Raw genomic sequence first — 144179 nt, 5'->3', positions numbered from 1 at the left:
ATAAGACTTTGAAAAGGGGGAGAATAATGGTCTGTCAGATATGAGGTGGTAGGGTGTTCCGGGCCAGAGGCAGGATGTGGGCGAGAGGTCGGTGGCGAGACAGACAAGACTCAAGGTAGAGTGAGAAAGTTAGCATTAGAGGAGAAAAGTGTGTGGGCTGGGTTGGAGTGTAAGCAGTGAGGTGAGGTGGTAGGAGGAGGCAAGGGGATTGAGGGCTTGCAAGCCAATGTTAGCTTGGCCCTGGGACGGTCAGTCTTCTTCAGCTTTCCCCGCCAGGACAACGGACAACAGATGATCCTCCCTGCCATCTCTGACACGCGGCTCCTCCTTCCCCTCGCTCTCCTCCTCCTCTCTGGATCACCCCTCCAATCCCCACGGGACAGCTCAGCTTCAGGAAAAGTGATTCTACAGGGTTCTGAAAACCCCCGAGATTTTCTAGTAATTCCCAAACCCCCAAATCTCTTGGAAACAGGGCAAGCAGCAGCCGGGTGCAATCACTCCTAAGAGAAACTGATAGATGGTTATTGACAGATCACCATCCACCCAGCTAATTCATTCATTCATTCAATCAATCGTATTTATTGAGTGCTTACTGTGTGCAGAGCACTGTACTAAGTGCTTGGGAAGTACAAGTTGGCAACATATAGAGACGGTCCCTACCCAACAGTGGGCTCACAGTCTAGAAGATGAATTATGCCAGCTAACTTCTCACTGAACTGCACTTAGCAGATCACTGGGTAATTAGATTCTGCTGCTTCAGATGCTCCTGCTGACGGCAGGGGTGAGGAAACGTCAGACTTCTAAAGCCATACAAGCCCCGAATCTGCAGAGAACAAGTCCTGACCATCAAGAAAAGCCCGTTGGCATCAGGTTCACAGGGCAGGCTACCGGGTGATGACGCGTAGACTCTTCATGTGAATTAATCAGGACTATAAGTGATGAGCTCCACCTCGGGACTCCCATGTCTCACCATTTCTTCAGGTTTTAATCAATTAATTTGATGGTATTTATTGAGCTCTTACTGTGTGCTCAGCACTGAACTAAGCGCTTGGGAGAGCACAATAGAACCTAGTTTGCAGACCTGTTCCCTGCCCACAACAAGCTTACAGTACAGAGGGACAGTCTAGAGTCATCAATCAATGATATTTATTGAGTTCTTATTGGGTGCCGAGCACTGTGCTGAGTATTGGGGAAAGGACAACACAACATAGTTGGTAGACACGTTCCTGCTCACAACGAGCTTACCCAGATGTTTGTAGTGGAAAACAGGATGAGTTGGAAGTTCTCTTCACTAAGAAGTAAGACTCTCATCCTACCTTTCTGAATGCTCCTTTTTTTAAAATGGTATTTGTTAAGCCCTTTCCTATGTGCCAGGCACTGTGCTAAGCGCCAGGGCAGATACTGGTTGATCAGGTTGGACACAGTCCATGTCCCAAATGGGACTCACAGTCTTAATCCCCATTTTAAACTCGTTGAGGGCAGGGAATATGCATCGGGATTAATTTATATCTATCGCAGCACTTAGTACTGTGGTTGTAATGGTATTTGTTAAGCGCTTATTATGTGCCTGGAACTGTTCCAAGTGCTGAAGTAGATAGGAGCTAATCAGGTTGCACACAGTCCATATCACACATGGGGCTCACAGTCTTTATGTCCATTTTACAGATGAGGTTACTGAGGTACAGAGAAGTGAAGTGACTACCCAAGGTCACACAGCACACAAATGGTGTAGACGGAACTAAAACCCAGGACCTTCTGACTCCAAGGCCTGGGCTCCATCCACTACACCACACTGCTCAACATATACCATGATAATAATAATAATAACAATAATAATGATATGGCTTCAACTACCACCTCAATATAAATGACTCCCAAATTCATCTCTCCAACAATCTGTTATGAGAATGAGAAAAGATTTTTCTTCTTGGACAGTATCACCAAGTCATCCATTATGCTTCCCCTCTACTGTTTCCCTTCTTTGTAATTTATATTAATGCCTGTCTCCCCTTCTGGACTGTAAGTTGATTGTGGGCAGGGACTGTGTCTCCCAACTTGGTAGTATTGGACTCTCTCAAGTGCTTTGTACAGTGCTCTGAATACAGTAAGTGTTCAATAAATACCACTGATTGACTAATGAACTTATCATTATTATATAATAATTATCAATTCCACAAAGATTTGGAGAAACTCACTGTAGCATCCAAAAATACCTGCAACCAAAAAAAGTGATTATAATAGGAAGATTTTACCATTTAGACTTGTAAAAAAAAAAAAAAAAAGTCAAACTCATGGTATTAGCCCCATGTGGGACAGGGACTGCGTCCAACGCGATTTGCTTGTGTCCACCGCAGCTCTTGGTACAGTACAGTTACTTACACATACTAAGTGCTTAACAAATGACATTGTTATTACTATTATTATTGATAGTAGTAGTAGTAGTAGTAAGAATAAGATGATGATGATGGGAATTCAATACCTGTTATACCTCCTCCTCATCTGTGAGTTCCATGTGGGACGGGGACTGAGTCTGACTTGATAATCTTGATTCTACCCAGTGTTTTGTACAGTGCTTGACAGTGGACATTTAACAAATGCCACTGTTAATTATTATTATTATGCAGGAGAGCATGGGGGCCTGCTAGTTTCTCATCATATTTATGTACTCTCTCTTCCTCCACCAACTTATTAACTAGAGAAAAGTGGTTCGGCTCAGCAGGGAACACTGGTGGAGAGGCCACATTGGAGATTAATCAATGGGGTTTATTTTATGCAGAGCACTTTACCAAGCACTTGGGAGATTTCAACAGAGCTGGTAGAAATGATCTCTGCCTTCAAGCGTCTTGCATTTTACTGGGGGAGGCAGACACTGCGTGTGTGCCCGCCCAGGAGAACTACCTGTACTTGGGGGTGTATTATATAGGCAGCGTGGCTTAGTGGAAGAAGTATGGGTTTGGGATTCAGAGGTCACGGGTTCTCATCCCAGCTCCGCCCCTTGTCATCTGTGTGATTTTGGGCAAGTCACTTCACTTTTATGTGACAGTTAACTCATCTGTAAAGTGGGAATTTAGACTGTGAGCCCCACCTGGAACAAACTGAATACCTTGCATCTACCTCACCACTTAGATTAGTGCCTGGCCCATAGTAAGCACTTAACAAATGTTATTAGTAGTAGTATTATTTTGAGTTGTGTGCTTGGATGTGCTTGTATATGCCCACCTATGGTCTTCGTGCTGTGCATGTGCGTGACTCCACCCCACCTTGCCCCGTCCTACCTCATCTCACCTCTTCTATAACTCAACCCACCCACTCCGCTCCTCTAGTGCTAATTTTCTTACTGTGCCTCCATCTCACCCCTGATGCTTAGCACCTGCCCTGGCCCACCATCCCTCCTCACATCCAACACACAATTGCTCTATCCCCTGAAAACCCTTATCAATAGCCCACCTCCTCCAAGGGGCCTTTCCAGACTAAGCCCTGCCTTTCCTCATCCACCACTGGCAGGAGCCTAGGAGGCAGGTGATTATGGATTCTAATCCTCACTCCTCCACCACTTATTTGTTATGTGACCTCAAGCAAGTCATTTGTCTTCTTGTGCTTTAGTTACCTCATCTGTAAAAGACTCCAGCACCCTTAACCTGCCTGGCTAAGAGTGAAGAAAGGAGATCTGTGGGTGTGGCGGGGAAAATAGAGAGAGCGAGCAAGCGAAAGAGCCAGAGGTTGTCAATCTACAAGTTGCAAGCTGCTGACATCACTTCTGCTTTGATTACACAGCTGATATCCCAAAATTATAACCCTTTTGGGGAGCACGGCCAGCTGCCAGGGGGCTCAAGGGACTCAGGAGTGACAAAGAACATATACATTTTATTGCATACAGATGCATCTGGGGTTACAGAGCCCAGGCCACCAAGTGGATAGAGCAGGGAGGAGGAGAGGAGGGGGCCAGACCATGCCATTTCTGTTGGTAGGAGGGGGGGAAAAACCACTTTGCACCTTCCCACTGTAGGATTTGCTGCTAGTCCTCTCCACCCCTCATTCTGCTTGTCCAGGAGGGATGGAGGATATAGGGTCATCACACACATGCATACAGACATGCACACCCCTGACTACTTCTGTCCCTGTACCCCACGGGCACCCCCCTCGAGCGGGAAAAGGGAATCTGTACTCTTGAAGCCAGAGCTGGCCAGATGACTCCCAATGGACGTGGGCAGGAGGAAGTCGCACTGTCTATAGAATTAAGGGCCCCGGCGCGACTTCACACCTGCTCAGGGTCCACGGAGCATCTGTCCAGAACCCTAGACTCCTGTTTCCAGAACCCTCTCCCCGTTCAAAGAGGGGCGGCCCCTCTCATCCTGCTCTGGTCCCGGCCCTCGCTCTGTCACATGAGACACACACACCCCTCCATCAGCTCCTGGAGTAGCAAGGGACTGGTTTGGCACCCCTGATGCAGTGTTTGACCCTTGAGCCCCCAAAGGAAATGGCATTGTCTGGAAGGAGGGGGATACAGTTGTGGGCTGGGGGGCAGGAGGGTGGGTGGCCAGGGGGAAGCAAGCTGGTGCCAACCAATTTCCTCACGGTGGGGCTGGCGCAATCTAGGAGTGTCCATGGCATCTGCTGAGTAGCTGCTCACTCTTCCACTGTCCACGGGGGCTGGTGGTCCAGTTTGGGGCTGTACTGCGGCTTCCTGGCAACAGATGTGACAGTTGGGTGAGGCGGTGTACTGCAGCCCACCCCTGGGGAGAGTGCCAGCCCATCACAGTTGGGGGTGAAGGATTCAGAAGGTTGGGATGGGTCTCCAGTGGGGAGCCCACACCTCCAGCCAGGGAGCAGGAAGTCAGATGTTGAGAGGAGCCTGCTTAGGGGGCATTACTGGGTCAGGTTGAAGTGGGTCACTGCTCTGGTTTGTGGACTATAAGGATGCAATGGATTGTGTTTATGTGTAACAGAAAATAGGATCTCTTCCCTATACTCTCACGAGTATAGCCTAGTGCCCTAGACCTAAGTGCTCAATAAATGTCATTCTTTGATTCCTCCCAATTTCCCGTAACAGAGCTCCAACAGTCCCAAGGTTAGAGCATGACACTAACCGTTCTGTCCGCACCAACAGGTCCTTCGGGAGGCAGGGATGGACCAGGAGACCGGGTCTCCCAGGATGCAGCTGGGGCTCACGCTCCTTCCTTGGCCCTAAGGATACACTTAGTGAGATAGGGCAATCTCCCTCTGCCCCCCTGTTGGGGTCAGGGGGTGCTGGTGCCTGTGCCCAGCCCCACCTGTGGCCCCACCCCGCAGCTGGACTGTCTCCTGCAGACTCACACCAGGAAAGAGAGAGAGAGAGCAAGACAGAGATAGGCAGAGACAAGACAGAGCAGCTGCCACTCACACACCCTGCAGGAGAGGCCCTGGCCGGCTTTATCACCCCAAGGTAGGAAACCCCAAGCAGTCAGAGGTTCCCCCACAGAGTCTTAGACCCTGCCGATCCCCCCCACCCCCACTTCCCCAGTATCTTACCTCAGAGCAGGATTGTCTGGGAGACTTCTCCAGGGGCCAGAAAGAAGCTGGGCTTCTGCCTTCTCTCCTCCTGCAGAAGAGGCCCTGACTACTTTCCCAGGGCCAGGCTGGTCCTCCAACCATGCTCCTCCTCCATTGAGGCATCGGACGCCTAGTCTGGTCTGATTTGAGTCAGACCCCACCTCATTAGGCACCCTCTTTGCCAAGTGGGTGTAGGAGAAACAGCCCCTGCCCACTGGGAGCGTATAATCTAAGACAGTCAGTCGATCATATTTGAGCTCTTACTATGTGCAGAGAACAGTACTGAGCCTTTGAGAGGGTACAACAGAACAATACAACCAAAGCAAGCTCTGCCCCCAACAAGCTTACCATCTAGAGGGGGAGGCATCAACTTTGGAACAACATGGTACAGATGTTTCAAAGTGTTTAACACTGCATAGCACACATGGACCCTGCTCTCACAAAGCTTTCAGTCTACATGACAACCATTAAAAGTGAGGCGCACACGGGTGGAATGGTACATACAAGCTCGGTACAGGAAGTCGCACACACTGAACCCAAGGCAAGCTTGAATCGGCGGTACGAGTAGAAAAAAACAGTAAATCAGTACATAGAGTGAAGGATGGCAGTATTGCATTAAGCAGCAGTAATGTTTACCAAATGCTATTTGTCAGAGCACTGTACTAAGAGCGGGATGAGGGTGAGATGCTTCAATTGCTAAAGACACCGATTTCAATCAGTCAATTGTATTTTTTCAGCCCTTATTATCAGACAGATTCCCTGCCTACTATAAGCTTACAGTCTCGAGGGGGAGACAGACATTTAACATAAATGTCATCCATTTAAATAGGAGCCACGACGAGTCAGGGGAGAAATCAACTGAAAACATTTTACAGGCTAGGTTCCAACTCAAGGAGAAATTTGCACTTTGTAACTCAGTCTCCCAGGCACTCAGTAGGGTTCTCTGCCTCTATTAAGTACTGAATGATTACTGTTGGTGACTCAGCTTCTGCTGCTACAACCGTGCTTGTGTTTGTGGTGCTTTGGGTCAGTCTGGCATATTTATTGAGCACAGAGCACTGTATTAAGTACTTGGAAGAGTATAACAGAACAGGCACAACCCCCACCCATAACCAGCTTACAGTCTACTCCACACAGGTTCAGCCACTGAACCCCAACTCATTGCTGGGCTTTTGGGGGGCTGTAATGGAGTCCCACAAGGCACAACATGTATCTTGGTGTACAGGTATTGGGAAGCCCAAAAAGAAAGTCTCCAGATGGCAAGCTGCAGTCGGCGCAATCCTGCCCTTGAGGGGCACATGACGGTACCCCCAACCCACTCCTTCCCAACAGTGGGTCTCGGTTCCTGCCCCTGGAGGCTCACAATCTGACGCTCTGATACGGATGCTTCTGGGACCTGCCCACGGCGCTGAATCCACTGGGGACAGTGGAGGTTTCCAGGGACTGGATGCGTGTCCTCCTTGTGGATGATGGGGGGTTGGTGGGGGGTGGGGTGGGCGGCACGAGCCTTGCAAAAGCAGCCCCCCACCTCCTACCACAGTCCTGGCGCAGGGTCCCACGATGAGTTTGTGCAAGGTCACTGGCCTTAGTGACTTCATGGTTGAGTGGGAAATACTAGCTGGCTTGGGTCTGGCAAGAGCACCAGAGGAGGACACAATGACAGAGACACACACAAACAGGCACACAGAGACAATGAGCATGCACCCCCATGCACCCCATGGTTTTTTCCCCATCCCTCTCTCCCCCAACAAACTATCATCTCTGGATCCAGAGCACCAGTCTGTCCCCTGAAGACAGACTGCATAACATCACAACCCCTCACCTTCCTCCGCTCCAGAGACATTTTTTTGTCCCAACCAAGTGGAACACTTCTTTTCTTGGATCCCAGACTCATCTCCAAGTCAGCAAAAAACAAAACCTGTGTAGCTCGTAGCAGGCCCTGGCCCTCTAGGACATGAGTATTGGAATCAAACCGGAGGCTGGGCCACGACCACTGTCAACCACACACAGTGTCCAACTTTCTACCTACCCCACCACTTCAAACAATACTTGACACATAGTAAGCACTGAACCAATACCATCATCATCACATCAGCCTTATGGACAAGTCATTGGTATCAAACACATTCCCCATACCACCCTCAGCCCTCTCCATAGCCAGAACATCAATAATGCAGTTGACATTGACTAGTGAGCCCTGTCCATTCCCTCCCCTGCACCCCCATCACAAGTGTGTGTGTGCACACGCACACATACACACACACACACAATCTCTCTCTCCCTCCAGCTTTATCCACCACGTCCTGGATAAATTAGTACAGTAGATATCAGTTATCCAAATGCTAGATTATCAACCCAAATCATTGACATGAATAAACACCCCCCCCCCCCCCCAAACACAATCATATTTATGGAGTACTTACTGTGTACTGATCACTGGACAAGAGAAGCAGCATGGTATAGTGGGTAGAACTCACGCCTGGGAGTCTTCTGAGAGACCTTGGGCAAGTCACATGACTGGGCCTCAGTTCATTCATCTGTAAAACAGGGATTGAGAGTGAGCACCCCATGTGGGATAGAGACTGTATCCAATCCAATTTGCTTGTATCCCTTCAGGTGCTTAGTACCGTGCCTAGCACATAAATATCACAATTCTTACTAGTCCAAAGCATTTGTGAGAGTATGCTGTGACTCCCAACTGCAGCCCCCTCCCCCACCTCCAAGGTGTCACCTTTACCCTTTCAGTCAGTTATCCCAGATTTAGGTCTCCCCTCCCCACCACTAAACTTCAAATCCTAGATCCCAGTCCATTCCTCAACCTTCCCCCCCCCAGCCCCCCCCAAACACCCTAATCAATAAAGTCTCAAAGTAGCCTAACCTTAAGCACCCAAGTCATTTCTGAGTCATCCATATAAAGCCAACTCTGCCCACAAGCCACCCCACCCCCAATCTAGTCAACAATTAGCCCAGCCTTAAGTTGTCCCCTAAAAACATCAACCCAAATCCCTCCTGAGCTATCAGAAACCAACCCATCTTCCCCACACCCATCGGTACTGCCAATTCAATAGGTATCAACTATCAGGCTAAACAAAACATAAGATAACCAAGGGGACATCACAGGTTTTGCTGACCAAACTTCCAGAGAAACATACTCCATTTCTTCTCCGCAGCCTAAAGGAAGTAGTGCCCAAGGGCCTTACATGGGGTAGGGAGAGTTCCAGAAGCTTCTGGGGCTTTAAAGGGGCAGTGCCACTTGCCCCACTGAAGCACATCTAGTGGAGAGATTGGGTTTCTGAGGATGGGGGTGTAGGATCAGGGAAAGAAAAGCTAGAAGGTGAAGGAGAAGGACTGCAACTGCCCATTGTTAAAAGGATCTGGAAATCATCCTTCATTATAGACCCCTGCAACCCATTCACAGACTCCTTAATGATTGGGTCTAGTTCTCAACCAGTGCTTTCCCAGCATTTAATGTAGTGCTTTGCACCCAGGAAGGTATTGAATAAATAAGAATTGAGCAGCATGATATAGTTGATAGAATATGGGCCTGGGAAACAGGGACCGTATCAACCCAGTTTGCTTGTCACCACTCCAGTGATTAGTACAGTGCCTGGCACATAGTAAGCACTTAAATACCACAACTATTATTACTACTAAGCACTTGGGGGAGTACAGTATCACTCCCAGTATCACTGCAGCCCCCTTCCACACCCCCAAGGATCACCACCACTGCTTCAATTAACCCAGACTTGGCTCTCCCCACCACGCCCCTCAACTTCAAACCCTTGAGCCCAGCCCATTCCTCAACTCACCAAAATTAATCAAGTCACCATCACAGCTGAATGGAAGATAAACCAATCAAGGGGGCATCCACAGACCCTGGGCAACAAACCCCCAGAGAGGCACACTCTATCTTCTCTCCACAGCCTACAGGAAATAGCACTCATGGGAGAAACCCAGATAATAATAATAATGTTGGCATTTATTAAGCACTTACTATGTGCAAAGCACTGTTCTAAGCACTGGGGAGGTTACAAGGTATTCCTAGGGTTTTAAAGGGGCACTGCCACTTGCCCCTTTGAACAGTACCTAGGACCAAACCTGGGTTTCTGAGAGTGGGGCTGTAGGATCAGGGAAGAAAAAGGCAGAAGATCATTAAGTAGCAGGGTTTGCAGCTGCCCCTCCAGCACTTAAAACAGTGCTTGGCACATAGTAAAAACATAATATTATAATTATTCTTATCAAAAGGATCTGGAAAAACATCCTTAATTCTCATCCTGTGATAGATAGATAATGGCATTTTTTAAGCGCTTACTATGTACCAAGCACTGTTTTAAGCGCTGGCAGGTGGCAGGGGTGGTGGTGGTAACAAGGTCATCAGGTTGTCCCACATGGGGCTCACAATCTTCATCCCCATTTTACAGAGGAGGTAACAGGCAGAGAAGTTAAGTGACTTGCCCAAAGTCACACAGCTGACAAGGGGCAGAGCCAGGATTAGAGCCCATGACCTCTGACACCCAAGCCCATGCTCTTTCCACTGAGCCAAGCACTTAGTACTGTGTTTTGCACCCAGGAGGATAGTCAATAAATAAAAATTGAGTAGCATGATATAGTGGGTAGAGCACGGGCCTGGGAGTCCAAAGGTCATGGATTCTAATCCCCGGTCCACCACTTCTCTGCTGTTCAACTTTGGGCAAGTCACTTCACTGGGCCTCAGGTACCTCATTTATAAAATGGGAATTGACCCCAATTTGCTTATACCCACTCCAGCACTTAATACAGTGCCTGTACTAAGCACTTAAATATCACAAGTATTATTATTTCTAAACACCTGAGTGAGTATAATGTAACTCCAAACTACAGTCCACTCCCCAACCAAGGTGTCACTAGAACTATTTCAGTCCATTATCCCCAACTTGGGTCTCCCCTCCTCACTCCTCAACATCAAACCCTTGAGCCCAGCCCATTCCTTTACCCACTCAGTCACCGTATCATAGCTAAAGAGAAAATGAGCTAATCAAGAGAACATGCACAGACCCTACTCACCAAACCCCAAGAGAAACACAGCCCCTCTCCATTCCACAGTCTAAAGGAAAAAGCACCCATGAGCCCTACATAGGAGAGAGAAAGGCCCAGTGGCCTCTAGGACTTTAAAGGAACAGTGCTACTTGCCCTACTGAAAGGCACCTATTGGAGAGATTTTATTTGTGAGGGTGGGGCTGTAGAATCAGGGAAGGAAGAGGCAGAAGGTTATTAAGGAGAAGGGGCTTTGCAGCTGCCCATCATTAAAAGGATATGGAAAAAATCCTTAATTATAGACACCTGGTGCTCGGTCATAGCTGGAGGGGGAGGGAGTTTCAGATCAGAGAGAGAAAGTGGGCAAGAGGTCGGCAGTGAGATGGAAGTTGGTATTGGAGGAGTGAAGTGAAAGCAGACGCCACCGATAGTGAAATTCACTATGTAGGTGGATGTGTGACCGACAAGGCCAATGTGGTTCTCAAAGTCCCAGTCGCACTCTGCACACACAAAGGCTGCCCTTTGCTGTGCTGTCGTGTTTGATGTGTGCAGCATCTGGAAACTGTTTGGGCTCTTGCTCCTCATCTCCTGATTCTTAGGAAGCCTCTTCACCAAAAGAGCCGGTCCTTTCTTGAAAACAGTGGCTATTTCCAATTAACAGTGTGAAAACAGTACGAATCAAGCAAAAACTCAAGGCTGTCCATCACCTTGCCCCCTCCTACCTCACCTCTCTTCTCTCCTTCTATAGCCCAGCCCACACCCTCCGCTCCTCTGCCGCTAGCCTCCTCACTGTACCTCGTTCTCACCTGTCCCACTGTCAACCCCCGGCCCATGTCCTTCCCCTGGCCTGGAATGCCCTCCCTCCACACATCAAGCGCTTAGTACAGTGCTCTGCACATAGTAAGCGCTCAATAAATACGATTGATTGATTGATTGATCTGCCAAGCTAGCTCTCTTCCTCACTTCAAAGCCCTACTGAGAGTTCCCCTCCTCCAGGAGGCCTTCCCAGACTGAGCCCCCCTTTTTCTCTCCTCCTCCCCATCCCCTCTGCCCTACCTCCTTCCCCTCCCCACAGCACTTGTATATGCACTTGTACAGATTTATTACTCTATTTTACTTGTACATATTTACTATTCTATTTATTTTGTTAATGATGTGCATTTAGCTTTAATTCTATTTGTTCTATTTTGACACGTCTACATGTTTTGTTTTATTGCCTGTCTCCCCCTTCTAGACTGTGAGCCCGTTGTTGGGTAGGGAGCATCTCTATATGTTGCCGACTTGTACTTCCCAAGCACTTAGTACAGTGCTCGGCACACAGTAAGCGCTCAATAAATACAATTGAATGAATGAATGAATGAATGAATTTATTTACTCCTTGAGGATGGGGTCTAATTCTCATTCAGTGCTTTCCCAAAGCTTAGGACAATGCTTTGCACCCAGGAGGATAGTCAATAAATAAGAATTGAGGAGCGTGACATTGTGGATAGAACACAGGAGTCAGAAGGTCATGGATTCTAATCCCTGCTCCACCACTGGTCTGCTGTTTGATCTTGGGAAAGTCACTTCACCTCTCTGGGCCTCAGTTACACTTTCTGTAAAGGGGGATCGGGATTGTGAGCCCCATGTGGGACAGGGACTGTGTCGAACCCCATTCGCTTGTAACCACCCCAGCGCTTAGTACAGTGCCTGCCATTATTAAGAATGAATGAATGAGTCAATGAATGAACTCAAGCTCTTCCCTGAGGCCTCCCCAGTCCCCATGACCCACTGCCCCCACCACTCTGCCTCTCTTTTTTGTTTTTTGTTTCCTTTTTAATGGTATTTGTCGGGCACTTTCTGTGTGCCGCGGGGACCCCCAGGCCTGGGCCTTTTCCACTAGACCGTGCTGCTTCTCTCCTTTCTGCTTCTGTCCCGTTCAGCTTCTGGGGCAGGACTGTTGGCATATGAAGCAGGTAGAGGAGGCCAAGTTTGGGAGTGAGAGGACCTGCGTTCTGCCCACCTTGAGCAGCTCTCTGCCAGCTAAGGAATTTAAACTGAATGGGTCCAGAGTGATGGATCAAAGGAGAAATTCAGCCTCACAATGGGGGGGGTCTTTCATTTCCACACTGCCAAGGGCATCAATCACGAAGTCCTATTTTTTGAGTGCTTACTGAGTGCAGAGCACTGTATTAAACACTTGGGAGAGGACAATATAACATTATTAACAAGGACATTCCCTGCTCACAGCCAGGTTACATTCTAAAGGGGGAGACCCACGATTACATAAATAAATAAATTACAGATAAGGACATAAGTGCTGTGGGGCTGGGAGAGAGGATGAATAAACAGATCAAGTCAGAAGGGAGTGGAAGAAGAGAAATGGAAGATTTAGGGAAGGCCTCTTGGAGGAGGTGTGCCTTTATTAAAGCTTTAAAATGGGGGTGAATAATTGTCTGTCAATATGAAGTGGAAGGGCATTCCTGGCCAGTTCAGGACATGGGCAAGAAGTCATTGGCAAGACAGATGAGATCGAGGTACAGTGCGAAGGTTGGCATTAGAGGAGCGAAGGGTGCAGGTTGGGTTGGCGTAGGAAAGTAGAGAGGTGAGGTAGGAGGGGTGAGGGGATTGAGTGATTTGAAACCGAAGGTGAGGAGTTTGTGTTTGATGTGGAGGTGGACAGGCAGCCACTGGAGGTTCTGAAGAGCTGGGGGACATGTCCAGAACAGTTTTAATAATGATAATAATAATAATAATAATGTTGGTATTTGTTAAGCACTTACTATGTGCCAAGCACTGTTCTAAGCGCTGAGGGGGGATACGAGGTCATCGAGGTTGTCCCACGTGGGGCTCACAGTCTTCATCCCCATTTTACAGGTGAGGGAGCTGAGGCCCAGAGAAGTGAAGTGACTTGCCCAAAGTCACACAGCTGACAAGTCCCGGAGTCGGGGATTAGAACCCATGACCTCTGACTCCCAAGCCCATGCTCTTTCTGCTGAGCCACGCTGCTTCTTGCGGTTTTGTAGAAAAAATGATCAGGGCCGCAGAGTGAAGTATGGACTGGAGTGGGGGAGAGAGAGGAGGCAAGGAGGTCAGCAAGGAGACTGATGCTGCAATAAAGGCGGAAGAGGATGAGTGCTTGGATTAATATGGTAGCAGAGATGATGCAGAGTGGAGGGCAGATGGGGGAAAAGGGCTTCCCTCAGTCTTTCAAGAATGTAAGCTCAATAGGGGCAGGGAATGTGTCTGTTAATTCTGTTACATTGTCTTCTTCCAAGTGCCCTGTACAGTGCTCTGCACAGAGCAAGCGCTCCATAAATACCACTGAAGCCGCTAAAACAATTTCATCAAAGTGTCCCCTGAGAAGAGGCTGCAGAAACGTACAACGTACCAGTAGTTTCTTGGTTGGGGAGGTGGTGGCTTCTGAATAATAATAAAAATAATTGTGGGATTTATTAAGCACTTACTACGTGCCAGGCACTGTAGTAAGCACAGGTGTGGGTACGAGCAAATTGGGTTGAGCACAGTCCCTGTGCCACGTGGGGCTCACAGGCTTCATCCCTATTTTACAGATGAGGGAATTGAAGCCCAGAGAAGTGAAGTGACTTGCTCCACACAGCAGACAAGTGGCAGAGCCAAGATCAGAACTTAAATTCATTCTAATTACCAGGTCCAGGTTCTAGCCACTAGGCCACACAGCTTCTCATCACCTCACTGCCTCCTGGATCCACTCTTACTCACAGCCCTAATGAAAGACACTTGGAAGATGGACTTTTTTGAACCTCATAATGTAGACGTTTTTCTTTCCTCTCATCCTTCAGCATGCCATTATTTTATCCAAATTTGCCCTTCATCTGTGCTCCTCATTTTAGGGAGGCGGAATTTAGGGGAAATGGGGGAATTTTATGGCTCTTTAAAGGCACATCTCCTCCAAAAGGCCTTCTCTGATTAAGCTCTCATTGAACCTGGGGAAATGGGGGAATTTTATGGCTCTTTGAAGGCACATCTCCTCCAAGAGGCTTTCCCTAAGTCCTCATTTCCTCTTCCTCCAATCCCTTCTCTGTCACCCTGCCTTGCTCTCTTTATTCACCTCCTCCCTCAGCCCCACAGCACTTTTGTCCATATCTGTAATTTATTTATTTACATTAATATCGGTCTCCCCCTCTAGACTGTAATGCAATGTGGGAAGGGAATGTGTCAACCAGTTCTGTTGTTTTGTACTCTCCCAAGCAGTTAGTATAGTGTTCTGCACCCAGTAGGCACTAAATAAATAGCATTGATTGATTGACTGGCTCTTAGATTGAAAGTCGAGGGTCTGGACAAGGTCCCGTGATGCTTTCTCATGCTGCCAACAAACAGCCCAGTGGTGGGGAATAGATTCTGGAGCCCCAGGTGGGACAGAAACTTTGTCTGAGGTGACTGTCTTTAATCAATCGATCCATAATATTTACGGTGCGCTTACTGAGTGCAGAATCCTGTACTGAGCACTTGGGAGAGAACGATAGTACAGAGTTGGTAGACACAGTTCAATCAGTGGTATTTATTGAGTGCTTACAATGAGCATAGCACTGTACTAAGCATTGGGAGAGAACAATAGAACAGAGTTGTTAGACACATTCCCTGGCCACAAAGAGTTTACAGTGTGGGGGGTGGGGGGCAGACATTAATATAAATCAATATATTACGGATCTGTGCATAAGTTCTGTGGCACTGAGAGAGGGGTGAATAAAAGGTCTACTTGTTTAGTTTTGTTGGCTGTCTTCCCCCCTTCAAGACTGTGAGCCTGTTGTTGGGTACGGATTGTCTCTACCTATTGCCGAATTGTACTTTCCAAGCTCTTAGTAGAGTGCTCTGCACACAGTAATCGCTCAATAAACACGATTGGATGAATAAGTGAAAAGGTGCAAATCGAAGTGTGAATGCACGGCAGAAGAAAATCTATCTTATCCAGTGCTTGGTGCGGTTTTTAGGCACAAAGAAAGTGCTGAATAATTACCATCATTACTGTACACACCTTGCTTCTGCTGCAAGCACATAGGACAGTTGTGGAGAGTGGGAACACACACACACACACACACACATACACACTCCTCACTCCCACCCCCTTCCAAGAAGCACTTCATTCATTCATTCACTCAATTATATTTATTGAGCACTTACTGTGTGCAGAGCACTGTACTAAGCGCTTGGGAAGGACAATTCAGCAATAGAGACAATCCCTGCCCACATCGGGCTCACAGTCTTTAAAACCCATTTCTTCCTTCATCTTATAAGGTATTTTAGTGTCTGTTTTTCCGACTAGATTGTGCACTCCATATAGGCAGGGATTGTGCCTGCTAATTTTATTGTTCTCTCTAAATCAATCAGTGGTATTTATTGAGCACTTCCTATGTGCAGAGCATCATACTAAGCACTTAAAAGAGAACAATACACAGAATTAGGAGACACATACCCTGCCCATAACAAACTCCCAAGCACTTGATATTGTGTTGGGTAAATCCTATTCTAGAACTCAATTCTACTGTTCTCTCCCAAGCGCTTAGTACAGCACTCTGCACGCAGTAAGTGCTCCATAAACACCATTGACTGATAGACTGATTAGTGACAGGCCAGGCATATTCACTGGCTTGAGTTGTGACTGATATCCCAGTGATCAATTATCAGTTTGGAAATTCCTGGATTGGTTTCAGTTTAGTGCCAAGAGCACTTGGGTCTTTCAGCTGGCTCCTTGATGTTCTCAAACCTTTCCAGCTGAACTAAAGCTAATTCCTGTGGAATGAGTTAAGTCACTTATAGAGATAGCAACTTAACCACAAATTGCAGATCCTAAGGTCCATAATGAGGTAGAAGATAAAGGGGAATGTGGGGTGATCTCTAATAATATGAGGATTTTAGATTAAGTCTACACTAGCGAATTCTACATACTGAAAAGGCAGAAAAAAACTCCCTTCCTTTAAAGTTCTGGTAATAGAATTTTTTGGCCTCAGTTGGTGGAATTATTTGCTGGTTCAGGTCCTTCTCCCCCTCCACTAAGGACATTGAAACAACATTGAGATTCTCTGAAATCTGGGTGAAACAGCCCTCTTCCCGTCATTCAGCTGTATTTATTGAGTGCTTACTATGTGCAGAGCACTGTACTAAGTGCTTGATTCCCCCATTTTCCCCCTCTCTTTGGGGAGTGGAAGTCGGTGGGGGAGGGAAAATATAACCTGGTCTCTGATAACAAGAAGCAGAGTGGACTAGAGGACAGAGCCCCGGCCTGGGAATCAGAAGGACCTGGGTTCTAATCCCAGCTCACGGGAGACAGTGCCTGGGGCATAACACAACCTTGTCTCCGATAAAGAGAAGCAGCGTGGCCTACTGGACAGAGCCCAGGTCTGGGAATCCGAAGGACTTGGGTTCTAATTCCACTCTGCTAACTGCTTGCCGTGTGACCTTGGGCAAGTCACTTCACTTCTCTGGGCTTCCATTTCCTCAACTGGAAAATGGAAACTGTTTTCCCCTCATACCAAAACTGTGAGCCCCATGTGGGACAGGGACCGTCTGACCAAATTAACCTGTTCCCAGAACTTAGTAACAGTGCTGGACATACAGTAGGTGCTTAAAAAATACCATCAAAAAAGGAAAAATAGATAAACACCCTGCCTTGTCCCGCTCCAGGTGCTGGCCATCTTGATGGATGAGTTCCCAGATGTCGAGATCTTCTGTGATGTGCTGGAGGCAGCCGATAAATGAGATGTATTTGTCTACATCCTTCTTAGCCAAAGCAGAGTGAAGCTGTTTAGTGCAACAGGTCTCAGGTCCTGGACATCCACCTCAAGGTGGGTTAAGGCAGCCTGAGGCTGCTGGGGCCTGTCCCCAGTTCTGGGCCTGGCACTTCCACTTTTTATTTTTTAAGGTATTTGTTAAGCACTTACTATGTGCCAGACACCATTCTACACACTGGGGAAGATTCATTCATTCATTCAATCTTATCTATTCAGTGCATACTGTGTGCAGAGCACTGTACTAAGCACTTGGGAAATGCAAGTCAGCAACATATAGAGCCAGTCCTTACCCAATAACAGACTCATGGTCTAGAAGGGGGAGACAGACAACAAAACAAAACACGTAGACAGGTGTCAATCGTCAGAACAAATAGAATTAAAGCTATATGCACGTCATTAACAAAATAAATAGAATAGTAAATATGTACAAGTAAAATAGAGTAATAAATCTGTACAAATATATATGTACAAGTGCTGTGGAGAGGGGAACGAGGTGGTGGGGGGGGATGGGGAGGAGGAGAGGAAAAAGTTTGTTAAGAGCTTACTATGTTCCAAGCACTGTACTAAGCACTGGGGTAGATGTGGGAAATCAGGTTGGACACAGTCCATGTCCCACATGGGGTACACAGTCTTCATCCTCATTTTACAGACAAGGTAAATGAGGCACAGAGAAGGGAACTGACTTGCCCAAGAACACAGGGCCAGAATTAGAACCCAGGTCCCTGTGATTCCCGGACCTGGGTTCTATCCACTAGGCCATGCCGCTTCTCTATCATTTGGATTTGTCCACTTTGGCCAACCTTGTCCTGTCATGAAAGGCATTGGGAAGGGGTAAAGTGAAAATGGATAAAACCGCTTTGCTTCAGAAACGATGTCGGCCCGCAAGTGTGCAGGGACAATAATGGTTTCAATCAATAGTATTTATTGAGCATTTCATGAATGCAGACCACTGCAGAAGACGCTCAGGAGAGGGAAATGCAATAGGGTCAGTAGACACAATACCTGCCCATAAGGAGCTTAAATTGTGGTACTTAATTGCTTACCAAGTGTCAGGTCCTGAACAAAGCACTGAGGTAGGGACAATATACAGAGCTAAGACAAAGCCCTGGCCCATATCATCATCATCAATGGTGTTTGCTGAGCACTATTGCAGAGCACTGTACTAAGCACTTGGGAGAGTAAAAACAGAGTTGGTAGACACATTCCCTACCCACCAGGAGCTTATTTCCCCAAAGCATTTCTGCACCAATCAACCAATAATAATGATGATGGTATTTGTTAAGTGCTTACTATGTGCCAAGCACTGTTCTAAGTGCTGGGGTAGATACGATGTAATCAGATTGTCCCATGTGGGACTCACAGTCTTAACCCCCATTTTACAGATGAGGTAACTGCCAGAAGCCACGCTGCTTCTGGCATTGACTGAGCAGAGCACTGTACTATACCCTTGGGAGAGGAAAATACACCAGAGTGGCAGGCATGTTCCCTGCCCATCGGGCTCACAGTCTAAGTAGGAGGGAGCACTGTTGATTCTCATTGGACAAAAAAGGAAACTGAGGCCCAGAAGTGCGGTGACTCGGCCCAAGGCCAACCAGTAAGCAAGCAGCATGGCCAGAATCAAAACCCAGCCCTTATGACTCCCCGGCAAGCCCTCTACTAGGCCCCACTGCCTAAGAAAGATGGTCCAAGTGGCTCCTAGCCTTGTTCTAAGAAACCCCATCCTGGATCCACAGGTGGGCTGAAGAGCCTTCCATGAGAGACTCTCACCCCCCAGCTCCAAGCCTGCCAGGCTCACTTTCTCAGGATGCTCGTGGCCTAGGAAGCCGGGGGGCAGGCCAAGAGGGGAGCTTGGGATGCCCAGGTTAATAGCCACCTCTTCCTCTTTTCTATTGTTATAGTGTACTCTCCCAAGCCCTTAGTACAGTGCTCTGTGCACAGTAATCATTCAATAAACACGACTGCCTGACTCTTTCCAGATGCCACCCGGGTGATGGTCGCATAAGAGGGCACTACTGGTGGCAGGGCTTTATGGAAGATGGGTCTAGCCCGGTGCTGCCCTCGCCTTTGGGAGAGCAGGGGTCGAAGGAGAGGGAAGAGAAGAGTTGAGCTGAAAAAGGAGTTATTTGCTTCATGCAAAGAATCTCCAGCTTTGACTTCTCTGTCTAAGGTCTTCCAGGCCAGGATATAGTACCAACAGCCAACTAGCCCTAAGGTTACATCTGATAACCTTAGCTTACTTAACTTTTGGGAAGCATCATGACCTAGTGGCAAGAGCTTGGGAGTCAGAGGTTCTAGGTTCTAAACCTGCTTCGCCACTTGTCTGCTGTGTGACCTTGGGCAAGTGACAACTTCTCTATGCCTCAGTTACCTCATCTGTGAAATGGAGATTAAGAGTGTGAACCTCATGTGGGACAGGGACTGTGTCCAACCTGATTACCTTGTATCTACCCCAGTGCTTAGAACAGTGCATGGCATATAGCATTTAACAAATACCATAATTATTAATTATTATTATAAAAAATATTCCTCCCTAAAGAGAACAAACTCGAAAGATAAACACCCATCACTAATGACTATATCTAATTTTCAAACATTAAGTAAACAACACACCACAGTCCCTTCAACCGGTTCCCACAGCCTTGACCTTAACGCCTGAAATGTTTATCCTTGGTTCTAATCTAAAGGGGGCTTTGTCTGCATTTTATCGCTGATAGATATTCTATTTTGGGTGGGTTTGACTTTCAGTACTTGGAGATTAATCGTCATTGGAAACAAAATTTTGAACCATTCACATGAAAGCTCGATTTCTGATCCAGAGGAAGAGGAGGTGGGCAAGATTAGTGGATTTGGTCAATCACAGAATGTGGATTCTGGCAAAGTTAATCAAGTGCTTTTGTTCTCATTAAGGTTGTGGTGAATAAACATAAAACAATTTGAAATTATAAATCACGGTAAAAAAAGCTTTCTTTCTGGACAACAGCTTTGATTTTAATTTAGTTCTCCTTCCTCTGTTATAATGCCTAATTAAGGCATCTGTTAAAAGTCTATAATATTAATTTAACAGGGGGATTCTAATGGAACTTTATTGAAATTATCCATTTAATTAACCTCATGGGCCTTTAATAGATGTCTTAAGTAGACATCATTAACGAGAGTGCTAGACAAATGAAAATCAGACTCAAGGGCATGTGCGCACTATCAAGTGTCATAATAATAATAATGATGATGATGATGATATTTGTTAAGTGCTTACTATGTGCAAAGCACTGTTCTAAGCACTGGGGAGGTTACAAGGTGATCAGGTTGTCCCACGGGTGGCTCCCAGTTTTAATCCCCATTTCACAGATGAGGCAACTGAGGCACAGAGAAGTTAAGTGACTTGCCCAAAGTCACACAGCTGACAATTGCCGGAGCTGGGATTTGAAGTGTACACACATAAGTATGTCTGTATATTGTGTGTGTGTGTGTATCTGCATTCACTTTTAACCAGCATAAAAAGTCCCTTACTTATAGCAATTATGGTATTTATTAGGCACTTACAGACACTGTACTAAGTGCTGGGGGTGGATACAAGGAAATCGGGTTGGACACAATCCCCGTCCCACATAGGGCTCACAGTCTTGATCCTCATTTTACAGATGAGGTTACCGAGGCACAGGGAAGTGAAATGACTTGCCCAAGGTCACACAGCAGACAAGTGGCAGAGCCGGGATTAGAACCCATGGCCTTCTGACTCCTAGGTCCAAGTTATATCTGCTACAGCATACTACTTCTAGTAGTACAAACCAGTTCCAGTATTAAGTCCATAATCGGGCATCATCAACACATAAGACAAATTTCTGCTTGAAGGAGATGCACCTGAATTCCTGACTTGTTGTTGCAGAGTTGGGAGTGAATATCTGAGTTTAATTTTTGCATCCAGGCACATCGATCAATCATGAATATTTTTTGAGCTCTCACTGTGTGCAGATCACTCTACTAAGTGCTTGGGAGACTATAATAGAAATAGTAAACATGGTCGCTGCCCTTAAAGATCTTACTATCTAGTGGGAGAGACTGACACTAAAATAAATTACTGAAGATGGAAATAATAGAGTGTATGAGATATGTACAAAAATACTTTGGAGGAAGCATGACTAACCGAGAGCTTGGGACACAGGAAAGTGCTTCAGAAGTGTGCAAAGATGCAATTTGGGGGGGATTAGAAATTAATCCATAAGGACCTCTTGGGAGAGGTGTGATTTCAAGAGGGGAAGACCCATGGCCTGGCAGAGATGAAGGAGGAGAGACTTCCAGGTAGCAGGAAGACCATGAGCAAGAAGTCGGTGGGGAGAGAGAAGAGAACAAGGCACAGTGACTAGATTAGCTCGAGAGGAAAGAAGAGAGACATCTGAGGTGAAGTAGAAGGGAGAGATGGATTGAGGGCCTTAAAGCCAATAATTAGGAATGTCTACTTCACGTGGAGAGAAGTTTTTGAGTTAAGAAGTTTTTGAGGAGTTGGGGAGATGGGGGCAGAACTCTGTTTCAGAAAAATGATCCCAGAAGTGGAGTGAAGTATCGACTGGAGAGAGCAGAAAAAAAAGGATCTTGATTCATTAAGAGGATTCGGGGAGAATTTGAGGGGTTCGGTTTTGGACAGATTCATCTGACCTGGGGATTGAGCCATGTAGAGATGCCTTAGTGGCAGAAAGAAATGTGAAATTGTAGGAAGGAAGAGAGGTCAGGGACAGTAGGGTAGATTGGAAAATCATCTATGTCGACTTGGTAGTTGAGACATGAGAGCATCTGAGTTCACCAAGGGAATAACGGTGGTTAAGAAAAGAAGGGGATCCAGAACTGAGCCCTGAGGGACACCCACAGTTATTCAATCGTATTTCATTCAATTATATTTTTTGAATGCTTACTGTGTGCAGAATAATGTACTAAGAACTTGGGAAAGTACAATATAACAATAAACAGGGACATTCTCTGCCTACAATGACCTTACAGTATAGAGGGAGCTTGGAGAAACCAGTCTCAGTGGAGCTAAGGGGGTAGAAACTTGTTGGAGGAGGGTCAAGAAGGGAGTTGGAGGAGAGAAAGTAGAGGAAGCAGGTGTTTGCAGTTTGGTGGAGGAAGTTCAGAAGCAATGGGAGTCTATTGATGGGACAATGGATGGATGGATTGGACAGGTGGATCAAGGGGAGGTTTTCTTCTTTTTAGCCCAGGGGACACATTTCCCCACTCCTCAAGAACCTCCAGTGGGTGCCCATACCAAAGAGAAACTCCTTTCCACAGCCTTTAAAGCACTCAATCACCTCACCCCCTCCTAACTTCACCTTACTGCTCTCCTACTACAACCCAGCACCCTAGAATGATCCCCTGATAGCAACCCATTCTCTGTACCTTGAATTCACCTATCTCACCAATAACCTTTCGCCCACATCCTGCCTCTGGCCTGGCCTGCCCTCCCTCTTCATATCCAACAGACAATGACCCTCCCCACCTTCAAAGCCTTATTGAAGGCCCATCTCCTCCAAGAGGCCTTCCCTGACTAAGCCCCACTTTTCCTCATTTCCCACTCCCTTCTGTGTCACCTTGATTCTCTCCCTTCATTCACCCTTGCCCTCTCAGCTCCACAGCACTTATGTACATAGCCGTAATTTAATTTATATTAATATCTGCCTCCCCTTCTTAGATTGTAAGTTCGTTGCGGGCAGGGAATGTGTCTGTTATAGTGTACTCTCCCAAGTGCTTAGGATAATACTCTGCAAACAGTAAGAACCCAATAAATACGATTGGATTGGACTGGATTGGTATGGGTGCTTTTAAAGGGAGAGAGGAAGAAGCCACTAGACAGGTTGTTCAAGATCAAAGTCAGAGAGGGAAGAAGAGTTGGAAGAGGGAAAAGGGTTAGGGTCAGAAGTGCTGGTGGAAGGTGGGTAGATTTTCAAAGCAAGAAGGTGTCATCCTTTGGAGACTGTGGAGAAGGATGTGAGAATGGATGTGGGACAGAGAGGGCTGAGGGGGAGAAGGGAAGATCAATTAATCAGTTGATTGTATTGATTACCTGGGTACCTAAAATGTTGCCCCAACTAATGCTGTATATCTCACATACAGCAGCGTGGCTCAGTGGAAAGGGCACGGGCTTTGGAGTCAGAGGTCATGGGTTCAAATCCCAGCTCTGCCAATTGTCAGCTGAGTGACTTTGGGCAAGTCACTTAATTTCTCTGGGCCTCAGTTCCCTCATCTGTAAAATGGGAATGAAGACTGGGAGCCCCACGTGGGACAACCTGATCACCTTGTAACCTCTCCAGCACTTACAACAGTGCTTTGCACATGGTAAGCGCTTAATAAATGCCATCATTATTATTATTACAAGCTATTTTTCTCCTTCTTCCTCCAAAAAACCAAACTTTTGTACCCCAAAAAGTGTCCCACATGCAGTGCTGTCTTCTACGTTTAGCTTCCACAAAAATATTTCAGTAATTATCCTGAGTGACTGAAACATTCCCAACAAGCAATGGCATCACGTTTTTTCACTTCCTCTGGTCTTCCGCTCTGCAAATAACTTTAGCGTCCCTCTGCCCAAAGAGGTTGCCAGTTCCTCGACGACAGATGGAATAGATGGTAGGTGGTAGACTGGAAGCTACAGTGTAAACCCTAAACTGTAAGCTTGTTGTGGGTCGGGAACGTGTCTACCGACCATTTGTATTGTTCTCTCCCAAGTGCTTAGTACAGTGCTCTGCACGCAATAAATTCTCGATAAATACCATTGATTGCCTAATTGATAAGTGCTGTTCTATTGTACTCTCCCCAATTCCTAGCTGAGTGCTCTACACATGTAAGGGGCTCAGTAGGCTGGGTTGACTGAAGCAGCGTAGTCTAGTGGAAAGAGCATGGGCCTGGTATTCAGAGGACCTGGATTCTAATCCCGGCTCTGGCACCTACCTGCTGTATGACCTTGAAGAAGTCACTTAACTTCTCTGTGCCTCAGTTTCCTTCATCTGCAAAATGGGGATTCTCTCTCCTCCTCTGAGCCCACTGTGGGTTCCAACCTGCTTAATTTCATGATCCCCTGGGCTTAGAACATTGTTTGACACATAGAGAAGCAGCGTGGCAAAGTGGAAAGAACAAGGGCTTTGGAGTCAGAGGTCATGGGTTCAAATTCCGACTCTGCCAATTGCCAGCTGTGTGACTTTGGGCAAGTCAGGTAACTTCTCTGTGCCTCAGTTCCCTCATCTGTAAAATAGGGATTAAGACTGTGAGCCCCCTGTGGGACAACCTGATCACCGTGTAACCTCCCCAGTGCTTAGAACACTGCTTAGCACATAGTAAATGCTTAATAAATGCACCATTATTATTATTATTATTATAGTAAATGCTTAACAAATACCATAATCATCATCACCACAGAACAGTGCTTTGAACATAGTAAGTGCTTAATAAATGTCATTATTATTATTATTACCAGTCCATAGGAACTATCTACAATTACCTGTGACAACTGAGGCTTAAAAAACCAATACCCACTCCCTGACCATTCTCTAAAAACTTAGTTCCCACAAGGGATATGGCAATGTGCCTGTTCTGACAATATCCAGGGCAAAAAAAAGATGGCTTGCTTAGTCAATCGTATTTATTGAGTGCTCACTATGTTCAGAGCACCGTACTAAGTGCTTGAAAGAATATAATGTGACAATATTGAGAAGCAGCAATGTCTAATGGATATAGTACGGGCCTGGGAATCAGAAAGACCTGGGTTCTAATCCCGGCTCTGCCACTTGTCTGCTGTCTGACCTTGGGCAAGTCACTTCACTCCTCTGCGTCTCCGTTACCTCATCTATAAAATGAGGATTAAGACTGTGAGCCCCACAGGGGACATGGACTGTGTCCAACCTGATTAGCTTGTAACCAGAAGCTTTAGAACAGTGCCTGGCACAAAGTAAGCACTTAACAAATACCATTAAATATATATATATATATATATATATAAAACAGTCGTATTCCCTGCCCACAACAGGTTTACACCTCCAACATATCACTTGTCAGATTCTCTCTGCTTAGGTCTATGTAGGCTGACCTGGGCTTATCTCTTCGTTGGTATTTTTGTTGGAGTTGATTTGTCTTCTTAGCTCCATACCTTTCTGCCTCCTTTGTTGGGCTTGCTGATTGCATATTGATTTCTCACTTGTCACTGACGAATAGAGGACTACTTTTGTTGAGCCCCAGTGTTACACACTTACAGGAAAATAATTTGAAACAAATAATCTAACCCAAATCACCTTAAACCAAGAAGCGAGAGATAATTAAGGCTTTGAAGATTGATCCAAAGGAACTTGGAGTACTCCCCCGTCTTCCCCCACTGCAAAACTCACTGCTGCAGTCTCAGTGAGGAGGAAATATTTCTTCTCCAAACCTGGATCTAGCCTGGGAATATCCCAAGCTCCAGGGAGTCTGAGACCTAGAAGGGTCTATATGAAAATTGTTTGACTAATTCCAATCTCCCAAGAACACTTTGGCTTCCCTTATCTGGCTTATACAGATGATGGCAAGGATGATGATGGCATTTGTTAAGCGCTTACTATGTGCCGAACACTGTTCTAAGTGCTGGGGTAGATACAGGGTAATCAGGTTGTCCCCCGTGGGGCTCACAGTCTCCATCCCCATTTTACAGATGAGGGAACTGAGGCTTAGAGAAGTCAAGTGACTTGCCCAAAGTCACACAGCTGATCAGTGGCAGAGTCAGGATTAGAACCCACAAACACACCTTATTGGCTTTTTCCACTAAGCCAAGCCGCTTCTCATATGAAAACATTTTGGCTGCAAACTATTCAGAAAACTGTGGTCAAAGTGAACTATGTAGATCATGTTCCCATGAAAACTGCGGATAAGGTACGCTTAGCTTAGACCATCCGCAGGCTCCAGGCACGAAGTGTGATTGCAACGAAAGCATCCCTGGGGCTTTCAGCCCCATTAATGCCAGAAAACCTCAATGTAGCACGCTGATAAAAGGCAGCCTGTGAAAAAGAGTATTTCTTCAATCAGTTTTTTTCAGTTCTCCCTCAGAAGTAGGCAGGGATCAATTTTTTAAAAAATCCCCAAGCGTGTAAAGTGCAACGTCATGTCGAAGGGAACGGAATTACTCAGAAGTCTACATTAGGTCAGCAACCAATCATTCATTCAATCATATTTCTTAAGCCCTTATTGTGTGTAGAGCACTGTACTAAGCACTTAGGAAAGTACAAATCAACAATGAAGAGCGCCAATCCCTGCCCACAATGAGCTCACAGTCTAGAATGGGGAGACAGCAATACAAATAAACAAACATCAATATAAATCAATAAAATTACAGATATATACATAGCTGCAGTGGGGCTGGATGACAGGGGAAGAGCAAAGAGGGCAAGTCAGGGAGTTACAGAAGGGAGTGGGAAATGAAGAAAAGTGGGGCTTAGTCTGGGAAGGCCTCTTGGAGGAGATGGGCCTTCAGTAAGGCTTTGAACGGGGGGAAGAGTGTAATTATCTGTCAGATTTGAGGAGGGAGGGCATTCCAGGCCAGAGGCAGGATGTGGGCCTGGGGTCGGTGGTGAGACAAGCAAGATGGAGAAACGGTGAGAAAGTTAGTACCAAGGGAGCAAAGTGTGTGGGCTGGGTTTTATAAAGAGAGAAGCGAGGTGAGGTAGGAGAAGGCAAGGTGATGGACTGCTTTAAAGCCAGTGGTGAGGAGTTCAATCAATCATATTTATTGAGTGCTCCCTGTATGTAGAGCACTGTACTAAGTGCTTGGGAGAGTACAGAATAACAATAAACAGATACATTCCCTGCCCACAACGAGCTTACAGTCTAGAAGGGAAGACAGACATCAGTATAAGTAAATAAATTACAGATATGCACAGTATTCATTCAATCATATTTATTGAGTGCTTACTATGTGCAGAGCACTGTACTAAGCACTTGGGAAGTACAAGTTGGCAACATATAGAGACGGTCCCTACCCAACAGTGGGTTCACAGTCTAGAAGAAGGAGACAGACAACAAAACGAAACATATAAACAAAATAAAATAAATAGAATAGTAAATCTGTACAAAATAAATAGAGTAATAAATCTGTACAAACATATATACAGGTGCTGTGGGGAGGGGAAGGAGGTAGGGCGGGGATGGTGGGAGGGGGAAGGAAGGAGAGGGCTCATTGTGGGAAAGCCTCCTGGAGGAGGTGAGCTCTCAGTAGGACTTTGAAGGGAGGAAGAGAGGGAGGGAGGGAGGGAGATGAAGCATAAACCGTACTGTCGTTTGAGCAAGGGCCCTGGTGGTTTTCATTTAGTCAGGTTATCACCTCTCCCCTTCCTCAGAGTAGGAGATTCAGGGCAGCTTTATTAACACTCCTTGTTCAGAAGCTCTCAGTCTTTGGCTAAATACCAGTGTACCTAAATAAACATTCCTGGCATTTATATTCTGCTGAGCCGCTTTCTTAGAAACAACAACGCTAAACACTTTTGTGTTTACCTAGCACCTCTCCGTTGAAGAGCTCCAAGGCTTCACAGGTATTGCCTAATTAATCCGCCTCAGCCCTGCTAAGTGAGCAGGGGTAACATATGATTTGTTCACTTCTTGGGTGAACTCACCACTGTTGCTGCCGCTAATCTCTGCAGAGTGCCCGCACTGCCGAGATCTGTACAAAACATCCATTTCCTTTCGGGGCTGACACAAGCAGATTCATTCAGTAGTATTTATTGAGCACTTATCATGTGCTGCACATGGTACTAAGCATTCGGGAGAGTTCAATACAACAATCAACAGATGCGTTCCCTGCCCACAGCCAGCTTACAGTCTAGAGAGAGAGACAGACATTAATATAAATAAATAAATGACAGAAACGTACGTAAGTGCCGAGGGGCTGGGATTGGGGGATGAATAAAGGGAGCAAGTCAGGGAGACTAAGAAGGGAGTGGGAGAAGAGGAAGGGAGGGTTTAGTCAGGGAAGGCCTCTTGGAGGAGATGTGCCTTCAGTAAGGCTTTGAACAGGGTGGGGAGAGTCATGTCTGTTGGATTTAGAGGAAGTTTGAGGCCAGAGGCAGGATGTGAGCAGGAGGTCAAGGGCAAGATAGTTGAGATTGAGGTACAGTGAGAAAGTTAGCATTAAGAGAGTGAAGTATGTGAGCTGGGTCGTAATAACGATAATAATAGTAATAATAGTGGCATTTATTAAGTGCTTACTATGTGCAAAGCACTGTTCTAAGCGCTGGGGAGTTTCCAAGGTGATCAGGTTGTCCCACGTGGGGCTCACAGTCTTAATCCCCATTTTACAGATGAGGTAACTGAGGCCCAGAGAAGTTAAGTGACTTGCCCAAAGTCACACAGCTGACACGTGGCGGAGCCAGGATTTGAACCGATGACCTCTGACTCCATAGCTCGTGCTCTTTCCACTGAGCCACGCTGCTTCTCTTCGCTGCTTCCTGCCACGTTGTAGCAGGAGAGTAGCGAGAGGAGGTAGGAGGGGGCAAGGTGATTGAATGCTGTACTAAATTCTGGATAATCAGAATGCACCAGGGACTCACAGTCTAAGAAGGAAGAAGAATCAACCTTTGGAGCCTCAAGCCCAGGTTGTCGATGTCTCCTCCATTCCCACTCTTTTTTATTTTATGGTATTGGTTCAAAGCGCTTACTACGTTCCAGGTGCTGTACTAAGTGCTGGGGCAGGTAATCAGGTTGGACACAGTCCCTGTCCCACGTGGGCTCACAGTCTTCATCCTCATGTTAAGATGAGGTAACTGAGGCCCAGAGAAGAGAAGTGATTTGTCAACTGTCACACAGCAGACAAGTGGCAGAGCTGGGATTAGAACCCAGGACCTCTGATTCCCAGGCCTGACCCTATCCACGAGGCATGCTGTTCTTCTCTGCGTGCCCTGGTCCTCTGGGCCAGAGTCACGCAGGGGATGCACTATGAGAAGCAGTGTGGCTCAGTGGAAAGAGCACGGGCTTTGGAGTCAGAGGTCGTGGGTTCGAATCCCAGCTCCACCACATGTCCGCTGTGTGACCTTAACTTCTCTGAGCCTCAATTACCTCATCTGTAAAATGAGGATGAAGACTGTGAGCCCCCCGTGGGACAACCTGATCACCTTGTATTCCCCCCACCCAGTGCATAGAACAGTGCTTTGCACATAGTAAGTGCTTAACAAATGCCATTATTATTATTATTATTATTATTATTACCCTCCTTCCCCAACTCCTGGACAATAAAGCAATGGTTCCAAAATTCTTAAGGAGATTCTCAGTGGAAGTGAGGAGCTGAGTAGAATCAGCGGGGTCAGGTTCTTTGCCTTCTTCCGTGCCACTCTACTCCTTGGCTCTGAACGGCTGCTGAGGCTCAAAACTGGTTAAGGTCACGAGCACGGTGGGGGAAATTCTGAGATCCATTGGGAGACCGATAAGCCCCACGCTTGACCTTCTGGGGATTAATTAATGATGGAATTTGTTAAGCACTTACTATGTGCCAAACTCTGTTCTAAGAGCTGGGAGGGATACAAGGTAATCAGGTTGTCCCACGTGGAGCTCAGTCTTCATCCCCATTTTGCAGATGAGGTAACTGAGGCCCAGAGAAGTTAAGTGACTTGCCCAAAGTCACACAGCTGGCAATTGGTGGAGCCTGGATTTAAACCCATGACTGCTGACTCCAAAGCCCAGGCTCTTTCCACTGAGCCACACTGCTTCATGAGCCTCATGTGGGACAGGGACCATGTCCAACCTAACTTGTATCTACCCCAGTGCTTAGAATAGTGCTTGGCACAGTAAGCACTTAACAAGTACCATAAATATCATTATTATTATCCTGCAGGGTCAGTCCAGCCCTGGTTGGGACCAGGAAGAAGTGGGAGTTTGGTAGAGCTGTGGGGAAGAGATGGCAAGAGGGGGTGAATGAGATGTTCAGCTCCTTGGGGAATGTGTCTGTTTTCTTATATTGTAGAGAAGCAGCGTGGCTTAGTGGAAAGAGTCCTGCCTGGGAGTCAGAGGTCATGAGTTCTAATCCTAGCTCCGCCACCTGTCAGCTGTGTGACTTTGGGCAAGTCACTTCACTTCTCGGTGCCTCAGTTACCTCATCTGTAAAATGGGCATTAAGACTGTGAGCCCCACAAGGGACAACCTGATTACCTTGTATCCACCCCAGCACTTAGAACAGTGCTTGGCACATAGTAAGTGCTTAACAAATACCATTATTATTATTATTCACCCAAGTGCTTAGCCCAGTACTCTGTCCCTTTAGGACAGAGACTGTGTCCAACCAAATTATTTTGTCTCTACTGCGGTACAAGCACTTAAATACCACAGTCGTTATAATTTAGTCCCCGGGACCCTCATCTCCACTGAAGAGGAGGAAAGCAGCCCCTTCTGGGCCTGGAGATTCAATATATTTTTAGAAAGTTTATTGGCAAGTTCAGTACGACACACATGTCATAGCTACAGCTGGAATCCCACCCTCCTCCCTCCCTCGGTAGTGCTAACCAAGAGACTCACGTTCGAACCACGTGAGACCATGTCTCGACTGTGAGCCCCTTGTGGGCAGGGAATGAGTCTGTTATATTGTTCTATTGTCCTCTCCCAAGTGCTTAATACAGTGCTCTGCACACAGAAAGTGCTCAATAAATGTGACTGACTGACTCCTTAAGGGCAGGGATTGGGTCTTCTTCTCTTGCATTCTCCTATTTAGTGCAGTGCTCAGCACACAATAGATCCTCAGTAAATGCTACTCACTGAGTGACGTGATGTGATTTGTCTTTCAACCTCCTTCTGTTGGATCACCAAAGTTAGCTCCTTCTCTCATCGTTGGTGGATGCTTTCTCTCCCGTCACCCAAATGCTCTCCCCATTATAGGGAGACGTTCCTGTCAATGCATCAGAAATCAGGACGTCTCCCGTATAATTGTCCTTCTTGGCTATTCCAGTGTTACAGACCTTGCCATTTCTTGTCGGAAGCCAGCGGGTGGTGGAGATGCTCACTGAAGAATTTAAAGGCGGCAATAACTATTGAACACCCCATTATCTGGCTGCCTAATTAATGTAAATGATAGTTATCCCGGGCGCACCGAGGTTTATGTTACTCTGAGGAAAATCTACTAACAGCCAAGCTCGCCATTTCAGTGGCTTTTATAGAAGCCGACGCATTATGGCTTGATTGAGTAAGAGGCAAGTTGTCGCCCTAAATAATGAAGAGAGAAGGTTTAATAGTCACTATAAAGAGTGTCAGTCTGTGGGCTTTTATGCCCCCAGTTAATGTGATGGCAGGTGAGGGGTATTGAGGGGGAAGGATCCTGGGGGTGCAAAACTCTGGGGTTCTCGGCTCTGGGGAACTCTCCCACCGTGTGAGTTATGGGTGACTTGTGGAGGGGAGGAAGAGGAGAAAACAAAACTTCTCTTTCTTCAGGATCATTTCCCGCTGGGGAGTTGACTAGGGGTGTGAAGAAACCACCTTCCAAACCATCTCTCAAGTGTCTGACTGCACATGGATTGGACGGTCCCTGCCTTCTGGGAGCTTACAGTCCAAGGCAGACAGACAACTAAGTAAATCTTGTAAAAGACCTCACAGCCTGCTGAGAAAACACTGAACCAACCGGACTATGAATAAAGGGCGTCCCTTACCTACAAGCAGCGGGTCCCGTGGGTTTGGAGAGGTGGTGGATGGGGAGAGAGTTTGGGATGGTGTCTAGTCGGACAGCGTGGGGCTGGGATTTAAAGCATCATCTCAGTCTCTCCGGGTCAGTCTGCACCAGAGGGCATTAGGACCTTACTCTGTGGCTTGTATGAGGAAGTTGCATTCCACAGCCCTCCCCAGAGAGAGAGCTGGGTCACAGACATACCCCTGGCTTCCCCTTAACCACCCTCTCCAAATTATCCCACACTGGTTATCACCAAATCCCAAAAGCTTCAATCCTGGGAGCTCCCCCTTATTGCCTGATGCCCTAGGAATTTTCTCCTGGGAGATGACTCCATCTTTCAATCAGATGAAAGCGTATGTGTATGCCTTGCAGAGGGCTCTGTACCATTCCTAAACTACACTGGAACAGGAGAGGTTGAAACGGCAGGAGAATTTCCTCAGCCAGTCTGTCCTGAGGGTGAGTTCCTGGGTAACCAGGTTATCCCTGGTTGGAGAAGCAGCGTGGTTCAATGGAAAGAGCACGGGCTTTGGAGTCAGAGTTCATGGGTTCAAATCCCGGCTCCACCAATTGTCAGCTGTGTGACTTTGGGCAAATCACTTTACTTCTCTGTGCCTCAGTTACCTCCTCTGTAAAATGGGGATTAAGACTGTGAGCCCCCCGTGGGACAACCTGATCACCTTGTAACCTCCCCAACGGTTAGAACAGTGCTTTGCACATGGTAAGCGCTTAATAAATGTCATCATTATTATTATTATCCCAGTGCTTAGGACAGTGTCTGGAACATAGTAAGTGCGAAAGAGCATGGGCTTTGGAGTCAGAGGTCATAGGTTCAAATCCCAGCTCTGCCACTTGTCAGCTGTGCAACTTTGGTCAAGTCACTTCAATCAATCAATCAATCAATCGTATTTATCGAGTGCTTACTGTGTGCAGAGCACTGTACTAAGCACTTGGGAAGTACAAGTTGGCAACATATAGAGACAGTCCCTACCCAACAGTGGGCTCACAGTCTAAAAGGGGGAGACGGAGAACAAAACCAAACATACTAACAAAATAAAATAAATAGAATAGATATGTACAAGTAAAATAAATAAATGAATAAATAGAGTAATAAATATGTACAAACAGATATACAGGATACATATATATATATATATATATATGCATATATACTTCACTTCTCTGTGCCTCAGTTACCTCATCTGTAAAATGGGGATTAAGACTGTGAGCCCCCCCACGGGACAACCTGATCACCATGTAACCTCCCCAGCGCTTAGAACGGTGCTTTGCATGCAGTAAGTGCTTAATAAATGCCATTATTGTTATTATTAACAAATACCATCATTATTACCTCCTGAACTACTATGTCACTCAGTCCGTAGTATTCAGAGAAGTTAGAGAAAGTAGAGAAGCAGCATGGCTCAGTGGAAAGAGCACAGGCCTGGGAATCAGGAGGACCTGGCTTCTAATCCCAGCTCTGCCATTTGTCTGCTGTGTGACCTAGGGTAAGTCACTTCACTTCTCTGTACCTACCTCACATGTAAAATCAATCAATCAATCGTATTTATTGAGCGCTTGCTCTGTGCAGAGCACTGTACTAAGCACTTGGGAAGTACAAGTCGGCAACACATAGAGACAGTCCCTACCCAACAGGACGAGGGGTCAGCAGTGTGAACCCCATGGAGGACAGGGACTGTGTCCAACCTGATTATCTTGTATCTACCTTCGTGCTTACTACAGTACCTGGCACATAGTAAGCGCACAATTTACTATAAAAAAACGTTTATTGTGCACTTACTCTGCAGGCCACTGTATTAAGTGCTTGGAAGAGTATGTTAGAATTGGCTATGAACTCTGTCCTCAAAGGAACTGACAGTCTAGCAGCGGAGACAGATAGTCAAATCTAAAATAGGTAGGGGAAGTAATAGTAAGAACATGTGGACATACATGCTGGGGGCAATGGAGTGGAATGGGGTGACTTTCAAAGTGCTTTGGGGTGAGAAATCAAGTGCCTGAGCCAATCCCACACACCCAAAAGTCAGAATTTTTCAACCAGCCTTAGGGGACTGAAAAACTTTGTTATGATAGCTAACCCACAGTGCCCACTTTTCAAGAAGCAGCATGGCTCAGTGGAAAGAACATGTACTTGGAAGTCAGAGGTCATGGGTTCTAATCCTGGCTCTACCACTTGTCTGCTGTGTGACTTTGGGCAAGTCACAACTTCTCTGTGCCTCAGTTCCCTCATCTGCAAATTGGGGATGAAGACTGTGAGCCCCACATGGGACAACCTGATTACCTTGTATTCCCCCAGCGCTTAGAACAGTGCTTGGCACATAGTAAGTGCTTAACAAATGCCATTATTATTATCCAGCGCTTAGAACAGTGCTTTGCACATAGTAAGCGCTTAATAAATGCCATCATTATTATTATTATTAAACATGTGGGGGCAGAAAGGGGATTTAAGGGGCAGAGGTGGGGATGAGGACTGTGAGGAGCCAGGCTTCCAAGAGCTGATCAGCCAAAAGCCATCATCTGGGGTCTTTTCAGCCCTGACATGGAAACTCTCAGGTCTTGACAGTAACCTGGGATGACGAAGCGGGGAATCCATCTGGAAACACTTTAAGGGAGATCACCCCATCACCCCTGAGAAGCAGCAGGGCTAAGTGGATAGAGCATGGGCCTGGGGGTTGGAAGGACCTGGATTCTAATCCAGGCTCTGCCACTTGTCTGCTGTGTGACCTTGGGCAAGTCATTTCACTTCTCTGAACCTCAGTTACCTCATCTGTAAAATGGGGATTAAGATTGTGAGCCCCTTGTGGGACAGGGACTTTGTCCAACCCGATTTTCTGGTTATCTACGCCAGCGTTTAGTACAAAGCCTGGCACATAATAAGCACGTAAATACCACTATCATTGTTCCTTCTGTGGCTTCAGTTTCCTCATGTGTGAAATGAGGATAAGATAGCTTATTATATTGGCATTATAATAATAATAATAATAATAGTATTTGTTAAGTGCTTAATGTATGCCAGGCACTGTTCTAAGCACTGGGGTAGATACAAGCTAATCAGCTTAGACACAGTCCCTGTCCCACATAGGGCTCTCAGTCTTAATCCCCATTTCACAAATGAGGGAACTGAGGCACAGAGAAGTGAACTGATTTGCCCAGGGTCACACAGACGACAAGTGGTGGAGCCGGGATTAGAACCCAGGTCCTTCTGACTCCCAGGCTGGTGCTCTATCCACTAGTCAACACTGCCTGTACTCAGCACTTGGGAGAGTACATCAGAATTAGCAGACTCGTTCCCTGCCCATAACAAGTTTATGGTCTAGGGGGGGAGTTAGACAGCAGTACAAATAAGTACTCTGGAATATGTAATTTAAAGCACTTATGTGCTGTGGGGCTGGGGGGGGGAATATCAAATGTCCAAAGGTTTCAAATCAGAATGCACAGATGAGAAGGGAGAGGAGCTGGGGAGAAAGAGGACTTAATAGGGGAAAACCTCATGGAGGAGGAGATGTGACAGCTCAGTGGAATGAGCACGGGCTTTGGAGTCAGAGGCCATGGGTTCAAATCCTGGCCCCGCCACTTGTCAGCTGTGTGACTTTGGGCAAGTCACTTAACTTCTCTGGGCCTCAGTTACCTCATCTGTAAAATGGGGATGAAGACTGTGAGTCCCATGTGGGACAACCTGATCACCTTGTAACCTCCCCAGTGCTTAGAACAGTGCTTTACATATAGTAAGTGCTTAATAAATGCCATCATTATTATTATTAAAGGTAGAGAGAATGGTGATCTAGCTTATATAGAGGGGGAAGGAGATTTTAGTAACTCATCAGTTGCATGGTTAACTGTGTGATAGCACATGATATAAAGACTTCCTGGCTATATACTTAGTCCACAGCTCTAACAACCCCTTTAGAGCATTTCTGAATCATCGGATTTCTGAATATCTCAGGGTGAGCCGGGCTGACTGTTCTGGAGAAAATATTCCCTCTCCTGTTCAGGGGTCTGAAAGGTTTTATCTCTAGATGGAAAAATGAAAGCAATTCCCAAATCCTGAGGTGAGGTGAAGCAATTAGAACAAGACTGTAAGCTCGCTGTGAGCAGGGAATGTCTACCAACTCCGTTGTATTGTACACTTCCAAGCGCTTAGTACAGTGCTCTGGGCACAGTAAACACTCAATAAATACCATTGATGATGGTTAAACAACAATGGCACCTGCTTCCAACCTGCCAGCCTTTCTCCCTGTCTATTTATACCTTGCATGAGAGAGCACTCTCACTGAGGGCCAAACATCAACCTCGTTTCCTTAGCCAAATTCTGATTTAATCCTCACTGAATCCCCAGATCTGAATCGAGAAGTACTTTAGCCTCATAATTCAGATGGAAGAAATCAGAGTGGTTGAGATGAGCAATTCAGCGAGGCCCACTCCAGATGAGTTCTTTCCAACAAACCGCTTTGTTTAAACCTTTCCTAAAGATTTTGGAGGGATAAATCCACCTATTCTTCTTGAGAAGTAGTACAGCCTAGTGGAAAGAGCGCAGGCCTGAGAGTCAGATGAGCTGGGTTCTAATCCTGGTTCCATCAAGTGCCTGCTGTGTGATCTTGGCAAAATCACTTAACTTTTCTGGGCTTTGGTTTCCTCATCTGTGGAATGGAGATTCAATCAATACATGTTCTCCTGTTTTCTGAGCCCCTCTGGGACAGAGATTGTGTTCAACCAGATTATTTTGTCTCTACCCCGGCTCTTGGCCCAGAGTAAGCGCTTAACAAATACCACAGTTATTATAATTTAGTCTCCAGGCCCCTCATCTCCACTGAAGAGGAGGGAAGCGGTCCCTTCTGGGCCTGGAGATTCAGTATATTTTTAGAAAATGTATTTGCAAGTTCAGTACGACACAGGTGTCATAGCTACTGCCGGAATCCCACCTTCCTCCTTCCCTCGGTAGCGCCAGTCAAGAGACTCACATCCGGACCACGCGAGATCGTGTCTCTATACTGTAAGCTCCTTCTGGGAAGGGAATGAGTCGTTATTTTGTTTTATTGTACTTTCCCAAGCGCTTAGTATATGCTGTACATTCAGAAAGTGCTCAATAAATATGATTGAGAGGCAGGTTCCCCCACGTCCCTTCCCTCAGGATCCACAACTATAGCCGCCCCCAGGAGTCACCGGATGAATAGGCATTCTCGCCCCATGTTTCTTTTTGAGGATTTGGGGGAGCAGGCCTCAGTAAAGCTCTCGGGTGGCTTCTTTATCGACACGTGGAAAGGATTTTGGAAGAAGCCACGTCCGTACCAGTAGATGGCAGGCCCTGCCCACGATACAGTCGGTAACCGAGAGCAAAGCCTACCCCTCAGCAAGCTCAGAAACCTTCCTTTCCCTTCTATCGAGGTGGGTCTGCACCTCAGTCCTGCCTGGAACTCAGCTGGATTAAGTCCAGTCTCCCCAATTCAGTTCCTGTTGTCCTTGCCTTCCTTCACCAGCCACTTATTAAAAATGAAGAAACTGCGCGTGAGGCTTGGGGAGAGCTTTGTCCTGTTTTTAGTTAACAGGCCAATGACCACGCTCTTAATGGAAGCTTTCCCCCACCCCAATTAACAGTCCTCGTGGACCATGGGTAGGCAGTGGCCTCTGGTCTCCATTAAAGAGTCGGATGGATCACCTCCTCCAGGAGGCCTTCCCAGACTGAGCCCCTTCCTTCCTCTCCCCCTCGTCCCCCCTCCATCCCCCCATCTTACCTCCTTCCCTTCCCCACAGCACCTGTATATATGTATATATGTTTGTACATATTTATTACTCTATTTATTTATTTATTTTATTTGTACATATCTATTCTATTTATTTTATTTTGTTAGTATGTTTGGTTTTGTTCTCTGTCTCCCCCTTTTAGACTGTGAGACCACTGTTGGGTAGGGACTGTCTCTATATGTTGCCAATTTGTACTTCCCAAGAGCTTAGTACAGTGCTCTGCACATAGTAAGCGCTCAATACGATTGATGATGATGATCCATACACACACAGCAATGTGCTCACAAGAATATTTGACGGCTCAAAGAGCTCACAACCAAAGCCTTTTCCAAGTATTAATAATTAATAATAATAATAATTCAGAGGGCTGATTCCCCCACTGATGTAGGAATAAACTTCTGTCTGCAGTCAATGTAGAACTCCACTAGTTGTGGCCCTGAAAAATTCATGAACTTTGAGGCCCTAGAATAGATCATCATCAATCGTGTTTATTGAGGGCTTAATGTGTGCAGAACACTGTACTAAGCGCTTGGGAAGTACAAATTGGCAACATATAGAGACAGTCCCTACCCAACAGTGGGCTCACAGTCTAAAAGAATAGAATCGATAATCTCCTCTTCCTCTAACCTCACCTTTCTAATCTCTTCTTTCTTTTCTACTGCTTCCATCGCTGCCCTAGAAGCATTTGCTGCCAACTGAAGAGAAGCAGGGTGGCTAGAGGAGGGATCACAGGTTTGGGAACTAGAGGAGCTGGGTTCTAATCCCGGCTCTTCCGTGTGTCTGCTGTGTAACCTTGGGCATTTAACTTCTCTGGGCCGCAGTTTCCTCAGCTGGAAAATGGGCATTCAATCCATACCAGTTCTCCCGCCTACTTGGTGAGCCCCATGTGGGACAGGGGCTGTGTCCAACCTGATTAAGTTGAAGCTACCCCAGCGCTTAGTAAAGTACTATGTGCATAGTAATTGTTTAGCAAATATAGTTATAATCATCATAATTATAATTATTATTCTTATCAAGTTGGGGGTGATGGGGAAGAGACTGTATGCTCCTTGAGGGCAGGGATCATGCCTACCAACTCTCTTAATAATTAATAATAATTAAGGTACTTGTTAAGTAATAATTATGATGGTATTTGTTAAGCACTTACTTTGTGCCAAGCACTGTTCTAAGCGCTGAATGATGGCATTTGTTAAGCGCTTACTATGTGCCAGGCACTGTACTAAGCGCTGGGATGGATACAAGCAATCGGGTTGGACGCGGTCCCTGTCCCACGGGCTCTCAGTCTTATTTTGCAGATAAGGCAACTGAGGCACAGAGAAGTGAAATGACTTGTTCAAGGTCACGTAGCAGACAAGTGGCAGGGCTGGGATTGGGCTTCTGACTCCCAAGCCTGGGCTCTAGCCATTAAGCCATGCTGTTCTAAGCAATGATGTAGTTACAAGCTAATCAAAGGTGGCCACAGTCCACATGGGGCTCCCACTCAATCCCCATTTTACAGATGAGGTAACTGAGGCCCAGAGAAGTGAAGTGACTCGCCCAAGATCACACAGCAGACAAGTGGCAGAGCCGGGATTAGAACTCAGGTCCTTCAGACTCCCAGGCCTGTGCTCTATCCCACTAAGCCATGTTGTTTATTGTTGTATTGTTCTCTCCCAAACATTCAGTACAGTGCTTAGCACACAGTAAGGACTCAACAAATACCACTGATGGATTGACTGAGACTGTGAGCCCACTGTTGGGTAGGGACTGTCTCTATATGTTGCCAACTTGTACTTCCCAAGCGCTTAGTACAGTGCTCTGCACATAGTAAGCGCTCAATAAATATGATTGATTGATTGATTGATTGACTGACTGAAGGACCTGACACCAAACTTCTTTCCAGGCAAAGAGCCAGGTGATGGGACAGGACTTGGTGTGGTGGTGAAAGAGGATGGGAACACTCCTCACTAATATTTCTCCTAGAAACTGGGAGGTTGCTCCGTCATTTTGGTGGAGGCGGGGACACGGCAGCTACTTGGTTTTCACTTCCTCCATTAATCACGTTTCTGTGTTACAGAATAAAAGCCCTGAGGTCAGAAAGTTCAAGCTGAGAAAGTTTGGACTCCTATTTTTTCCACCTGACTGGTGCCTGATAGAAAGGCAGAAGATCAATCAATCATATTTACTAAGTGCTTACTGTGTGCAAAGCACTGTACTAAGCGCTTGGGAAGTACAAGTTGACCAGGACCCCTGGAAAGATCTAGTTTCTACTCCTGACTCGGGGATTCTGCTGCTCCGTGACCCTGGGAAAGATGCTTAACCTTGCTGTGCTTCGATTTCCCCAGCCTTCCTCCCATCCTTTCCAGGGGGTTGGGAGGAGAGGAGGAGAGGGAGAGAGGGAGAGAGGGAATTTGTAATGCACCTGGAGCTCCTTGGGAGGCAGATTCAATCTATCAGTGGTATCTAGAGAGTGCTTACTATATGCAGAGCGCTGTATTTAGTGCTTGGGACAGAACAGTAGAATGAGTAATAATAATAATAATGATGATAGCATTTGTTAAGCGCTTACTATGTGAAAAGCACTATTCTAAGTGCTGGGGGGGGGGGATACAAGGTGATCAGGTTGTCCCATGTGGGACTCACAGTTTTAATCCCCATTTTACAGGTGAGGTAACTGAGGCCCAGAGAAGTTAAGTGACATGCCCAAAGTCACACAGCTGACAATTGGCAGAGCCAGGATTTGAACCCATGACCTCTGACTCCAAAGCCTGCCCTCTAGGAGCTTTTACACTTTACTCAGGAAGACAGACACTATAATCAATTTCTGATAGGTGGAAGACGACCCTATGTGACCTTGGGCAAATCACTGAACTTGCTTGTGCCTCAGTTACCTCATCTGTTGTTTTGTGGGTCTTTTGGGGGGTAAGAGGGAGGGGTATGGCATTTGTTAAGTACTTACTATGTGCCAGACTCTGTACTAAACATTGAGGTAGATACAAGCTAATCAGGTTGCACACAGTCCAAGACCCACATGGGGCTCACAGTCTTAATCCCCATTTTACAGATGAGGTAACTGAGGCATAGAGAAGTGAAGTGACTGGCCCAAGGTCACACAGCCTTCAATCGTGTTTATTGAGCGCTTACTGTGCGCAGAGCACTGTACTAAGCGCTTGGGAAGTACAAGTTGGCAACATATAGAGGCGGTCTCTACCCAATAGCGGGCTCACAGTCTAGAAGGGGGAGACAGACAACAAAACATATTAACAAAATAAAATAAATAGAATAAATATGTACAAATAAAATAGAGTAATAAATATGTACAAATATATATACATATATACAGGTGCTGTGGGGAGGGGAAGGAGGTAAGGTGGCGGGGATGGGGAGGGGGAGGAGGGGGAAAGGAAGGAGGGGGCTCAGTCTGGGAAGGCCTCCTGGAGGAGGTGAGCTCTCAGTAGGGCTTTGAAAGGAGGAAGAGAGCTAGCTTGGCGGATGGGCAGAGGGAGGGCATTCCAGGCCAGGGGGAGGACGTGGGCCGGGGGTCGATGGTGGGACGGGCGAGAACGAGGCACAGTGAGGAGATTAGCAGCACAGGAGCGGAGGGTGCGGGCTGGGCTGGAGAAGGACAGAAGGGAGGTGAGGTAGACAAGTGGCAGAGCCGGGATTAGAACCCAGGTCCTTCTGACTCCCAAGCCTGTGCTCTATCTACTAAGCCACGCCGTTTCCCCTATCTGTAAAATGGGGATAAGGACAGTGAGCCCCTTCTGGGACATGGACTGTATCTAATCTGATTAGCTTGTACTTACCCCAGTACTTAGTATAGTCCTTGGCACAAAATAAGTGCTTAATAAGTATAATTTTTTTTAAAAAAGGAAGAGGGAATGTGTACATGAGTGAGTGCTTAAGGAATAGGGAATATAAGATAAATACATTTGTGCTATGGCTCGAGGTTGTGAGTAAAGTGCTTAGGTGAAGAGGAAATGCCAGAGTGGCTGTTGAGGGGATATAAGCTGTAGAAATGCCCATTTCAAACATTTATTACAAAGCTTTTGGAACAACAAGCTCAACTGATGTCACAAATCATAAGCAACGATGAAATAAAGGCATTTTAACCAGCCTTGAAGTTGGTTACCCTGCTTTAGAGAGCAGCCTTCCATGATTCCCCAGGCCTGCCAAAATATTTGCCAGACTTCTTATTTCTCAGTGTTCCCATCCACACACATCCTCTCCAACCCAACATCCCCACCTCCCCCTAACACTCACCACGACCCCATCTGAGGAAAACCAGTCTTTTCCTACAGCCAATTTTATTGGGTCCCATTCATCCCTCAGACAAATTCCCCTAAAAGTGAGTTGAAAAGAGAAGAGAAGTTCAGGTTGTTTCACCCTCGGGATAGACCCACAGCCCAGTTTCTTGTAAGCTGGGGATGTACGAATCTGCCAAACTTCCTAACCCCATAAGTCAGTCAATAATCATTCATTCATTTATTCAATAGTATTTGCTGAGCACTTACGGTGTGGAGAGCGTGATGTTTCTTTCAAGGAGCCCATTTCCGTCTGCTCCACGAACAGCTCTCAGGCCAAAGCTTCCTCAGGGAAGGAGGGAGTTCTAACCTCTCGGAGGACGAGGGGAGAGGCTGAGATTGAGTCAGAAATCTGGGCCTTCACTTCAGCCTTTGGCCTGTGCTATCTCAGAGACTGCTACCCTTAAATCCGTTCTGAAATTATCAGTTGACTCGGGTCAGCACAGAGGAAATGGTAAATCATCCTCAGCTGCTGTGTCCTCCTCAGAAAGGGAGGAAGAGGGGGGAATAAAACCCCCTTTTCCCCAGCTCGATCTTCCTTCTGCATTGTCTATGCATTTGGATCTGTGACCTCTGGAAATTTGATATTCGCCCCACTCATCATCATCAATCGTATTTATTGAGCACTTACTATCATCATCATCATCATCAATCGTATTTATTGAGCGCTTACTATGTGCAGAGCACTGTACTAAGCGCTTGGGAAGTACAAATTGGCAACATATAGAGACAGTCCCTACCCAACAGTGGGCTCACAGTCTAAAAGGGGGAGACAGAGAACAAAACCAAACATACTAACAAAATAAAATAAATAGAATAGATATGTACAAGTAAAAATAAATAAATAAATAAATAGAGTAATAAATATGTACAAACATATATATATATATATATATATATATATATATATATATACAGGTGCTGTGGGGAAGGGAAGGAGGTAAGATGGGGGGGGATGGAGACCCCTCCTGACCCCACCGCATTTATGGACATGTCTTAAAGTGTTATATATTAGGAATGATTTAATTCATAGTACTGACTGTCCCTCCCCTCCAGACTGTAAGCTCATTATGGGCAGGGAACTTGTCTGCTAATTCTGCTGTACTGTACTCTCCCAAGTGCTTAGTACAGAGTTTTGCCCAAAGTAAGCGGTCAATAAACACCACAGATTGAGAAGGTTGAAGCCAAACAGCCGGTCTGGCAAATAGTCCTCTGCTCCAGGGAAGATCGAGGTGGATGGGGGAAGAATGCTCAGAGATGGAGCATGAAGCTCTAAATGGAACAGGCCTCAAAGTCAGCCTCTCCCCAGGAGCTAATGGCAAGGGGAAAAGGGGAGCTGGGGAAAATAATAATAATAATGACATTTGTTAAGTGCTTACTATGTGCAAAGCACTGTTCTAAGTGCTGGAGGGAAATGCAAAGTGATCAGGTTGTCCCACGTGGGCTCACAGTCTTCATCCCCATTTTACAGATGAGGTAACTGAGGCACAGAGAAGTTAAGTGACTTGCCTAGGGTCACATAGCTGACAATTAGTGGAGCCGGGATTTGAACCCATGACCTCTGAGTCCCAAGCCCGTGATCTTTCCACTGAGCCATGCTGCTTCTCTGCAGCGTGATCCTCAGAGGATCTGAGGGGTGTCAGGATGGCCCTGTTGAGGTGAAAGATGGAGCCTGGGAAACGAACCACCGAATGTCAGCACACAGAGGAGCTGCTCCATATGCCCTGTGGTACTCGCTTCTCCCTCTCTGGAGAGCTCAGAGGCAGAATTTAGGGACCTAATTAGGAAAATGGCATTTTGGAGTGTCTGTCACCCTCTCCAAGGAAAAGCCATCAATTCTTAGGTTAGGGGACCAAAGATCACATCATTTAATAAACCAGACGTCCTGCCCTGACATTTCTTCTCCTCCATATTTATCCCTCTCTAAAAACACAGCCATGGACCAAATCAGACGAAACGGTTTCACATTTCCCTACAACCCCAAGTGGTAAGGCGACCCATCTCAGCTCTCGTTGTAAATCTACTCTCCCCCCTGCCCCCTACCTCCACACCCTTCCTCTAATGGATGTTCCACACAGCCTTCGTTCTACTGTGTTTTTATGGAAAGGCGGAAAAAAAAAATAAATTACTTCGGAATTTGTTTTTAATTAAGCAATAAGGCTCAATGGGGTACCGCTATCTCGCCATAAAAACCACTCCCGGGGTATTGTGAGGCATTTGGTCCAGATGAGTGCTTCAAATCACCCCCAGATTGTGATTAGATGATTACTCCCCGGAGTTAATATTAGATGATTCTCCCCGGAGCTGTCTTATTGCTATTATAAAAAGTCTTCAGTGTGGGGGGAAATGAGTAGTGATGGTGCTTGAAGAAGATGAAGTTGGCAGTTTAGGCTGTAGAGCAGCCTGTCTGAGCTGGCTGGCTCCCATCCATCACCTGACCTATTTAAAATGCTAGAAATAGCATCAGCCCGGTCCCTTGACCGGCCCAGTTTGGCGATTAGGGCTGTGGGAGGGGTGAAGGGGGAGGTGGGGAAATCGGCGGCGTCAAAATAAATAAATCCCCAGATGGGCGGCTCGGGGAATCGGATTCGAGATGGTTACAGTGTGTCTGAATGTTCTCTCCTGCAAAGAATAATGAATCATGGTTGCTGTGCGGTTAGTTCATTATATTAAGGAATAGGAAGAGATGCTGGCGGTCAGGGAGGGAGGAGAGTAGTGGGCGGATGTCAGAGGATCAGGATGAAGGCTCCCAAGTAGGATTCACTAAGGCCTACAAGCACCAAGCTATAAATTACGGTATTATTTTGTTTAATTCTGGTATTTGTTAAGCGCTTAGTATCTGTCAAGCACCGTTCAAAGCACTGGGATAGATGCAAGTTAATCAGGTCATTCATACATTCATTCATTCATTTGATCGTCTTTATTGAGCGCTCACTGGTTGTGGAGCACTGTACTAAGCACTTGGGAGAGTACAATATAACAACAGTCACATTCCCTGCCCACAGTGAACTCACAATCTAGGTGGGGCTGGGTGGGGGGGAATGAAAAAAAAGGGAGCAAGTCAAGATAATAATAATAATAATGATGGCATTTATTAAGCGCTTACTATGTGCAAAGCACTGTTCAGGAGTGGGAGAAGAGGAAAGGGGGGCTTAGTCGGGGAAGGCCTCTTGGAGGAAATGGACCTTCAATAAGGCTTTGAAGCAGGGAAGAGTCATTGTCTACTCAGGTTTGACACAATCCCCCCTTCCCACATGGGGTTCACAGTCTAAGTAGGAGGGAGCACAGGGCTTGAATTCCCATTTTACAGTTGAGGAAATGGAGATGTGAAACTGAGAAACTGAGATCACTGCACAAACTTGCCCCGCTGAGTGCTAAGTACAGTGCTCGGCACATAGTAAGCACTTAACAAATACTATTATTATTATTATTATCATTATCATTCCTGGCTACCTGGGGCCAAAACATGAAGGCCAACTCCTGGAAAGGCCAACTTCCCCTCCCCCTCCTCCTTCCCCTCCCCATCCCCCCTGTCTTACCTCCTTCCCCTCCCCACGGCACCTGTATATATGTATATATGTTTGTACGTATTTATTACTCTATTTAATTTATTTGTCCATATTTATTCTATTTATTTTATTTTGTTAATATGTTTTGTTTTGTTCTCTGTCTCCCCCTTCTAGACTGTGAGCCCACTGTTGGGTAGGGACCGTCTCTAAATGTTGCCAACTTGTGCTTCCCAAGCGCTTAGTACAGTGCTCTGCACACAGTGAGTGCTCAATAAATACGATTGAATGAATGAATGAATTAATGGAAATCAGAGTTGCAATCCTACAAGAGCCATTCAAAAACTTCCTAGCTTCACTTCAACTCTGCTGGGTCAGTGCTCACCTGAGCCAGAGAGAGGCCACACGCCGGTGACCTAGAGAAGCAGCGTGGCTCAGTGGATAGAGCCCGGGTTTTGGAGTCAGAGGTCATGGGTTCAAATCCCGGCTCTGCCACTTATCGGCTGTGTGACTTTGGGCAAGTCACTTCACTTCTCTGTGCCTCAGTTCCCTCATCTGTAAAATGGGGATTAAGACTGTGAGCCCCCTGTGGGACAACCTGATCACCTTGTAACCTCCCCAGCGCTTAGAACAGAGCTTTGCACATGGTAAGTGCTTAATAAATGCCATTATATATATATATATATATATATATATATATATATATGTGGGCAGCCTGCCACTCTCTGCTTGGGGATGTGGTCCGTCAGGCTCTGACCGGGCACCATCGCGTGCTTGATCCTGTCCCCTTTGCAACCAGAACCTCCAGAAAGGGGAGAAGTTGGGGGAGAAAGCCAGGGCTCTCTCGCCTGAGTTAGGGAATCAGTCTTCATGAATTCAGCCTCACTGGGTCTTTGATTTTGGGCCCCCAAATTCAGAGAACATCGACATGATGTGGAATTTCTCATCTTTGGTTCAGAATTTCTGCCCCTGGATTGTAAACTCTTCAAGGGCAGGGGATTGGGAAGCAGTGTGGCTTTATGGAAAGACTATGGGTCTGAGAGGACCTGGGTTCTAATCCCAGATCTGCCAATCGCTTTGCCACTTTCTGTGACCTTGGGCAAGTCACTTAATGTCTCTGTGCCTCAGTTTCCTCCACTGTAAAATGGGGATTCGATACCTGTCCTCCCTCCCACTTAAGACTGTGAGCCCCTTGCAGGACTGTGTCTGATCTAATTAACTCATACCTACCCCGGCGCTTAAAATAGCGTTTGACATACAGTAAACACTTAGCAAGTACCAGAAAACAAATAATTGTATCTACCAATCTACTGTATTATTTCCTAAGCTCTCCTTTCCTCTTCTCCCACTCCCTTCTGGGTCGCCCTAACTTGCTCCCTTTATTCATCCTCCCTCCCAGCTCCACAGCACTACATACCTAGCTCATATAGTGAGATTGCACAGAGCACATAGTAAGCGCTTAACAAATACCACAGTTATTATAATTATTAAGTGACTCAGGTCACACAGCAGTCAAGAGGCAGAGCCAGAATCCGAACCCAGGTCCTTTGACTCCGAGTCCCGTGCTCTGTCCACCAGCCCACGCTGCTTCGGCAGAGCTAGAGCTTGGCACGGGCCTTTGACTGGACCTTAATCCTGAACTGGGATGCAGAGAGAGGAGTCTGCACTCTCTTAATTTAGAATATTATCTAATTGAATCAGGCAGGCCAGGGAGGAGGGAACCTGATAAGCAGCATGGCTGAAGAAGCTGCCCATAGGCAGTATGGTCTAGTGGAAAGAGCATAGGCCTGGGTGTCAGGACACCTGGGTTGGGTTCAGCCACTGGTTTGACGAGCCACTTAAGCTCACTGTGCCTTTGTACGAAGCTCTTTCTTCCTAAAGCGGAGATAATAACAGGTGTCACTCCCACCTGACAGGGATGTTGTGAGGATAAAACCAGCTAATTGGTGTGAAAGCATTTTTGAAAAAAACTAAAGGCCATACCAATTTAAAGTGCTACCATCAGTAGAGAAGCAGCGTGGCTCGGTGGAAAGAGCCCGGGCTGGGGAGTCGGAGGTTGTGGGTTCTAATCCCGACTCTTCCAGTTGTATGCTGTGTGACTTTAGGCAAGTCACTTCACTTCTCTCATCTGTAAAATGGGGATGAAGACTGTGAGCCCCACGTGGGACAACATGATCACCTTGTATCACTCCCCAGCGCTTAGAGCAGTGCTTTGCACATAGTAAGCACTTAACAAATGCCATCATTATTATTATTACAGGGCCCAGCTACCCACAAGAACAACTGTCTACATGCTTTGTTTTGTTGTCTGTCTCCTCCTTCTAGACTGTGAGCCCATTGTTGGCTAGAGACCGTATCTATATGTTGCCGACTCGTACTTCCCAAGTGCTGAGTACAGTGCTCTGCACACAGTAAGCACTCAATAAATACGATTGAATGAATGAATGAACTGTCCCACCTTGATAGGCTGGTCATTCACGGGTGCGTGGCCTCTCTCTGGGTTAGGTGAGCACCACGAGTTTCAGGACTAAGAGGATGGCTCAGCAGATAAGCCGATCTTATTTGGTCTTCACCATTCCCCTCTGAAACGGAACTTCTGCTAGATTTAGAATTAGCTTCTAAATTCTACTAGGCAGCTTTAGATTGGCTCTTATAGAATGGTAACAGTAGTAGGGTCCATGTTCCATGTCTTTGGGATCTTCCTGCTGGAAGTCCTTCCCCTTTTACATCTGGCAGACTCACTGTCCTTCCCCTCTTCGAAACCCTTGTGAAATCACATCTCCTACAGGGAGCCTTCCCTGAATATTCTCCCCATATTTTTCCCCCTACTTCAACACTTCCACATCACCTAAGCCCTTAGGTATTTCTCTCACCATTGAAGCACTGCATATCTTTATATTCTGGTGCTTCCCCTTCCATAATTATTATTATTATGGAATTTGTTAAGCACTTACTACGTGGCAGGCACTGTACTAAGCGGTGGGGTGGATACAAGCAAAACCAGTTGGACATAGTCCCTGTCCCTGAGAGGGCTCACAGTCTTGATCTCCATTTTACAGATGAGGAAACTGAGGCCCAGAGAAGTCAAGTGGCTTGCCCAAGGCCACACTGCAAACAAGTGGCGGAGTTAGGATTAGAACCCATGACTACTGGGCCGGGCCCTATCTACGACACTATGCTGCTTCCCCTTCCCCCATTAGACTATAAGCTCCTTGAGAACAGGAATCCTGTCTATTAACTTGTACTCTCCTAAGCTCTTTAGCACCAAAGTTAGCATTCAATAAATGCTACTGATTGACTGATGACCATTTATTGGAGGAGACGGGCAAAAACTATTAACAGATATAGAAAGCAGAAGGGAAGATTAAGGCATGGAGTGAGCACTATCACATCCAGCACTTAGTACAGGGACTGGCAACCTAGTAAGCTCTTAACAAATACCATAATTATATATCTATAATTCTAATATATATCTATAATTCTATTTATTTATATTGATGCTATTGATGCCTATCTACTTGTTTTATTTTGTTGTCTGTCTCCCCCCCTTCTAGACTGTGAGCCCATTGTTGGGTAGGGATTGTCTCTGTTGTCAAATTGTACTTTCCAAGTGCTTAGTACAGTGCTCTGCAAACAGTAAGCATTCAATAAATATGACTGAATGAAGGAACATTACTATGAGGATGAAACAGCTGACGAAGATTCATTCATTCAATTGTATTTATTGAGTGCTTACTGTGTGCACACAAGGTGGCACACAAGGCCCAGAATTTAGGATTTGTCACGTTTTTATTTGTAGATCCTTCCATTATCTGTAATTTATTTTAATCTCCGTCTTCCCCACTAAACTTTAAGTTCCCTGAGAGCAGAGATCTATCAGTTGAACCCTACTCTCCCAAGTGCTTAAAGAGAAGCAAAGAGGCTCCAGTGCTGAGCGTGCGCTCAAAACATATTCATTTTCATATTCATATTCATTCAATCGTATTTATTGAGCGCTTACCGTGTGCAGAGCACTGTATTAAGCATTGGGAAGTACAAGTTGGCAACATACAGAGATGGTCCCTACCCAACAGTGGGCTCACAGTCTAGAAGACCAATTGATTTGTCTCTGGCCTTACTAAGCTCTCTTTGTCTTCTCATTTCTGGGGAGCCCAATCTCTGCTTTCTTCTCTTACCTCTTTGTTTTACTTTTTATGGTATTTGTTAAGTGCTTACCAGGCACTGTCCCAAGAGCTGGAGGAGATACCAACTAATGAATTTGGACACAGTCCATGTCCCACAAGGGGATCACATCCCCATTTTACAGATGAGGGAACTGAGGACCAGAAAAGGTAAGTGTAAGAAGGGCAGGAAGTGACTCTGAGGAGATATATTTCCCCAGTAACTCAGGTATCACAGGTGGCCAATGAAGGGACAGGTTCTCTGACAGGAAGCGAGAGAAAGCAAGGGGGTGGGGAGGGAGAGAAAGAGACGACTTATAGAAATCATAGGGCCCTAGATGGAAGGGACCTCCAGAGGTCATTTGGCCCAGCCCCCTGCCTCCAGGCACTTGAACCAGTTGGGTGGCTAGCCATTTTTAAAGATATCCATGAATGAAGATTCCTCAACTTCCAATAAATCACCTCTCCCTGTGGTTAAGTCCCCTGACAGTCAGGAAGTACTTCCTTAAGCCAACCAAACTTTCTCTAGCCATGGCTTAAGCTCCTTTCCTAGTGTCCATCCCTATGTGGAAAGGGAGAATAATCATTCACATCCTCCTCATAAGCCTTACTTACACAGAAAGGTAAGCTCCGTAGGTCGAGGGTCGGCTTGCTTTGGAACCCTTGTTGTCTCTGGTTCAAATCCTGCACAGCAGTGAATCGGTCCTACCATCCAGGGCCGTCTTTAGAAAGTCCTGGTCTTGGGTGTCGCCCCTCACGTGAACTGTGAAGTGACGTTTCCAAGATGGTGACCGTGGGCATGTACACACCCACCTTGGACCTGGGGTTCGCTACTGGAGAGGGAGATCAGGGACTTGGACTGTAAAACTTTCATTTCACGAGGCAAGTTACCTCAGCCCTGTCAGCAAACCTTTCTAACAATTCCCCTATCCATTCCCCCTTCCCACGATCTATCATACACACAGAGAGCCTTTTTGTCCACGGCCTGAACTCATGGGTTTAGATTGGAGAGGAAAAGGGATGCCCGCTTCCCTCCTCTGAGGCTCCGCAATTCCAGTTGGAATAGTTGTAGTGTAGTGATAGCTTACACTTCAACTAAAGTGAAAGTGAAAATTTGGAAAGCTCCTGAAAATGACAGGGAGATGATGTCTCCAGGCCTGGGACTCAGAAGGACCTGAGTTCTAATGTGCTACTTGTCTGCTGGGTGCTCTTGGGCAAGTCACCTAACTTCTCTATGCCTCAGTTATCTCACCTGCAAAACGGTGATTGAGACTGTGAGCCCCATATGGGACATGGACTGTCTCCAACCTGATTAGCTTGTATCTACCCCAGCGCCTAGTACAGCTTCTGGTACACAGAAAGTGCTTAAACTCACTGTGGACAGGGAATATGTCTATTGCTATTTTGTACAATCTCAAGCGCCTAGTACAGTGCACTGCACACAGTAAGCACTCAATAAATATGACTGAATGAATGAACAAATACCATAAAAAAGTATGCACTTCAAAGGAGACTGATTCATCTACAATCACTCTACAGTAAGTAAAACAAACTAGAGACTATTTCCTATGTCTCCCAGAAGTATCCTTAAACTTTTTGGAATTGGCAGCCCGGAACTTCCTGAGTCCCTGCCCTCTTGCCCCATTTTCCCAGGATGGTGCTGAACTCCCGTCATGTCAGGACCCAGTTGGCTCACAGAATGTCCAGTTCAGCAGACTCTCCTTTGAAGTGCTAAAATTGGATTTGCTTGGCTTGGCTTGTTTAAAAACCCTCCAGAGCTCTCCAGACCCAAGCGGTGATGGCAGTTTTTCCTTCAGAAGGGATTTCACATGACGGGGAGGGGACAAAAATTCATTTTTTCCATCGCTTGTGGCTTGGCCTGACTCAGTTCCTTGCCCGCCTCCAGCCACATGGTTTCCCTCCCTTATTTAGAAAAATCAGGCGTCCCCATCCCGAGGCTGGCTTTGAAGCCACCGAGACTTGCTGCAATCTGACATCCCCCACCTCTGGGCCCTCCTATTTCAAAGGCTTCCACACAGAATCTTCCCAGCTCTGGTTTTTTTTGCCTCATCTCTCATCGTTTTCAAGGGCCACATCACAACCGCTGAGAAGCACATCACTCTGCTGAGATGTGTTGTTGTATTGTACTCTCCCAAGCGCTTAGTACAGTGCTCTGTACAGAGTAAATGAATAAGGAAGAGAGCTAGCTAAGCTAGTTAAGCAGCGCGGCTCAGTGGAAAGAGCCCAGGCTTTGGAGTCAGAGGTCATGGGTTCAAATCCCACCTCCGCCACTTGTCAGCTGTGTGACTTTGGCCAAGTCACTTAGAGAAGCAGCGTGGCTCAGTGGAAAGAGCCCGGGCTTTGGAGTCAGAGGTCATGGGCTCAAATCCCGGCTCCATCACTCGTCAGCTGTGTGACTTTGGCCAAGTCACTTAACTTTTCTGGGCCTCAGTTACCTCATCTGTAAAATGGGGATTAAGACTGTGAGCCCCACATGGGGCAACCTGATCACCTTGTAAATTCCTCAGCGCTTAGAACAGTGCTCTGCACATAGTAAGTGCTTAATAAATGCCATTATTATTAGAGAAGCAGCATGGCTCAGTGGAAAGGGCACGGGCTATGGAGTCAGAGGTCATGGGTTCAAATCCCGGCTCTGCCAATTGTCAGCTGTGTGACTTTAGGCAAGTCACTTCACTTCTCTGGGCCTCAGTTCCCTCATCTGTAAAATGGGGATGAAGATTGTGAGCCCCGCGTGGGACAACCTGATCACCTTGTATCCCCCCAGTGCTTAGAACAGTGCTTTGCACATAGTAAGCACTTAACAAATGCCATCATCATTATTATTATTATAAGGGGAGGGTGAGGACCACCTCTTCCCAGCTACAGCTGACCTCAACCCTTAGCTCTCCATTCGGCCTCTAGAGAAAGACAAGCAAATGAAACGAAGGACTTCCTCACCCCTGAGGGCAGAAAGAGTATTTTATGTTGCCGATTTGTACTTCCCAAGCGCTTAATACAGTGTTCTGCACACTGTAAGGGCTCAGTAAATATGATTCATTGAATGAATGAAGAGTAAAGGAATTTTTTTACCACAGGAAACTTCAGGACAATAGTATCAGCAGATTCAAGAGGGGCTTGGATAAATTAATGGGCGAGCTGGCCACGGTGGGTTACCAGAGGAAAGGTAGTGGTGTTAGCTAGCCCATCCTAAAAAATGAGGGTGGAGATCAAAAGGCAATCATCCCATTGCTCCTCTAAGCATCCTGTTGCTCCTATTGGAAGCAGAATGCTGGGCTGGATGGACGATTGATCTAACCCAGTAATGGCATTCTCCATGCCTTTATGGTCTTCGGCCTCACCTCAATTTTTTGACTGGAACTGTAGCTGGAAATGGTGCTGGCAGAGGGGTGCAGGCGTGAGACTGAGGTACCCGTGACTGGGGAGAGACTGGAAACTGGAGGCCGGGAAACCACCTAGGGAGAATTCCACCCACAGACTGTCACCGGCCTTGCTGAATTCATTCATTCATTGGCTCAATTGTATTTATTGAGCGCTTACTGTATGCAGAGCACTGTAGTAAGTTCTTGGGAGACACGAGCACTGAAACAACGAACAGACACATTCCTTTCCCACAGCGAGCTTACAGTCTAGAGGGAGGAGCTTCTGAATGCGGGTCAAGGGGCCGGTTCGCTGGTCATTAAGAAGAGCGCTGCGATTGACCCGCGGTGGGTTAGACTGAGGGGAAAGTAGACCACTTGGATGGGACCACCTAGGGATGGACCAGTCCAGAAGTTGGCGGTGACCTGGAGGACCTCTGGTTTCAACTAAAAGATCCCTAAAGAGCCCCAGATCTCTGATCGTTTGGCGGCTGGAGGATCTGCGGTCTGAAAGGACAACCCGGAGTTACCGTAGCAGAGGAAATAAAAGAGTCGGCCTCTCACTGGTGAAACATCATTCTGAAACTTCGCTGCGGCCAGGATGCGTACGTTCGCATCTGTACCTGATCTCATCTCGGCCCCACTCCTTGTTCTCACGGTTGCAGAGGGGAGGGGAGACCTAGATACCAAACAGCGATGCCTCTTATGCCACGCTTTGGCTCTGATTAGGCCTGCACTCGCCCGCCCAGAGAGGCTAGGTTGGGCCTTAAATGCATCCAATTTCTTGTCTTGTCCTGCAGTCGAGTTCGAGAGTAGGGAATTGTTGAGCAGGGGGAGCTCCGGGGTCGAGCTGACACAGACCAAAGCAAGGGAAAAGTTGACACATCAAAGAGGGAGGAAAGGAAAGGGTGCATGGCATCCACCAAGAGACGAGCATCTTCCTGGGGTTCCCCAGGGTCATTTCAAGTGTGAAGAGCCTGGGTTTCTGGGAAACTCTCAGTTGGTCCGCTCTCACATTTCCTCAGCTCCTCGGCTCCTCCCCTTTGTGACAGTCCGACCAGAGGAAGTGTTCAAGTCCGGGCTCCGGGCTCCGCTCGCCTTCTGCTCCTGAGCTTTCCGTGCAGCGCAGCTTGCAGCCCCCACCGCACTGTCCCGCTTCACCCGACCCAGGCTCCGGCGTGCAAGTTGGCCGAGCCGCTGGCATTCATATTCAGAGAAGCAGTGTGGCTCAGTGGCAAGAGCCCGGGCTTGGGAATCAGAGGTGGTGGCTTCTCATTCCGGCTCCGCCACTTGTCAGAGCAAATCACTTAACAACAACAACAACAATAATAATAATAATGACATTTGAAATGAAATGAAATGTCAATTAACAAATTTGACACTTATTAAGCGCTTACTATGTGCCAGGCACTGTTCTAAGCGCTGGGGAGGATGCAAGGTGATCGGGTTGTCCCACGTGGGGCTCACAGTCTTCATCCCCATTTTGCAGATGAGGGAAGTGAGGCCCAAGGAAGTGAAGTGATTTGCCCAAAGTCACACAGCTGACAAGGGGCGGAGCCGGGATTAGAACCCACGACCTCTGACTCCCAAGCCCGGGCTCTTTCCACTGAGCCACGCTGCTTCCCCTACTTAACTTCTCTGGGCCTCAGTGACCTCAACTGTAAAATAGGGATGAAGACTGTGAGCCCCCCGTGGGACAACCTGATCAACTTGTAACCTCCCCAGTGCTTAGAACTGTGCTTTGCACGTAGTAAGTGCTTAATAAATGCCATTATTATTATTATTATTCATTCATTCATTCAATCGTATTTATTGAGCGCTTACTGTGTGCGGAGCACCGTACTAAGTGCTTGGGCAGTACAAATCAACAACAGAGAGAGACGGTCCTTACCCAACAACGAGCTCCCAGTGTAGTGTTCTAGACTGTGAGCCCACTGTTGGGTAGGGACTGTCTCTATATGTTGCCAACTTGTACTTCCCAAGCGCTTAGTACAGTGCTCTGCACACAGTAAGCGCTCAATAAATACGATTGAATGAATGATTGGCTGAGCAGCAGGGAAGGGGATTGGGACATTTGGAAAGCAGATGGGGGTTCAGGGGTGGGGGGATGTCCCAAGACCGGACGACTCCGAATTGAAGAGCAGCGCGCTGATTGGCTGAACAGCACATTCATTCATCCATTCATTCATTCAATCGTATTTATTGAGCGCTTACTGTGTGCAGAGCACTGTACTAAGCGCTTGGGAAGTACAAGTTGGCAACACATGGAGACGGTCCCTACCCAACAGCGGGCTCACAGTCTAGAGAAGCAGCGTGGCTCAGTGGAAAGAGCACGAGCTTTGGAGTCAGAGGTCATGGGTTCAAGTCCCACTCCGCCACTTGTCAGCTGTGTGACTTTGGGCAAGTCACGTCACTCCTCTGAGCCTCAGTTCCCTCATCTGTAAAATGGGGATTAAGACTGTGAGCCCCAGGTGGGACAACCTGATCATCTTGTAGCCTCCTCAGCGCTTAGAACAGTGCTTTGCACATAGTAAGCGCTTAATAAATGCCATTATTATTATTATTATTAGAGGGGGGAGGCACAGGATTTAGAAGGCGGGGGGGGGGGGGGGGGGGGGAGATGTCCCGAGTGGGTCGGGCGCGCTGATTGGCTGAGCAGATGGAAGGGGGCGGGGGGGGGGGAAAATGTCCCGAGGGCGGACGGTGCGCTGATTGGCTAAACAGAGGGAAGGGGGTGGGGCTGAGAGATAATAATAATAATAATAATAATAATAGCATTCATTAAGCGCTTACTATGTGCAAAGCACAGTTCTAAGCGCTGATGATTTGGAAGGTAGAGGAGGGGTGGAGGGGTGGGGGAAATGTCCCGAGTGGATCGGGCGCGCTGATTGGCTGAGCAGAGGGAAGGGGGCGGGGCCGGGGGGATGATTTGGAGGGCGGGGGGGGAGAAAAAAAATGTCCCGGGGGCGGACGGCGTGCTGATTGGCTGAGCAGAGGGAAGGGGCGGGGCCGAGACATGATAATAATAATAATAATAATAGTAATAATAATAATAATAATGGCACTCATTAAGCTCTTACTATGTGCGAAGCACTGTTCTAAGCGCTAATGATTTGGAAGGTCGAGGAGGGGTGGGGGGTGGGGGGGAAAATGTCCCGAAGGCGGACGGTGCGCTGATTGGCTGAGCAGAGGGAAGGGGCGGGGCCGAGAGATAATAATAATAATAATGGCATTAATTAAGCGCTTACTATGTGCAAAGCACTGTTCTAAGCGCTATTGATTTGGAAGGTCGAGGAGGGGTTCTGGGGGATTGGAAATGTCCCGAGGGCGGACGGCGCGCTGATTGGCTGAGCAGAGGGAAGGGGGCGGGGCCGAGGGATGCTTTGGAAGGCGGATTGGGGAGGGGGAGGTGATGTCCCGAGGGCGGACGGAGAGCTGATTGGCTGGGAGGCGGGAGGGAAAATGTCCCGAGTGTGTGGGGCGCGCTGATTGGCTGGGAGGCGGGGGAGGCGGGGTGGGGGGGGTGGGGGAAATGTCCCGAGGGCGGACGGCGCGTTGATTGGCTGGGAGGCGGGGGAGGAGAGGTGGGGGAGAAAATGTCCTGAGTGGGGGGGGGGGGCGCAGATTGGCTGGGAGGCAGGGGAGGAGAGGTGTGTGTGTGGGGGGAAATGTCCCGAGTGTGGGGGGCGCGCTGATTGGCTGGGAGGTGGGGGAGGAGAGGTGTGTGTGTGTGGGGGGGGAAATGTCCTGAGTGTGTGGGGCGCGCTGATTGGCTGGGAGGCGGGGGAGGAGGGGGGGGCAATGTCCCGAGTGTATGGGGCGCGCTGATTGGCTGGGAGGCGGGGGAGGAGAGGTGTGTGTGTGGGGGGGGGGCAATGTCCCGAGTGCATGGGGCGCGCTGATTGGCTGGGAGGCGGGGGAGGAGGGGTGTGTGTGTGTGTGTGGGGGGGAAATGTCCCGAGTGTGTGGGGCGCGCTGATTGGCTGGGAGGCGGCGGAGGAGAGGTGTGTGTGGGGGGGGCAATGTCCCGAGTGTATGGGGCGCGCTGATTGGCTGGGAGGCGGGGGAGGAGAGGTGTGTGTGTGTGTGTGTGTGTGTGTGTGTGTGTGGGCGGAAATGTCCCGAGTGTGTGGGGCGCGCTGATTGGCTGGGAGGCGGGGGAGGAGAGGTGTGTGTGTGGGGGGGGGGGAAATGGCCCGAGTGTATGGGGCGCGCTGATTGGCTGGGAGGCGGGGGAGGAGAGGTGTGTGTATGGGGGGGGGAAATGTCCCGAGTGTGTGGGTCGCGCTGATTGGCTGAGAGGCGGGGCGGGGCGGGGCGGGTCCCCCGAAGTCCGCCCGAGGCCCGAAGGACGGGGCGAGGTCTCAGGAGGCCAGCTCCGGGAAGGACGGACGGACGGACCGACGGACGGAGCCGACCCAGCCGGGGGGGAAAAAGAACCCAACAGCAACAAACCGAGCTCTGTGCAGTCCGACGGGGTCCGCTCCCTCCCCGGCTGCTGCACCAGCAGCAGCAGCAGCAGCGCTGCCGTGTCCCCGCTGAGCGCCTTTACTGTGCGGCAGGGTGAGTACAGCAGTCATTCATTCATTCAATCGTATTTATTGAGCGCCGACTGTGTGCAGAGCACTGCACTAAGCGCTTGGGAAGTCCAAGTCGGCAACATCTAGAGACGGTCCCTACCCATCAGCGGGCTCACGGGCTAGACGGGGGGAGACAGACAACAAAACGTATTAGCAAAACAAAATAAATAGAATAGTAAATATGTACAAGTAAAATAGAGTAATAAATAAAATAAATAAATACAATAAATAAATCAAATAGAGTAATAAATCTGTGCAAACATAGATACAGGTGCTGTGGGGAGGGGAAGGAGGTAGGGCGGAGGGATGGGGGAGGAATGGGGGGCTCAGAGGTCATTCATTCATTCAATCGTATTTATTGAGCGCCGACTGTGTGCAGAGCACTGCACTAAGCGCTTGGGAAGTCCAGGTTGGCAACATAAAGAGACGGTCCCTACCCAACAGCGGGCTCACAGTCTAGACGGGGGAAACAGGCAACAAAACGTATTAGCAAAACAAAATAAATAGAATAGTAAATACGTACAAGTAAAATAGAGTAATAAATAAATAAAATAAATACATAAAATAGAGTAATAATCAATCAATCAATCGTATTTATTGAGCGCTTACTTTGTGCAGAGCACTGTATTAAGCGCTTGGGAAGTCCAAGCCGGCAACATCTAGAGACGGTCCCTACCCATCAGCGGGCTCACAGTCTAAAAGGGGGAGACAGACAACAAAACGTATGAATAAAACAAAATAAATAGAATAGTAAATATGTACAAGTAAAATAGAGTAATAAATAAAATAAATAAACAAATAAAATAGAGTAATAAATCTGTGCAAGCATGTATACGGGTGCTGTGGGGAGGGGAAGGAGGTAGGGCCGGGGGGATGGGGAGGGGGAGGAATGGGGGGCTCAGAGGTCATTCATTCATTCAATCGTATTTATTGAGCGCCTACCGTGTGCAGAGCACTGCACTAAGCGCTTGGGAAGTCCAAGTCGGCAACATCTAGAGGCGGTCCCTACCCAACAGCGGGCTCACAGTCTAGACGGGGGAGACAGACAACAAAACGTATTAGCAAAACAAAATAAATAGAATAGTAAATATGTACAAGTAAAATAGAGTAATAAATAAATAAAATAAATACATAAAATAGAGTAATAATCAATCAATCATATTTATTGAGCGCTTACTTTGTGCAGAGCACTGGACTAAGCGCTTGGGAAGTACAAGTTGGCAACATATAGAGACAGTCCCTACCCAACAGCGGGCTCACAGTCTAAAAGGGGGAGACAGACAACAAAACGTATTAGCAAAACAAAATAAATAGAATAGTAAATATGTACAAGTAAAATAGAGTAATAAATAAATAAACAAATAAAATAGAGTAATAAATCTGTGCAAACATATATACAGGTGCTGTGGGGAGGGGAAGGAGGTAGGGCGGAGGGGATGGGGAGAGGAATGGGAGGGGGCTCAGAGGTCATGGGTTCAAATCCCGGCTCCGCCACTTGTCAGCTGGGTGACTTGGGGCAAGTCACGTCACTTCTCTGGGCCTCAGTTACTTCTTTTAGACTGTGAGCCCACTGTTGGGTAGGGACCGTCTCTATATGTTGCCAACTTGTACTTCCCAAGCGCTTAGTACAGTGCTGTGCACACAGTAAGTGCTCAATAAATACGATTGATTGATTGATTGATTTTATGGAGGAGGTAACTGGGGCACAGAGAAGTGAAGAGACTGGCCCGAGGCCCCTCAGCAGACAAGCGGTGGAGCCGGGATTAGAACCCAGGTCCTTCTGATTCCCGGGCCAGGGATCTATCCTCTAGGCCGTGCTAGTTCCGTGTTCACCTAGGAAGCAGGGGATAGAAGCCCCGAGGAGTCAGGTCAGAAAATCCTTGGCTGTTTACAACTCCAGGGGTCTTTCACTCCATAGGGGAGAGAGAGATAAAATAATAATAATAATAATAATAATAATAATAATGGCATTTATTAAGCACTTACTATGTGCAAAGCACTGTTCTAAGCGCTGGGGAGGTTACAAGGTGACCAGGTTGTCCCACGGGGGGCTCACAGTCTTAATCCCCATTTTATAGATGATAATAATAATAATACTAATAATGCATTTGTTAAGCACTTACTATGTGCAAAGCACTGTTCTAAGCGCTGGGGAGGTTACAAGGTGATCAGGTTGTCCCACGGGGGGCTCCCAGTCTTCATCCCCATTTTACAGATGAGGGAACTGAGGCCCAGAGAAGTGAAGTGACTCGCCCAAAGTCACACAGCTGACAATTGGATTCGAACCCATGACCTCCGCCTCCAAAGCCCGGGCTCTTTCCACTGAGCCCCGCTGCTTCTCCAAGAGAGATGGCTAGCAGCCGGGACTGGCTCCTTATACTCTTTGCATGTCTGGGGCACTTTGTATATCCTGTTTTCAATCGATCAGTGGTATTTTTTGAGCGCTTACTGCGTACAGAGCACTGTACTAAGCCCTTGGGCGAGTACAGTATAACAGGGTGGATAGAGGTGTTCCCGGCCCACAAGAAGTACACAGTCTAGACAGGGAGAAAGACGGTAATATAAATGAATAAATTACAGCTCTGTACATACCTACAGCTGAAGGGCTGAGCGTAAGGCGAGTAACATGGCCTGGTGGAAAGAGCCCGGACTTGGGAGTCTAGAGGTCATGGGTTCTAATCCCCGCTCTGCCACTTGTCTGCTGTGTGACTTTGGGCAAGTCACTCAACTTCTCTGGGCCTCAGTTACCTTATCTGCAAAATGGGGATGAAGACTGCGAGCCCCACGTGGGACGATTGTATGAACCTATTACTCTATTTATTTGTGCATATTTATTCTATTTATTTTATTTTGTTAATATGTTTTGTTGTCTGTCTCCCCCTTCCAGACTGTGAGCCCGCTGTTGGGTAGGGACCGTCTCTATATGTTGCCAACATGTACTTCCTAAGCGCTTAGTACAGTGCTCTGCACACAGTAAGCGCTCAATAAATACGATTGAATGAATGAATGAATGACAACCTGCTTGCCTTCTATCTACCCCAGCGCTTAAACAGTACTTGGCACGTAGTAAGTGCTTAACCAAGATCATTATTATTATTATTATTATTAAATCCAAGTGCAAGGGTGATGCCGAAGGGTGTGGGAGAAGAGGAAATGAGGAAATCATTACTCATAGGGGACTGATAAGGGCTAAAGTTGTCCCTGATTGTCCAAACCTGGTCCCGATCTGGGACTGTTGACAGCGGTCCACTGTCACTTAGCTACTTCTATCAATCAATCAATCAATCATATTTATTGAGCGCTTACTGTGTGCAGAGCACTGTACTAAGCGCTTGGGAAGAACAAGTTGGCAACGTATAGAGACTGTCCGTACCCAACAATGGGCTCACAAGCTCGCTGTGGGTAGGGAATGTGTTTGTTCACTGTTCTAGCGTACTCTCCCGAGCGCTTAGTACAGTGCTTTGCACACAGTAAGCGCTCAATAGATACTATTGAATGAATGAATGCCCCCTATAGCCAGTGGCAGCGTGGCTCAGTGGAAAGAGCATGGGCTTGGGAGTCACAGGTCATGGGTTCGTATCCTGCCTCCCCCACATGACCTTGGGCAAGTCACTTCACTTCTCTGTGCCTCAGTTTCCTCATCTGTAAAATGGGGATTAAGACTGTGAGCCCCACATGGGACAGCCTCATCTCCTTGTATTCCCCCCAGCGCTTAGAACAGTGCTTTGCACACAGTAAGCGCTTAACAAATACCAACATTATTATTATTATTATCAGTAGGAAGCAACACGGCACAGTGGATAGAGCGGGGGCCTGGGTGTCCAAGGTCATGGGTTCTAATTCTGGCTCTGCCTCTACCCTTCTTGGTGCCTCAGTTGCCTCATCAGTAAAATGGGGATTGAGACTATGATATGAGCCCCTGTGTGGAACAGGGACTGTGTGTTCCCTGATTAGCTTGTATCCACCCCAGCGCTTAGTACGGTGCCTGGCACATAGTAAGCGTTTAACACATGCCATCTTTTAGACTGTGAGCCCACTGTTGGGTAGGGACCGTCTCTATATGTTGCCAACTTGTACTTCCCAAGCGCTGAGTACAGTGCTCTGCACACAGTAAGCGCTCAATAAATACGACTGATTGATTGATTGATTGATACCATCATTACAAAGATGAAGCATTCACCTGCCTTGGTAGGATGTCCCCTAGTAGCCGAAATCGGTTCTCACCCCTGGGGCTCTAAGGGATTTGGCTACCTCCTGCCATTTGGCTTGCCCTTAGTCCACTTCAGTCCAGTTTCCCTCAAAATCAATCAATCAATCAGTGGATGTATTGAGCGCTTGCTCTGTATGCCGAGCACTGCATGAGCACTTGGAAGGACACAGTCCCTGCCTACGAGAAGCTTGAACAACAACAATAATAATGATGATAATGATGGTATTTGTTAAGCGCTTACTATGTGCCAAGCACTGCTCTAAACCCTGGGCGAGATTCAAGATCATCAGGTTGTCCCAGGTGGGGCTTACAGTCTTCATCCCCATTTTACAGATGAGGTAACTGAGGCAGAGAAAAGTTAAGTGGCTTGCCCAAAGTCACACAGCTGACCAGCGGCGGAGCCGGAATTAGAACCCACAACCTCTGACTCCCAAGCCCGTCCTCTTTCCACTAAGCCATGCTGCTGCTTCCTTTCCTGAAGCAGCGTGGCTCAGTGGAAAGAGCACGGGCTTTGGAGTCAGAGGTCATGGGTTCGAATCCTGGCTCCGCCACATGTCTGCTGCCACATCAATCAATCAATCGTATTTATTGAGCGCTTACTGTGTGCAGAGCACTGTACTAAGCGCTTGGGAAGTACAAGTTGGCAACATATAGAGACAGTCCCTACCCAACAGTGGGCTAACAGTCTAAAAGGGGGAGACAGAGAACAAAACCAAACATACTAACAAAATAAAATAAATAGAATAGATATGTACAGGTAAAATAAATAAATAAATAAATTGAGTAATAAATATGTACAAACATATATACATATATACAGGTGCTGTGGGGAAGGGAAGGAGGTAAGATGGGGGGATGGAGAGGGGCTGCTGTGTGACCTTGGGCAAGTCATTTAACTCCTCTGAGCCTCAGTTACCACATCTGTAAAATGGGGATTACTACTGCGAGCCCCACGTGGGACAACCTGATCACCATGTATCCCCCCCCAGCGCTTAGAACAGTGCTTTGCACATAGTAAGCGCTTAACAAATGCCATTGTTTCTTTTTCCCTGTAGTGCCTTGACCCCTGTATGTCAGTCAGTCATATTTATTGAGCACTTACTGGGCTGAACACTATACTAAGCGCTTGGGGGTTTACGGTACAATACGATTGAATGAATGAATGAACAATAAACAGACACATTCCCTGTCCACAATGAACTTACATGTCTTGGTCTTCTGTAAGCCACTGTTGAAAAGTAATTGGCATTTAAAAGAAATAAATGTACTTTATATAATATCCTCACGGGGAGGGTTTTTTTTCCAACTCCAGAGATCATCTCTAGTAGAAACTGAGGATTCCACTGTGTGCAGACATTAAGTAATCTCAGCAAATAGACTTTTTCCCCAAACTGCTGCTTAAAGAACCATGTGACATGAAAAGAGGAGGCAAAGAGCAATTGTTATTATTTTTTTTTCCCTTCTCGCAGCAGTCAAACCTAAAACTAAGTGGTGTGTTGTTGTTTTTTAATTTGCTGATTGCTCTTCCATCCCTAAATGATGGTGTTCCACTTCACTGATGAAAAAATGGAGCCTTCCACCCTCACAGAATGTGCCTTACTTACAGAGAACAAACCCTACCCACAAAGGGCTTTAAATGAATCACCGTATTATGAGAGCAAAAATTAGATTCTGTCTTCAGACTAATGACTTAAGCACAAATTGCCACTCCCTTTGATGACTTTTTTTTTCCCTCTAGGGCCCTGGAAGTCAGAGAACCTTTCATTCAGTTCATTCAATCGTATTTATTGAGCGCTTACCTGAGTTCTAATTCCACCTCCATTACTTGCCTCCTGTGATATTATAATAACGGCATTTATTAAGTGCTTACTATGTGCCAAGCACTGTTCTAAGCACTGGGGAGGTTACAAGGTGATCAGGTTGTCCCACGGGGGACTCACAGTCTTCATCCTCATTTTCCAGATGAGGGAACTGAGGCCCAGAGAAGTGAAGTGACTTGCCCAAAGTCACACAGCTGACAACTGGTGGTATTCGAACCCATGACCTCTGACTCCAAAGCCCGTGCTCTTTCCACTGAGCCATGCTGCTTCTCTTAGCAAATCGCTAATAATAAATAATTCTGGCATTCGTTAAACACTTCCTATGTGCCAGGCACTGTACTAAGCGCTGGGGTGAATACAAGCAACTTGGGTTGGACACGGTCCCTGGCCCACAAAGGGCTCACAGTCTGAATCCCCATTTTACAGATGAGGGAACGGAGGCCCAGAGAAGACAAGTGACTTTCCCAAGACCACTCAGCAGACAAGTGGCGGAGCCGGCGTTAGAACTCAGGTTCTTCTGACTCTCAGGCCATGCTGCTTCCCCACTAAACTTCTCCGTGCCTCAGTCTCTCATCTATAAAATGGGAATGCCATGCCTGTTGGTATGTTTGGTTCTGTTCTCTGTCTCCCCCTTTTAGACTGTGAGCCCACTATTGGGTAGGAACTGTCTCTATGTGTTGCCAATTTGTACTTCCCAAGCGCTTAGTACAGTGCTCTGCACATAGTAAGCACTCAATAAATATGATTGATTGATTGATTGATTGATTGTTTCCCTCCTACTTAGATGGTTAGGCCCATGTGGGACAGGGCTAGTGTCCCCCTGATTCGCTTGTATCTACCACAGAACTTAGTACAGTACTGTTACTGCTTAACAAATACCGCACTTAGTATTATTATTTTTAACTACAGCTCCCGATGGACTGAGGTGAGCAGCAGAGGGTGTGGACTGGAGTCAGGAGGCCAGAGAGTTGTCTTTTTGACGGTCATACCAGGGTCAATGGGTTGATAATAATAATAATAATAATTGAATTTGTTAAGCACTTACTATGTGCAAAGCACTGTTCTAAGCACTGGGGAGGGGGATACAAGGTGATCAGGTTGTCCCACGTGGGGCTCACAGTCTTCATCCCCACTTTCCAGATGAGGTCACTGAGGCTCGGAGAAGGTAAGTGACCTACCCAAGGTCACAAAGCAGACATGTGGTGGATCCTGGATTCGAACCCACGACCTCTGACTCCAAAACCCGTGCTCTTTCCACTGGGCCACGCCGCTTCTCTGATCTGTCCTGTGGAATAGTTATTCTTCCCAGAGCCTGCTAGCCAAAAGAGCCCGGGCTTGGGAGTCAGAGCACCTGGGTTCTAATCCCAGCCCCGCCACTTCATCATCATCATCAATCGTATTTATTGAGCGCTTACTATGTGCAGAGCACTGTACTAAGCGCTTGGGAAGTACAAATTGGCAACATATAGAGACAGTCCCTACCCAACAGTGGGCTCACAGTCTAAAAGGGGGAGACAGAGAACAAAACCAAACATACTAACAAAATAAAATAAATAGGATAGATATGTACAAGTAAAATAAATAAATAAATAAATTGATAAATAAACTTGTCTGCTGGGAGACCTTGGGCAAGTCACTGAACTTCTCTGGGCCTCAGTGGCCTCATCTGTAAAATGGGGATTAAAACTGTAATCCCCACAGGGGACATAATAATAATAATAATGATAATTATGGTATTGAAGTGCTTACTATTCATTCATTCATTCATTCAATCGCATTTATTGAGCGCTTACTGTGTGCAGAGCACTGTACTGAGCGCTTGGGAAGTACAAGTCGGCAACATCTAGAGACGGTCCCTACCCAACAGCAGGCTCACAGTCTAGAAGGGGGAGACAGACAACAAAACAAAACATATTAACAAAATAAAATAAATAGAATAAATATGTACAAATCAAATAGAGTAATAAATACATACAAACATATATATAGGTGCTGTGGGGAGGGGGAGATGCGTAAGGACGTAACCTGCAGAGATAATTAAATGATGGCAGAGTAGGGCACTGGAGGATGCCAACATTTTATTCTCTACTTCAAAGATTACCTACGTGAACCCAAATTTACTTACGTTTTTTAAAAATTCCTAATTTTAGTACTTTGGAAATCCTGCAGTTCACATGTTTTTTTTTCCAACAGCCAAAACGTACAGGACACTGATTTAGAGTTACAGCTAATTAAGTCAACTCGCTTTGAGTCCCATAATCGCCTTTAAAACCCGTCTCGGGAGCCCTCATTTCAGACCCTTCCGAAGTGGCTGAACACCGTCCTAAGCACTGGGATAGACGCAAGCTAATGAGGTTGTCCCACGTGGGGTTCACAGTCTTAATCCCCATTTTACAGATGAGGGAACCGAGGCCCGGAGAAGTGAAGCGACTTGCCCAAGGTCACGCGGCAGACAAGCGGGGGGGCTGGAATTAGAACCCGTGACCTTTTGACTCCCAAGCCCGGGCTCTAGCCACTGTGCTGGCTGCTGGAGTTCCAACTTGTACTTCCCAAGCGCTTAGTACAGTGCTCTGCACACAGTAAGCGCTCAATAAATACGATTGATTGATTGATTGATTGATTGAGAACCCCAGGGAACCCAAGAAGCAGCGGGGCCTGTGGGGAGGAGCATGGGCCCGGGAAGCAGGACTCCTGGGTTCGGATCCCAGCTCCGCCACTTGCTTGCTGTGTACACCTCTGGGCAAGTCATTTCCCATCTCGGGGCCTCAGTTTCCTCATCTGTAAAATGGGGATTCAATGCCTGTGCTCCCTCTTCCATAGATTGCACCCTTATGTGGTCAGGGACTGTGTCAGATTGTAGCTACCCCAGCACTTAATACAGTGCTGGGCACATAGTAAGCACTCAACAAATACTATGTTGCCAACTTGTACTTCCCAAGCGCTTAGTACAGTGCTCTGCACACAGTAAGCGCTCAATAAATACGATTGATTGATTGATTGCAGTTATTATTACTTCCCCTTCAGTCTGTGAGCCCGTGCGGAGCAGGGACTGGATCCGATCCAATCATCTTCTATCTATTCCAGGGTTTGGCACAAAGTAAGTGCTTAACAAAGCCAGGATAAGAAAAATAATAAGATAATTATAATACACCTATACTATTATTGTTATAAAAAAAGAAAAGCAGCATAGCCTAGTTGATAGAACATGGGCCTAGGATTCAGAAGGACGTGGGTTCTAATCCCGGCTTTGCCACTCGTCTGCTGGGTGTGACCTTGGGCAACTCACTTCCCTTCCCTGGGCCTCAGTTCTCTCAATAATAATAATAATAATAATAATAGCATTTATTAAGCGCTTACTATGTGCAAAGCACTGTTCTAAGCGCTGGGGAGATTACAAAGTGATCAGGTTGTCCCATGGGGGGCTCACAGTCTTCATCCCCATTTTACAGATGAGGGAACTGAGGCATAGAGAAGTTAAGTGACTTGCCCAAAGTCACACAGCTGACAATTGGCGGAGCCGGGATTTGAACCCATGACCTCTGACTCCAAAGCCCAGGCTCTTTCCACTGAGCCACGCTGCTTCTCATCTGTAAAAAGGGGATGAAGACGGTGAGCTCCGTGTGGGACAGGGATTGTGTCCAACCCGATTAACTTGAATCTACCCCAGCGCTTAGTACAGTGCCTGGCACATAACTAAGCACTTAACAAATACCATTAAAAAAGCACTTAACACACACCCAGCCCTTCCCTGCCAAGGAATGGGGTTTTGATTGGGAGTTAGATGCTTCTTTGGCCCCTCTTGGATATGGGGATTCAGCCAGGTTAGGGGAAATGGCATTTCACTCAGACTGAGCCCCCTTTTTTCCTCTCCTCCTCCCCCCTGTACTGCCCTACCTCCTTTCCCTCCCCACTGCACCTGTATATATGTCTGTACAGATTTATTACTCTATTTATTTTACTTGTACATATTTACTAGTCTATTTATTTTCTTAATGATGTGCATCTAGCTTTATTTCTATTTATTCCGATGACTTGACACCTGTCCATATGTTTTGTTTTGTTGTCTCTCTCCCCCTTCTAGACTGTGAGCCCGTCGCTGGGTAGGGACCGTCTCTATATGTTGCCAGCTTGTACTTCCCAAGCGCTTAGTACAGTGCTCTGCACACAGTAAGCGCTCAATAAATGCGATTGAATGAATGAATGAATGAATGAATGAATGAATGAATGAATGAATGAATACAGCTGTTTGGTGAAGGAAACAGCTCCCAAAGTGTAGGGTTTACAACGACGGAGCAACTCTGTCACCCCCGAGGCTGGCCTGTTCCCTACCACATTGGGGCTCGAAAGGAAACCACCTCTTCCAAATCAATCAATCAATCAATCGTATTTATTGAGCGCTTACTGTGTGCAGAGCACTGTACTAATGAGAGTTGGGCCGTTAAGGATTTAGAAGATGAGGCCATCACCTAACTCCTGCCTGCCGCACCTCTGGGCCTTTGGATCAGGCGCCGAACGTTTCCGCCGGCTCGCTCTCTGAATTTCCGACGGGTCTTCAGCCCCTCGCCTCTCCCCTTTCTTGTCTTTTTTTATGCTGTCGAGTCGTCTCCGACTCGTAGCAACTCCACGGACACATCTCTCCCAGAACGCCTCACCTCCCTCTGCCGTCGTTCTGGTAGTGTATCCAGAGAGTGTTCTTGGTAAAAAAAAAATAAAATGGAAGTGGCTTACCATTGCCTCCTTCTGCGTAGTAAATTTGAGTCTCCGCCCTCAAATCTCTCCCATGCCGCTGCTGCCCGCCACAGGGGAGTATTGACTTGTAGCAGATTGCCTTCCACTCGCTAGCCGCTGTCCAAGCTAGGAATGGAATGGGTAGGCCTCAGCTTGACTCTCCCGCCCGTAGCCGAGACTGGTAGCGTACTGGAAACTCTCCAGGTGTGATCCTGAAAGGGGCTCCCCTCTCGACATCTTTAAAAAAAAAAAATCATATTTGTTAAACTCTTGCTTAGAGCTGTGCTAAGTGCTGGGGTAGTTACAAGTTTCTCAGGTTGGACACGGTTCCTGTCCCAGGTGGGGCTCACCGTCCAAGTTAGAAGGAGTAGGATTCACTCCCCGTTTTACAGATGAGGTAACTGAGGCACAGAGATGTTGCCCAAGGTCACCCCGCAGGCAACTGGCAGAGCTGAGTTTAGCATCTAGGTCCTCGGACTCGTAGGCCCGTCCTCTATCTACTGGGCCACGCTGTTTCTCTGACTTATACTCTGACCTTCTATTTGCTGGGATCATTATCCATCTTCTTCTGGAATTCCTGCTCTGCTGTTTGCTCCATGGGATCCCTCCGGTCTGCAGGAACAGAAGAACCCGCAAGTACAAAGATGTTGCCGAGAAGAAACCCAAACTCTCTACTTACCTCCTTCCCTCTCATTCCCTCTGGAGGGACCTCTCTAAGCCAAGAAGGATGTGTAGGAAGCAGAGAAGTGGCTTAGTGGACGGGCTCAGGAATCAGAAGGACCTGAGTTCTAATCCCAATTCCTCCACTTGTCTGCTGTGTGACCTTGGGTAAGTCACTTCACTTCTCGGGGCCTCATTGATCTCATCTGTATTCATTCATTCATTCAATTATTGAGAGCCTACTGTGTGCAGGGCACTGTACTAAATGCTTGGGAGAGTACAATAGAGCAATAAACAGACACATCCCCTGCCCACAACAAGCTCACAGTCTACAGGGGGAGTCACACATTAATATAAATAAATAAATGACAGATATGGACATAAATGCCATGGGGCTGGGGAAGGGGGGGGGGTGAATAATGGGAGCTAGTCGGGACAATGCAGAAGAGAGTGGGAGAAGAGGAAAGAAGAGCTTAGTTAGGGAAGGCTTCTTGGAGGAGATGTGCTTTCAATAAGACTTTAACGTGGGGAGCTTGATTGCCTGTCAGACACATATATCTGTAAAATGGGGATTGAGACTGAGCGCCCTACGTGGGACAGGGACTGTGTTTAACCTAATTATCTTGTATCTACCCCCGTGCTTAGTACATTCATTCGTTCAATTGTATTTATTACTCTATTTATTTATTTATTTATTTATTTATTTATTTATGTTTAACCTAATTATCTTGTATCTACACCAGTGCTTAGTACATTCATTCGTTCAGTTGTATTTATTACTCTATTTATTTATTTATTTATGTTTAACCTAATTATCTTGTATCTACCCCAGTGCTTAGTACATTCGTTCGTTCAATTGTATTTATTACTCTATTTATTTATTTATTTATTTATTTTACTTGTACATATCTATTCTATTTATTTTATTTTGTTAGTATGTTTGGTTTTGTTCTCTGTCTCCCCCTTTTAGACTGTGAGCCCACTGTTGGGTAGGGACTATCTCTATATGTTGCCAACTTGTACTTCCCAAGTGCTTAGTACAGTGCTTTGCACACAGTAAGTGATCAATAAATACGATTGACTGATTGATTGAGTGAGTGCTTACTGTGTACAGAGTACTGTACTAAGCCTCGGGAGAGTACAATAGAGTAATAAACAGACACATCCCCTGTCCACAACCAGCTTATAATCTAGAGAAGCAGCGTGGCTCAGTGGAAAGAGCCCAGGCTTGGGAGTCTGGTCGTGGGTTCTAATCCCGGCTCCGCCACTTGCCAGCTGTGTGACTTTGGGCGAGTCACTTCACTTCTCTGGGCCTCAGTTACCTCATCTGTAAAATGGGGATGAAGACTGTGAGCCCCACGAGGGACAACCTGTTCACCTTGTATCCCCCCCAGCGCTTTGAACAGTGCTTTACACATCGTAAGCGCTTAACAAATGCCATTATTATTATTCTAGAGGACTGTCCAGTGCCTGGCACATAGTAATAATAATAAAAATAATAATAATGTTGGTATTTGTTAAGCGCTTAGTATGTGCAAAGCACTGTTCTAAGCGCTGGGGGGAATACAAGGAGATGAGGTTGTCCCATGTGGGGCTCACAGTCTTAATCCCCATTTTACAGATGAGGGAACTGAGGCACAGAGAAGTGAAGTAACTTGCCCAAGGTCACACAGCAGACATGTGGGGGAGGCGGGATTCGAACCCATGACCCGTGACTCCCAAGCCCGTGCTCTTTCCACTGAGCCACGCTGCTTCTCATCAATAATGATGGCATTTGTTAAGCGCTTACTACGTGCAAAGCACTGTTCTAAGCGCTGGGGGGATATAACATGATCAGGTTGTCCCACATGGGGCTCACAGTCTTCATCCCCATTTACAGATGAGGTAACTGAAGCTCAGAGAAGTTAAGTGACTTGCCCAAGGTCACACAGCAGACATGAGGCAGAGCCGTGGTTCGAACCCATGATCTCCAACTCCAAAGCCCGGGCTCTCTCCACTGAGCCACGAAGGGCTTAACCAACAAATACCATTAAAAAAAAAAGGTGGAACTTCACAGCACTTTACATTAATAAATGTCGAACTTCACAGCACTTTACATTAATAAATGTCGAACTTCACAGCACTTTACATTCTGGAACAAATGTGATACAAACTGACTAGCAAACTGAGCGGGCGAAGTCGCCTTCAAGTCAATCCCCTTATGCCGGGGGCCCAAGATTGCCACCCATCAGGGCCTGTCTGCCTGTCTGTCTACCAAGAAGCCGCGGGCCATCTGACTTTCAAAACCGTCTCACGGTGACCTGAAAACCCTCAGATATGCTCCCCCGCTAAGAGGGGAGTGTGGACGTAGTGGAGTTTACCTGCTTCCTCTCCCCAGAGATCGGATGTGAGTCATGTGCGGTGGGGGCCGGGCTGTCTGACAGAAGCATTCCCCTCCGTTTCCTCCTCCGTTTCTCCCAAGCCTGCTTCGCAGAATGGAGAACCGTGCCCGTTATTCCCCAGATGAGGTGTCAGGGCCATGACCTCGACTTTCCCACTGCCCTTACAACTGTCCCTCGCTACTACCCCAAGAAAGGAACCCTCTCAGGCCGGGTAAACCCTTCCCTCTGCCCCCTTTCTTAACCCTGGGCACACCAAGAGGCGATTTCCAGTAGGAGTTTCCTAAAGAGAAGAGACAGGGCTCTGCCTACACTTGTCGGCGTGTTTGGGGGGAATTTCCACATTAAAACCGTAACAGTTGTCCTTGTTAAGCACGTGCTATTCAACTGTATTTATCGAGCGCTTGCTGTGTGCAAAATACCGCACTGAGCACTTGGGAGAGTACAACGACGAAGAGACACAGTACGGCCCACAGTGAGCTTACAGTCTAGAGGGGGAGATAGACATTAATATTAATAAATTGCATACATATACATCGATCAATCAATCGTATTTATTGAGCGCTTACTGTGTGCAGAGCACTGTACTAAGCGCTCGGGAGAGTACAACAGAACATTAAACAGACACATTCCCTGCCCACAACCAGCCTCCACGCTCATCATAGCTTGGGGTCCAGGGATCGAGTGCATTAGAGAAGCAGCGTGGCTCAGTGGAAAGAGCCCGGGCTTTGGAGTCGGAGGTCATGGGTTCAAATCCCGGCTCCGCCACTTGTCAGCAGTGTGACTTTGGGCAAATCACTTCACTTCTCTGGGCCTCAGTTACCTCAACTGTAAAATGGGGGTTAAGACTGTGAGCCCCCCGTGGGACAACCTGATCACCTTGTAACCTCCCCAGAGCTTAGAACAGTGCTTTGCACATAGTAAGCGCTTAATAAATGCCATTATTATTATTATTAGGCCTGTCCCAGCCCCCTGCCCTGGACACGAGAAAACTTCCGGTCCTCGATCCTTCCTTTCTCCCCTCTCTCCCTCCTCCCGGTCGACCGCATCTGGGACGAGCATGGGGGGAAAGGGATGCTGGCGATAATAATAATTGTGCTATTTGTTAAAGCGCTTCCCATGTGCCAGGCACTGTACTAAGCACTGGGGTGGAGACAAGCAGATCGGGTTAGGCACAGTCCCTGTCCCACGTGGGGCTCACGTTCTCCATCCCCATTTTACAGATGGACTAACTGAGGCCCAGGGAAGTGAAGCGGCTTACCCAAGGTCGCACGGCGGACAAGCGGCGGAGCCGGGATTAGAACCCAGGTCCTTCTGATTCCCAGGCCCGGGCTCTAGCCACTGCACCACAGAACCCCTTCCACCAGACTGTCCTCCGTACTGGTTAAGAAAATTGGCCGGACCCCCTCACCCCCGGCCCCAACTACCAGTCAAAGGCCTTTTTTGAGCACTTACTATGTGCAGAGCACTATACTAAGCGTTTGAGATGGTCCAGTACAACAGAGCTGGCAGACACGTTCCCTTGCCCGCAACGAGGTTACGTTCTAGAGGGGGAGACAGACATAAATATAAGTAATTAATGTGTAATATATAATTTAGTGATACGTACATAAGTGCTGTGAGGTTGAGGGTGGGGTGGGTATCAAATGCCCAAAGGTCACAGATCCAGTTGCATATAATAATAATGGCATTTGTTAAGCGCTTACTATGTGCAAAGCACTGTTCTAAGCGCTGGGGAGGCTACAAGGTTATCAGGTTGTCCCTCATGGGGCTCACAGTCTCAGTCCCCATTTTACAGATGAGGTAACTGAGGCACAGAGAAGTGAAGTGACTTGCCCAAAGTCACACAGCTGACAATTGGCGGAACGGGGATTTGAACCCATGACCTCTGACTCCAAAGCCCGGGCTCTTTCCTACTGAGCCACGCTGCTTCTCTATATAATATATAATAATAATATATATATAATATATATATAATAATATAATATATAATAATAATGGCATTTGTTAAGCGCTTACTATGTGCAAAGCACTGTTCTAAGCGCTGGGTATAGCTGGAAGGGAATGGGTGATGAGCCAGCAAGCCAACTACAAGGCCCATACGGGGATTAAGCCAGGGTTTGGTAATAATCATAATCGTGTGTATATATATCTGTATATACACCTGTATATATGTATATATGGTTGCACATATTTATTACTCTATTTATTTATTTATTTTATTTGTACATTTCTATCCTATTTTTTTTATTTTGTTGGTATGTTTGGTTTTGTTCTCTGTCTCCCCCTTTTAGACTGTGAGCCCACTGTTGGGTAGGGACTGTCTCTATGTGTTGCCAATTTGTACTTCCCAAGCGCTTAGTACAGTGCTCTGCATATAGTAAGCGCTCAATAAATATGATTGATTGATTGATTGATTGATTGATTGTTTGTTAAGCGCTTACTATGAGTCAGGCAGTGTACTGGGCACTGGGGTAGACAGAAGCATTGTGGCCTAGTGGCTAGGGCCCGGGCCTGGGAATCAGGAGGACCTGGGTTCTAATCCCGGCTCCGCCACTTGTCTGCTGTGGGACTTCGGGCAAGTCTATTAACTTCTCTGCGCCTCCGTTCCTTCACCTGTAAAATGGGGATTAAGAAGATTGTGAGCCCTAGCGAAGAAGCGGCGGGGCTCAGTGGAAAGAACCCCGGGCTTGGGACTCGGAGGTCATGGGTTTGAATCCCGGCTCTGCCACATGTCTGCTGTGTGACCTTGGGCAAGTCACTTAACTTCTCTGAGCCTCAGTTCCCTCATCTGTAAAATGGGGATTAAGATTGTGAGCCCCACATGGGACAACCTGATCAACCTGTATCCCCTCAACGCTTAGAACAGTGCTTTGCACATAGTAAGCGCTTAACAAATGCCCTATTTGGGACAGAGACTGTGTCCAAACTACCTTCCATCCCAGCGCTTAGTACACTGTCTAGCACATAGTAAGCACTTAACAAATACTATAAAAAAAAACTGGAATGGAGCTGCCTACTCAACTGGGCATCTATCCACCAGGCCAGGGACAATCCCTGGATACCCACAGGCCTTAAATATTCCTACCCAATTTCTCTTTTTGGCAGAGGAATTCCTTTAACAATAAAAGAAAGCAATTTTGTTGGCCAAACCCACCCTCCTAATAATAATAATAATAATTATGGTGATGGTGTTTGTTAAGCGCTTACTATGTGCCAAGCACTGTTCTAAGTACTGGGATACAAGGTAATCAAGTTGTCCCATGTGCGGTTCACAGTCTTAATCCCCATTTTACAGAATAGGGAACTGAGGTTAGAGCCCGGGCCTGAGAGTCAGAAGATCACGGGTTCTAATCCCGGCTCTGCCACTTGTGACCTTGGGCAAGTCACTTCACTTCTCTGGGCCTCAGTTCCCTCATCTGTTAAGCGGGGATGATGACGGTGAGCCCCATGTGGGACAGGGACTGTGTCCCACCCGATTTGCTCGCAGTGGAAAGATCCCGGGCTTTGAAGTCAGAGGTCATGGGTTCAAATGCCGACTCCTCCAATTGTCAGCTGTGTGACTTTAGGCAAGTCACTTAGATTCTCTGGGCCTCAGTTACCTCATCTGTAAAATGGGGATTAAGACTGTGAGCCCCGCGTGGGACAACCTGATCACCTTGTAAGCTCTCCAGCGCTTAGAACAGTGCTTTGCACATAGTAAGCACTTAATAAATGCTATCATTATTATTATCCACCCTAGTGCTTAGTACAGTGCCTGGCACATAGTAAGCGCTTAAATACCACAAAAAAAAAAGGTCATACAGTGGACAAGTGGTGGACTTGGGATTAGAACCCAGGTCTTTCTGACTCCCAAGCCCGGGCTCTCTTCACTAGGTCGAGCCTTGCAAAACCTTCTACTCCCCCCGCCCCAGGGTTGCTTTATTGGCCAGGCTCTGGGGCCAGTGGGGAGGCACGCACATCAAGCACTTAGTACAGTGTTCTGCACACAATAAGCGCTCAATAAATACGATTGAATGAATGGACTCCCTCTAACCGAAAAAATCAACCGTGGCCACAAACCTCAAACCGGTGGTTTCCTTCTGTCTTGAGCTGAATTGCAGAAAAGAGTCCGTCTATCAAATAGCCTTTCGGCGGGGGCTGGATGGCAAATCCTAAATCGTAAGGAGCCTGCCATCGGGGTGGGCCTGGGCACCCTTGGCCTCAGAGAGGGTGAGGCCTTGTCCGGAGTCTTCTCACGTCTGGGAGACTGGAAACCTCCTGAATGGAAGCCCGGGAAGATTAATCATCATCATCATCATCATCAATCGTATTTATTGAGCGCTTACTGTGTGCAGAGCACTGTACTAAGCGCTTGGGAAGTACAAATTGGCAACATTTAGAAACAGTCCCTACCCAACAGCGGGCTCACAGTCTAAAAGGGAGAGACAGAGAACAAAACCAAACATACTAACAAATTAAAATAAATAGAATAGATAGGTACAAGTAAAATAAATAAATAGAGTAATAAATATGTACAAACGTATATACATATATACAGGTGCTGTGGGGAAGGGAAGGAGGTAAGGTGGGGGGGGATGGAGAGGGGGACGAGGGGGAGATAATAATAAAAATAATGATGATAATAGTTCTTGTTCAGCGCTTACTATGTGCCAAGCACTGTACTAAGCGCTTGGGAAGTACAAATTGGCAACATTTAGAAACAGTCCCTACCCAACAGTGGGCTCACAGTCTAAAAGGGAGAGACAGAGAACAAAACCAAACATACTAACAAATTAAAATAAATAGAATAGATAGGTACAAGTAAAATAAATAAATAAATAGAGTAATAAATATGTACAAACGTATATACATATATACAGGTGCTGTGGGGAAGGGAAGGAGGTAAGGTGGGGGGGATGGAGAGGGGGACGAGGGGGAGATAATAATAAAAATAATGATGATAATAGTTCTTGTTCAGCGCTTACTATGTGCCAAGCATTGTTCTAAGGACTCTGGGTAGCTACAAGTGAATCACTTTTTAGGTACAAAGGGCTGTGCCATGTTCTGTGACAGATGCAAGATCATCGGGTTGGGCGCAGTCTCTGTCCCACGTGGGGCTCACAGTCTTAATCCCCATTTTACAGATGAGGTAACTGAGGCCCAGAGAAGTGAAGTGACTTGCCCAAGGCCTCACAGCTGATACGTGGCACGGCCGGGATTAGAACCCAGGACCTTCCGACCCCCAGGTCTATCCACAGAGCCACGCTGCTTCTCTCGATTCGAGTCCAAGGTCGATGATGGGAGGGACCGGATATGGTATTCTCCCAAGTGCTCGGTACAGTGCTCTGCACACAGTAAGTGCTCAATAATTACAATCGAATGGCTGGCCGAGTTTTTGCAGCTGCCCTTCTGAGTCCGTCCATTCCCACTTGGGTAACTGCGGCAGGAAGAACTCCGACCTGGAAAAGTAATCTTGTTTCTGGTGACTCCTGTGCTTCTCGGGTTCTCTGGTAGCAGCTGGAATAACTGAATATTAAAAATGAAGGTATTTGTTGAGCACTTTCTAGGTACCAAGGGCTCTGCGGTAGAAATATAAGATAATCATGTCAGATACAGTCCCTGTCCCACCTGGGCTCCTGGTTCAAGGGGGAGGGACCACAGGTATATAATCCCCACTTTTCAGAGGAAGAAACCGAGGCACAGAGAAGTTAAATGACTTGCCCAACGTCACTGTAGTGGTGGAAGCGGGATTAGAACCCAGTTCCCCTGACGCCCACGGCTGTGCTTTTTCCACAAGGCCAGGCTGCAATGTGGGAGTAGCCTAGCTAGCTTTGAAGTACAGAACACTTCGTGTCCTCTAGACTGTAAACTCATTTTGGGCAGCGAACGTGTCTGCTAACTCTGTTGTACTGTGCTCTCTCAGGCGCTTAGTACAGTGCTCTGCACATAACAAGCTCTCAAAAAATATCTTCGATCAATTGGTTGATGTGAGTAGCGGGAACGAGTCGGTTAATCTTGAGGGAATCTTCATGCCCGTGTTAGAATCTGATTTAACTGGTAATTTGGGGTGTAATTGCTGGGTAATCCGACTCATTGAGCACTCACTTGGTACAATACACTCTGATAAGCATTTGAGAAGTACAAAACCAAGCAGTGCCCACAAAGATTTATATTCTGGTGAGAGAGACAGACATAAAAATATTAGCTTGTATCTATTCCAGTGTTAAGTACAGTGCCCGACACATAGTAAGCACTTTACAAATACCTTAAAAAATTAGCAAATAAAATAATCAAAATAAATAACAATATGCAGCTGAATAAGCATAAAAACTGCCGAGGATAGGAATAAGTACATAAATGGTAGAGATGGCTGCTGGCTTTACGTGAACCAGGATGCTGGGAATTCACTGGAGTAAATTTGGAGGATGTTTAAAACTTAGTGTCTTAGTGATGATAATAACTGCGGTAAATTTGTCAAGCATTTAATCCGGGCCAACCTCTATTTCAAGCTTGGCAGAGAAGCCGTGTGGTCTAGTTGGCCCGGGAGTCAGAAGGACCTGGGTTCTAATGGCGGCACTGGCCTGCTGTGTGACCTTGGGCCCATCACTTAACATCTCTGTGCATGTTACCCCACCTGTAAAATGGGGATTAAATCTGTAAGCCCCATGTGGGACAATGGATTGGGTCTAAACAGATTGTTGCATCTCTACCCCAGAGCTCAGTATGGTGCCTAATGAATGACTTTAAAAAAATTATATTTTGAGATCCCTTTTGGGAGAGGGGAGTTCAGAGAAAAGACCCGACTGTAAATTAGAGGCTAGATTAATGATCCTCAAGAAAGGGAAGGGTCACTGGGGGTAGGAGCTGGCGGGAAGACTGTAAAGAGGAGTGTATTCCATCAAACAAATGAGACGGCAGATGTCCGCACGGAGATCCGGGAAGTCGGAGAGTGAGTCTAGGCCGGAGAGCGCTAAGATAACATGGGAACACCAGACCTGAGGGAGGCCTGTCCTGATGTTGGGGAGAGGAATTTGGCCTTTCCCTCTCTGTTCCCCAACTCAGTCCTCTATGTGGGATTGGAAAAGGCAGGGACGGAGAGGGGGCAGGTGGAATAAACGATAATATCTGTTGTATCTGTTAAGCACTTATTCTTGGCCTAGTGGATCGAGCACAGGCTTAGGAGTCAGAAGGACCTGGGTTCTAATCCCAGTTCTGCCACTTGTCTTTTGGGTGACTTCACTTCTCTGGGCCTCCGCTCACTCATTGATAAAAATAGGGATTAAGACTGGGAGCCCCATGTGGGACAGGGACTGCCCAACCTGATTTGCTTGTGTCTGCCACATAGTAAGCGCTTAACAAATACCACAATTGTTATTATTATTGTTACCAAATGATGATGATGGCATCTGTTAAGCACTTACTATGTGCAAAGCACTGTTCTAAGCGCTGGGGGGGATACAAGATGATCAGGTTGTCCCACGTGGGGCTCACAGTCTTAATCCCCATTTTACAGATGAGGGAACTGAGGCACAGAGAAGTTAAGTGACTTGCCCAAAGTCACGCAGCTGACAATTGGCGGAGCTGGGATGACCTCTGACTCCAAAGCCCGGGCTCTTTCCACTGAGCCAAGCTGCTTCTCCAAATGCTGCACTAAGCGCCGGGGTAGATACAGTGAAGAGAAAATAGAAAGGAGAACCAATTTTTAGACAAATCTTAGGACCCCGGGAGATACCACCCCCCAACACCCCCAACACTTCCGTACATCGCCTTATACTCGACTATTTCCCCTCTCCGTCAATTATCTTAACGTCTGTCTCCCCATATCGACCGTAAGTTCCTTGTGGGTGGGAAACTCCATCATGTGTCTGCTGTGTAACCTCAGGCAAGTCGCTTCACATCTCTGGGCCTCAGTTACCTCACCTGTAAAATGGGGATTAAGCCTGTGAGCCCCAAATGGAGCAGGGACTGTGTCCAACCTGATTAACTTGTAACTACCCCAGGGCTTAGAACAACGCTTGTCACAGAGTAAGCCCTTAGCAAGGACCTTAAGTGTTCTTATTACCATACCTCATTGCCTTGTCCTTTCCCAAGCGCTCAGCACAGTGCCCTGCAAACAGTAAGCATTCAATAAATACCATTCAGTATTGGATAAATACCTGCCGATAAATTCCATTCAGGTCACGTAGAAGCAACGTGGCAGAGGGGATAGAACTTGGGCTTGGGAGTCATAAAATCGTGGGTTTTAATCCCGGATCCACCACTTCACTGCTGTGTCCAACCCCATTATCGCCTATCTACTCCAGCACTTAGAACAGTGTCTACCAAATACCGTCATTATAATTAATTATTATTATCCCCAAATTAAGAGGACCAGACTAAGCAAACGGAGGCGGTTTCCCCTCCTAGAAGCCTTCCCTGACTCAGCCTTCCTCTCCTCTTCTCCCACTCCCTTCTGCGTCACCCTGACCTATTCGCTTCATTTATCCTCCGGCTCAGCCCCACAGCACGTACGCCTGTATCTGTAATCAATCAATCAATCAATCGTATTTATTGAGCGCTTACTGTGTGCAGAGCACTGTACTAAGCGCTTGGGAAGTCCAAGTTGGCAACATATAGAGACAGTCCCTACCCAACAGTGGGCTCACAGTCTAGAAGGGGGAGACAGAGAACAAAACCAAACATATTAACAAAGTAAAATAAATAGAATAGATATGTACAAGTAAATGTATTTATTTACATTAATGTCTGTCTCTGCCTCTAGACTGTGAGCTCGCTGTGGACAGGGAACGTGCCTGTTGTTCATTCATTCATTCAGCTGTATTTACTGAGCGCTTACGGTGTGCAGAGCCCTGTACTAAGCGCTTGGAAAGCACAGTGCGGCACACAGAGAGGCGATCCCTGCCCACAGTGAGCTCACAGTCTAGAGGTGGGGAGACAGACATGGTGATGATGACGATGGTGGTACTTGTTAAGCGCTTACTACGTGCCAAGCACCATCCTAACCGCTGGGATAGATACGAGGTAAAGAGGTTGTCCCACGCGGGGCTCCCAATCTCAATCCCCATTTTACAGATGAGGTCACCGAGGCCCAGAGAAGTCAAGTGGCTTGCCCGAGGTCACACAGCTGACCAGTAGCGGAGGCGGGATTAGAACTCACGACCTCCGACTCCCAAGCCCCCGCTCTTTCCACCGAGCCAGGCCGCTTCTCGTCAATATGAGTAAAGGGGCATCGATAGCGTACTCCCCCAAGCGCCTAGTACAGCGCTCCGGATTGAATTCCAGATGGCGTCCGCCTCGTGAGCCCAGGCTGACGGTCCCCCCGCTTTTTTTTGTCCCCGGCAGCGGACGGAGAAGATGGTGGACCACCTGGCCAACACGGAGATCAACAGCCAGCGCATCGCGGCCGTGGAGCACTGCTTCGGGGCCTCGGGGCAGCCGCTGGCCCTGCCGGGCCGGGTCCTGCTCGGGGAAGGCGTCCTGACCAAGGAGTGCCGCAAGAAGGCCAAGCCCCGCATCTTCTTCCTCTTCAACGACATCCTGGTGTACGGCAGCATCGTCCTCAGCAAGCGCAAGTACAACGGCCAACGCATCATCCCGCTGGAGGAGGTCACCCTGGAGCTCCTGCCCGAGACGGCCGAGACCAAGAACCGCTGGCTCATCAAGACGTCCAAGAAGTCGTTCGCCGTGTCGGCCGCCTCGCCCACGGAGCGCCGGGAGTGGATCGGCCACATCGAGGAGTGCGTCCGGCGCCAGCTGAGCGCCACGGGGGGCCGGCCCAGCGCCGAGCACGCGGCCCCCTGGGTCCCCGACAAGGCCACGGACACCTGCATGCGCTGCGCCCGGACCAAGTTCTCCGCCCTGACGCGGCGCCATCACTGCCGCAAGTGCGGCTTCGTGGTGTGCGGGGACTGTTCCCGCCACCGCTTCCTCATGCCTCGCCTCTCCCCCAAGCCGCTCCGCGTCTGCGGGCCCTGCTACCAGCGGCTGGTGGCCGAGGGCCGGGAGGAGGCCGGGGCCGGGGGCCGGGCGGCCCGGCTCCGCTCCGACGGGGCCGCCCCCGGGGCCTCCAGCGACGACGACGACGACGACGAGAGCGACAAGTCGGACGAGGACGGGGAAGCGGGCCCGGCCGAGACCGAGTTCTACGCCTCCGGGGCCTCGTGGTCGTCCTTCCGCAGCTGACCCCGGGGCCGGCCTACCCGCCAGGTGCCCCCTCCGCCCCGGGTCTCTCTGGAGAGGCGCCCGCAACTCTTTTAGACTGTGAGCCCGCTGTTGGGGAGGGACTGTCTCTGTATGTTGCCAACTTGTACTTCCCAAGCGCTTAGTACAGTGCTCTGCACACAGTAAGCGCTCAATAAAGACGATTGATTGATTGATTGATTGGGGCGCCCTGGAGCCCGCCCTTGTGGAGGCTGAAGGGCGGACGGGGATCGTTTGTACCCAGGCCGGGCCTTGGCCTCCCTTAAGCCTTCCCTCAGAGACCTCTAGGCTGAAGCCGGGGCTGTTCCACCAGAGAACAGAAGCCCAGGGTGATGGAGAGGCCCGGCCCGGGTGTTCCACGGTCAGCCGGACGCACGGCCTCGGTGACCTCTCCTTGGCCTCCCTCCACTTCTGGCCAGTGTGGGCCTGGCTGCAATGAATGACAGCCCCGGGGGGCCAGCTGGTCCGGCAGAGCACGAGAGAACGGAGGTGGACCGAGTTGAGCGGGCCCTCCTGGCCGTGGTCCAGGCCCAATCGGCAAGCTCAGCCTGAGCGGAGCCGGTCCTGGGCTCCGGGAAAGCCGAGCCCAGTCCGCTCTGATCCCAGACTTCCCAGAATCCCATCCCAGCCCCCCCCTGCCCGGCCCCAGGCAACCGGAGACTCACTCTCGAGTAAGGGCCCGGAGAGGCTGGGATTTTGAGCTGCTGAAACTGCAGCTTGAATTCACTCTGATGGGGATCGTGCCGTTAAGAAGCCGCAGCCAGAGAGAGGCCAAATGGGGCCTTTAAAATCCTTTCCGCTTGGCCTATTCCCATGCCTAACGAAAACCTCGCCATCGGAGACACAGCAGCGTATTTGAACGATGTATTGCAATAGTCTGTGGCCTTGCTAAGGGTCTATGACCAGGAGAAGGGCAGAGGGCATATATTGTACCCTTTGTTAGTCGCCCTGCTAGGTGGGGGAAAGTGGAGAGAGGGGAGTGTAGGAACTCCCCTTGTGTTGCGTTAGCCAAAACTTTCACCCTGAAAGCTCCTATTATAATAATATAATTAATAGTTGTTTTCCTCTTAAATGTGGTCCTTTCTTTTACGGAGGTGTGTGAGACTCTCCTATCTGTGGGACCAGGAGGAATTGGGTCATTTCCTTTTAAAGAAAGTTTCTCATCCCTCCCCACACCCATTCTATCCTCTCCCTCCTCCTCCTTCTCCTTCCTGGGTTTGAGGCTGTTTGTTTATTATTTTTAATTTGTTGGAAAAGAAAAGGAAAAATCTGCCTCTTTCTCTTGGCTGCTGCTGTTGCACAATTCTGAAGTTTAAAAGTTGTTCCTGGAACTTGGCTCACCCTTAATAATAGTCCTATTATTATTAACAATAATAGTATTTTTTAAGCGCTTACTGCGTGCCAAGCACCATACTAAGCGCTGAGGGAGAATTGTTATATGCAGCTCAGAAGGAGTCCCTGTCCCACATGGGGCTCACAGTCTAAGTAGAAGTGGGAACAGGCAAGTAGATGGGAAAACTGAGGCGCAGAGAAGTTAAGTGACTAGCCCAAGGTCACGCGGCTGACAAGAGGCAGAGGCAGGATTAGAACCTGGGTCCTCTGACTCTCAAGTCCGGCGCCTTTCCATCGGGTCACACCCTTATCAGCAGAGGAAAGTTGATAGGATCAGGGTTCTCCGCAGCGTGGCTCAGTGGAAAGAGCCCGGGCTTTGGAGTCAGAGCTCATGGGTTCAAATCCCGGCTCCACCAACTGTCAGCTGGGTGACTTTGGGCAAGTCACTTCACTTCTTTGGGCCTCAGTTACCTCGTCTGTAAAACGGGGATGAAGACTGTGAGCCCCCCGTGGGACAACCTGATCACCTTGTAACCTCCCCAGTGCTTAGAACAGTGCTTTGCACATAGTAAGCGCTTAATAAATGCCGTTATAATTATTATTAGGATCCAGAACAAACGTTTCTGCTCTCTGTTATAACAGTTTTGAGGCGGCTCTCTTCCTGACTTCACTCGCTCTGCCCCACAGCTTCTTCCGCAACAGAAGCAGAGAGGAAACCACCTTCAAAGGTCCATAACCGTGGCAAGGTCAGGAAGAGGCAGAGGGAGGAAGGGAGGCCTCGTGGTTCTGGGACCCAGAAAGAAACCGGGCTGACGGGCCAGAGGAGATGGCCGGCTACTTCTGGGGAGTTGACTTTTGGGCCTCGTCCCTCCAGGTACACGAGGTTCAACTATGATAAGGACTAGGGCTTTCCCTAGGCCCAGCTGACGCTGCGGAAGCAGGCTGAGGAGATTCTCCCATCACGCCGGGCCATCGGGTCAAACCCTCCTCAGAGCAGGGAGACGGACCCGCAGGGTCCTCCCATCTCCAGCCGGCTGACGTGGCAGGAGAGGGAGGCCTGGGGGAAAGGATGTTTGCCAACGGCCCAGCGCAAATGATAAAGCCGAAAGAGAGACCAGGGGTTCGGTCGGCAAAGCGTCCTTCTGACTCTCTGGCCTACCGCCTCGAGACGCAACATTTCCTGAGGAATGGGACTTGAGCCATCGCGTTTGTGTGTATGTGCCATTTGTGGCAGGGCTCTGGAGAGGTCAACTAGTTCTGTCAGCACCAAAGCTAAACCACCCAGATGATTTTGCAAGAGAGCACCCCACAACTCACTCCCTGGGCTACTCGTCCATCCTCCCCATGGTCTCCCACCCCAGAATGTTTCATGAGTCGCCAGGCTCCCCCTGATTGCTTTCCTTGAGGTCCGTGGTCTCCCCACTGCTCTCCTGGCGCCTCGCCCCTCTCTCACATGCCAATTCCTCCCACAGGCTGGTTTCAAAACCTCACGGGGAGGTGGGCAGAACCAGGCCGGCCTGCCAGTTCTCAGACCAAAGGGAAGGGAATCTCATCTGCAATTACCACAAAACTTGAGCTGGAAAGCTTGGGATTGAATGTCCGCATCCCTGGCTTTCTTCGCTCGGAGGGGTGGGGGGAAGAGAGAGAGGGAGAAGGGGAGGAGAGTTGGGAAGAGAGGGGATTGGAAAGAGTTACTCGGGTGAGGGAGGGTCATTCAATTTCCAGCCTGACTTGTTGCAGTTCCTGCTTTCAGTGCCGTTCGCCCTTGGAGGGAGACGGTAAAACCTTCTCATGTGACTTTTTCCAGTCATGGGGTCTCTTCTTGTAGCTGGCAGGGACTTTTTTGTTTACTCGGACTTGATTTTACTCGGAGATTTAGGGCCTTTAAATACAAGTCCGTACAATCTGGAGCTTTTGGGTTTTGATAGCAGAGAAAAGATGGGCAGGGAATAGGTCTGTTTATTGTTGTACTCTCCCAAGCGCTTAGTACAGCGCTCTGCACATAGTAAGTGCTCAATAAATGCGATTGGATGAATGAATGACTCTGAAACTGGTCTTACAGAGTTGGGTGACGGGATAGAGGAGCAAGAACAGGAGAAGGGAAAGGCAGTTCCCCAAGAGTTCGAAAAACACTGGCAGGATTGCTTCTGTACTCCTGCCCATCAATTGTTTTTGCAGAGGTCTGAACCGTCTTAACTGCAAACCACACAGCATTTATTTTCCCAACGACACGCTCTACGGAAAGTTTGCAGATATGCGTCGTGTTTTAACCACTCAAAACAACTGTGTTTCCTCCCCCAACCTCCAAACTGGAGGTTTCCAAGTTGAAATCATTTTCACTGAGAAAATTAATATTTTCAACAGAAGCAAATATTCAGGCTGTTCCGATGCCCCCCCAAACATTTTTTTTTAATTGTTTTCCTTGGCAACTGCAGTCAGCGAAGCTGGGCTGGGGAGTAGAGGGAGAGAGAGAGGGGAGGAAACAGGAAGTCTGAGCTACCGAAATGCAATTTGGGCTCAGTCTGGGTTTCAGTTCCAGACCCTTTTATTTGTTTGAATTGGGTCCTTCGTCTGGGGGAGAAGAAGCAGAGAATTACGCCCACTGACAGGGAAGGGAGGATCAAAGCCTCCAAGAAATTGGGGTGAACCTAAAGGAAATGAGGCAGCTGGCTTAGAAACTGAAATACAGAGCACTGTGCTTCTCCTCTTAGCCCCCCTTTGTTTGGGTTTTAGGGAGAATCGAGTGCCTTTGTTGATGGCTGGGGCTTGTCTCTGCCTGAAAAGAGGGGAAACAATAAATATTACTAATAATAATTGTGGTATTTGTTAAGCACCTGTTATGTGCCAGGCACTGTACAAAGCGCTGGGGTAGATATGAGATCATCGGGATGGACACAGCCCTTGTCCCACATTGGGCTCACAGTCTTAATCCTTATTTTACAGATGAGGTAACTGAGGTCCAAAGAAGTGAACCGACTTGCCCAAGGTCACACAGCAGACAAGTGGCGGAGGTGGAATTAGAACCCAGATTCTTCTGACTCCCAAGCCCATGCTCTGTCCAATGGGTCACTCCAACTCTCAGGCCCCAAACCAGCTCCCTCAAACACCAAAGACTCCTGCCCCAATCAATCAATCAATCAATCGTATCTATTGAGCGCTTACTGTGTGCAGAGCACTGTACTAAGCACTTGGGAAGTACAAGTTGGCAACACATAGAGACAGTCCCTACCCAACAGTGGGCTCACAGTCTAAAAGGGGGAAACAGAGAACAAAACCAAACATACTAACAAAATAAAATAAATAGAATAGATATGTACAAGTAAAATAAATAGAGTAATAAATATGTACAAACATATATACATATAAAATAAATAAATAAATAGAGTAATAAATATGTACAAACATATACAGGTAGACGGGCTTCTCAACAAGTCCCCTCGGAGAATTAGGCTGATCTCAGCCCCCTCCTGGCCTTCACCCACCCCCCTCACAACAGCTCACGTCGGTCAGTCGGTCAATCATATTTACTGAGCGCTTTACCGTGTGCAAAGTGTTGTACTAAGCGTTTGGGAGAGTACACTATAACATTAAACAGATACATCCCCTACCTACAACGAGCTTACAGTCTAGCATGAAGCAAGGCTGCATCAGGTCCCTCCCACTCCACGAAGAGAAGCAGATTGGCCTAATGGATAGAGCACTGGCCTGGGCGTCAGAAGGGCCTGGATTCTAATCCCAGCTCTGCCCCTTGTCTGCTGGTTTTTTTTTTAAAAAAAAAACACGTTATTTGTTAAAGGTTTATTAAGTGCACAGAACTGTTCTAAGCTCTGGAGTAGATACAAGGTAATCAGGTTGGAGACAGTCCATGCATGAGGCTCACAGTCATAACCCCATTTTACAGGTGAGGCACAGAGAATGAAGCAGCGTGGCTCAGTGGAAAGAGCCCGGGCTTTGGAGTCAGAGGTCATGGGTTCGAATTCCCGCTCCGCCTCATGTCTGCTGTGTGACATTGGGCAAGTCACCTCACTTCTCTGGGCCTCAGTTCCCTCATCTGTAAAACGGGGATGAAGACCGTGAGCCCCACGTGGGACAACCTGATCACCTTGTATCCCCCCAGCGCTTAGAACAGTGCTTTGCACATAGTAAGCGCTTAACAAATGCCATCATCATTATTATTATTATTATTAAGCAACTTGCCCAAGGTCTCGCAGCAGACAGATGGTGGAGCCGGGATTAGAACCCAGGTCCTTCTGACTCCCAAACCCATGCTCTGCACACTAGGCCTCACTGCTTCTCTGACCTTGGGCCAATCCACTTCTCTGCGCCTCAGTGACCTCATCTGGAAAAGGGGGATTACGGCTTCCCAACTGAGACAGAGACTGTGTCCAACCCGAAGCCACATGGGACTGCACCCATCCCAGCGTGGGCTTGGGTTCTAATCCTGGTTCTGCCACCTGTCTGTTGTGTGACCTTGGAAAAGTCACTTCACTTCTCTGGGCCTCAGTCACCTCGTCTGAACAATGAGGATTGAGACTGACTCCAGGTAGGATGGGGACTGTGTCCAACCCGATTTGCCTTTATCCACCCCTGTGTTTAGTACAGTTCCTGGCACACAGTAAGCTCTTAACAGATACCGTAATAATTACTATTATCCTCTTGTATCCACCCAATAGAGTACCTGGCCCATAGTAAGTGCTTAACAAACAGCATTAAAAAAAAATAAATAAAGGGATGTGCATCTCATGAAACAAAAGCCATCCACCTCAACTGAGGTTAGGCGGGAAGAGGCGGCTAGCAGGACACTTTCATTTCCCTGAGAAATGCGGGGTTAGCCCGCTTTGCGGAAGTCGGAGAACTGAGCCGGGGATTCCCCACACTGCCTGTAGCCCAGCGTGATTCCCACTTTGCTGACTCACGTGCTGCTCACATTTAGTCGCTGTGTATCTTCCCTACCCATTCCCACCTGGCTCTACGCTGACCAACATTTCAATTGCTGTGATTGCCACCTGATCAATCAATCAATCAATCGTATTTATTGAGCGCTTACTGTGTGCACAGCACTGTACTAAGCGCTTGGGAAGTACAAGTTGGCAACATATAGAGACAGTCCCTACCCAACAGTGGGCTCAGAGAGATGCTCTTTTTCGGGTTTTTTAAATGGCTAGAAATCCCTGAGTTTCTTCAGAAAGGGTGCTTTTCTTCCTTACATAAGTTCAGTCAGTCGGTGGTATTTATCGAACGCTTGCTTGGTGCAGAGCACTGTACTAATTAAGCGCTTGGGAGAGAGTCCTAAAGACAGAAGTTTCTTCCATCCGGGCTTGCAACCCCTGAATTGAGCAGGGACCTACTTCACCATCAGATGCGCAAGAGTGAGTTGGACTGAATGGCGGCTGACTTTAAACCGAGGGCTCTTCCAGGTTTAACGGTGCCGTTTAGCTCCTCACAGAGCTGAACGGGGGGCCGGGGGTGATTTGGGAAACAGCCGCGGCCCTGTTATTGTGGAGCAGAGGGAACTGGGTTTCCCCCTCCCTCCACCCTCCGACCAGGCTGCGTGCCCAGCCGTGAAGACGAGTCCCACCAAGGGAGCAGAGGGCCCGATGCCCGGTTTGAGATCCCAAGCTCTCTCTGGTGAGCAGCAAACGGGCCTCTGTTTCCGAAGGCTCGGAAAATCCACGGCCCCTGGTGGGGTAGACACGGCCGACGCCAACGGGGTCTGATGAGGCGATAGAATAAGCATCACGGGGCCCCAGGGCCACGTTCGAGGCCGCGCTCCTTCTGGGCGGCCCTCTCCTTTTACTCCCCCTTTCTGGGCGGTGAAAGAGAAAGCGAAGGATGGGCGGGGAAGCTTAAGCCCCATCTATTTCTGGGTTTTTAAATCCTAGAATGTGAAATATTGTAAGCTCCCATGGTGTCTGTTCCAAGACATGAGTAAGCTGTGTCTGTTTGTTGTAATAATAATAACGATAATAACGGTATTTGTTAAGCTCTTACTATGTGCCGGGCATTGTACTAAGTGTTGGGGTGGTTACGAGCAAATCGGGTTGGACACAGTCCCTGTCCCACCTGGGGTTCCCGGTCTCAATCCCCATTTTACAGGTGGAGATAACTGAGGCCCAGAGAAGTGAAGTGACTTACCCAAAGTCACACAGCAGACAAGTGGCAGAGCCTCCCGAGCGCTTCAGTATGGTGCTGTGCACACAGTGAGCGCTCAATAAGTACGACTGAATGAATGAATGAAAGGCATTAAGCAGTGTTAAGTGAGAAGCAGACTGGCCTAGTGGATAGAGCACGGGCCTGATAGAAGGACCTGAGTTCTGATCCCAGCTCTGTCACCTGTCTTCTGTGGGACCTTGGGCAAGTCACTCAACTTCTCTGTATCTCAGTTACCTCATCTGTAAAATGGGGATTAAGACTGTGAGCCCCTTTGTGGGATATGGACTGTGTCCAATCTGATTAGCTTGTATCTACCCCGGCGCTTAGTACAGTGCTTGGACATAGTAGCGCTTAACAAGTACTATAAAAAAAGCTCCCGGAGGATGCAGGTAGTCTTAGATAAGCAGCGTGGCTCAGTGGAAAGAGCACGGGCTTTGGAGTCAGAGGTCAAGGGCTCGAATCCCGGCTCTGCCAATTGTCAGCTGTGTGACTTTGGGCAAGTCACTTCACTTCTCTGTGCCTCGGTTCCCTCATCTGTAAAATGGGGATTAAGACTGTGAGCCCCCCGTGGGACAACCTGATCACCTTGTAACCTCCCCAGCGATTAGAACAGTGCTTCGCACATAGTAAGCATTTAATTATTGCCATTTTTATTACTATTAGGGCCTTTGGTTGGCTTCCCCTATGAAAGTTTTGGCCCTGGAATGGTAGCTAAGGCACAGGAGGAGGAAATAGAAAATATAACTGTGTTAGTCACTGCATCCCAGAGATAAGCAGATTTATTGTTCAGTGTTCGGCTCAAAGTCAGTATTTATTTACCGGCAGGCAGACGAAGGGAGTGAGGAAGGAGACCAAGAGGCCTAAGTTAATGTAACACCTTTAAGGTGCTAACATCCACTAGGGGAAACCTAGGAATATGTATCTATCCTATCGCTTGACACATAGTAAGCGCTTAATACCATTATTATTATCATTATTATTATTATTGTTGTTATTATGTGTGCCTATGGCTGTAACCACTACTGGAATGGGCTGTGGGAGAGGGGTAGGTTCGGAAGGGAAGAGGTGGTAGACTGAAGAATGGAGGGCGTTTATTAAGGAAGGCTTTTTGGAGGAAGTGGCCTCGATTCAACATTAGTTCAGTCGGAAGAGTTGGCTCAGGGCTAAGGGTTTCGGCTGCTTCTTTTTAATGCAGATTTGACAGATTTTTCCATCTTGACCAATGCCAAGAACGTCTGTCATCAGTGGCCATCGCCTCTCTACCTATTTAGCAGCCTAATTCTAGCAGATTTAGCAGATCTAGAATTTAGCAGATTCTAATTCTGAGGTCCCCATATAACCTCTTTCTCTTCCTTTCCTGAGCTTCCTCCAGCCCCTGAGGGCTCCCTCCTTTCAAAGGGACCCCAGTTTCTGACCCAGCCCTCTTGCCTGAAACTATGGGAGAGCCCCCAAGAGTGAAATCCGTTTCTGAACCTTTGCAGTCCATGAGTTCATGCAAGTTTCACCCAGAATCAATCACATCTGTTGAGCACTCCCTGTGTGCAGAGCACTGTACTAAGCACCGTAAGCTCACTGTGGGCAGGGAATGTGTCTGTTGTCCTATTGTACTCTCCCAAGCGCTTAGTACAGTGCTCTGAAAACAGTAAACATTCAATAGATACGATTGACTGACAAAACACAAGTTGTGGACATGTTCCCTGCCCACAACTAGCTTACAGTCTAGAGATGCTAGTCAGCCCTTGATCATCATCATCATCATCATCAATCGTATTTATTGAGCGCTTACTATGTGCAGAGCACTGTACTAAGCGCTTGGGAAGTACAAATTGGCAACGTATAGAGACAGTCCCTACCCAACAGTGGGCTCACAGTCTAAAAGGGGGAGACAGACAACAAAACCAAACATACTAACAAAATAAAATAAATAGAATAGATATGTACAAATAAAATAAATAAATAAATAAATAGAGTAATAAATATCATCTGATCATCTGAGGAGACTCCCATCTCCAAACAAGCAAATATTTCCCATCCCAGGACAGAGCAGGGGTGGAGAGGATTCAAATTAAGTGGCCAAAAGTCATGTAATGCAAGAGTCTAGTAACAAAACTGGGGTGGTATGATTCATAGAGACCAGTCCAAACTCCACTCACAAATCTTTCACCATCTGACCAACATGGTAGTCCAGACTAATCAAACTGGGCCCTTCCATTTTTTTTTTTATCCAAGCCATTCGCTTATTCCTTTGGCTTCCCAAATCACTGCTAAAACATTCAAAATGTCTCCCACACTTCTGTTTTTCCTTAGCCCTTAACATCAGCGATCTCTGTCCTCTCACGAACCTCGTCAGAACTGGAAGTGGGAGAGATTATTATTGTTCCCTCCCGTTAGATTATTGCCTCCTCACAAGGAAACTGAGGCAGAGAGAGTTAGTGCCTTTCTCACAGTGATAGTGTGAGACAGTGGAAGAGGCGGTTGTGGACCCAGGCCTTCTGACCTCCAGCCCCATGACTCTCTTCCCTATGGGTTCTCACTGCTCCTCTCCCACCCCCTTACAGAACCTCTGGAAGGTCAAATGACTTAGATTAGCATATTTTGGACACATAATCAGGAGGATTCATTCTCTGGAGAAGACACCAATGCTAGGATAAGTCCCCGGAAAACATGGCAGAGACAGACCGGCAGCAAGATGACTAGAGACCATAACAACGATAACAGAGGAACCACTAGAAAGGTATGGATTAGGGCAGAGGAGAGGACGTTCTGGAGAAAGTATATCCACGAAGTCGCTATGAATCGGAAACGACGCGACGGCACTTAATAATAATAATAATAATTTCAATCGGCGGTATTTACTGAGTGTTTACCGTGTACAGAGCACTGTACTAAGCACTTGGGAGAGGACAGTTACAACAGAATTGGTAGACAAGTCCCCTGTCCACAATGAGCTTATAGTCTAGACCCTTTGGGTTAGAGTGAGATAACAGCGTGGCTCAGTGGAAAGAGCCCAGGCTTTGGAGTCAGAGGTCATGGGTTCAAATTCTGGTTCCACCAATTGTCAGCTGTGTCACAACTTCTCTGTGCCTACCTCATCTGTAAAATGGGGATTAAGACTGTGAGCCCCCTGTGGGACAACCTGATCACCTTGTAACCTCCCCAGTGCTTAGAACAGTGCTTTGCACATAGTAAGCACTTAATAAATGCCATTATTATTATTATTATCATTGGGTGGAAGTTATCTAAAAACAAAAGTGGTCAGAACTTGGATTTGGGCTAACCACAGCAAAGTGTGAGGGCATATCCATCCATCCATCCATCCATCCAAAGTTTCACCATGGAGACAAGGCCTCTGTTTCTTTCATTCATTATCTGATTAAGTAGGGGGTTTGGGGGAGAATAGCGTTTTTCAGAGCCATTTGGCAGAATCGCCTGGGAAACCCCAGCTACTGCTCTGGGAGGGAGAAGGGAAGACAAGAGTTATACTAGGTGCTTAGTAGAGTGCTCTGCACACAGTAAGCGCTCAGTAAATATATCTGACACTGGCAAGAGCCAGTTAATCTGAAAAAAACACATCTGTCCCTCTAGACGGTGAGCTCATTTTGGTGGTGGTGTTTTTTTATGATACTTGTTAAGTGCTTACTATGTTCTAGACACTGTACTAACTGCTGGGGTAGATACAAGCTAATCAGATTGGATGCAGTCCATGTCCTGCACGGGGCTCACAGTCTTAATCTCCATTTTACAGATGAAGTAACTGAGGCCCAGAGAAGTGAAGTGACTTGCCCAAGATCACACAGCAGACAAGCAGTGGAGCCAGAATTTGACTCCCAGTCCCCGTGCTCTTTCCACTAGGCCATGCTTCTTCTCATTGTGGGAAGGGAACCTGTCTACCAACTCTGTTGCGTTGGGCTATCCCAAGCGCTTAGTACAGTGCTCTGCACACCGTAAGCATTCGATAAATACCATTGATTGATTGATTCTTTGCACCTTTACCTCCACCAGGATCAGGCTGTCTGTACAGAATCTTGACTGTCACCACCGTGTGCTTTCTGTACGATTTCACTGCCCTCATTAGTGTGCTGTGATTTGGACACCAAGTTTGGGTCTGCATGTCCATGTCTGCATGTTAACCTCCTGCAAACGGCAAAGCAGTTTGATTGGGCTCCTAATAAACATCTGAGCTCCCTAGAAATCTCCCAAGGAACCAGCTGCATTGCTATTTCCCCTGCTGCAGTGTGTGGAGACAGGAGGTTCCCAGCTTGGTTAGACCAATTGTCAGCTTTCTAGTTAGAGGCCAAATGAGGTGCTGTCCATGCATAAAGCAAGGGCTTGGAGCCTCTAAATGGGAAGGAAAATACATTGACCGAAGGCCTTGGATTTTCCTTTTCCCCAGCTGGAGCTGGGGGTTCATTTCATTCATTCAATAGCATTTATTGAGCGCTTACTGTGTGTGCAGAGCACTGTACTAAGCACTTGATCCTGATGGAGGCTGACACTGCCGGCCTAGGGCCACCCTAACGCTGTCCCAACCCCTAAACGGGGGGCTGTCTGCAGAATCACCCCTGTGGCTCTCACGAAGACTCGGGCGGAGCTCGAATGATGTCAACTGTTCTCCCGACTGGTCCTCCAGGCGTGAGAGGAATCAAACGATTTAAGAGCAAGAAAAGTTTGAATACCTCTAGCTGAGACTGCCATCCCACACTTTGGGAGAGAGGCCAGGAGGAGAGGCAGAGATCTGTTCCCTAGGCCACGGAAGCAGCGAGGTTTACGGATAGAGCACAGACTTGGGAGTCAGAAGGTAATGGCTTCTAATCTCCACTCCGCCACTTGTCTTCTGTGTGACCTTGAGCAAGTCATTTCACTTCTCCGGGCCTCAGTTCCCTCATCTGTAAAATGGCAATTGAGGCTGTGATCCCCACGTGACACAGGGACTCTGTCCAACCTGATTTGCTTGTATCCACCCCAATCAATCAATCAATCGTATTTATTGAGCGCTTACTGTGTGCACAGCACTGTACTAAGCGCTTGGGAAGTACAAATTGGCAACATACAGAGACAGTCCCTACTCAACAGTGGGCTCACAGTCTAAAAGGGGGAGAACCCAGCGCTTAGCACACAGTAAGTGAGTGGACAAATATCACAATTATTATCAGAGTCCCGCTGGAGGCTGTAAACTCCTTGTGGGCAGGGATCGTGCCTTACAACTGTGTTGTATTGTACTTCCCCGAGCGTTTAATACAGTGCTCTGCACACAGTAAGTGCTCAATAAATATCACTGAATGACTGATCGATCATTTGGGACAGCCACCTACAGGGCTACTGGAGAGCCGAAAGAGTTCCAGACTGTGAGCCCGTTGTTGGGTAGGGATTGTCCCTATCTGTTGCCAAATTGTACTTTCCAAGCGCTTAGTACAGTGCTCTGCACACAATAAGCACTCAATAGATACAATTGAATGAATGAATGAATGAATGAATGAATGAATGAATGAAAGGTGGAAGGAAAGAGAATGGGAGTGGAAGGTATAATTCTAGCTGGGCCCAATGTGACTCCACATGCCAGATAAAGAGAAGTGCAGTTAATGTTAATAATAATAATTGTGGCATTTGCGAAGTGCCTACTATGTGCCAAGCACTGTACTAAGCACTGGGTAGATACATGATAATCAGGTCCCACGTGGGGCTCACAGTCTTAAATAGAAAACAGATATTGAATTCCCCATTTTACAGATGAGGGAACTAAGGCAATGAGAAGTTAAGCAACGTGACTTGCCCAAGGTCACACTGCAGGTAAGTGGCAGAATCAGGATTAGAACTCAGATTCTTTGACTGCTAGGCCACACTGCTTCTCAATCAATCAATAGCAAATATTGAGTACTTACTGTGCACAGAACATTATGCTAAGCACTTGGGGGATTGTGATGAAGTTAGGGAACACAATGCTGGCCCTCAAGGAACTGACATTCTAGGTAGGGAGGCAATCTACGTCGTTTCCCCTTTTCCAAGCACTCCAGATAAAGGGAAAAAAAAAACGGGAGTGGGATCCCAGGGGTTGTGCTAAGCGATTTCAGATTACCTCAGTGTCCACAATCCACTAGGAACGCGCTGGTTCTTGCAGAAACACCAACTGGGACCTTCTGGAGCCGACCAGTAAGGACGTCGTTAAAGTGTTATTCCCGCGAAGGCTGCAGGTCATCCAACGGGAGTGCTGAGTCACACGCAGTGAGACTCTGAACATAGTAATTAAGGTCTAGAAATCCGTCAGGAAGCAAGTATTTTATTAACTGCGAGAGAGGCAGCCGGGCTCTGGACACAGGAGGTTGAGAAGCTAATTTGGAGGTGGGGGTTACCAGCATAAACTGGAAGTGAATATAGGTTATCAGAGGCAGGGCCTGATGAGCGAAATTGGATCAGCACCCCTCCCTGACCCCCAACTCCAACTTTCCCTGCCTCGGGTTTTCTGTTTTAGAATGCTCATCACACCGTCTCTAACAGCAACACAAAGCTAACCGTGGGCATCTAGTCACTCAGCATTAGGCTGCGACAGGGCAGAAGCTCAGAGGCTTCCGGGATCAGCTGAGGGCCCCCAAAACGTGTGTCCAAGCAGACTCGGAGGGAAATAAGTGCTGAGGCAAAGCCCAAATAACCCAAATGGTTGGTATCGAAATGTCCATGCCACGTTTCTCTTAGGAAACTCTCGTGATCTTCTACCATCTAAAATAGACGCAATTAGAGAGAGGCAGTGGTAGATTTTTACTGAGGAGAAACTCTAAGTTGCTTTCCCATGCATGGCAGACATACAAGTTTCTAAAAAGGCAGACCTGAGACCAACAAAGGGAGTTATACTAATGGTATTCTTGGAACATTCTAGCTCTCTTCCTCCCTTCAAGGCCCTACTGAGAGCTCACCTCCTCTAGGAGGCCTTCCCAGACTGAGCCCCTTCCTTCCTCTCCCCCTCGTCCCCCCTCCATCCCCCCATCTTACCTCCTTCCCTTCCCCACAGCACCTGTATATATGTTTGTACATATTTATTACTCTATTTATTTTACTTGTACATATCTATTCTATTTATTTTATTTTGTTAGTATGTTTGGTTTTGTTCTCTGCCTCCCCCTTTTAGACTGTGAGCCCACTGTTGGGTAGGGACTGTCTCTATATGTTGCCAACTTGTACTTCCCAAGGGCTTAGTACAGTGCTCTGCACACAGTAAGCGCTCAATAAATACGATTGATTGATTGATTGATTCCATGAGAAAGGAGAGGGACAGAAGGGAGGGGAGGGAAGAGAGAAAGAGAAACAGAGAGAGAGAGATGGAAGGAGGGAGAGGGAAAGAATGAGAATGAATGAAGAAATCTGCTGGGGCCAGAGAAGCTGGAGATTTGCCCTGGCATCCACAAAAGGGTTCTTTTGTCTGTACCCTGACTGTGATTGTGCTTCAAGACTCCCATGAACCAAAATTCACTTTCACACAGAAGTCTCGCAGGAACTCTGACATTTTAGCCCCTAGCTCGGATTGACAATTTGGGGTCCAAAAGGGGCTGCTGAAATAAATTATCTGTCCACTTTTTGGTCAGTTTATTGTGTGATTATCTTTGTTATTTATTTATTTATAAGAGTATTTATTAAAGGTCTCTTTGTGCTAAACACTGGAGTTGGAGGTGGTAGGACCTAGGGGAAGCAGCGTGGCTCAGTGGAAAGAGCCCGGGCTTTGGAGTCAGAGGTCATCGGTTCAAATCCCGGCTCCGCCGCTTGTCAGCTGTGTGACTTTGGGCAAGTCACTTCACTTCTCTGGGCTTCAGTTCCCTCATCTGTAAAATGGGGATGAAGACTGTGAGCCCCCCGTGGGACAACCTGATCACCTTGTAAACTCCCCAGCGCTTAGAACAGTGCTTTGCACATAGTAAGTGCTTAATAAATGTTATTATTATTATTATTATTACTATTATTACGTGGTAGGGAGTCTAGGTATCATCCCAACTATGCAGATGAGGAAACTGAGGCCCAGAGAGGTTAAGTAACCGGGACCTGGTGGAAAGACTATGAGACGGGGAGACGGTAGTTTCACCACTTGGCTGCTCTGTGGCCTTGGGTAAGTCATTTAACTTCTCAGGGCCTCGGTTCCCCCCTCCGTAACAGTGGGAATAAAATGGATTGGGTGGGTCAGGCCCTGTTTCCGATCTGATTATCCTGAGTCTAGAGGGGGAGACACAGTTAATATAAGTAAATTACGGATAAGTATGTAAGTGCTGTGCGGCTGAGGGAGGAGTCAATAAAGGGGGCAAATCCAAGTGCGAGGATAACATAGAACGAAGTGGGAGAAGAGGAATTGGGGAATGCCTCTTGGAGGAGATATGCTTCTAATAAAGCTTTGAAGGTGGGGAGAGTGACTGTCAGATAGAAGGAGGGATTGTATGCACGCCAGGCACATAATAACACCCAGATAGAAGCATTTTGAAAAGTTAAAGTCCTCTGAACTTGGTTGCCTCACTTTGAACAACAGCAAAAAACTTAAATTCTCTTCCAGCTCTAGCCACTTCCCATGTGTCTTTCTGAGTGCCAGCTAAGCTAGATGGTTATCACTGTGACTCACAGAGTGACTTTTTCTGGGTGTGGGTGTAGGGGAGGGGTGGGTTGAGGTCTTCGCTTAACGCTTATTATGTGCCAGGCACCGTACTAAATGCTGAGGTAGATATAAGCTGATCAGGTTGAACACAGTCCATGTTAGAGAAGCAGCGTGGCTCAGTGAAAAGAGCATGGGCTTGGGAGCCATGGGTTCTAATTCCGCCTCTGCCACTTGTCCGCTCTGTGACTTTGGGCAAAAGTCACTTCACTTCTCTGGGCTTCAGTTACCTCATCTGTAAAATGGGGATGAAGACTGTGAGCCCCTCGTGGGGCAACCTGATCACCTTGTATCCCCCCAGCGCTTAGAACAGTGCTTCGCATATAGTAAGCGCCTAACAAATGCCATCATTATTATTATTATGTCCCACATGGGGCATAATCTCCTCAGGTTTTACCCCTCCAACTATCACCCTGTTAGTTCTGTGCCTCCTAAGCACTAATACCTGTGCCAGAACACTGAAGCCCATTTCTTATCCTATTACTTAAGGGCTAACTCAATTACATCTCCCTTTTACCTCCTTTCTGAAATTGATTTTAGTGTGTCTACTCCACTAAGCTGTAAACTCCTTCAGGGTGGGGATCGTGTCTGTATCTTCTACTGAATTCTCCCAAGTGAGCATAAGGTGAGTCTTTAACAAGTGCTAGTGATTAACCGGGAAGATGATTGAGGATAGATAAGTTGTTTTTTTTTTTAAAAAAAAAAAACAAACTAAGCCTGCTTCAGCAATCCTAAAACTTTGCTCCTTCCTGAGCATTAACCACGGAGGCCATAAGGTAGGTAGCTGGGAGTAAAAATTGGGGTTTTGTAAGCAGTCTGTGTTGAAATTAGAGTTAATAATAATAATAATGGCATTTATTAAGCGCTTACTATGTGCAAAGCACTGTTCTAAGCACCCGGGGGGATACAAGCTGATCAGGTTATCCCACGTGGGGCTCACAGTCTTAATCCCCATTTTACAGATGAGGTAACTGAAGTGCAGAGAAGTTGAGTGACCTGCCCAAAGTCACACAGCTGACAAGCGGCAGAGCGGGGATTCGAACCCATGACCTCTGACTCCCAAGCCCGAGCTCTTTCCACCGAGCCATGCTGCTTCTCTTTGTAAAGTAACACCCAGAACACCCCTTTAGCTCTTTGAGGACAGAGACGGTGTCTACCGATTCTCTCGAATTGTGGTTTCCCAAGTACTTAGTGCAGTGCTCTGCGCACAGTAAGACGGACTGACTGGGGGACCAAGAATTTATACAGAGCGTTATTACCTCAGTGAGAGAACAGTTTCCCTGACAATGGAAAAATGAGTCGCCACAACTACCCAGATATGAAAACGCAAAATTCAAGAGCATAATTGGCACGCAGATTGGATTTTTAGTTGAGCGAAGAAAACAATGAGACGCCTCTCTATCTGGGAGATTGTTTCAACAAACTGATTATAGGGTGAGTCCAAACTCTTTTGAGGGAACATAATTCAGATGCAAACCCGATTTGGCGAAACAAAGAAAGCCCACCTCCCCGTCTTTGGAGAACAATGGGGTTGGAAGACTAAGTCTCTAGTGATTTACTTAGCGATAGCCCAAAACATCCTTGAATCTTGGACACGAAGGTATTTCTAGACATCGATCTTCCTTGCAAAGGTGAGGAAATAAACTGTTTGGAAAAATCAATGAGTCTTCAAAGAAATACTGGAATCAAATTAGTAGAGATGGGTTGGGATAACTATTAATATCGTTTGGCGTTAATGTAGCTCTCTGGATTGAAAGCCTCAATGACTACCTTCTAAGTGTTTTCTTGATTTGCTTTAGTGAGGAATAAGCAGATTACCAAGATCTTGAAAGCTAAAACATCTTACGACACAAAGGGGATTCGAATGGGCCCGGATTCGCGCAGCGCACTCTTGTCGATACCAGGGAATAAAACCCCAAAATATTACCTCTTGGTCACATTATCTAACCAGATGCCATTTCCTTCCTAGCTCCATGTAATTAGATAATTATTACTAATCAACTCCATGGCATCAGTCACTTCTGATGGCCCCTGTGGACTGCATTGTTCCTAATGATTGCAAACGTGCCGGGGGAGGGAAAAAAAAATCACCACCCATCCAGTTGTCAACACATGATCATTTGGACATCAAATGGCTGTCAAATGTCTGAAACTGCTTCTCCTGTCATGAAAGGAGAAAGAAGAAAGATCCTCACCCAAACTCACTCCACCACCTCCGCGGAACAAGGCAGCTTCTATAATAATAATGATGGCATTTGTTAAGCGCTTACTATGTGCAAAGCACTGTTCTAAGTGCTGGGGAGGATATGAGGTGATCAGGTTGCCCCCACGTGGGGCTCACAGTCTTCATCCCCATTTTACAGATGAGGGAACTGAGGCACAGAGAAGTGACTTCCCCAAAGTCGCACAGCTGAGAAGCGGCGGAGCCAGGATTTGAACCCACGCCCCCACGGGTTCCCAAGCCCGTGCTTTTACTACTGAGCCACACTGCTTCCCTAATATCACAGCCTCTTCAATTCCTTCAGCGGGATCCAATAATGGAGGCCCGGGAATACACAGAAAAATGAGAAACATCCTGGCCTAGTGGCTAGAGCACAGGCCTGGGAGTCCGAAGGACCTGGGTTCTAATTCTGGCTCTGCCACGTGTCTGCTGTGTGACCTTGGGTTGAGTCACTTCACTCCCTCTGTGCCTCAGTTACCTCACCTGTAAAATGGGGATTAAGACTGTGAGCCCCATGTGGGACATGGACTGTGTCTAACTGGATTAGCTCGTATCTACCCCAGTGCTCAGTACGGTATCTGGCACATAGGAAGAACTCAATTAAAAACAACCGAATAACGGATATCACCCACAAAAGATGAAATTCACAAATATTCAGGAACAGCTGTTGTTTTCCTTCACCTCCCATTCCAACCAGTTAGCAGGTGTCACAGGGCAGGAAAGGAAATCTTGACATTCACACTGACAGATACCACTCTTTTCCACTCTCCAATGGGGACACAACTGCACCATCAAGAGTGACTTCTTCAAACCCTCCAAACAGAAAGTCCTCCTTTTTGTATTAAAAAATGTAAAAAAGTACCCATTAGTTACTATTATGGGTATCCGTTTTTGCTACACTGTTCTAAGGTGCTAGAATAGTTACAAATGCATTAGGCTGGACAGAGTCTAAGACAGAGGGAGAACAGGCATTGAATCCCTATTTATTCATTCGTTCCATCGTATTTATTAGGTGCTTACTGTGTGCAGAGCTCTGTACTAAGCGCTTGGGAGAGTACAATGCACAGATAAGGAGACTGAGACTCAGAGAAGTTAAGTGACTCGCCCAGAGTCACGCAGCAGGAAAGTGGTGGAGCCAGAATTGGAACCCAGGTCCTCGCCACGGTGCTCCTACTTCGTGTCCAAGAACGCTTATTCTTAATCACCTCCATGTGACCCTCTCCAGACTCTTTAGATCTCAACCGCTTTGGAGGCAGCGTTGGAGCGAGCCCGACGGCGTAGTCAAATCCGCCCTCCTGAATCACCATCGTCACCACCGTCAAAGACGCTTCCCCGAGCTAGAGCGGTCATTCCTCAGAAAAAAACCGAAAACGCATCAAACGTTTCCCAGTCCCTGTGAGGATGAGAGGAATCCCGGCATTCCTGAATCACCGGATGTTGACGGCTCCGAATTGAGGCAGAAAGGAAGCAGGGTCGAGCCTGTTTAAACCTCGCGACAGACCTAGCAGCCCCGTGATGGAGAGAACTTACAAAACGGGTTGCTTTGGAGGCGGCCGAGAGGAGCCGTGGAAGCCAGGAGTGTCTTGGGTGAGCCGGGATTATGTGGTGAGCGTGGGCCTGGAGGAATGGAAAAGATCAAACTATTTTACTCACTAGATGGCACGTCTCAATTACTTATCAGAATAAGAATCGACTCCTTTTTCACCCCCCAGCCATTCGCCTCCTCTCCCTTCTCCGGGATAACACTCTCCCATCGTGTTTACTCTAAAGCCAGACAGCTCAAAAACACAGAAAAATAAAGTCGACCGCTCTCGCCAGAAATCCACCATCTGCCCGCGAAGCGAGCTCCATCCTGTCCCATCTTCCGCCGACCCAGGTTAATAAGCGGCCTTGGGGCAGATGGTTTCTTTTGATAAATATGTGGATCTCCCCACAGTGACTTCTCCTTCAGCTGCTTCCTCCGACCGCTGGCAACACCATACCTCGTTTCCTAGATGATGAGCGGGGCTCACGCTCAGCGCGGGCATCATGCAGCTGGACTGGATTTCCGAAGTTCGCCGTCTCTTGCCCGCCGCCGGATCCAGTCCCGACGAGGGAGGCCGGGGAGAGGAGGCGGTTCTGAACCCCGCGATGGCAACAGATGGAGGCTGTCTTGCAAAATGCCCCTTTCACTCCGACAATCAGATTTGCCGACGAGCTCTTCTAACGCTTCCTTCCTCCTCTCCGGCTCCCTTGGCTGTGGAGGCCGAGGGACGGATGAAAGACAGACAGGGTCAAACTCCAGGCCTCGTGCTGGGGAAATAAATGGGTCAAAGGGGTTAGTTGGGCTGGAGTCAGTGCCATGAGAGTGAGAATGAGTGCGCCGTGGAGGGGATCCCATCTGCTCCGGCTTATCTGGGAGTCTGGCATTCCAGGCCTAACCTTCCCTGTGGAAACAACTTTCCCCATTCCCATTCAGCAGGTGAGACGTTACTGGGATTATAGCGCTTCACTATACGCTAGGCGCCGGATCGGGAAGCAGCGTGGCCTCGGGGAAAGAGCACGGGCCTAGGAGTTGGAGGACCTGAGCTCTAATCTGGGCTCTGCCACTTAATAATAATAATAATGGCATTTATTAAGCGCTTACTATGTGCAAAGCACTGTTCTAAGCGCTGGGAAGGGTACAAGGTGATCAGGTTGTCCCGCGGGAGGGGCTCACAGTCTTAATCCCCATTTTACAGATGAGGGAACTGAGGCACAGAGGAGTGAAGTGACTTGCCCCAAGTCACACAGCTGATAATTGGCGGAGCGGGGATTCGAACCCATGACCTCTGACTCCAAAGCCCGGGCTCTTCTCCACTGAGCCACGCCGCTTGTCAGTCGGTATTTATATTTTAAGGGAAGCAGCGTGGCGCAGTGGAAAGAGCTCGGGCTTTGGAGTCAGAGGTCATGGGTTCAAATCCCGGCTCCACCAGTTGTCAGCTGTGTGACTTTGGGCAAGTCACTTCAATCAATCAATCAATCGTATTTACTGAGCGCTTACTGTGTGCAGAGCACTGTACTAAGCGCTTGGGAAGTACAAGTCGGCAACACACAGAGACAGTCCCTACCCAACAGCGGACTTCACTTCTCTGGGCCTCAGTTACCGCATCTGTAAAATGGGGATTAAGACTGTGAGCCCCTCCCCATGGGACAACCTGATCACCTTGTAACCTCCCCAGCGCTTAGTACAGTCCTTTGCACATTGTAAGTGCTTAATAAACGCCATCATTATTATGATTATTATTATTGAGTGCTTAGTGCGTGCAGAGCAGTATATTAAGCGCTTGGGAGATTACAGTCTAGAAGGAGAGACAGACGTTAATATAAATAAATAAGTCTGCTTTGTGACCTTGGGCAAGTCACTTAACTTTTCTGTGCCTCGGTTTTCTCATCTGTAAAATGGGGGTTAAGGTTGTACGCCCTACATGCGACAGGGAATGTGTCCAACCCGATTATCTTGCGCTTCATTAATCCAGTGCTTCATACAGTGCCTGGCACGTAATAAGTGCTTAACAAATACAGCCCATTGGGTAGGGACCATCTTTATACGTTGCCAACTTGTCATCATCATCAATCGTATTTATTGAGCGCTTACTGTGTGCAGAGCACTGTACTAAGCGCTTGGGAAGTCCAAGTTGGCAACATATAGAGACGGTCCCTACCCAACAGTGGGCTCACAGTCTAAAAGGGGGAGACAGAGAACAAAACCAAACATACTAACAAAACAAAATAAATAGAATAGACATGTAAAAGTAAAATAGAGTAATAAATATGTACAAACATATATACATATAGTATATATACTTGTACTTGTACTTCCCAAGCGCTTAGTACAGTGCTCTGCACACAGTAAGCGCTCAAGAAATATGACTGAATGAATGAATGAAATACCACAATTATTACTATTATTATTGTTATATCGCAGTGTTCTTTAAAAACATGAGGAGGCAGGCGTCAACTAGCTTGAAGTCGGCAGTTCCTGAAACCAGGCTCTGGTGGTAGACTGTGAGCCCAATGTTGGGTAGGGACTGTCTCTATATGTTGCCAATTTGTACTTCCCAAGCGCTTAGTACAGTGCTCTGCACATAGTAAGCGCTCAATAAATATGATTGATTGATTCTTTTCAACACCTGCACCCTTTCATTCTGAGACATTTGCCCCCACGAGGCTCATGACAAAGTTCACCTCTGATCAATCAATCAAGGGTATATTTTTGAGCACTCACTCTGTGCAGAGTCAGTCAGCCAATTGTATTGATTGAGCACTTTACTGTACTCTTAGGATAGTAGAATATAATACCAGAAACATTCCCTGCCCACAATGAGCTTACAGTCTAGAGGGGGAGACAGATATTAATATGCAGGGCTTGGCACACTGTAAGCGCTGAACAAATACCATAATCATTATTATTATTATAAATAAAATTACAGATATGGACATAAGTGCTGTGGGGCTGGGAGGGGGATGGATAAAGGGAGCGGAAGGGAGTGGAAGAAGAGGAAAGGAGGGCTTAGTTAGGGAAGTCTTCTTGGAGATGGGCTTTCAATAAGGCTTTGAACGTGGGGAGAGTAATCGTCTGTCAGATATGAAGAGGAAGGGCTTTCCAGGCCAGAGGCAGGATAATAATAATAACAATGTTGGTATTTGTTAAGCGCTTACTATGTGCAAAGCACTGTTCTAAGCGCTGGGGGGGATACAAGGTGATCTGTCTCCCCCTTTTAGACTGTGAGCCCACTGTTGGGTAGGGACTGTCTCTATATGTTGCCAACTTGGACTTCCCAAGCGCTTAGTACAGTGCTCTGCACACAGTAAGCGCTCAATAAATACGATTGATTGATTGATTGATTGATTTTCCAGATGAGGGAACTGAGGCCCAGAGAAGTGAAGTGACTCGCCCAAAGTCACACAGCTGACACTTGGCGGAGCCGGGATTTGAACCCATGACCTCCCACTCCGAAGCCTGTGCTCTTTCCACCGAGCCACGCTGCTTCTCTACGTGGGCCAGAGGTCAGCGGCGAGATAGACGAGATCGGGGTACAGTGAGCAGATTATCATTAGAGGAGCAAAGTGCGCAGGCTGGCCTGCGGTAGGAGAGTAGCGAAGTGAGGTTCGAGGGGGCAGGGTGACTGAGTGCCCTGTACTAGCGCTTGGGAGAATACAACAGAATTATCACACATGTTCCCCACCCATAATGGGTTTATTCAACGGAAGTCACAAAATACCAATCTTACCTCATAACCTTAAGACTAGTCGGTTACTCGCTAGATGGTAAATTCCTTGAGGGCAGGGAACATGTCTACCACTTCTGTTATACCAAGAGCTTAGTACAGTGCTCTGCACACAGTAAGCGCTCAATATATGTCACTGATTGATAACTGCTCAGGGTGAGACCAAGACTTTTGGGTGATCGCTCACTGGAATCATCTTCCCGTTGTAGTGCCAATGGCAGAGGCACTCAACACTGGGGTTACCGACTCACGCAGCCTCTGAGGCTGTTTCCACAGGTCAGCAGAATTCCATTTCCCTTATCATTTTTTCCCACCAAACTCAGACTACTACCTGGGATTTGAGGACATTTCAATAAGGGGGTCAATGAAAATATTACATATGATTCTTTAGCTCTAATATTAGGAGGGACTACCAAAGTTTGGGGGGTTTTCTTATGGTATTTGTTGAGTGCTTACTATGTGCCAGGCACTGTTCTAAGCGCTGGGGTAGATACAAGGTAATCAGGTTGGTAATCTTAATCCCCGTTTTACAGATGAGGTAACTGAGACACGGAGAAGTGAAGTGCTTTGCTCAAGGTCACACAGCAGATGAGCAATGGAGTCAGGATTGGAACCCAGGTCCTCCTGATGCTCAGGCCCGTGCTCTACCCATTAGGCGACACTGCTGTGTAGAAATAATAATTACAGCATTTATTAGGCACTATGTGCCAAGCACTATGTACTAAGGACTGGGGTAGATGCAAGATAATCGGGACGGACACAGTCTTTGTCTCACGTGGGCCTCACAGTATAAAATAGGAGGGAGTAGGATTTAATCCCCTTTTAACAAATGAAAAACGGAGGTACAGGGAGGTTAATTGATTTGCCCAAGTCCACATAGCAGGCAAGTAGGATTAGAGCCCAAGTCATGCTGATTGCCACGCCATTAGGGGTTCATCATTTTCCTGGTAACATTTTAAAAATAATCCTGCATATGTAATATTTGCCCAGTTTCTAGGCACACAGAACTCAGCAAAGTGCCCACTCCCATGTTCTACCTCTAGCCTGGAGTGCCCTCCTTCTTCATATCCAGCAGGCAATGACTCTCCCCATCTTCTAGACCGTGAGCCCACTGTTGGGTAGGGACTGTCTCTCTATGTTGCCAACTTGTACTTCCCAAGTGCTTAGTACAGTGCTCTGCACACAGTAAGCGCTCAATAAATACGATTGATTGATCTTCAAAGTCTTATTGAAGGCCCATCTCCTCCAGGAGGCCTTCCCTGGCTCAGCCCTCCTTTCCTCTTCTCCCACTCCCTTCTGTGTCGTCCTGACTTGCTCCCTTTATTCATCCCCCTCTCCCAGGCTCACGGCACTTATGTATCTATCTGTAACTTTATTTATTTATATTAATGTCTGTCTCCCCCTCTAGACTGTAAGCTCGTTGTGGGCAGGGAGTGTGTCTGTTATATTGTACTCTCCCAAGTGCTTAGTACAGTGTGCACTAGGCACTATGTGCAGAGGCACATAGTAAGTGCTCAATAAATATATACAGTATATAAATTATACTATATAATTATACTATATAATAATACTATATAATAATACTATATAATTATACTATATAATAATACGAATATATTGTTATTATCAGAAATACATCTATATATATAGTATAAATTTGTAGTGTCAATCATATATATCGATTCCATATATAATCGATTCCAAAATGAACACAGAAACAAGCTAGGATCCACTATTACAGAGTGGGAAGAGTGTGGTCTATTGGAAAGAGTACAGCACTGGGAGACAGAGGCCTTGGGTTCTAATCCCGACTACCAAATGTCTGCTGTATGACCTTGGGGAAGTCATTTAACTTCTCTGGGCCTCAAGTTACCTCATCAGTAAAATGGGGATCAGATTCTAGTCCTTTCTGCTTACATGGGGGATAGGGACCTGATTATTTTGTATCTACCCCAGCACTTAGTACAGAATGTGACCCATAATAAGCGGTACCATTAAATAAATTAATACACCTTCCAATTCTGTTCCTCTCTTCTATCACATTTACCGGGCCTGTTGTATAGGTCAGAGAGGTCACAGCTTTACCAAGGGATTGACCACAAAGGGGCCTCTAGACTGTAAGCTCATTGTAGACAGGGAATGAGTCTACCAACTCTGGTGCACAGTAATAATAATAATGATGGCATTTGTTAATCAATCAATCGTATTTATTGAGCGCTTACTGTGTGCAGAGCACTGTACTAAACGCTTGGGAAGTAAAAGATGGCAACATATAAGCGCTTACTACATGCCAAGCTCCGTTCTAAGCACTAGGTACTCTTCCAAGTGTTCAGTACAGTGTTCCACACACGGAAAGCACTTAATAAATACCACTGATGATAAATTAACTGTGGGCCAGTCCTAGTTCTAGCAGGAGTTAAATCTGATCCAGTCCTTTCTTTTCACTGGGTGAAAAGGAGCTGGGACACGTAAGCTCAGAGGCCACTGGGATGAGATCCAACAGCCAAATGGATTCATTACAAATTCCAGGATTTTGTAGGTTTCATCATAATCATCAGCCGGGATTTACTGGGAATGGCCATTTGAGGAAACTGCCTGGTAACATGAAAAGGAAAACAAAATAATCAAGCTTACCGATCCATGGAACTCTTGGAAGGAGTATTTTTTTTTCCCATTGTAATATCACATGGAAGGGCTACGGATATTAGACTGGAATCATGCAGTCGGTCAACTGCACAGTGAAGGTGCTTTGTTGTCGCTCCCATCTGGAAGACCAGGAACCTAAATTGCCCCACTTCTCCACCAGCCAGGGCCTTGGGCACAATCACCTAATCAGTAGTTTGCTTGGAGAGCCCACCGCGAGCGCAGCACCGTATCCGGCACTTGGAAGAGGAAAATGGAGACAGAAGAAATGCCCCCTGCCCTTAAGGAGCTCACAATCTCAGGGGACAATCCCAAGACCCACGTTGGACAGCCGGGTGGGGGATACAACGAAGAGATGAGGAGCAGGAGATAAGGAGACCCCAGCTTTTCCAAGGTGAACTTCGAGGAAGGGACAGTGTCACTTGCCCCCCTATCGTTTCCTCCTGACTCTAGAATCACCATCATATTACCTGACCTTCAGCACCGGATTGGCCAAAGTAGCCAAAATAAAATCCTCAAAAGAAAAATTTCCCTCAAAAACCACACCTTTGGACAACAATTTCAAGGACAGACTTACCAAACTGGCTAGAAATATTTCCTGAAGCAAAAGATTTTATTCTGGCTTCACTCTCAACAACGGCATGTTTTCCTTTATGCAGAAAAGGCAACTTTGCCATGTTACAACAATGGGGAAAAAAAGTGAAATGGACATTTCAGGTCTATGGAGTGACACAAAGCCTATTGAGCGTATTTTTGGAGGAGTTCAAGGAGCAATATTGGACATGATTTTTGCAAATGCAAATGATACCTTATCTGTGTAAGTGGTAAATGCATGGCAAAAGTATGTTTATTGATCACGTCATACAATTCTCAATTAATTACCTTAATATCTACTACACCAAACTTAGAAGAGTGCAATTTTCACTGATAAACCACCAGAGACTCTGGTTACAGAATCCTTCAATATAAACAATTTCCTGATTTGTCATGTTTATCCCTTTTTTATTTCTAGTTAAGAAACCCTATGAATCACATCCCCCCCCCCAAAAAAAAACTTGGAAAAGGGCAAATCTTCATCAAGCAAAGTTGCAGTTCTACTAGCAAAGCGAGCATTATTTCACACATCCGGGTGCCAAGTGGACTGCTTGATGCCCCTTAAGAAGGGGTTCAGAAATAACACTACTTTAAGTATCACTACAGTAAATTTAATAATGTAAAAAGCACTTTTCAGGGATAACCCCCAATTTTATAACCGAGAAATGGGAGGCCCAAAATCCAGGTACTGACAGCAGTGCCGGAGAACCTCCAAGTATGTTGACAATTTTAAAAGGATACGAACTCAAAAATCAAGGAGGTATTGAAGGAGGCAATCAAACAAAGATAAAGGGGGCGTGAAGAGATTACACACTTCAGAGGCCTTTGGTGGTAAACCAGGAGAGTTACTGGGGCATCAGAAGGAAATGAACCCATTAGTTCCCCAAACTCGGAGGGGGGAGCTTAGCTTCTCACCCCCAAAAAGTTGGAGAGAGAAAAAGACGAGGTCAATAACCTTTCCAAACATCCACATGGGAGGACGGAAGGGTTTTGAAAAAAAACTACCGCCGATTCTAACGGCAAACAGCCCTTTGTTCTAGCCTCCTTCACAGCAAGAAGAGTTTCCGCAAGCGTCGGTTGCCGGGAACTAATTCTTTCACGAATACACTTTCAGGGGTAGTGAACTGCGTTGATGAAACCAAAGGGCAATTTAAATTAGACGTTTGGGGTCAGTCTGAAGAAAACGCCAAGATAATGTGAATATCACTCCGGCGGGACTCTTCCCAGACCTGGAGGACTCCAGCATTTGCGACAAGAGAGCGGCAGCAACTACTCGTTATACTTCTAAGTCCAGTAACTCATCCAAACCGTCAGCCCCTCCACCGGATAGGAGGGAGCACCCAGCGGAAAGGGCTAGTCTCCGTACCGTATTTCCGCTTTAAGCTCGCGTGAGAGATAATTTACGACGACCGAGGCCAATTTTTGCTGAAGGGCGCTGTTGCCCATTACCAGGGCGGTCAACTGGACGGCGTCCATCCAGTCTAAGTTTCTGATGACGGCGAAGGCCTCGTTATAGAGCTTCCGTTGCTCAGAGGGGGGCAGTTCCATGATGATCTGAGGAATTGGTTTAAATTGTCCACTAGTCATCCAAGCACCCAACAGGCCACCGACTGTGCCCCCTAGAAGACAAATAAAGATTTAATTAGTCAAGGTCAGCTCATAAATACCACATACACACGGAAGAGCCGTGAGTTTTCGGGTGAACAGCTGCATTTTGCAGCCCAGTTTCTCGTTGATGCTTGACTTTCTACGCAAAAGAGGATAGCGAAGGGTTTTTTTTCGTTTGTTTTAAGATACTTGTGAAGTCCTTACCATCGGTCAAACGCTGTTCTAAGCCTTGGGGTAGGTATGAGTTAATTAGATCGGACACAGCCCCGGACCCGCATGGGGCTCCCAGTCTTAAGTACGAGGGAGAACGGGCATCGAATCCCCATTTTACAGCTGAGGAAACTGAGGCACAGAGAAGGGAAGTGACTTGCCCGAGGTCACACAGCAAGCAATTGGCAGAGGAATCGGCAGAGCCGGGATTAGAACCCAGGTTCCCTGAATTCCAGGTCAGTGCTCTTATCCACTGGGCCACACTGCCTCTCACGCCGTGCTGAGGTCTCCTGCATTTTAGTTGAAAAATCCACGCCTCTGCTCCTCTAGCCGCAGCTCCCTACTGCTTCTGTTTGTTTTTACTTCGTGGCCTCGTGGAAAGAGCCCGGGCTTGGAAGTCAGAGGTCGTGGGTTCTAATCCCAGCTCCGCCACTTGTCAGCTGGGTGACTCTGGGTAAGTCACTTCACTTCTCTGGGCCTCAGTTCCCGCATCTGTAAAATGGGGATTAAGACTGTGAGCCCCATGTGGGACAACCTGATTACCTTTATCCCCCCCCAGTGCTTAGAACAGTGCTTGGCACATAGTAAGTGCTTAAAAAATTCCATTATTATTATTATTACTTTCTCTGTGCCTCAGTTACCTCATCTGTAAAATGGGGATTAAGACTGTGAGCCCCATGTGGGACAACCTGACTACCTTGTATCCCCCCCCACAGTGCTAAGAACAATGCTTGGCGCATAGTAAGCAATTAACAAATGCCTTTATTATTATTATCATCATCATCTTCTCTGTGCCTCAATTACCTCATCTGTAAAATGGGGATTAAGACTGTGAGCCCCATGTGGGACAACCTGATAACTTTGTACTTACCCCAGTGCTTAGAACAGTGCTTGGCACATAGTAAGCACTTAACAAATGCCATTATTATTATTATTATCATCATCATCGTCTCTGTGCCCCAATTACCTCATCCGTAAAAAGGGGATTAAGACTGTGAGCCCCACGTGGGACAAACTGATAACTTTGTATTTACCCCAGTGCTTACAACAGTGCTTGGCTCAGAGTAAGCGCTTTACAAATACCATCATCATCATTATTATTATTTTTCTTGGTGTGTAATTGTCCTTGTCTTACATTGTTGTAGTGTTTTTATTAGATCGGGAGCTCCTTGAGGGCCAAGGACCGTGTACACCCTCTGTGGACTCTTTCCCAGTGCTTAGTGCAGTGCTTTGCACACACAGGAAGTGGAGATACCTTTACTACTATCAATCAATCAATCAATCAATCGTATTTATTGAGCGCTTACTATGTGCAGAGCACTGTACTAAGCACTTGGGAAGTACAAATTGGCATCACTTCTACTTCTAGTCCCCACTCTGCTTATGGCCTGAGTGAGTCCCATAACTTTTTTTTATTTGCGGTATTTGCGGTATTTGTTAGGCGCTTACTATGTGCCAGGCACTGTTCTAAACATTGGGTACAAAGGTAATCAGGTTGGACACAGTCCACGTCCCATATGGGGTTTACAATCTTTATCCCCATTTTACAGTCAGGATCACCGAGGCACCGAGAAGTTATGTGACTTGTCCAGGGTCACACGGTGGAGTCAGGATTCGAACCCAGGTCCTCCTGACTCTCAGGCCTGTGCTCTCCCCACTGGGTCACTCTGCTGCTCAATAATGTAGTCTCTGAAATGGGGATAATGATACCTGCCTCTCCTTACTTCACAGGGATGTTGTGAAGATAAAATCAGATAATGGATGAAAAAGTACTTTGAAAAAATAAAAGTCCTCTAGCTGCAGTTTCTTTTACCAAAGTTGAATTGACTCCTCCTCCTCATCATCATCAATCGTATTTATTGAGCGCTTACTATGTGCAGAGCACTGTACTAAGCGCTTGGGAAGTACAAATTGGCAACATATAGAGACGGTCCCTACCCAACAGTGGGCTCACAGTCTAAAAGGGGGAGACAGGGAACAAAACCAAACATACTAACAAAATAAAACTCCTGAAAGGAAGTTTTGCTAAAATTACATATACCCCCTTAAATTTCTACAATAACAAGAAACTAATTTACTAGTTGCCTTCTCCAGTCTCCTCCGCCCTTTTCCCATTACTACGGAATATTTTAATATAATATATTAAAATATCTTATATATTTTTTTATATATAATATATTATATATAATATTATATATATTATACTGTTAATATAATTGTCAAGATGATATAAATGGTTTAGGGAATTCTAGTAATCTGAGGTAGAAAGACTACATATATCAAACGTAGAATACAAGTAGCCTGGGGGAGGGAGGCGACGAGGGAGGGGAGCGGGAAACTGAGTCAAACTGAGTCAATTTGGGGTACAGCACCGATTTGGGGACACCTTGCCATCTGCTCTCTGACCCGTGATAGGAACTGTTCGCCTCACACCTGGAGGGACACGGCATCTAAAGGCCACTGCCACTCCAGAGGGACGGGAGAGAGGCAGTGTGGCCTAGTGGATAGAGCCTGGGCATCTGAGGATCTGGGTTCTAATCCTGACTCTGCCACCTCTCTGCTGCGTGACCTTGGGCAAGTCACTTCTCTGTGCTTCGGTTTCCTCCTCTGTCAAATGGGGATTAAATCCTATTCTCTCTTACTTAGGCTGTGAGCCCCATGTGGGACAGGGACTGTGTCCTTCATGATTAACTTGTATCTAAACCAGTGTTTACAGTGGTGCTTTGCACGTAGTAAGTGCAAAATACTATTTAAAGTATTTAAAGTACTATTTATAGTATTTTTTAAATACTATTTGAGAGAGAGAGAGAGAGAGAGAGAGAGAGAGAGAGAGACAGTCATCCCCTCATCACCCGACAGCATAACAGGCTAATTTACAAGGTTTACAGAACTTTTCCCCAGATGAAATATTTAAAGCCAACAAGAGTCACCCTCCTCTGTATTAGACCTTCATGAGATCATCAGTATTTAATTTGGAGCAACACTTCATATGAAAAAGAGTAGAACTATTGACCAGTGAGTTGCTAGCTCCTTCAGGAAGAGAAAAATGCTTTTCTTTTCACATTTGAGTTATCCCCCTACCTGAAGTAGCTAATCCCTCCGCCATGCATTTTACCAGTTTTCACCTATATTTATCAGAGTTGTGAACAACCTCGGCTTCCCAAGGGTATCTCAGCATAAGTCTACAAAATTCACACTTTGGATGAACTGCAACAAAACAGGGGGGCTGAGGGTAGACGGTTCCAGGATGTTATTTAGAAAAGAAGACCATTCCTCTTCACCCTTTATCATGCTGTTTTGGGAGAGCAGCGAGTCAGAATGTATCGGTGGGGAAACGACACGGAATAGGAACCAACAAGGATGACAAAGTTCCCGCCCGATATTTTCCTTTTCTCTTTTTGAGCACTGCCCTCCAAAAGAAAGCGAGTTTCTCGAGACCAGCATGATCCGACTCCACTTCTACTATGAATGCCCTGGGCAGCCTACTGAGAACCATTCGACCTCACTCGACCTCAGTTTCTCCACCTGTAGAATGGGGAGGAAAAAACTAACATCTTCCTCAAAAGGATGGGGATGATTCTGCAGCTAATTATAGGTACGAAATAGACACGATAAAATCCATGAAAATGGACTGAGGAACGCAGAGCAAGAGTAGTGACAGTACCTCTTAGGCTGTCTTACCTAGGCTCACTCACTTACGTTTGCAATTGGAATCTGGCTGGCATTTTGACTGCTTTTCTGATTTCGTCAGAGCCTGCGGTTTCAGCTCCAACTGAGTTTCCGACAGACCGACCTTCCACTGCCGCGGTATATCTTTTCACTGACTGGGATTTTCTCAAATCATCCATCTCCGAGCCTAAGGAATAAGCTCAGATTTGTCTTTAAGGAATGATGACGATTTCCAGCTGAGACTTACCGTATCTATGAGCGACTAGCCAAAATAATAATAACTCACCACTCGATTTCTAGAAATCTCACCAATACCCAGAAATTATGTGCAACATGCAGAGGGGTGTGGGGTTGCGGCTTTCCCAGAATTGAAATCGAAACACACATCAGACAATCCGGTTGTCCCACGTCTACCCGAGCTCTCTACCTGACCCAGAGGGTCATTTTATTTTTTAAAGAAAGCCCCTTGACTAGAAGACTTTGGGGCCCAAGAAGTAGTCAATCTTCACTCTTCTCCATGTTGAAGGGAAGGAGGATAAAGGCATTAACATAGGCCCACTTCAGATGTCACCTGGTAGTAGCAGAGGCATAGACATCCCATGGAGTCTCTGTTCCTGCTGGAAGCTATTTCTCTTGGCCTCTGTCACTTCATACACAGAGGTATTTGTGTATTCAAATATGCTCACAGTGGGCAGGGAACATGTCAACCAACTCTGTTATATTTTACTCTCCCAAGCTTTTAGTACAGGGCTCTGCACACAGTAAACACTCAATAAACACGACTGATTGATATGAACAAAGCATGGCCAAAAAGGTATTAAAAAAAAATTGATTTGCTTGGTTATCTTCTCAATCTGAGTTGCAAAGGGGCTATTCTGGCTTATCTCCTGCCAGAGTCTAGGCCTGAAGGGGAGGGGGGGATAGAAAGGACTTATTTTCTTTCCTGGGGAAGAATCCATAATGTTGGAAAATGAGACCAAAGCATTCCCACCTTTCCCGGTTGCCCAGATGCTGATAAAAAGATAAAAAAGATAGGTTAAAAGTACAAGAGCCAAATGGGGAAAGACCTCGGCCCTGGGTTCTAATTCCAGCCCGGCTACTTACTTGCTGTGTGACCTGGGCAAGTCGCTGTGCCTCGGTTCCCTCATCTGCAAAGTGAGGATTCAATACCTGTTCTCCCTCCTACTTGGACTATGAGCCCCATGTGGGACCCGATGGTTTTGTATCTACTTCTGCGCTTGGCACATAGTAAGCGCTTAACAAATACTACAATCATTATCATACCATTCCGTCTCAAACACTGATATAAGAAATGTGTTGGTTTTTTTAATGGACCTAGGATAAGCATTGCAGAATACTACTACTGCTGCTATTACTACTATTACTACTAATATCTGTGGTATTTTTTAAGTACTTACTATGTGCCAGACACTGTACTAAGCACTGGGGTACGTACAAGGGAATCGAGTTGGACACAGTCCCTGTCCCACATGGGGCTCACGGTCTTGATCCCCATTTCCCAGATGAGGGAACTGAGGCACAGGGAAGTGAGGTGACTCGCCCAAGGTCACACAGCAGACAGGTGGCAGAGCCAGGATTAGAACCCAGGCCCTCCGACTCCAAAGCCCGGGCTCTTTCCACCGGGCCACGCACCTTCAAGAAGTGCCGTGAAGCAGCGTGGCTCGGTGGAAAGAGCCCGGGCTTTGGAGTCAGAGGTCATGGGTTCAAACCCCGGCTCCGCCAATTGTCAGCTGTGAGACTTTGGGCAGGTCACTTAACTTCTCTGGGCCTCAGTGACCTCATCTGTCAAAGGGGGATTAAGACTGTGAGCCCCGCCGTGGGACAACCTGATCACCTTGTAGCCTCCCCAGTGCTTCGAACAGTGCTTTGCACATAGTAAGCGCTTAATAAATGCCATTATTATTATTATTATTATTCTCATCCATTCAGCTGTTCTTTCTCTCGCCTCAGCGGCCACGGCCTGGGAACGTGCCGGGATGCCGGTACACGAAGGGGACTTACCTACAGCTATTCCTGGCGGACCTCCCACCAAACCACCAAGGAAAGCAGCCGCCCCGGCCATCATGGCTCCTTTCCCAGAATGTTTCACTGCAGCTTGCATTTTCCTCTCCTCCGAAATACAGCACAGCAGGTTCATGACGTCCTCCACCATGACTGGCATCTTGACGAGGGAAGGGGGCCCCTGGAAACAATATTTTAAAGGAAGAGTTGTAGTGGACACCCAGTCTCTCTCCACCCGAAGGTTGAACCGCCCAGCCTGCGGAGCCAAACAGACCCTGAGAGGATTAAAGGCAGTTGTTGGTATTTGAATACAAGAGTCATCTCCAAGGAAAACAGCTCTTCCTCCCTGAAACAGAGGAGCAGAGTGTAGCCAAGAAGCAAACAGAATAAGGGGAGAGGTTAAAAGTTTTCCTTGCTCCCAAACAGGCTTTATTTCCAGACTAATGAAGCAGTCGCTGCCATAAGCTCCAGGATTTCATCATACAGATACCTAAAGAAGCAGCGTGGCTCTGTGGAAAGAGCCCGGGCTTTGGAGTCAGAAGTCACGGGTTCAAATCCCGACTCCACCAATTGTCAGCTGGGTGACTTTGGGCAAGTCACTTCACTTCTCTGGGCCTCAGTTACCTCATCTGTCAAATGGGGAATAAGACTGTGAGCCCCACCGTGGGACAACCTGATCACCTTGTAACCTCCCCAGCGCTTAGAACAGTGCTTTGCACATAGTAAGCGCTTAATAAATACCATTATTATTATTATTATTATAAAGTCTGTCCTCTCTTGCATCATATTCTTTCCCACTGGCTCTGACAGACCTAGAGTTTTCCCCTACAACACATCAATCACTCAATAGATCATACTTACTAGTGTGCGCACAGCACTGTGCTAAGCACATGACTAACAGAATAATAAAACCCTAGATCTGTAAGTTGACGCATGCTTTTACGGTACGTCGGCTTATTGTTGTATTGTATTGTCCCAAACACTTAGTACAGTGCTCTGCACACAGTAAGCGCTCAACAAATATGACTGACTTTTGTGAGCCCCCCCGTGGGGCAACCTGATCATCTTGTAACCTCTCCAGTGCTTAGAACAGTGCTCTGCACATAGTAAGCACTTAATAAATGCCATTATTATTATTATTATTATATACAATTGACTGACAAATTCTGTAATGGGTTGCTTTATTTTTGAATGTTCTTTGACTACCCTGCCAGCTTGGTTTTTGACAGGTCATAAATAACCCCACTGTTAAAGATCCAGAATGTCCACAGGCACTGATAACTGAAATACTTCTTTCTCTCTAGGGTTTTAAAAATTATTTCAGAACTGTAACAAAGACCACTTTGCTTCATATTCCTTGAGGACCCACATACACACACGGGCGGAAGTGAAGAAAAATGGACAATCCAATAACCTACAAATTTTATTGCTCCTCTATTTAAAATAACCCCTATAAAAGTTTTCTTCACAGAAGAGCCACTCTGCAAATCACTTAATAATTGTGGAATAAGTTAAGTCCTTATTACGGGTCAAGCGCTATTAATCCCCAGAGTAGATATTTCCAGACTTTCAATGGACAGTAAGCTATATTACAAAATATCAATATTATTAATACTATTTTAAAGAGCATTCTGAGGAATGAAACAATGCATCTGGTTGCAGAGACTTTTTAGTTTATTTCTAGCATTGTTTGGTCCAAGCAGCGGCAGTTTTCAAGTTTTTGCTTCCCCACAGGTTCTCTCGGCTCCCAGGCCTATTAACCTTGTAAAAGGAAGATAAGTTGGAAGCCGGTAGAGAAAAGCAACTGAGAAGAAATGTTTTGTTGTTTAGAAAAGCGTCCCAAAGGGACAAAGTAATCCTCTTTGTGGAGAAAGGTCGATAGACTCTGCAAGTCAAACCAGTAATTAAATCAAAGGTGCCTGCCTTCTCTAATGATTTTTTACAAGGTACCTACATCAAAATACCAGATCCGATACACTTATTCCTAAATATTCAGTGTATTGTCATTTATGTTTGTTTCCTAATACAATGTATTTGCTACAGATATTCTGAGAAAGCTGAAGAGAAAAAGCTGCTTACTTTACTTCGAAGTCAACCAAAGGCTCGGGAACACTGAAAAAGAAAAGCTATCATCGATCGATTAAAAGCAAGTTGCTTTTTTCCTTTTTAAATTGGCCTATGTACAGTACTCTTCCCTTCTCACTCTGGTTTGGACTCTATTCAAATGCTGAATCCACCAGTGGTATCTATGGGGAGCTTACGGAGCGCTTGGGAAAGTACAGCACACTAGAGCTGACAGACAAGATCGAGCGCTTAGTACAGTGCTGTGCACATAGTAAGTGCTCGGTAAATATCGTTGATGATTGATGACGATCCCTCCCATAAGGTGCTTAACAGACTAACCTAAGTGAAAGTGAGAATTTTGTAAAACTGCTGAAAACGACAGGGAGGGGATGATGCGTACGCTTCAAAACAGACTCATCTGTCTACCGACAATTCTCAATCAGTAAAATGAACCAGACAACATTTCTTAACTTTTATCCCGAAAAATAATCTGCCCTCTCCTTAACATCCCGTTAATCTGCTCAGGTCCAGGCTGGGGTTTGGATACTCCCAGATACAGAACAAGCTATTAATAGTAGCTAATATTAACTGTGGCATTTGTTAAGCGCTTTCTATGGCTCAAGCACCGGGGTAGATACGATTCAACCTCAACGGACGCAAACCCTGTCCCACGTGGGGCTCACGGTCTAAAAGGGAGGGCGAATTGGTATCTAGTAGATATTTAATCCCCATTTTACAGATGACGAGACTGAAGTGCAGTAAAATGACAGCCTGAGATCACATGGCAGACAAGCGGCAGAGCTGGGATAAAAGCCCAGGTCTCCTGACTTCCAGCCCTGGGTTCTTTCCACTACGCTACGAAGACATTACGGAAAAGGTTATCTCATCCTTCATTCAATCGTATTTATGGAGCACTGCCTACGTGCAGAGCACTGTATTAAGCGCTTGGGAGAGTACAGTACAACAATAACAGACACATACCCTGCCCACCACGAGCTCAGTCGAGAGGGAATTTTCGAAACTATCCTGCCTAAATCTGGAAGGGGGAAGATCCAGTAACGTACCCCACTCCTCAGGAAACTCCCCTCTCTTTCCCTTCTACTCCCCTCTCTTTCCCTTCTCTACCACAGGATTGTTTGGAGCAAACAGGACTTGCGTACACACCCGTAATTTTATTTACTTGTATCGCTGTCCGTCTCCCTGCGTCTAGACTGTGAGCTCGTTATGGGCAGGGACTGTCTCTGTTTATTGTTGCATTGTACTTTCCCATTTGCTTAGTACAGTGCTCTGCACGCAGCAGGTACTCAATAAATATGATTGAATGAATGCTGCCCGAGAGCCAACAGAAACCCCATCAATCCCATCTCCGATCCCACCCTAGGATTCTGCTGGGTTAACGGGTCATATTTTCGACCCTGACCAGACATTAGCCTCTGCTGGGGGTTCAGACCTTACTAATTATCCTCGTGAAGGGAAATTCAAGGAAACGATCCCACAGTGAGCACCTTCTCAGTTGTATGTTTGGTTTTGTTCTCTGTCTCCCCCTTTTAGACTGTGAGCCCACTGTTGGGTAGGGACTGTCTCTATATGTTGCCAACTTGTACTTCCCAAGCGCTTAGTCCAGTGCTCTGCACACAGTAAGCGCTCAACAAATACGATTGATTGATTGATTGATTCCCGCCGCCATTCCATTGTGTTTACTTACAGATCTGCTCCTTCTTTCAGGCCCCCTTGGGCACACGTGTGTCTGCTGGAATCCATCTCCTAGCCAACCCTTCAAAAATCACCATCTGGCTAAAGGGAACCTGGTCTACGAAGACGGAACTAAGGCTAATAATAAGGCAAGCAACTAGTTTAGACTGTGAGCTCATGGTGGGCAGCGAACGTGTCTACAACCCTGTTGTGTTGTCCTTCCACAAGTGCTTAGCACAGTGCTCTGAACACAGCAAACGCTCAATACATATAATTGATCTTGCTCCAAACTGTGTGTCAAACGGTGTGGCCTAGTGAAAAGAGGGCAATCCTGGGAAACAGAGGACCTGGTTTCGCCACTAGATTGCCGGGTGACTGGGAGCCGGTCACTTTGTTTCCCTGGGCCTCGGTTCCCTCATCTGTCAAATGGCGATTAAGATGTGAACCCCATGTGCTCTGCACTTAGTAAGCGCTCAATAAATACGATTGATGATGATGTGGGACAGAGACTGTGGCCAACCCGACTGTCTTATATCTGCTCCAGTGCTTAGTATAGTGCCTGGCACATAGTAAGCGTTTAATAAATACCATAAAAAATTAAAAACCCCAGAACCCCTAACTTATGGTGCTAAGCTATGAATCTGACAGTACCATCACGCCCTAAATAGGACCCTCTGGGACTGGCTCATCCCCACATGTCCTATAATTTGACCCTCTAGGAAGCAGCGTGGCCTAGTATAAAGTGCAGGGGCCGAGAACCTGCATTCTAATCTCGGCTCTAACTCTGGACTGCTGTGTGACCTTGGGCGAGTCGCTTCGCTTCTCTGGGCCTCAGTTTGCTCATCTGTACATATTTTTTTACTCTATTTATTTAATTTATTTGTACATATCTATTCTATTTATTTTATTTTCTTCCTTCCTCTCCCCCTCGTCCCCCTCTCCATCCCCCCATCTTACCTCCTTCCCTTCCCCACAGCACCTGTATATATGTATATATGGTTGTACATATTTATTACTCTATTTATTTATTTATTTATTTATTGTACTTGTACATTTCTATCCTATTTATTTTATTTTGTTGGTATGTTTGGTTCTGTTCTCTGTCTCCCCCTTTTAGACTGTGAGCCCACTGTTGGGTAGGGACTGTCTCTATGTGTTGCCAATTTGTACTTCCCAAGCGCTTAGTACAGTGCTCTGCACATAGTAAGCGCTCAATACGATTGATTGATTGATTGATTGATTTTGTTAGTATGTTTGGTTTTGTTCTCTGTCTCCCCCTTTTAGACTGTGAGCCCACTGTCGGGTAGGGCCTGTCTCTATATGTTGCCAATTTGTACTTCCCACGCGCTTAGTACAGTGCTCTGCACATAGTAAGCGCTCAATAAATACGATTGATGATGATGATGATGATCTGTAAAATGGGAATTAGATCCTACTGCCTCCCACTTCAACCGTGAGCCCCTGTGGGACTGTGCCCAACTCGAGAAGGTTGTATCTCTCCCAGCACTCGGAACGGCGTTCGACCCAGAGTATGTCCTTTAACAAATACCATAATTATCACCACCTCTCCTCGGTTGTTTGGCCCTTAACTGGCCGTTGTCTGGATCACATGACCATCTTGACCATTTCAGTCACAGGAGACGGCTTCAGAGACCAATTTACAAACTGTAACAGTGACAGCAGGAAAGGGTAGGAATACCCAGGGTTGTGGGTGGCTTCCAAAAAAAGCAGCGTGGCTTGGTGGAAAGAGCACGGACTTTGGAGTCGGACGTCATGGGTTCAAATCCCGGCTCCGCCACTTGTCAGCTGTGTGACTTTGGGCAAGTCACTTCACTTCTCTGGGCCCTCATCTGTAAAATGGGGATGAAGACTGTGAGCCCCACGTGGGATAACCTGATTACCGTGTATCCCCCCAGCGCTTAGAACAGTGCTCGTAGTAAGCGCTTAATAAATGCCATCATTATTATTATTCCATCTGCCAGGGAAGGTGGTGTTTTCTATTGCCTTAAGGCAACTGTTCCTGAGAGCCGAGGGAGTTTCTGATTCTAAGAGTGGCGTCTGTTTAAGGGATGGGTGGTTCGATCAAACCCTGCCTAACCCCAAAAGACCCCTCATCATCATCAATCGTATTTATTGAGCGCTTACTGTGTGCAGAGCACTGTACTAAGCGCTTGGGAAGTACAAATTGGCAACATATAGAGACGGTCCCTACCCAACAGTGGGCTCACAGTCTGCTCTCATTTTTTTTAATGGTAATTTGTTAAGCGCTTACCATGTCCCAGGCACTGTACTAAGCACTGGGGTAGATACCGGCTAAGTAGGTTGGACCCAATCCGTGTCTCACATCTCCACCTTAATCGTGTCTCACATCTCCATCTTAATCGCCATCTTACAGATGAGGTAACTGAGGCCCAGAGCAGTTAAGCGCCTTGCTCAAGGTCACCCGGCAGTAAGAGGTGAAGCCGGGACTAGAACCCACGTCTTCTGACCTCCAAGTCCGGGCTCTACCCACTAGGACACCCTGCTTCTCCTTTCAGTTCTTATAGGAAACTATCAAGGTTAAGTCCCCTCAAGTAAGCAAGGCTCATTGGAGGAGCTAAACGCGATTAACACAACCCTCCTGCTTTGTCTCCATGGTGGTCAAAGAGTGAACATCCTTTCAATTCAAAACTGATAAAGTCTATGTAGGGCTAGAAATTTTTCTGGTGAGTATACTCAACAACATTACCCACCCCAATCAGAACAAGGCTCAAGGGCAGGGGGACATCTAACCATCTGAAGATGATAACGTGAAAGCAAACTACCAATCAATCAATCAATTGTACTTATTGAGCACTTACTATGTGCACAGCACTCTGTTAAGCATCTGGAAGAGTGCGATACTACAGCATAACAGAGTTGGTAGGCATGTTTCCTGCCCACAGTGAGCTTAGAGGCTAGAGTCAAAGCTTAAAGGTGACCCTACACCAAATGCCAACAAGATAATAATCATCATAATAATAATAATAATGATGATGGTATTTGTTAAGCACTTACTATGGGCAAAGCACTGTTCTAAGCGCTGGGGGGGATACAAGGTAATCAGATTGTCCCAGGTGGGGCTCACACTCTTAATCCCCATTTTACAGGTGAGGTAACTGAGGCACAGAGAAGTTAATGATTCCAGAGAACGGTCTACACCAGATCATCTCTCAGCAGTTTATGAGAAACTCGATAAGTGGCCCTCCAGGCCAAATAACTGTCCACTCCTATGGAAGAGATGTGGCGAGAGCCAAGGTGACTCGCGTCTAAGCAGCGTGGCCTGGTGGACAGAAGCGTGGGGCTGGGAGTCCGAAAGACCCGGGTTCTAATCCCTGCCCCACCACCTGTCTGCTGTGTGATCTTGGGACAGTCACTTAACTTCTCTGTGCCTCGATTACCTCATCTGTAAAAGGGGGATTAAGACCGTGAGTCCTGGGTGGCAGCACGTATGCTAAAATTGGAACGATACAGAGAAGATTAGCATGGCCCCTGTGCAAGGATGACACGCAAATTGGTGAAGCGTTCCATACTTTTTTAGCCCGGGCTTTGGAGTCAGAGGTCGTGGGTTCAAATCCCGGCTCCGCCAATTGTCAGCTGGGTGACTTTGGGCAAGTCACTTCACTTCTCTGGGCCTCAGTTCCCTCGTCTGTAAAATGGGGATTAAGACTGTGAGCCCCCCATGGGACAACCTGATCACCTTGTAGCCTCCCCAGTGCTTAGAACAGTGCTTTGCACATAGTGAGCGCTTAACAAATGCCATCATCATTATTATTATTCTTTTAGACTGTGAGCCCACTGTTGGGTAGGGACTGTCTCTATATGTTGCCAACTTGTACTTCCCAAGCGCTTAGTACAGTGCTCTGCACACAGTAAGTGCTCAATTAATACGATTGATGATGATGATGATAAAGTCTGCGTCCAACCTGATTTGCTTGACTCTACCCCAGAGCTTAATACAGTGCGGGACACACAGTAAACGCTTAAAAAATACCACAATTATTACTAGTATCAAGAATGCCGTAGACCAACTAGTTGAGTACCTGCTAGGGGCTGAACACTCTGAAGAGCTTGTGTGAATACAAAAAAAATTAATAGACGTGATCCCTCACCGTCGCACGATGGTCAAAGCCCCCAGTGTAGGGGAAATTATGGGTTCGAATCCCAGCTCCACCACTCGGCTGCTGTGTGACCTTGGGCTAGTCACTTCACTTCTCTGGGCCTCAGTGACCTCATCTGTAAAATGGGGATTGAAACTGTGGGCCCAACCAGGAGATAGGGACTGTATCCAACTCGATTTGCTTGTATCCACCCCAGGCTTAGTACAGTGCCTGGCGCGTGGTAAGCGCTTAACAAATACCATCGTTCATTTATCAGAGTATTCACTGAGTGCCTACTCCGGGTTACAGTCTTCCTAGGACACATACAACCTGGAAGTACGGCCATTAAGGTTTGATGCCCTACTCCAAGTTAAAGCCCCACGATACATATCCGACCCAGAGAAACAGCCGTTATGGCTTAGCACCTCAATCAATCAATCAATCGATCGTATTTATTGAGCGCTTACTGTGTGCAGAGCACTGGACTAAGCGCTTGGGAAGCACAAGTTGGAAACATATAGAGACAGTCCCTACCCAACAGTGGGCTCACAGTCTAAAAGCGCTTAGTACAGTGCTCTGCACATAGTAAGCGCTCAATAAATACGATTGATTGATTAAAAGGGGGAGACAGACAACAAAACCAAACACACTAACAAAATAAAATAAATAGAATAGAGATGTACAAGTAAAATAAAGAAATAAACAACAATCCAAAATGTCGCTACAAGCCGCCCAAACAAACTTCTTAACCCTCGGCAAACATTCTGGGATTCCAAAGTCCCCTCAATTTTACGGAAAGCAGACGGATTTATAAAAAAGACGAAATATCCCGAAGGGGAGGAGTTCAGTGGAGGGAAAAGGGGGTCAGAGGAAGTCGGCCGGCTACGAGGCGTTGCGTAGAGACAAAAGGGGTGTTCAACGCAACTGCACAAATGTGTCACCCATGGTGAAGGCAACTACCAGAGTCAGCAGAGCAAGCTTCCAGTTTGGGAGCCTTCTCCAGAGATTCACCTCTTCGTTTACTAATTATGTGATGTTAAGCTTTGAATTATTTAAATTCTAATTCTTTTAGACTGTGAGCCCAATGTTGGGTAGGGACTGTCTCTATATGTTGCCAATTTGTACTTCCCAAGCGCTTAGTACAGTGCTCTGCACATAGTAAGCGCTCAATAAATATGATTGATTGATTGATTGATTTATCTACATTTATGTAATCTGGTGACCTTCAACGTAACGCCGTAGGGTGCGAAAAGCAACTGTGTGTGCTTCTGGGAGTTTTAGAATGAATAGCAATTGATAGTGTAGGAAGTAGTCTTTGGGAAAATGAACCCCATGATCCATCTGTTCATGGAACATTTTGAGGAACGCCTAATAATTATGGTATTTGTTAAGCGCTTACTATAAACCAAGCACTGTTCTAAGCGCTGGGGGGGATACAAGGTGATCAGGTTGTCCCACGTGTGGCTCACAGTTTTAATCCCCATTTTAGAGATGAGGTAACTGAGGCACAGAGAAGTGATTTGCCCAAGGTCACACAGCACACAAGTGGAGGATTTGGGATTATTCACTCATTCAGGCCTTCCCAGACTGAGCCCCTTCCTTCCTCTCCCCCTCGCCCCCCTCTCCATCCCCCCCCCCCATCTTACCTCCTTCCCTTCCCCACAGCACCTGTATATCTGTATATATGTTTGTACATATTTATTACTCTATTTATTTTACTTGGACATATCTATTCTATTTATTTTATTTTGTTAGTATGTTTGGTTTTGTTCTCTGTCTCCCCCTTTTACACTGTGAGCCCACTGTTGGGTAGGGACTGTCTCTATATGTTGCCAACTTGTACTTCCCAAGCGCTTAGTACAGTGCTCTGCACACAGTAAGCGCTCAATAAATATGATTGATTGATTGATTGATTCAATCGTATTTATTGAGCGCTTACTGTGTGCAGAGCACTGTACTAAGCACTTGGGAAGTACAATTCAGCAACGAATAGACGCAATTCCTGCCCATAACAGGCTCACAGTCTAAAAGGGGGGAGACGGGCACCAAAAGAGAAGCAGCACGGCTTAGTGGCAAGAGCCCGGGCTTGGGAATCAGAGGTCGTGGGTTCTAATCCCAGCTCTGCTACTTGTCAGCTGGGTGACTCTGGGCAAGTCCCTTCACTTCTCTGGGCCTCAGTGACCTCATCTGGAAAATGGGGATCAAGACTGTGAGCCCCAAGTAGAACAACCCGATAACCTTGTATCTCTTCCAGCACTTAAAACAGTACTTGGCACGTAGTAATAAATACCATTATTATTACCATTATCATTATTAAAACAAGTGAACAGGCGTCAATAGCATCAGTATCTCTCTCTCTCTCTCCCTCTCTCTCTTTCACCCCAAAGGGCCCATCTGGGGTTGTGCCCCTGGTTGTCACTCATGCTTGCCTTCTCTGGGCCTCAACTCCCTCATCTGTAAAATGGGGATGAAGACTGTGAGCCCCACATGGGACAACCTGATGACCCTGTATCTCCCCCGGCGCTGAGAATGGTGCTCGGCACAGAGTAAGTGCTTAACAAATACTATTATTATTATTATTATTATAAGTGTGAGCCCCACGTGGGACAACCTGATGACCCTGTATCTCCCCCAGCACTGAGAACAGTGCTCGGCACATAGTAAGCACTTAACAAATACTATTATTATTATTATTATTATTATTATTATTATTATTATTACAAGGGTGAACTCCACGTGGGACAACCTGATGACCCTGTATCTCCCCCGGCGCTGAGAACGGTGCTCGGCACAGAGTAAGCGCTTAACAAATACTATTATTACTAGTATTATAATAAGTGTGAGCCCCACGTGGGACAACCTGATGACCCTGTATCTCCCCCGGCGCTGAGAACAGTGCTCGGCACATAGTAAGCACTTAACAAATACTATTATTGTTATTATTATTATTACAAGGGTGAACTCCACGTGGGACAACCTGATGACCCTGTATCTCCCGCAGCGCTGAGAACAGAGCTCGGCACATAGTAAGCACTTAACAAATACTATTATTATTATTATTATTATTATTATTATTATTACAAGGGTGAACTCCACGTGGGACAACCTGATGACCCTGTATCTCCCCCAGCGCTGAGAACAGTGCTCAGCACAGAGTAAGCGCTTAACAAATACTATTATTATAAGTGTGAGTCCCACGTGGGACAACCTGATGACCCTGTATCTCCCCCAGCGCTGAGAACAGAGCTCGGCACATAGTAAGCACTTAACAAATACTATTATTATTATTATTATTACAAGGGTGAACTCCACGTGGGACAACCTGATGACCCTGTATCTCCCCCAGCGCTGAGAACAGTGCTGGGCACATAGTAAGTGCTTAACAAATACCGTCATTATTGCGATGATGGTTATTACGATTACAATTACGACCTCTGACTCCCAAGCCCACGGTCTTGCCATTCTGCTTCTCGACATATCATCACATAACATATAATGTTAACGTATCATATAACATAGCACAGCTGTAGACTAAGTTCCTCGTGGGCGGGCAATGTTGCCCACCATCTCTGTTGTATTTAACTTCCCCATGAGCCGAGCCCAGTGTTCTGCACACAGTAAGTGTGCAATAAATACACTGATTGATTGGTTGTAGCGCGGGATATGCCTCTGTGTCCTAAACACCTCGGAACACACCTGGGCAAGTCACTTAACTTCTCCAGGCCTCAGTCCCCTCATCTGCAAAATGGGGACTCGATATCTGTTCTCCCTCCTATTTAGACTGTGAGCCCCACGTGGGAGCTGATTATCTTGTCTCTACCCCAGTGCTTAGCACACTGCTCGGCACCCAGTAAGTGCTTCAGAAATACCACAATTAGAGTAAGTATTACTATATGACAGAAGTAAATTACATGAGCTCTGTGGAGGACGGGGGCTACGGCCGACCTTGATCGTCTTCTATCTACCCCAACGCGTGACGCTTAAAAAATACCATTTATCACGATATCAGTCTTACGGCCTGAGTCCTTGAGGACTCTGCAACTTGGGGATTCTGTCATGGAATTAGCCCATGAGGGACGGGGCCCTTATCCAGACTGACGGTCTGGAGAAGCTGCGTGGCCTTGTGGACACAGCCCGGGCCTGGGAATCAGAAGGTCCTGGGTTCTAATCCCGGCTCCGCCACTCGTCTGCAGGGTGGCCTTGGGCAAGTCGTTTCTCTTCTCTGTGCCCCAGCTCCCTCATCTGTAAAACGGGGAATTAAGACCGTGAGCCCCACGTGGGACAACCTCATTACCTCGTAGCACCTACCCACCCCAGCACTTTGAACAGCGCTTGACACATAGTAAGGGCTTAACGAATACCGTCATTATTATAGTAAAACGCTTAGAACAGTGCTTAGCACGTAGTAAGTGCTTAACAGATACCAGAATTTATTTTTTATTTTACTCCAGCCCTTAGGACAGGGGATGGGGTGGGGAGGGAAGACAGGGGAGGGAGGGGGATAGAGGAGGAGCGAGAAGGACTTGTGGGGAGGAGCAGGGAGGGAGAGGAGAAAGAGGAGACAAGAGGAGAGAAGGCCAAGGGAGGGAAGGAGAGAGAGGAGGGGCGGGAGGGAGAGGGGAGGGATGGAGGGAGAGCCAGAGGATGGATGGAGAGAAAGATGGGGTTGGCGGAGAAAGGGGCAACGGTGGAGAGAAAGAGGGGGACGGGGAGAGAAAGGGGGGATGGAGAGAGAGGTGGGGGGATGGACGGAACAACGGGAGGATGGAGAGAAAGATGGAGGGAATGGAAAGAAGGATGTGGGAATGGAGAGAAAGAAGGAGGGGATGGAAAGACCGATGCGGGGATGGACAGAATGGGAGGATGGAGAGAAAGCTGGAGGGAATGGAAAGAAGGATGTGGGGATGGAGAGAAAGAAGGATGGGATGGAAAGACCGATGCGGGGATGGACAGAAAGGGGGGGGGTGGAAAGAGCGATGGGAGAATGGAGAAAGAGGGGGGAGGAAAGAAGGATGTGGGGACGGAGAGAAAGATGGAGGGATGGAGGGAAAGGGGGAGGGGATGCAGAGAAAGGGGGGGATGGAAAGAAGAATGGGATAGGGAGAAAGCGGGGGGACGGAAAGAAGGATAGGGGATGGAGAGGAAGGGGGGATGGAGAGAAAGATGGAGGGATGGAAAGAAAGAAGGAGGGGACTGAGAGAAAGGAGGGCAGAGAAAGGGGGGATGGAAAGAGGGGTGGGATAGGGAGAGACCGGGGGGATGGAAAGAAGGATGGGGGGATGGAGAGGAAGGGGGGACGGAAAGAAGGATGTGGGGATGGGAATGGAGAGAAAGGGGGGGTGGAAAGAAGGATGTGGAGATGGAGAGGGAGCCGGGGGGATGGAGAGAAAGAAGGAGGGGGTGGGCGTGGAGAGGAGGGTGGAGAGGAAGGCGGGGGGAAGGGGCTGGAGGAAGGGAGATTAGGGCCGGGGCTTCAGAGGAGGGGGAGGGACAAGGCCCGGCCCGGCCCGGCCCGCCGGGCCCGGCCGCTTTCCCTTTCGCTTCCTCCCGGCCCCCCTGGGCCCCCCCCCCCCCCCCCCCCCGCCACCGATCCGGTCCGGCCGGCCGGTCGGTCGGTCAGTGTCAGCCAGTCGTTCGTTCCACCGTCTTTCTGGAGCGCTGCCTGTGTGCGGAGCGCCGTGCTAAGCGCTTGGGCAGGGCGAGGCGGCGGCAACGGACAGAGAGGGGCGGGGCCTAGGGGCCGGAGGGCTCCGCGGGCCGGGACCCCGGCCCGGCCCGGCCCGCTCCGCTCCGCTCCGGGGGCCGTCCGTCCGTCTTTCCGCCCGTCGGTCCGCCCGCCCGGCCGCCGGGCCTTACCTGGGCCCCCGCTCCGCTCCCCGCTCCCCGCTCCGGCTCCGGCTCCGGGCCCGGGCCGCGGAGGCCGAGGCCGAGGCCCCGCCCCCACGACACGCCCAGGCGGGGGGAGGGGGGCGGGGCGGAGCCTGGCAACGGGGGGCCCGGGGGACCACCGGGGGCGGCGGAGGGGCGGGGCCAGGCGGAGGAGGGGCGGGGACAGGCCGCCGGGGGGCGGGGCCAGGCGACGAGAGGCGGGGCCAGAGGACGGCGGGGCGGGGCCAGGCGGCGGGGGGGGGGGACCGGGACGGGGGCGGGGCCCGACGGCGAAGGGGCGGGCCCGAGGGCGAGGGGGCGGGGCCCGAGGACGAGGGGGCGGGGCCCGAGGACGAGGGGGCGGGACCCTCCGGCCCTCCTCCCTCCATTCCGTCAGTCAGTCAGTCAGGCCGTCACTCCGTCAGGCCGGCATTCATTCGTTCGTTCGTTCATTCAGTCATTCAGTCAGTCATTCATTCGTTCGTTCGTTCGTTCAGTCATTCTTTCAGTCAGTCAGTCATTCGTTCGTTCATGCATTCATTCATTCAGTCATTGGCTCGTTCATTCCGTCAGTCTTTCATTCATTCATTCATTCAGTCAGTCAGTCCATCATTCGTTCGTTCATTCAGTCAGTCATTCATTCATTCATTCGTTCGTTCATTCATTCATTCATTCAGTCAGTCAGTCGTTCATTCATTCAGTCATTCATTCGTTCGTTCGTTCATTCAGTCAGTCAGTCAGTCATTCGTTCATTCAGTCAGTCTTTCATTCATTCATTCAGTCTTTCGTTCATTCATTCAGTCAGTCAGTCATTCGTTCGTTCGTTCATTCATTCATTCATTCATTCAGTCAGTCATTCGTTCATTCATTCAGTCATTCATTCGTTCGTTCGTTCATTCATTCAGTCAGTCAGTCAGTCGTTCATTCAGTCAGTCTTTCATTCATTAAGTCAGTCAGTCATTCGTTCGTTCATTCAGTCAGTCTTTCATTCATTCATTCATTCATTCAGTCATTCGTTCATTCAGTCAGTCTTTCATTCATTCAATCAGTCAGTCATTCGTTCGTTCATTCAGTCAGTCTTTCATTCATTCATTCAATCAGTCAGTCAGTCATTCGTTCGTTCATTGTCAGTCTTTCATTCATTCAGTCAGTCAGTCTTTTTCATTCATTCAGTCAGTCAGTCAGTCATTCGTTCATTCATTCAGTCATTCATTCGTTCGTTCGTTCATTCATTCATTCGTTCATTCAGTCAGTCTTTCATTCATTCAGTCAGTCAGTCATTCGTTCGTTCATTCAGTCAGTCTTTCATTCATTCATTCAGTCAGTCAGTCATTCATTCGTTCATTCAGTCAGTCTTTCATTCAGTCAGTCAGTCAGTCATTCGTTCGTTCATTGGTCAGTCTTTCATTCATTCATTCATTCATTCAATCAGTCAGTCATTCGTTCGTTCATTCGGTCAGTCTTTCATTCATTCATTCATTCATTCAATCAGTCAGTCATTCGTTCGTTCATTCAGTCAGTCTTTCATTCATTCAGTCAGTCAGTCTTTTTCATTCATTCATTCAATCAGTCAGTCATTCGTTCGTTCATTCAGTCAGTCTTTCATTCATTCATTCAATCAGTCAGTCATTCGTTCGTTCATTCAGTCATTCGTTCGTTCATTCAGTCATTCATTCAGTCACTCAGTCATTCATTCGTTCCTTCATTCAGTCAGGCCCAGAGAAGTGAAGTGACTTGCCCAAAGTCACACAGCTGACAATTGGCGGGGCCGGGATTTGAACCCAGGACCTCTGACTCCCAAGCCCGGGCTCTTTCCACTGAGCCACACTACTTCTCCAAGGGGGAGACAACTTGGGGCAAATCACTTCACTTCTCTGGGCCTCAGTTCCCTCATCTGAAAAATGGGGATGGAGACGGTGAGCCCCATGGGGGACAGGGACTGTGTCCAATCCTTTGCCTGTATCCACCCCAGCGCTTAGTACAGTGCTTGGCACATAGTAAGCGCTAAACAAATAGCACAGTCATTATTATTGTTGTTGCTACTATTCTTAATTACTTAGTACAGTGCTTGGCACATAGTAAGCGCTTAACAAATAGCACAATCATTATTATTGTTATTGCTACTATTCTTAATTACTTAGTACAGTGCTAGGCACATAGTAAGCGCTTAACAAATAGCACAATCATTATTATTGTTGTTGCTACTATTCTTAATTACTTAGCACAGTGCTTGGCACATAGTAAGCGCTTAACAAATAGCACAGTCATTATTATTGTTGTTGCTACTATTCTTAATTACTTAGTACAGTGGTTGGCACATAGTAAGCGCTTAACAAATAGCACAATCATTATTATTGTTGTTGCTACTATTCTTAATTAGCACAGTGCTTGGCACATAGTAAGCGCTGAACAAATAGCACAGTCATTATTGTTGTTGCTACTATTCTTAATTACTTAGCACAGTGCTTGGCACATAGTAAGCGCTTAACAAATAGCACAATCATTATTATTGTTATTGCTACTATTCTTAATTAGTACAGTGCTTGGCACATAGTAAGTGCTTAACAAATAGCACAATCATTATTATTGTTGTTGCTACTATTCTTAATTAGCACAGTGCTTGGCACATAGTAAGCGCTTAACAAATAGCACAGTCATTATTATTGTTGTTGCTGCTATTCTTAATTAGTACAGTGCTTGGCACATAGTAAGCGCTTAACAAATAGCACAATCATTATTATTGTTGTTGCTACTATTCTTAATTACTTAGTACAGTGCTTGGCACATAGCGCTTAACAAATAGCACAATCATTATTATTGTTGTTGCTACTATTCTTAGTACGGTGCTTGGCACATAGTAAGCGCTTAACAAATAGCACAATCATTATTGTTGTTGCTATTATTCTTAATTATTTAGTACAGTGTTTGGCACATAGTAAGCACTTAACAAATAGCACAATCATTATTATTGTTGTTGCTACTATTCTTAATTCCTTTGTACAGTGCTTGGCACCTAGTAAGTGCTTAACAAATAGCACAATCATTATTATTGTTGTTGCTACTATTCTTAATTACTTAGCACAGTGCTTGGCACATCGTAAGCGCTTAACAAATAGCACAATCATTATTGTTGTTGCTACTATTCTTAATTACTTAGTACAGTGCTTGGCACATCGTAAGCGCTTAACAAATAGCACAGTCATTATTATTGTTGTTGCTACTATTCTTAATTACTTAGTACAGTGCTTGGCACATAGTAAGCGCTTAACAAATAGCACAATCATTATTATTGTTGTTGCTACTATTCTTAATTAGTACAGTGCTTGGCACATCGTAAGTGCTTAACAAATAGCACAATCATTATTATTGTTGTTGCTACTATTCTTAATTACTTAGTACAGTGCTTGGCACATCGTAAGCGCTTAACAAATAGCACAGTCATTATTATTGTTGTTGCTACTATTCTTAATTACTTAGCACAGTGCTTGGCACATAGTAAGCGCTTAACAAATAGCACAATCATTATTATTGTTGTTGCTACTATTCTTAATTAGTACAGTGCTTGGCACATAGTAAGCACTTAACAAATAGCACAATCATTATTATTGTTGTTGCTATTATTCTTAATTACTTAGTACAGTGCTTGGCACATCGTAAGCGCTTAACAAATAGCACAGTCATTATTATTGTTGTTGCTGCTATTCTTAATTACTTAGCACAGTGCTTGGCACATAGTAAGTGCTTAACGAATAGCACAGTCATTATTATTGTTGTTGCTACTATTCTTAATTACTTAGCACAGTGCTTGGCACATAGTAAGTGCTTAACAAATAGCACAGTCATCATTATTGTTGTTGCTACTATTCTTAATTACTTAGCACAGTGCTTGGCACATCGTAAGCGCTTAACAAATAGCACAATCATTATTATTGTTGTTGCTGCTATTCTTAATTACTTACTACAGTGCTTGGCACATAGTAAGCGCTTAACAAATAGCACAATCATTATTATTGTTTTGCTACTATTCTTAATTCCTTAGTACAGTGCTTGGCACATAGTAAGCGCTTAACAAATAGCACAATCATTATTATTGTTGTTGCTGCTATTCTTAATTAGTACAGTGCTTGGCACATAGTAAGCGCTTAAATAGCACAATCATTATTATTGTCTTGCTACTATTCTTAATTCCTTAGTACAGTGCTTGGCACATAGTAAGCGCTTAACAAATAGCACAATCATTATTATTGTTGTTGCTGCTATTCTTAATTACTTAGCACAGTGCTTGGCACAGAGTAAGTGCTTAACAAATAGCACAATCATTATTATTGTTGTTGCTACTAGTCTTAATTACTTAGTACAGTGCTTGGCACATAGTAAGCGCTTAACAAATAGCACAGTCATTATTATTGTTGTTGCTACTATTCTTAATTACTTAGCACAGTGCTTGGCACATCGTAAGCGCTTAACAAATAGCACAATCATTATTATTGTTGTTGCTACTATTCTTAATTACTTAGCACAGTGCTTGGCACAGAGTAAGTGCTTAACAAATAGCACAGTCATTATTATTGTTGTTGCTACTATTCTTAATTACTTAGTACAGTGCTTGGCACATAGTAAGCGCTTAACAAATAGCACAGTCATTATTATTGTTGTTGCTACTATTCTTAATTACTTAGTACAGTGCTTGGCACATAGTAAGCGCTTAACAAATAGCACAATCATCATTATTGTTGTTGCTACTATTCTTAATTCCTTGTACAGTGCTTGGCACATCGTAAGCGCTTAACAAATAGCACAATCATTATTATTGTTGTTGCTACTATTCTTAATTACTTAGTACAGTGCTTGGCACATAGAAAGTGCTTAACAAATAGCACAATCATCATTATTGTTGTTGCTACTATTCTTAATTCCTTGTACAGTGCTTGGCACATCGTAAGCGCTTAACAAATAGCACAATCATTATTATTGTTGTTGCTACTATTCTTAATTACTTAGTACAGTGCTTGGCACATAGAAAGTGCTTAACAAATAGCACAATCATTATTATTGTTGTTGCTATTATTCTTAATTAGTACAGTGCTTGGCACATAGTAAGCGCTTAACAAATAGCACAGTCATTATTATTGTTGTTGCTACTATTCTTAATTACTTAGCACAGTGCTTGGCACAGAGTAAGTGCTTAACAAATAGCACAGTCATTATTATTGTTGTTGCTACTATTCTTAATTACTTAGTACAGTGCTTGGCACAGTGTAAGCGCTTAACAAATAGCACAATCATTATTATTGTTGTTGCTATTATTCTTAATTAGTACAGTGCTTGGCACATAGTAAGCGCTTAACAAATAGCACAATCATCATTATTGTTGTTGCTACTATTCTTAAGTCCTTGTACAGTGCTTGGCACATCGTAAGCGCTTAACAAATAGCACAGTCATTATTATTGTTCTTGCTACTATTCTTAATTACTTAGCACAGTGCTTGGCACATCGTAAGCGCTTAACAAATAGCACAATCATTATTATTGTTGTTGCTACTATTCTTAATTACTTAGCACAGTGCTTGGCACATCGTAAGCGCTTAACAAATAGCACAATCATTATTGTTGTTGCTACTATTCTTAATTACTTAGTACAGTGCTTGGCACATAGTAAGCGCTTAACAAATAGCACAATCATTATTATTGTTGTTGCTACTATTCTTAATTACTTAGCACAGTGCTTGGCACATAGTAAGCGCTTAACAAATAGCACAGTCATTATTGTTTTTTTGCTACTATTCTTAATTACTTAGCACAGTGCTTGGCACATAGTAAGCGCTGAACAAATAGCACAGTCATTATTATTGTTGTTGCTACTATTCTTAATTACTTAGTACAGTGCTTGGCACAGTGTAAGCGCTTAACAAATAGCACAATCATTATTATTGTTGTTGCTATTATTCTTAATTAGTACAGTGCTTGGCACATAGTAAGCGCTTAACAAATAGCACAATCATCATTATTGTTGTTGCTACTATTCTTAAGTCCTTGTACAGTGCTTGGCACATCGTAAGCGCTTAACAAATAGCACAGTCATTATTATTGTTCTTGCTACTATTCTTAATTACTTAGCACAGTGCTTGGCACATCGTAAGCGCTTAACAAATAGCACAATCATTATTATTGTTGTTGCTACTATTCTTAATTACTTAGCACAGTGCTTGGCACATCGTAAGCGCTTAACAAATAGCACAATCATTATTGTTGTTGCTACTATTCTTAATTACTTAGTACAGTGCTTGGCACATAGTAAGCGCTTAACAAATAGCACAATCATTATTATTGTTGTTGCTACTATTCTTAATTACTTAGCACAGTGCTTGGCACATAGTAAGCGCTTAACAAATAGCACAGTCATTATTGTTTTTTTGCTACTATTCTTAATTACTTAGCACAGTGCTTGGCACATAGTAAGCGCTGAACAAATAGCACAGTCATTATTGTTGTTGCTACTATTCTTAATTAGTACAGTGCTTGGCACATAGTAAGCACTTAACAAATAGCACAATCATTATTATTGTTATTGCTACTATTCTTAATTACTTAGTACAGTGCTTGGCACAGAGTAAGCGCTTAACAAATAGCACAATCATTATTATTGTTGTTGCTATTATTCTTAATTACTTAGTACAGTGCTTGGCACATAGTAAGCGCTTAACAAATAGCACAGTCATTATTATTGTTTGCACATAGTAAGCGCTTAACAAATACCAACATTATTATTATTATTATTGTTGTTGCTACTATTCTTACTTAGTACAGTGCTTGGCACATAGTAAGCACTTAACAAATAGCACAATCATTATTATTGTTGTTGCTACTATTCTTAATTACTTACTACAGTGCTTGGCACATAGTAAGCGCTTAACAAATAGCACAATCATTATTATTGTTGTTGCTACTATTCTTAATTACTAGGATCCCCCAAGGGACGGTTCCCAAATGGGTTTTCTAAACTTGCACACCAGTGTAGACGACTGCAAAGTGCTTCCTCTAGATTGTAAACTCGATAGATGGAGATCCTTGCTACCACTTCTAATGTTGGGTAGGGACCGTCTCTATACGTTGCCAACTTGTACTTCCCAAGCGCTTAGTACAGTGCTCAGCACACTGTAAGCGCTCAATAAATAGGATAAAATGAATGAATAATGTATCGTATTTTCCCATGCACTCAGTACAATGCTCGGCACACAGTAAGTGCTCAGTAAATAGCACCGACTGATGGAAGACGCAAAACAAAAGCATCGTGGCGGTGTATCCTATAAACAAGCTCTAGTTAGCTCAAAGGATTCTTTTTAAAGGCATTTGTTGAGTATTTACTACGGTCCGGGCACTGTACTAAGCGCCGGGGTAAATACAAGTTAATCAGGTTGGGCACAGTCCCTGTCCCACATAGGACTCACAGTTTTAATCCCCGTTTCACAGATGAGGTCACTGAGGCACAGAGAAGGGAAGTGACTTGTCCAAGGTCATACAGCCGATGGGTGGAAGAGTAGGATTAGAACCCAGGTCCTTCAGACTCCCGGGCCCATGCTCTGGCCTACTAAGCCATATTGATTTATTTGCATTTGTCTTTTCAACTCCCCTCTCCTGTCTCATCTCTCTTCCCCCCACCCCCTCTCTTTTTCTCGCTCCCTCTTCTCCCCACCCTTCATCATCAATTGTATTTATTGAGCGCTTACTATGTGCAGAGCACTGTACTAAGCACTTGAAAAGTACAAATTGGCAACACAATTGTATATTGTGTCACTTGTCACTTGTGTCCCTTGTCACCTGTATATATATATATATATATATATATATATACATATCTGTACATATTTATTACTCTATTTATTGATTTATTTATTTATTTTACTTGCACATATCTACTCTATCTATTTTATTTTGTTAGTATGTTTGGTTTTGTTCTCCGTCTCCCCCTTTTAGACTGTGAGCCCACTGTTGGGTTGGGACTGTCTCTCTATGTTGCCAACTTGGACTTCCCAAGCGCTTAGTACAGTGCCCTGCACACAGTAAGCGCTCAATGAATACGATTGATTGATCTATTCTATTTATTTTATTTTGTTACATATCTATTCTATTTATTTAATTGAATTTATTTTATTTTGTTAGTATGTTTGGTTTTGTTCTCTGTCTCCCCCTTTTAGACTGTGAGCCCACTGGTGGGTAGGGACTGTCTCTGTATGTTGCCAACTTGGACTTCCCAAGCGCTTAGTACAGTGCTCTGCACACCGTAAGCGCTCAATAAATACAATTGATGATGATGATGATGACGATTGATTGATTGATTGTCCCTTTTCCTCCCTTCCTCTTCTTCCCCCCTCCCACTTTCTCAATCAATCATATTTGTTGAGCGCTCACTACATGCAGAGCGCTGTACTAAGCACGTGAGCGAGTACAGTACAACGGAATTAGCAGACACATTCCCTGCCCTTAATGAGCGTACAGTCAAGAGGGGGAGGCAGACATTCACTCATTCATTCAACCGTATTTACTGAGCGCTTACTGAGTGCAGAGCACTGTACTAAGCGCTTGGGAAGTACAATCAATTGATCAATCATATTTATTGAGCGCTTACTGTGTGCAGATCGCTGTACTAAGCGCTTGGGAAGTACAAGTTGGCAACATAGAGAGATGGTCCCTACCCAACGGCGGGCTCACAGTCTAGAAGGGGGGGACAGACGACAAAACAAAACATATTAACAAAAGAAAATAAATAGAATAAATATGTACAACTAAAATAGAGTAATAAATACATACAAATGCACAAATAAAAAATAAATAGAGTAATAAATACGTACAAAAATATATATACATATATAAAGGTGATGTGGGGAGGGGAAGGAGGGAAGGAGGGGGGATGGGGAGAGGGAGAGGAAGGAGGAGGCTCAGTCTGGCTCAGACACTAATAAAAATGAATAAGTAATTTATAATGTTGGGTAGGGATTGTCTCTATCTCCTGTCCATTTGTACTTCCCAAGCCCTTAGTCCAGTGCTCTGCAAACAGGAAGTGCTCAATAATGTGTTTATAGCTATAATTCTACTTATTCTGATGGTATTGACACCTGTCTACTTGTTCTGTTGTCTGTCTCCCCCTTCTAAGAATGATTGCTAAGCGCTTACTATGTGCAAAGCACCCTTCTAAGCATTGACTGTGAGCCCGTTGTTGGGTAGGGACCGTCTCTATCTGCTGCCAAATTGTACTTTCCAAGCGCCTGGTACAGTGCTCTGCACACAGCAAATGCTCGATAAATGCAATTGCATGAATGAATGAATGAATGAATAATGCATCGTTTAAAGGTATGTACATAAATTCTCCATCTTCCTCTCTTCTTTCCTATCTCCCTCTCTCCCATTCCCTTCTCCTGAAGGACGTGGCATAAACCCAGGTGGCTTTGGCACAGGCAGATAATCCAATCCCTCTCCCAGCTTCTCCGAGATGTTTCAGAGGCCCCCAGGAAGACTTCCTTGAACTTATCTTGCTCGGGCCCCATTCCGTAACTTTTCCCTTTTGCCAAAGTCCATCCCGAGGGATGGTGTTATTAGATAGGAACTCTACTGCACTGGCCCGTTGTGGGCAGGGATTATCTCTCTTTATTGCTGAACTGTACTTCCCAAGCACTTGGTCCAGTGCTCTGCACACAGTAAGCGCTCGATAAATGCGATTGAATGAATGAATAAATGAATAATGTATCGTTTAAAGGTATGTACATAAATTCTCCATCTTCCTCTCTTCTTTCCTATCTCCCTCTCTCCCGTTCCCTTCTCCTGAAGGACGTGGCGTAAACCCAGCTGGCTTTGGCACAGGCAGATAATCCAATCCCTCTCCCAGCTTCTCCGAGATGTTCCAAAGGCCCCCAGAAAGACTTCCTTGAACTTATCTTGCTCGGGCCCCATTCCGTAACTTTTCCCGTTTGCCAAAGTCCATCCCGAGGGCCGGTGTTATTAGATAGGGACTCTACTGCACTGGCCCGTTGTGGGCAGGGATTATCTCTCTTTATTGCTGAACTGTACTTCCCAAGCACTTAGTCCAGTGCTCTGCACACAGTAAGTGCTCAATAAATGCAATTGAATGAATGAATGAATGAATAATGTATCATTTAAAGGTATGCATATAAATTCCCCATCTTCCTCTCTTCTTTCCTATCTCCCTCTCTCCCGTTCCCTTCTCCTGAAGGACGTGGCGTAAACCCAGCTGGCTTTGGCCCAGGCAGATAATCCAATCCCTCTCCCAGCTTCTCCGAGATGTTTCAGAGGCCCCCAGGAAGACTTCCTTGAACTTATCTTGCTCGGGCCCCATTCCGTAACTTTTCCCTTTTGCCAAAGTCCATCCCGAGGGCCGGTGTTATTAGATAGGAACTCTACTGCACTGGCCCGTTGTGGGCAGGGATTATCTCTCTTTATTGCCGAACTGTACTTCCCAAGCACTTAGTCCAGTGCTCTGCACACAGTAAGCGCTCGATAAATGCGATTGAATGAATGAATGAATGAATAATGCATCGTTTAAAGGTATGTACATAAATTCTCCATCTTCCTCTCTTCTTTCCTCTCTATCTCCCTCTCTCCCGTTCCCTTCTCCTGAAGGACGTGGCATAAACCCAGCTGGCTTTGGCACAGGCAGATAATTCAATCCCTCTCCCAGCTTCTCCGGGATGTTCCAGAGGCCCCCAGGAAGACTTCCTTGAACTTATCTTGCTCGGGCCCCATTCCGTAACTTTTCCCTTTTGCCAAAGTCCATCCCAAGGGTCGGTGTTATTAGATAGGAACTCTACTGCACTAGCCCATTGTGGGCAGGGATTATCTCTCTTTATTACTGAACTGTACTTCCCAAGCACTTAGTCCAGTGCTCTGCACACAGCAAGTGCTCGATAAATGCGATTGAATGAATGAATGAATGAATAATGTATCGTTTAAAGGTATGCACATAAATTCTCCATCTTCCTCTCTTCTTTCCTATCTCCCTCTCTCCCGTTCCCTTCTCCTGAAGGACGTGGCGTAAACCCAGCTGGTTTTGGCCCAGGCAGATAATCCAATCCTTCTCCCAGCTTCTCCGAGATGTTCCAAAGGCCCCCAGAAAGACTTCCTTGAACTTATCTTGCTCGGGCCCCATTCCGTAACTTTTCCCGTTTGCCAAAGTCCATCCCGAGGGATGGTGTTATTAGATAGGAACTCTACTGCACTAGCCCATTGTGGGCAGGGATTATCTCTCTTTATTACTGAACTGTACTTCCCAAGCACTTAGTCCAGTGCTCTGCACACAGCAAGTGATCGATAAATGCGATTGCATGAATGAATGAATGAATGAATAATGTATCGTTTAAAGGTATGCACATAAATTCTCCATCTTCCTCTCTTCTTTCCTATCTCCCTCTCTCCCGTTCCCTTCTCCTGAAGGACGTGGCGTAAACCCAGCTGGCTTTGGCACAGGCAGATAATCCAATCCCTCTCCCAGCTTCTCCGAGATGTTCCAAAGGCCCCCAGGAAGACTTCCTGGAACTTATCTTGCTCTGGCCCCATTCCGTAACTTTTCCCGTTTGCCAAAGTCCATCCCGAGGGCCGGTGTTATTAGATAGGAACTCTGCGGCACTGGTACATGTCCTTGGGGAGAACGTGTGAAGTTACCTGGAAGAGCTGCCTCCCTGCCCCTGGGAAGCTGGAGCAGGCCGCAGTGCGTCCATCAGTCAATCAGTCGGCCAATCAATCAATCAATCAATCATATTTACTGAACGCTTACTGAGTGCAGGGTAATAATGATAATTTTGGTATTTGTTAAGCGCTTACTATGTGCAAAGCACTGTTCTAAGCTCTGGGGAGGATACAAGGCGAATGATAATAATAATAATAATAATAGTAATGGTACTTGTTAAGTGCTTACTATGTGCAAAGCACTGTCCTAAGCTCTGGGGAGGATACAAGGTGAGTGATAATAATAATAATAATAATAATGATGATAATAATAATAATAATGGCACTTGATAAATGCTTACTATGTGCAAAGCACTGTTCTAAGCTCTGGGGAGGATACAAGGTGAATAATGATAATAATAATAATGGTACTTGTTAAGTGCTTACTATGTGCAAAGCACTGTTCTAAGCTCTGGGGAGGATACAAGGTGAATGATAATAATAATAATAATAATAATAATAATGGTACTTGTTAAGTGCTTACTATGTGCAAAGCACTGTTCTAAGCTCTGGGGAGGATACTAGGTGAATAATACTACTAATAATAATAATGCTTGTTAAGTGCTTACTATGTGCAAAGCACTGTTCTAAGATCTGGGGAGGATACAAGGCGAATGATAATAATAATAATAATAATAATAATAATAATAATAATGGTACTTGTTAAGTGCTTACTATGTGCAAAGCACTGTTCTAAGCTCTGGGGAGGATACAAGGTGAATAATAAAAATAATAATAATAATAATAATGATACTTGTTAAGTGCTTGCTATGTGCAAAGCACTGTTCTAAGCTCTGGGGAGGATACAAGGCGAATGATAATAATAATAATAATGGTACTTGTTAAGTGCTTACTTTGCGCAAAGCACTGTTCTAAGCTCTGGGGAGAATACAAGGTGAATGATAATAATAATAATAATAATAATGGTATTTGTTAAGTGCTTACTATGTGCAAAGCACTGTTCTAAGCTCTGGGGAGGATACAAGGTGAATAATAAGAATAATAATAATAATGCTTGTTAAGTGCTTACTATGTGCAAAGCACTGTTCTAAGATCTGGGGAGGATACAAGGCGAATGATAATAATAATAATAATAATAATGGTACTTAAGTGCTTACTATGTGCAAAGCACTGTTCTAAGCTCTGGGGAGGATACAAGGTGAATAATAATAATAATAATAATAATAATAATGGTACTTGTTAAGTGCTTACTATGCGCAAAGCACTGTTCTAAGCTCTGGGGAGGATACAAGGTGAATAATAACAATAATAATAATAATAATAATGATACTTGTTAAGTGCTTACTATGTGCAAAGCACTGTTCTAAGATCTGGGGAGGATACAAGGTGAATGATAATAATAATAATAATAATAATAATAATAATGGCACTTGTTAAGTGCTTACTATGTGCAAAGCACTGTTCTAAGCTCTGGGGAAGATACAAGGTGAATAATGATAATAATAATAATAATGATGCTTGTTAAGTGCTTACTATGCGCAAAGCACTGTTCTAAGATCTGGGGAGGATACAAGGCGAATGATAATAATAATAATAATAATAATAATGGTACTTAAGTGCTTACTATGTGCAAAGCACTGTTCTAAGCTCTGGGGAGGATACAAGATGAATAATAATAATAATAATGATAATAATAATAATAATGGTACTTGTTAAGTGCTTACTATGCGCAAAGCACTGTTCTAAGCTCTGGGGAGGATACAAGGTGAATAATAACAATAATAATCATAATAATAATGATACTTGTTAAGTGCTTACTATGTGCAAAGCACTGTTCTAAGATCTGGGGAGGATACAAGGTGAATGATAATAATAATAATAATAATAATAATAATAATAATAATGGTACTTGTTAAGTGCTTACTATGTGCAAAGCACTGTTCTAAGCTCTGGGGAGGATACAAGGTGAATAATAATAATAATAATAATAATAATAATAATGGTACTGGTTAAGTGCTTACTATGTGCAAAGCACTGTTCTAAGATCTGGGGAGGATACAAGGCCAATGATAATGATAATAATAGTAATAATAATAATAATGGTACTTGTTAAGTGCTTACTATGTGCAAAGCACTGTTCTAAGCGCTGGGGAGGATACAAGGTGAATGATAATAATAATAATAATAATAATAGTACTTGTTAAGTGCTTACTATGTGCAAAGCACTGTTCTAAGCTCTGGGGAGGATACAAGGTGAATAATAATAATAATAATGGTACTTGTTAAGTGCTTACTATGTGCAAAGCACTGTTCTAAGCTCTGGGGAGGATACAAGGTGAATAATAATAATAATAATAATAATGATACTTGTTAAGTGCTTGCTATGTGCAAAGCACTGTTCTAAGCTCTGGGGAGGATACAAGGTGAATATTTATTTTATTTTGTTAGTATGTTTGGTTTTGTTCTCTGTCACCCCCTTTTAGAATGTGAGCCCACTGTTGGGTAGGGACTGTCTCTATATGTTGCCAATTTGTACTTCCCAAGTGCTTAGTACAGTGCTCTGCACATAGTAAGCGCTCAATAAATACGATTGATGATGATAATAATAATTTTACTGGGTCAAAGTTGTCAAAAGGTTCCTCCGCTTGTCTGTTGTGTGACCTTGGAAAAGTCACTTCACTTCTCTGGGCCTCAGCTACCTCATCTGTAAAACGGGAATTAAGACTGCGAGCACCATATGGGAGATGGACTGTGTCGAATCCGCTCAGAGTAAGCACTTAACAAATACCAAAAAGACAACAACAAACGAAAGCAAATTCTTCACCGAACAGTAAAAAGCGATTGTTACTTTTCCTTGGGCTGTCCTCGAG

General features: G+C 46.4%; 2 protein-coding genes and 2 non-coding genes across 5 annotated transcripts; 2 read left to right on the top strand and 2 right to left on the bottom strand.

The window, feature by feature from the left end:
• Positions 1–57497: 57497 nt before the first annotated feature.
• On the top strand, positions 57498–81679 carry PLEKHF1 (pleckstrin homology and FYVE domain containing 1). Its single transcript, XM_038754782.1, has 2 exons — positions 57498–57560; positions 80698–81679. The coding sequence occupies exon 2, from the start codon at positions 80710–80712 to the stop codon at positions 81535–81537; it is 828 nt and encodes a 275-aa protein (XP_038610710.1). The 5' UTR covers positions 57498–57560; positions 80698–80709; the 3' UTR covers positions 81538–81679.
• Positions 68420–68557, bottom strand: LOC119935341. Its single transcript, XR_005453227.1, has one exon. It is a non-coding gene; the product is annotated as a small nucleolar RNA SNORA7 (small nucleolar RNA).
• On the bottom strand, positions 79445–116054 carry C11H19orf12 (chromosome 11 C19orf12 homolog). Of its 2 annotated transcripts, XR_005453087.1 has the most exons (5): positions 115874–116053; positions 109731–109983; positions 101861–102170; positions 101409–101495; positions 79445–79462 (listed from the first exon to the last, which is right to left on the bottom strand). XR_005453087.1 is itself a non-coding variant. In XM_038754783.1 (2 exons), exons 1-2 carry the CDS (start codon positions 116031–116033, stop codon positions 109718–109720), a joined length of 426 nt encoding a protein of 141 aa, XP_038610711.1. In that variant the 5' UTR covers positions 116034–116054; the 3' UTR covers positions 108363–109717. The 2 variants fall into 2 exon arrangements, 1 of the variants encoding a protein (XP_038610711.1); XM_038754783.1 differs by lacking the exons at positions 79445–79462; positions 101409–101495; positions 101861–102170 and having other exon boundaries at positions 108363–109983; positions 115874–116054.
• A 7025-nt stretch (positions 116055–123079) lies between these two features.
• LOC119935443 lies at positions 123080–123184 on the top strand. The gene has a single exon (XR_005453326.1). It is a non-coding gene; the product is annotated as a U6 spliceosomal RNA (small nuclear RNA).
• Positions 123185–144179: the final 20995 nt, after the last annotated feature.

This window comes from Tachyglossus aculeatus, chromosome 11, assembly GCF_015852505.1.
Source record: "Tachyglossus aculeatus isolate mTacAcu1 chromosome 11, mTacAcu1.pri, whole genome shotgun sequence".
NCBI lineage: Eukaryota > Metazoa > Chordata > Mammalia > Monotremata > Tachyglossidae > Tachyglossus > Tachyglossus aculeatus.
This window is presented reverse-complemented; position numbering and strand designations above follow the sequence as displayed.

Excerpts from the sequence above, each read along its gene's own strand:
- C11H19orf12 (XM_038754783.1), bottom strand. The coding sequence starts at position 116,033 with ATGCCAGTCATGGTGGAGGACGTCATGAACCTGCTGTGCTGTATTTCG. Across the intron at positions 109,984-115,873 it reads TCCGCCAGGAATAGCTGTAG|GGGGCACAGTCGGTGGCCTG; the intron begins GTAAGTCCCCTT and ends TTTGTCTTCTAG.
- PLEKHF1 (XM_038754782.1), top strand. The coding sequence starts at position 80,710 with ATGGTGGACCACCTGGCCAACACGGAGATCAACAGCCAGCGCATCGCG.